This window comes from Aulostomus chinensis, chromosome 11, assembly GCF_037954235.1.
Source record: "Aulostomus chinensis isolate RoL2024-O1b breed Wild chromosome 11, RoL_Achi_v1.0, whole genome shotgun sequence".
NCBI classification, from domain to species: domain Eukaryota; kingdom Metazoa; phylum Chordata; class Actinopteri; order Syngnathiformes; family Aulostomidae; genus Aulostomus; species Aulostomus chinensis.
The window spans coordinates 18,263,997-18,408,175 of NC_141330.1; the positions used below are offsets into that span (position 1 = coordinate 18,263,997).

Genomic DNA, 144,179 nt, shown 5'->3' on the forward strand with positions numbered 1-144,179 from the left:
AACCTAATTATAAACCCTTCAAACTGCGGTTTTAACTGGGATTCGTATTTGGCTGGGAGCAGAATCTTCCTGGAGTTTGCTCTAGGTCATTGCTCATCAGTTGAAAAATAGTACAGCCCATAAGCCCCTTGTAAAACCACAAATGTGATTTTAACACTTTGTTTTTGTTCAGAATCATAAAACAAAGCTACAGCTGTTTTCGCCTCCATGCTAAGCTAAGCTAATGATCCTCTCATCTAGCAAAAAACTAAACTGGAGAACTAAACAACACGCAGTGTTCTGTTGAGTACAAAATGTATTCTGTGGGGGATTAGTTGATTTGAGATAATATGGGTGCAATGTTCTTATTTTATCAGCAAAATAATATAGTTAGTGCGGTGTTGGAAAAGAAACTTCTGAAGAAAGGAAAAATCGCTGTGCTTGTTTTTTCCTAAATGCAAGCACCTTTTTAAAAAAAATGAAGATTACTTGGTTGAAACAGGAGAAACCAGTGCAATTTGGCTTTCATGTTAATGTTTAAAATACATGATTTCTTGTCATTTAGAATTTAGCTTGTGGTATTTAACCTATCTGAGAATGCCTATTGGCCCGGCCTGTACCAGTGAATATTTCTGATGTTGCTTCCTAATTTAATATTGTGCAATAATAACTATTATTGCCTGCATATTAAATGCGAGCACACAACTCAAGTTACACAGAAAACTGACAATAGAGCACGTTTATGTTACTGGGTTGTCATTATGATGCACTTAAGTAAGATTGAAAGGAGCCAGAGCGGTTTTCATGCTTAGAAATGTCAAAAAACTTTGCTGAAATGAGTAAGAAATTTACCAAAAGAGTAGTGATTTAAACATCAAATATCACCATTATGCAATAAACAAAAATATAAGAGGACTGTGAGTTTTACATATAAAATGTAACAAACTCAATTCTTCATATTAGTGGTCGACCAATATTGTTTTTTTAAGTTACCAATGAGGATATTTGAGAAGGAAGGGAGGCTGATGGCTGATATTTCATGCTGATATATTAGTTTCTGTTATTTTACATCTAATAAAATACAACTATTTAATAATATAACTACTAGACGGGCACATACTGACGCCAAGCCAAAATGACATCAGATCTCCTCTAAAATTTAGAGGAGGGGTAAAAGCTAAGGCAAAACAATGGCACTATGAACGTCAATGAACATTTCTTCAACACTAATGTTGTTGTTGCATTGTCATATGCTTCCACTGACAGTTTGGGTGACTGACGCGTCACTGTAAAACACTTTGAGGTCCATACATGTGGAAAAGTCTTGATTACGATTGATTTACCATCAGAAATTAAGGTTTCTTTTTAAATTTTCAGTTCAGTTTCAGTGAGCATTTATTGGCCTGATGAATCAGCTGGCTGATGTTTTATTAATAATTCAAATATGTCAAGAATTCAGCTGGAATATTAAAGTAAATGAATGAAATTAAACTAATTATTGATGAGAAATAAAGTAGGAAAAATGCAACAGCAGCTCAAGGCAGATAAAACTATACCGGAGAGTAAAACTGACAGGAGCTTTTAGTTTGTTGAATTAAATCTATTAAAGTAATACAGGCAAATTCCCACTGCCACTACTCTTGAATATAGCAGTTGACCCCTTATTTCATTGTAATATTTACAAATGCTTAAGCAGAGCTAAACCTGTATTTTTTTCCTTTTCTTTATGACTTTAAAGTGAGCTGCCATTGAGCAGGAGCTGACTGTGTCAGAAGCACCCAGTAAAACAGTGACTGGCCAGGGTGAGCGGTGTCTGTTTATGACTCATTTCTACCTGCTGTCAGGCGGCAGGGAGACATTATGAGTGGAAGGGAGCAAGAGAGAGAGAGAGAGAGAGAGAGAGAGAGCGCTGAGTGGTAACAAGGGAAGAATTGTTTGAGGATCGGAGACTGTCGTGGGGTTGTGGGGAAAACAAGGTATTAGTAAAAGCTATTAAGAGATGGGCCATTTAGTAGCTGATATTGGCTGGTGTTGGCTGGGTATGTTTGACACATGGGCACCTTTATGAGGCAGCTGCTGAAGTGAGAAGGGCAAAAGGAGGATGCTCATATGCACAGTGAAGACATTCTAACCTTGTGGAAAGTCAAATGATCGGAAATTATCTGATTGTTTTCATTAAAATTTAGCAGGCTGGTTAGTGTGGGTTCATCATCATCATTATATTTGGCCTTAAAAGGCTTTAGTTCCATAAAGAAGTCATACACAGGCTTTTAAAGGAAACATTGGTGGTGTCTAGAGGAAAGTCTGTGGTTTCAAATTCAACAGAACATTCACTTGGATCAATCTTTATAAATGAAATGTTTCACTGTTTCAATACCACAAGGAAATTATGGGAATTTTAAAAGATTTAAAAAGACAAAATCTTGCATCATTCCGAGAAACAAGTGAAGCAAATAAAAATACATGAGTAAGCATGCTTTGAAACAGACTTTGAGTAACTCTGTTTCCTGCAATTTGGTGCTGATCAATTATTCATTCATTCGTCACTGTTAATCAAAGAGGGGCGAGAGCGATTCCCAGCAGACACTGGGGTCCACCTTGGACCCAGCGGACAACATCTTTACACTCACAACGGCATACCATCTCCAGGGAACCTTACTGATGTTTTTTGGTCTGGAAGGAAGAAGTAAGGGTAGCTGGGTGAAATTTTTCATGATATAAAGGCAAGCAGGTGCATGATAATGGATTTTTTGCTAATATAAAAAAAATGTTATTTTTTAACTGATTTTGGCCAATAACCATAATAAAAAACATAGTGTCTGTCGTGGAATTAACTTATTATACTCTATAAAATATCTGGCAATCATAAATTGAAAAGCAAATTTTAACACCTTTGAAACAGCATTAATCCACGTTACAGTTGGACTTAATTTAAGATCAATAACCATAAAATGAAGAGAAAGTATGACAGGAACTCACATGTGAAAAAAGGAGCTTTTCCAAAGCATACTGAATTGTATTTAATACTTGTAAAAAATGTATGTATGTAATTGAGTTTTTTTTTTTCTCCTTGTATAAAAAAGACAAATCAATAAGATGGACACAAGTTTCCCCCATCACAGTGTCATGGTTATATGTACACATCATGATTGAGATTTAAGGTGAACACGTAAAACCTTCCTCCCTCCCTCCGCAGATTAATATGAAACCAGTCCTGTAGTGTACTCTCATACATCATTCAGCACACAGGTGCTACAAAATCCAAATAAAGAAATAATAATTTAAACACGTTTGAATGGAGTGTGAGTTTCCCATTTATGTCAATAATAACAGGGCACAGTAGGAGATTGCCTGTAAAATAATAAAATTATCATAATTATTTAATAACAAACTAAAAACGAACATTGTGGTGCACAGCTATTGTAGCATCTCAAATTCATCAATTTTTAAGAGCTCTGTAACGTTGGTGTCACATGACTTTGAGGCCGTCGCTGATTGGTCAACTACACTCTACGACAGCTGCGTCGACTTCCTTTCTCCCGGAGCAAAGATGGCGGAGTACGACCTCACCACCAAAATTGCCAACTTTTTAGACCGTCATTTGGTTTTTCCTCTGCTGGAATTCCTGTCTGTAAAAGAGGTATGGAGAATATTAACTCATAGACAATCTGATACATGTTCTTAATACTTTTGGGAAATTCTACACGGTTAGAGCGCTCGTGAAAGCCATGGCACATGGAGTTGGTCACATTATGAGCACCAGCCGAAAAGAAATGCATATTAAACTCGCTTACAGCCGCAAATGAAACTGTAGGGTCAAAATAAAGCGTCTACAAACGCGTCTACTCATGAAGAACACTTACAAAACATCCATTTGTCATTTTTACGGTGGAAAATGAGTGTCGTTGGTGACGCTTTTCATTCTGACTAGCTTACATTGGCTCTGCCTGCCTCGCGCTGTTTCAGCAGCTGACGGAAGGAGTGCGTGATTTTAGACTCCGGGCTACACGGTTGGGCGGTGCTCTTACACACGATACATACTTAATGTGGGAAATGTCCCTGTCCAATGAGGAACATCCTGGGCAATGGATGACTCGGAACCGGATTCGTTCTGCTGGAAATGTTTCCATATATTAGAAGAGAACAAAAGATTAAATAAATCCAGCACTTGAAACGACGTCCTGCCGTCCAAGGAGCGGTGATAAAACTTTAAAATGAAAATGTCAACGGCGGTATATCAAAACTGAGACATTCATATTCTAAGGGGGGGGGGGTTCATTCGCTAAATCGTAATATTAAAGGCCTAAAATAATGAACCAGTTATCAAACCTGAACTTCCTGCATTGATAGCATTAAAAAAATATCTTTTTGCCACCTGTCTGTCTTAGATCTATAATGAGCAGGAACTTCTTCATGGAAAACTGGAGCTCCTCAGTGACACAAACATGGTTGACTTTGCTATGGATGTGTACAGAAGCCTGTACTCTGAAAAAGAAATACCTCAAAGTAAGTGTTTCACTGCATATTACACACTTTCTTACATTTATTAGCACACACTCAAAACCAAGGGGATATTAATATTGCTTCATAGACTTCATGTACTGCTCCAGACCCTGCAACTCTGAATCAATTCGACAGTTAACCTTGTTTTTACAGCGTTTTCTGCACTCAAGTGCAGGCCATTTATATGTTGCTTTATGGAGTCTTTATTCTCCACATGTTAGCTCTAAGGGAGAAGAGGACAGAGGTTGTGGCCCAGCTGAAGCGCCTTCAGTCAGAGACAGAGCCCATCGTGAAGATGTTTGAGGATCCGGAGACAACGAGGCAGATGCAGTCTACCAGGTAAAGCTTGTTGGTTTTTAATCAAGCATAGTCTCAATCGATGTTGCTGATTTTATGATGATTTGCCTCACTGAGGTTGCGAGTTTTACTCTATGCTGTGCTCCCATGATTTTTGGAAAAAAAAACATAGCAGCATCACAATTGGATTTTGAGCTGGAATATCACTTGATGCACTTTTTCTTTCACTGAGCAAAGTCCATGGTGAAATAAAAATTTGTTGTAACCTGTATTTAGAACATTATGTAGTTTTTAGAGATTTGTATGTGAAATAATCAAACATTTTTCATTTTACTTTGCTTGAACTGCTTGTTTCTTGGTTGTTGTGCTGTAGACATTTGTCTGTTTAAGCCACATATTTGCAAGACTGATGCCTGTAAAACAGCAACATTGTTGAAGCACATGTTTATGATATTGTTAGTTTTGCTGTCAAAATGTAGTCCAAAGGAAATCCTCCTATTGGATGAGGAGTCTTGTCTGTTATAAGTTAAACATAATTTTTTTTCTTCATACCACTGGATTTGTCAAACAATAGCAAAAGCATCTGGGGTTAATGAAGACTTCTCTTCCGAGCCAAAGGACATAGTTTAATTCCACTATTATGGCATAAATTATGTCTGATGTGCTTTTTTTTTAACATTAAGTCTGGATTAGAGGATTTCCCATTATTGAAAATGAGAATAAGATTTATACTTGAACCTCAATGCTTTGTCCATTTAGCTTAATTCAAACATATCTGCAAATCATTTCAGAAGGAAATGGAGACTATCCGCCTTAGAACAACTATTGAACAATAGCCATTGGGACTTTATTCCTAACCAGGGGCCTATATCATAATGCAGGATTACTGGGTTAGCGAGGTAGCTTTGGGTGTAACCTGGGATTTTAAGTGCTACAACGGTGGTTCACTTTTCAGCAAAATATATCACTGTGGTAACACAAGCTTATGACCTAACCTCATGTATATGGTAGTATCTCCATTGTGGCAGGACTATATCCATCGATAAGTTAAGACAACCTTTTTTCAAGCCTAGTCCAAGTGTTTCCCATTACTTTGCCTTTATTTTCCCTCTCAGAGCTACATACTCAAGACACACTTGAATACACTCCGTCAAGCCTTCTTTTCAGCAATTTAAGCAAAATTTCAGCCAGAAATTGTATTTGGGCTTTCAAGTACTCATAAATGTGTGCGTCTAGAGCTCATAAATTTGCTCCCCATACACTTTTTTGCATGAGATGTCACTATAGATTGGTTTTACAGCAACTTGGAGACCATTTCTGATTCGACCCTCATCATGTAAACCTGTAGAATTTCAATATAAACAACTACTATTATTGGATATAACCTTAGACACTGAGAATGCCCTGTAGTTTCTACTCTGATTTTTTTTTTTGCATCTGTTGAAGCAAAAAAACAAATGTATTGGCCTTTGACACAATGTCTTTTTTTGGTTCTTAGACTTTTTCAGTGCAGAAGGTCGCAGTAATGCTGAGCACACTTGGATTCTGAGACATCTTAGCAACTAATTTTCCTCTAAATCTCATAACAAGTGCAACACAAGATCTCGTTCTGGCGTCATTCAGCGTAGCATTAAACTTACATTCTGCTGTAGATTATGAACCAGCCAGATTCATCTGCATTGTTGTAAAACTGTATGCCAACATGCTATACATCATAATGTAAAAGAAGCAATTTTTTAATGACACGTGTGATATGGCAAGCAGCTCTGATAATTAATCAGATCTGTGTTTCCATAATGCACAGCAGGCTGACATTCCACACTCCAGGGAAGTCACCCAGGAGCTTACATGGTCTGTCCCACATTAGCCTCTCAGCAGGAGACGATCTTTCCTGAAAGAATCTTGGCACCAATTTAATAAAACTTGCTTGACTTAAATCACACATGTGCCAGCAAATGTACACTCTTGCAATCACATAATATAATTGCATATGGCTTGAAAAACATTCAGAGTATTGTCCAAATAAAGATTTTAATTCAGAGGCTGTTTCAAAATGTAGTTGGGATGCAACAGTTTATTTGTTTGCTTTGAAAAGAACCATAGAGACACAAAGGCAGAGCTGAGAAATCAGATTTCACTTTGCTCATTAGATATAGTGTGTTGGACATGGATTGCACCGATTTGTTTTAGCCAAACCAAATGTAATAAACAGCCCATCACTCTGTTTTAAAGTGACATGGTCTTCATGTATGTACACCTCTTGATTTAGACCACAAGAGGAAAAAAATATACCTGAACGGAGCTCCGAACAGCTGTATGTCAGCCAAATGGTGACTCAAGTCTAACGGCACTCTAACGACTGAAACTGTCTTGCTTTTTTATTTTTGCAGAGATGGACGAATGCTCTTTGACTATTTGGCAGAAAAACATAACGTAAGTTGTGCCTGATTTGCTGACATCTCACTACTTTTCTGCATTTCCCATGGCTCTTGTATGAACCCATGCTTGTTTTAGGGGTGAAATGGGAGGGCAGGCCGAGCAGGCAAATGTAGAATTACTTCCCAAAATCCTTAACTCACATTCAGGGTTTGTATGGCTTGCACAAATTCTGCAGACATTTACATTCTGTGGTGAATTGTTAAGAATAAACTGAGTAGTTGGGGACTCGTGGATAGAGCCGCAAGAATGCCGGAGGTTCTATATTTATAGTGATGTTTGGCCTCTTACTCTCCATCGGTCCCCTCCCACTCCGGTACACCGCTGACCTGCATGCTGTCCTCAAGTGTACCTCCACACAACTCGGGCTCAGTGCCCCTCAGCCTGCTGTGGGAAGGGCTTGGGCAGGATAGAAGACCTGCCACTGCCTGCTACTGTTCCACCGAGTCTTAGGGAATGGCCCCAGTTCACAGTGACATCAGTGATACTGGACAGGAAACAGGGCAGATAAATATAGGAAGTGAGTCTGAAATGATACCCTTATGTATAAAAATTTACTTCACATGACCACTTCTTGGCAGATTTGTTACACTGGCAAGTTATATTCTCTTGCCATTCATGGCAATATATACATTTAGCAGTGGTGTGCCGCAGTGGGGAAACTGTATCACTGCTGCAGAATCTGTATGGATTTAAAATGGTTACAGAAATTTATTGCTACTATTATCTTTCCCAGTATGTTTGCTGTTTAGGTTGTAACACCCTTTACCTGAATCCTCCTGTTTCGAACAGCAACAACTAAATCACACTGGAATCTTTCCCCCAGTGCTTGGTCGATGTTTGAGTTACAAATATTGTATGTCCAAATATTGTTTAGCTGAGACAATTCATAATTTACCTCATAGTGATATTGACGCTCTGATATTTCTCTTAAAGTTCCGTCAGGAGTACTTGGACACTCTGTACAGATATGCCAAGTTCCAGTATGAGTGCGGAAACTACTCTGGTGCTGCAGAATACCTCTACTTCTTCCGTGTCTTGGTAAGTTTTCTCCTTGTGTTAACATTAATTAACTCTTTCCCTGCTGGCAATTTTTTTTTTTTTTTTTTGCTTGCGACCCCCAACGTTTTCAAACCGCCAGAATATTTTCTACTATGATTATGAAAAAAAAAAAAAAAAAAAAAAAATATATATATATATATATATATATATATATATATATATATATATATATATATATATATATATATATATATATATATATATATATATATATAAACATAAACAAGACTGAAGCTTCCATTCTCATAAAATAAATAAATAAATAAAAACACTTCACTTGTAAAATCACCCTTGTATTCTATAAAAGAATAAACCGTAGTAATTGACCTGGTGGAGCTGCACAGCCCCACTGGACAACCAGCACATCCATCCGCCTCCTCACCACTACTGAAGGGCTCCTAAATCAGCCTGGTGCAGCACCACAGGCACCCAAAAAAAAACGCAACATTCATCTGTTTGCAGTGTCTTCTTGTTTCTAAAGCCGTTTCTGTGCTTTTTTGGATGTGGATACACCGTATTCTTTTAAAGGTGTGCAATAGCACTCCCTACCGCATGACAGTAACAACATGGACTACCAGAAAATTTTGTTTATAGTGGAAAAGGGTTAGATTTTATAAGGAATGTTGCTCCCATAGGGATTTACTAGTATCTGCTATTTCTATTTTTTAAAACAGATTATCAATATTGTGCTAGTAATAGACATGAAAATATATTTAAAAAAAATCCACTAGCAGTAATTATCCATTTCAAAGTGGGTGGTGCTATTGCTTTCTCATACGTTACAGCCTCTCCACCTTTCTCATTTTGAGTATGATTTATTTACCTACAAAATTAAGCTGCTGTACTGTGATGACTCTGGGTTTGTGCATCTGTGCAATCTGACATTTTCAGGAGGAAGAGGTAGAAAGAGGAAAAATGAACCAGCTGTATAGACGTGGATAGAGGGCTGTGGGATTGTGTAGTTTTGCTCCATTATGCTTCATTTAACCGCAGATTTCAAACTTGTGTCAAAGACAAAATTCTGCGAAGTTGCCTACTTCAGTAATTTAGTTTTACAAAGGTTCATGGCTCCATAAGTGGATGCACTGATGTCAAGAAAAGTCTTATTTTCCATTGAGTGCAATGGCTAACTTGAGGAAAGATGTAAAAACTTTTTCAAAAATTAAGTTGAGAAAGATCTGAATTTCCACACTACATCACAAATGGAAAGGAACATTTTCTGCCTCTTTATGGACATTGGATACCTTTTTTAGTGAGAATTTGACGTTGACGCTGACATTATGGTTCACAGTAAAACATTTTCATGCGCTGTGGGCTCAATTTTTGATTAATCAAAATTTCGGCTGAAGATGCAGTTGAGCAAATTTTGTGTCACTTGAGTTCGTTACTTTTTTTTTTTTTTTTTTTAGCACCAAGAGCTCATTTGTTGTTAATTTTCTAACATTTTAATTTTGGACCGTGGCTGTAGGACCACCACCAGGACTATTGGTCGACAAAGTCAGTTGACAATGTTTGGCACTGGACTGGACATTTTCATGCATGGAAACATGGATTTTCTTGGAAGAAGAAGAAAAACAAAGAAAGTATGGCAAATACAATCGGGTTTGGCAGCTGGCCTTCCCAGCCCCTGAAAACACAACAAGATGATTTTGATTTTTTTTTGTTCAGGCTTCCTTTAGATATTGTGGGTAATATCCACATTTTGAATTCTTTTGGTAATGATGATTGTGTAGTGAGACTTGGATATTATGACAGCCCTCACTGAAATGTAACTGTATAACTGTCACCTCACCTTCACTGTAGTATTTCACTATTTTCATTTGTATACTGGTTCTTGTCATTTCCCAGACATACAATCAAATATCGCATCATGTTTGCCAGACTACTTAAGTTCCCCAAATGCCCAGTGCTTGCACAGGAGAGGGAAAAGAACTGTTGAAGTAACTGAATGTGAAAAGCTTACGTCATTGCCTGTTCAATTCCCTGCACGTCCTGTGTATTAGGAGGAGAATGCTGGTCTTGGTCTTGAGGAGGATCTTTTACAGGGCCAAGTGATCAGCGGCGGACTGCATAATCTGTCTGTAGTCTTCTCACGGGGCGGGCCTCGGTGGACAGATTATTGATTTCACTGTTGTGGCCAGAGAGTCTCTTGTCACGACTTCTGAACTCATGGCATGCAAGGCATCTCTGACTTGACATCCAGGGGGTTGCACAAATTTGGCGGTCTGTTTCTGGGAGTGTGTGTACTTGGTAGTGTGTGTGTGTGAGTGTGTATATGAGCTGAAGGGCAAATACAAATTTCTAAAATGCTTGGAAAGACGGATTAAATACTTTTCAAGATAAATGTTTCTGAAAATCAGACAATGCATAACTATGTTTTGCAGAGGAATATAATTACAGTTCACAGAGAGCACTGGCAGTATTCTTGTGAGTGCATACGTGCACTTTTTTCCTCTATAAACAGAGACTGGTTGCCTGGGCTTCTGGCATTTGTTGCCTCTCTCCGTTTGCCCTCAGAGAGGTTGAAAAATGAACTAAGTAGTGAATGTGTGAAGGACTGCTGCCTGTCAAGATTTGGATGCCATAGTGGTCCCTGTCAAAACAGAGTATGGCCTCTGCAGGGTTTAGGGTATGGGACATTGTGTTGGAAGTACCAGGAATCATTGAGTGTTTATGTTAGGTATCAAGCTGTACTTTCTGTACAACGGAGAGATGCTTTATGGTCACATGTAAGGTCACCTTTGACCTTGTAGCTAATTCTCCATTGAATTGAAATGTGGAACCAGAGCATAAATCTGACATCAGTATTGTTCCTATCTGGGTTGAGGTGACAAATCACCCACCACTCTGCCATTGTAACACTGTTACCACTGTTAAGTGTGTGGGGGGGGGGGGGTATAGATGCGGCAATATATTGTGATTTTTTACATACAACTTCTGCACCTCTGCTTCGGTAGTTAATGCGGTCCAGCTACTCGACAGCGCAGCATTTCCTGTAGTAGTGAGTAAAGCAGCCAGGGAAAGATGTTTGCCATCTGATATACATACACACAGCAACATGTATTTTCAGCTCTATTTTCAATTTTTCAGTGAACTATGTTGAATTTCACAATGTATCAGGATATCTTCACACTAGCATATCTTGGCCCAAATGTTGTGATGCGGATTATACTGTGAAGTCCTTGCCAATACCCACTCCTATTCTTTTTACTGGGATTCTGCTGGGACAAGTTCCACTGCATTGTGCCATAAGTATTTACGATTCCCCCTCCTCAAAGTCTTTGGGGTTTTTAATGGGTGTTTTGTCCAAGGATTTTTTGGTGAAAGGACTTGATAAGCTCAGATGCATACAGTTTTGATTCTTTTATCATTTCCATTTCACAATTGTCATCCATACTCTACCATGGATAGGAAAGCTCTGTGCTAAAATGGTGTCTGTTTTTGCCATTTTAAATGTGGTTCTGTCCTACTTAATACTAAAGTAGCCTGCAAACAACATAGGTTAAGTTAATGCAGGTGGGTGTTAAGGTTAAAAAAAAAATGGTTTGTACGTTTTTGGTCCAGAATCTAAACATAAAATCTTCTCAAATGAGTAAGAAATATTCTCAAACACCCATGGTTTCCCCAAGTAGTGCAGTGATCCATTGCGTTCCCTGTATTGCTTTAAGCCTGGTTTATGCTTCTGCTTTGCGGTGATGCCGTACCTACGGTGTCGACGCAGACCCCTACGCGGACCCTCCGCCGTAGCCTGATGTGCACCTCCCAAAAAATCCTGACTACGCTTTGTGACGTGAACGTCAAGGACTGTGATTGGTCCTCTCAGAACGTCATTTCCGGTTCAGCACAACAACACTGCCATTTTTAAAAGTTTCTGTGGTGATTATCGAGGAGGTCAGCAAGTACAAAGACACAGCCACACCCCCTAGCGGCTTGGCGGTGAATTGCAGAGCAACGCGTACCCTTGACGCAGAACTTTGAATGCTCAATGACAGCGTAGGGTCTATGCCATCGCCGTGATGCAGAAATATAAGCCACGCTTTACCTTTACACGATTGGGCATCCATGCAGACATATCGGCAGTGTCTGTGGGTGGGAAGGTGGATGAAGATATATGTCCTGGTTGCTGCACTCGCGCCTCCTCTGGTCACTCTGGGTGTGTTTTCACAGGCATGGGAACTGAAGGACGAATTAAATCCTCCATTACATTACACCCTCTTGGTAAAACCTGTTGCCACCAGGTGACAGATGTGGCTGATGACCACACATGCAACAGAGCATGAAAGGGTGGAGCAATGAGCAAAACAGCTGGGTAGGGTGAAGTTTTGCTGTACAATTTAGGAGAAAAATGGTGGAAGAAGGCCCCCCTTTTTCATAAAAGGCTGATATGAATTGTTGATGAAGCAGAGCAGATTGATGCAGTTTCAGTAAAAAAAACATAAGAATTCTCTGAGACGCTTTAGAAATAAACTTTGTTGCCTCTGGTGGAACCATGATTGTCATGAGTGGATGCAGTGAGGCCACTGGCCTGGTGGATCCGGACAATAGTGGGGGGATGGGAGCCAGCATAACTGAAGAAAATTATCCCAAGCATCACTTTCTGCATTATGGTCTGTGAATGAAAACATTTTTGTATTGACGTAGATGGAAAAACATACACTGATGCTGTGCTGATGCCTGTGATAGACCAGAGTCAGCTTTCTTTTGATTCCTGTGGTGGTGTCTCGCATTGAATAGAAAGTTCAGCTGAGTGTTCTATAATGACCAGAGGAACCAGCCTTGGTTTCCAAGTGTCACTCACATGTCACTCCCTCTTTTGTTTGTCTTTGTTTCACGATTTAGCTTTGTGGCAAAGCAAGAACTCATGCCAGCCTTGAGAGAATGGACAGGAATAAGATCAACCTTTTGTCTGTTCATTAGAGGGGAAAACATGAAGACCATCGTTTCTTCTTCTAATTGGCATTTGATCCTCCTCTGCCTTGCCGCTTGTCTTTCAGATGTCTAGCTAGTCATGCACATTCACTATGCTGGAGTGTCCCCTCCTGAAAAACTTGGCAGGGTCTCTGCATGATGATGAACCCTCTTCACTACAAACAGCCCTCTTAACCCGAAGCAGTTGGGTACTTCATTTGATGAGTTTTACACTGATGGCTCAAATCTGGATAAGGGAAGAGGAGCATCAAGGATACAATGATGGCTAATTCAGTAGAGCTTTCTACTTTCACTCCCTCCCAAAAAAACAAATTTAGGAAAAGCCTGCAATGCATGTGTCCCACTGTTCCATTAACTGTAGTTTATGGCTTTGCAGCTCAGTCTGAATAAACCAAAATTGCTCTTATTGAGGTATGTTATTCAAAGTCCAGCATGATATATTTTGTCTTTTTTACCCCTCAAATTATTGACCTTTTTTTTGGTGTTTTTTTTTAAGTTCCAGCCAGATCAGACTGTAACTGGATATGTGTTGCTTACTCTTGATAATACACGAGGCTTTTTAAGGGGGGAAAGGTAGAGAAGGATTTCATTAGTCCATATACTGCTCTTCAGTGTTTTTGGACCTCCCATCCTCACAGGCCCCTTGTCTGTTCCTCCCTCTCCCCTTATGGGAGAGGTGAGGCTCCGTAAAGTCATTTAACGTGGGAAACCCAGTCAATTAAACGAAGGAAGCCAGCCTTGCAAAATCCATGCCTCAGGTCTTGTTACAATGCGGCCTAGACCGAAAAGAGCAACTTATTCATATCATCACCTAATGCAGGGATTGGATGTTAAGAATAAAGATTGAGTATCCCGACAGATCCCCAGCACAGTAAATTTATTGTTGCTGGTCAGTCAGTGAAAATGTGCCCATTTCACAAACCAATGGAAATTCAAGGTAACTGCTGGAAAAACCCAGGTATCAAAATTTTTCTAGCGTGGCCACAAGGGAAAGTGTGTGTGTGTGTGTGTGTGTGTGTGTGTGTGTGTGTGTAAAAAGCTACCATAATGACCTGGAGGTCAGCCAAATGTTGCTGGCTAGGACTTCCAAGAAGGGGGGGGTGAGGGGCAAACAAACACTTGAACAGATGAAACGCTGATCTTTGTGATATTGTCGGTGCAGTCTTAAGTTTTTTTTTCAGCTCTTGCTGTTACAATACTGATCTTTTTGTGACATCTCTATATCCTAAAAACCCACAAATACACTGTGCAGCTCTGATTGGATAAATGGACACACCGTCTCAGTGTGTTCTCCTTTGCGGGAACACCACAAAAGATTTTCCAAATATTTTCCTGCCATCATCTCATATTATAGCACTTCTCTGAATCAGTATCAGGAGGTCTCTTAAGGAAGTTAAAAAAAACAAAACAGAAAACCTTTATATCCGAATAATCTTGCCAATTTGTGTGGTTCCAACGGAAACCTGTTCTTTTTTTAGTGTTTCCTTTCCTTGTACATCTGTCGTGTCTCACAGTCCACTTCAGCGGCTGTCCGATGGTGTGTGGTTAGCATCTAGCTTACTCTGGCCACTCAGCAGACACCCACCCTGACTTCCTGCTTGACTCATGTCACTGCGCTTGGTGTTTGTTGTTATCATGAACTATTATGGCGAGGCTCCCATGGGCCTTAGGGTGTAGTCCAGTGTCCACTACAGAGTGATTACCCTGCTGAGGTTCAGAGGCATTCTCAACCTGTGTTTCATTACCTGAGTCTTTTTTGTTTGTTTTAGCCTGCTCTGGAAATGAGAAACAGTAGTCTGAAACATATTTGAGGATGATTATCCTCACAAAGATTTGACTTGTTAGCTTCAGTTCATATTTCAAGCTAATTACCCTGTGATAACGACGGAGTTGTCCAGAGTTGCCAAAAAAAATGGATGGAAATTATTGTAATTATCGTTCTTGTGACTGAAGTGGAGTTAAGTTTAAAAAAAAAAAAGCAAACCTCACTGGAAAAGGGTGGAATTGCATTTAATGTAAGTGAGGAGTAGTCCAAAACCCCAAAGGCATTATAATAAATGAATAAAAGTACATAAATCTTTATAGTTTTGGAAACTTCATGCGACCAGCAGCTACCCTTTTCTGCTTTTTAAATGAGGTTTTCAAGTGAACTTCAAGTGAATTTTACGTTGCATCTTGTGTGTGTTTTTATTGACCCAAGACATTGGTGATTATTATTCTCACAAATTTGACTGTCTTTTCACATGCAACACTTCTTTATCATTGCGAGAACAATTCACAGGCGGCCCAGACATATCCGCCTTTGCTCACAGGCTTAAGAATTCCTCAAGAATTATAATCCTATAGTCAGGATGAATTTTAAGTTTTAATGTAAACAATTAAAATTTCGATTCTTGATAGTCCGAGTCTGCTGGTCTGCATCTGAGTATCTGGTTTAACCAAGAGTGACATCAGCTTTGTCAGCAGCTCTATGATAATGTGCCGGTGACATTTCTATTTGGTGTTCTTTAACTGCAGTTAATCAAAATACTATCAGAATTGCTATTTGGCAGATACATTATCCACATTGTAAGACATGCAAGGTTTTGATTACAAGTCATATTCAGCAGACATCGGGGTTGTTGCTCGTTGGGTAGAGACCTCAGAACACACCATTGTTAGATTTCTTTCAGTGAAAACGAAATACAACATCTTCTCTTCCCACTAAAATCATGAGTCATATCCAGTGGCACTGTCTGTCAAAGTAATTATAGGATGAATTTTTTTTTTGGTCACATCGTTCAGGCCTTTCTCACTCAGGCCTCATAACACCACTGGTGTCGCTGCCAAATTTTTTTGGGTTTCATCTGCTGGTTTCTCACAGCTGAGCTTGAAGCTCCCAGCTTACTGCCTTGTTCATTTATTAACTTCTCTCATATAATACAAACTAAGTAGTTTTGTCAATAGAGCGTAGCAAATCAAGACTTAAGTCTTGTGTTTGTAAAGCTTCATTATGGTAATTTTTTGGTACACCGTGGAATTACTGGCAGAAAGAATCTACAGTACATGCTGTGTGTGTTCCATTGTGGTATTTTTGAGTACACTGTATAGTCGAGAAATGTACACACAGGAGTGTAAATAAATTGCGCTACATAGTAAGAAGACCTCTCAAGCACAGCCTTAATCTCACAAACCACATAGCCTCATGAACTGGTGGTACTCATCAGGCTGAAACAAACAATATGAGGTCAAGTTTCCATCTAACTGTGCCACCACTTCATCTGAAATTTCAGAAAACCAGAAGAAAATTTAGGTGCGTTTCCTTCCACTAATGTTATGTGAATATAAGGAGTTGGTTCTGGGGGCCACTTGTGTACCCATGCTGCCTCCAGCTTGGCTGGATGTCTGTTAAGACACAACTGGCTGTGTGTACTGGTTGGAAGTTCAAGCTGTTTATCCTGATAGGATATTAGCTTGTTACTCAAAAGGTTATTTTTAAAAAAAAACTGTTTGACAGCAGATTTTTCCCTCTCATTCAAATGTCACACAGGACACAACCCTATAGAAGAGATTTTTCCTTCGCACTATTTATTTATTTATTTTTTTAATCTGGCATGTACGGCGAAAATTTTGTTTTTGGGAAAAGCCTTTCTTTTTCAGTCAAACTACATTGTCAGACGATGACATAATTAAACTCATTTATCCAGTTTAAATAAGCAAAGTGTCGGCACCATGCTGCAGTCTTCACTGTGCAGGGATGCAGTTGTTGAGCAGTTGGCTGCCGACCTACATGAGAAGATGCTGTGTTTCACATCTGAACAATTACTTTGTTTGCTCCAAAGGTCCCATCAACGGACAGGAATGCCCTGAACTCTCTGTGGGGCAAGCTGGCCTCTGAGATCCTGATGCAGAACTGGGAGGCAGCCATGGAGGACCTCACTCGCCTGAGGGAGACCATTGATAACAATGTAAATTCCCCACTTCTCAGAATTTTACACTACATTCAGACCCCCTAACAATCTTATTGACATATAATCGACAGGACAGCTTTCCTGTGCCCTTAGTTTGCTACCTACATTTTCTCATCACACTACTTTAGAAACAGTGTAAAGTGGTTGCCAGTATTTGATTTATAGCCATAAAGGAGGCAATAACCTTGAAGTTTTTTCTTGTAGCATGCTGTGTCTAGTTACAGTAAATTTCTGAAGTCAAATTGAATTTTAAGAACTGTTTCTTTATTGTATTGCTGTCTTCTCTTTATTTCTGTCCAGACTGTCAGCTCCCCTCTCCAGTCTCTCCAGCAGAGAACATGGCTCATCCACTGGTCTCTCTTTGTCTTCTTTAACCATCCCAAGGGCAGAGACAATATCATTGAGCTCTTTCTCTACCAGCCACAGTAAGCACAATTTATAATCCAGTACAATTTTTTCACCCTCTTGTTTTAACTCCTATCTTTACACCCAGAAAACTGTAAAACTCTTGAGAGAATACCTGGAAGTAGTTGTAAAGATAAGATCCTTATAACAAAGCCGAGGCAACAGGAAAGGCAGAGCACCACAGCTTGGTGGAGCCATGTGTCATGTTGTCACGACTCAAACTTAACTTTTTTTCCCAGAAAATCCTCATCCTAAAATCGACTTTTAACCATCACAGTTTATACAGTGACTACCCTTATCTATCTTTATATCTATATATCTATATCTATATATAGTTATCTATCATCTATCTATATATGGAGATATAGATATATTTTTTACACACACTAGAGAGAGAGAGAGAGATACACACACACCACACACACACACCACACACACACACACACACACACACACACACACACACATTTTTGATTGCCTTATACAGACTCCCGACCATCCTGATACTCAAGAAAGCCAAAGACCATGTAGTTGAATATAGAAATACAATCACTGCGAGGTCAAAGACACAAATCATGAATGAGAAAACTTGTCTTTTTAAGAAGTGTATTCAACAAAGGAGTTAGAGCGTCAGTGCTTGGAAATTTTTATTAAGTTGCTCAGTGAACAGATCCAGACAAAAGAGGAACAGGTAGTAAAACAAGTGTCTGGCAACACATGACCCCTATTTCTTTCTCATAAATTGGCACTACTGTCGTACCCCTTAAAAACAAAAAACCAAAACAAAAAAAACTTCTTTTGAATGGCCGGTTAAAGTAGTTGCCCCCCCCCCCCCACACACACACACACACACACACACATTAACTATAGTCATCATTTATTGACTGCGTCCAAAATGCGGGTGACCTACACTCAATGTTGTTTAGCTGAAAACATAGCTTTACCTACTGCGTAGTCACGACTGAGCCAAAGCTATTTTCACTCTGCAGTCTTTTCTCCTAAAAAACTTAAATCTGATTTTGTTTCCACATTATGTGAAGTTTATAAATGCATCCAGAGTCAAACTTGTACCAAATTCGACACTACACTTACTTTGGCCCCAAAATGTGGGAGACCCACTGTGATTCATGCTGCGTGAGCCGCCGAGAGCTGAGCCTTGGGCAAGATTGCCGGCGTCTGAATGTCGTTGCACCAAAAGTAAGATAATGATGTTTGACAGCCTTGAAGCATAGACATGCAACAACATTCAGACATCATGAGTGCACATCATCAGTGCAGCTGTGAGTAGAAGGTGTTTTTGTATATGAATATTTACTTTGAAAATCAGTTAGTGTACAGTTTCTTTCATCTTATTTTTAAGATGAAAATCAATGGAGAGCAGACACCTTATAGCACTGACCAAGAACCAAAAAGGTCCCAGGGAAGGTCAGGGCTGTTCGTGTCGAGCCCTCGATGATAGTATTTTACTAAATGTATTTGCAAGACTTATTTTTACACTTTTTATAGCAGCTGATAGTGTATTTGTAATTAATCCTCTTTGATATCAAGCCAAGGAATAAAATTAATTGTATTCATGATGTTATTTGAAATAATTATAAAATATTTCATGATCCCAAAGGGATTTGGAAGGATGATCAGTCATTTGATTGAGGGAAAGCCATTTGCTTTCATACACATTTTTTGGGTGGTGGGCTTCTTCATAACCCTGCTGGTGTTTTTAAAGTGGTTTGAGAAGTGTGTGTTTTCGTGTGGTCTGTTTACACTCAAGTCGAGGAGGAGGCCATGTGTATCGCAGATCGGAAACTTTATACACTGTGTTAAAATTTGCACACCACCTATTTTGATGTTTCGAGCCCCCTCCCCCATTCTGATTGCAGGCTTGTATAATTGTTCTGATGATTGGGCTCCATCGACATCATGACAGGAGACCACAACACAGCACACTCAAATGTCTGGTTCCCTGCATCTTACTTGGTTTTTAATTTTATTGTGGATGATTAAGGAGGTCTGCCCAATAATTACTCATGAAATGCACACCCAACCCTCTGTGTGGACAAACTGAGGTAGTTTTGTGTGCTTTGCAGTTTCACAATCTAGAAACCTCATGTTTTCCTCACTGAGGCTTGGCTCTTGTTTCCCATCTCTTGACCAGTACTTCCTTTGGCTGAAGCCTGACCAGTGGTTGAAACTTCAACTCCAAGTTTGACCTCCATTACCCCTGCAGTCAGCACATGTGGGCCAAATTCTTGTTTGGTTTATTGACAGACTGAACTGATTAAAGGGAGATTTTAGCCTTTTTGTAAGAAGGATGCAGGTGCAAGCAAAGCAGAAAGTAATAGAATAACACTTTATCTTGTGTACAATCATATATGATCACTCATTCAGTCATTTCTATGAACAGGTTCTGGAAGCACAGGGCAATACTTTGGCACCACAAGTCTCTGTTTTTGTTTCAGTTTGTAGTCCAAGTAGTTCTTGCAGTGATATTTGATTGGTCTTTGATTCCATGCAGGTAATTAGTCTGTGTGCAGAGCAGAAGAGGCGGAGCACTGTAGCATAAATGCACCCTCCATTATCTAGAAACAATTGAATTTTTCACTTTATCTGCCCTCATATGTAACATGTGAAACAATCCTTTCATGGGCGCCATCACTCTCTTAACTCCGTTTATATTTTTCGAGTTGCTACTTGGCTGTCCAGGGTGAACCCCGCCTCTCGCCCGTTGACGCTGGGATAGGCTCCAGCCCCCCCGCGACCCTTAATGTGTAGGAATAAGCGGAAGATGACGATGGATGGATGGAGTTGCTAATCGGACAGTGAATTATTAGCAGCAAACAGAAAAGGAAGTCGTGGGCCAGATATCTCCTAGCTACACCAGAGGCCCCCAGAATTTTAGCTGTTGGCCCCAAAGGCCATTTCATAGCTGATTGACTGCAAGATTGCTTGTTCAGTTGTTCAACATAATTTTCCAGACGAGCCATGAAAGGAGAATTTGGTCCCCTGTCCATTCTTTCCTAACGCTGCCTTCAGCAGAAGAAAGATGAACTCAGTTGTGATTTCTTGGCTGCATTCCTCAGTAGCATCTTCAGTGAGCCAGCACATCTAAAAAAAGAAAGTGGGGTAGGGGGAAGCCCCTCAGATATTGTGTAGTGACTCATGCAGGATGGCTCGCGATTGGAGGACCCCCCGCCCCCCCCCCCCCCAAAAAAAAACAAAAACAAAAAAAAGCTGGAGTAGGTGTAAGTTAATCAGGAACACAGCAAGAAGTATTGCAGTCTTTCATGGGAGTCAGGCAACTACAAAGGGAGGGAGGGAGAGCCCTCTCCTAAAACCAGTGCTGTTTTTAGACTCGACATCACAAGTGCCACAGGTCCCCTGTCCCTTTAATTGTTTCAACCTATTAAATTGTCAGTGCTCTTTTTCTAAACGCCATGTGTTCTTCTGGACTTATGGGTAACAAATTACAGGAAGAACCTGAATAAATGAAGGGAGAGAAGAGGACGACGTTGCCCCCATCCAGAACACAAAGGGTCACTGTGAGGATGAAAATGATGTGGATCAGATGCTGTGGCCTCTGCAGTGACCAGATCTGAACCCAATTAAACATCCATAGGAGATTTTAGACTGATACTGGTTCCCACCACCACTATCATCAGAAAACTAAGAGAGGAAGAATATCCTCGAGAAGAACGGCATCATTCTTTCAATAGCGCTCCAGAGACTCGAGGACACATTGCAGTTGTTACAGTGGACCGACGCTGGTATTAGTTCTCCCTTCATATTGCCCCCCTGTGTAGCTATAAAAACGGATTTTTCGTGATGCAGTCGGTTGATTGATTAGTAGTGTCCTGACCTTTTTTTTTTTTTCACAGAATTCTGTCTCCATAGTTGGTTTGGGATTAGAGTCAGTCTGTAAGAGTGTCTTGTCTCTGGTGTTCAGCCCTTAGCTGCTTGACCCGTGGTTGAAAAATCAGTGCCTGATGGATTAGGTTTCAGCTACTGGGCAGGTCCCTGCTTACTGATCTATATCTCTCTTGCCAGCTTTCCTTTTCCTCTTCACTTTCATAGGACACTAATGAAAGAGACGGCTTAAAGCCGGGAGCAGCAGGGAGGGTTCTGTCAGGACATTCATCTGTTTAGCTGCAAAGGCTTTTTCCTCCTTTGAAGTGTCTGGAGCCTAATAAGTTGCCGATACGTTATATTTTGTGTCCTTGTAAAGATCACGCCTTTGCTAAGATCATTCTAATAAGTGATTGATTTTGTCCTCATCACTCCAGGTACCTCAACGCCATCCAGACTATGTGCCCTCACATTTTGCGTTACCTAACCACAGCAGTCATCACAAACAAGGATGTCCGTAAGCGCCGGCAGGTTCTGAAAGATTTGGTGAAGGTCATACAACAGGTAACAAACCTCCCTTTCACATCTCATGTTGTTCACAATCTGTTTATGGGCTGTGCATGCTTTGAAGATGGAGCAACTGACTATATAACTCATTTGTATTGCTTTGAATCACTGGGAGAATATATCAAGTTTTTGGGCCAGGCTGCAGTAGCCTTCAGGCCAAACTGGGATGCTGAGAAGTAGTGATTTCTATTTCAGTGTTTGAATCATGAATTCTAGTAACTATGGATATTCTGCATTTATCTTACTTGCATCCTTAAATTGCTTAGCTTTATTTAGAATGAAAATAAGCTTTGTTCTGTGGCAGAATCTGTGTAGATATAAGAATAATTTCCCTACTATTTCTTTCAGGAATCCTATACCTACAAAGATCCAATTACAGAGTTTGTGGAGTGCCTGTATGTGAACTTTGACTTTGACAGCGCTCAGAAGAAACTGAGGGAGTGTGAGTCGGTGAGTAAGCACCTCCGTGACATCATCACCACTCATGACACTGCCAGAGTTGTCGGTCCTAGTTTACTGAACCTCTCTGTGACAACACAGAGGACTTCAGAGGGCATTGGATTTGTGGGTCAAATGTTCACACAGAACAGTGCAGTAAACATGGTTTCTAGTCATGTGATCGCTGTCTGACCTTCTGTCTGCTCATGCGGCATCTCTGTTTGCTGGAGGTCTGCAGGTCCAGTTCAGACAAAACAGTGATGGTCTGTGTCTTGTATGATGCTGTCAGATAGAAAGCTCCTTTTAAGCATTTGTGACTCAGGCTTCAGTCAGATTTTACTATGAGCCATCAGACTTGTAAACAATTTCAGATATAAACAACTCCCCAGAGGCAAGCAGATGCTTATTTTATGGGTTTGTAATGGATAAGTGATGAATAATATATGAGAAGAATGATGTCAAATTACTCATTGTGAACCCAAATTTCCGTTATATTTTATCTTTTGAACATTTTCTCATACTGTATAACATCCATAAAAGCGTTTTTGTTAATTAGTGTGTTGTGGGGGAGACCAAAGAGCTAACAATAGCAGCAGAGGTGGGAACTGAATTAATTGAAATAAGCCGAATGTAAGCAATGTAAAGCCCCTTTCACACTGCACCAAAAACCTGGATGAACATGGGTGTTTGGGCTCTCAGAAAGGGTCGCCTCGGCATTTCAACCCGCATCCACTGACCCTCCAAGCGTCCTGGGTGTTCAGCCGCTCGCCTCGGCTCTGCTCGGCTTGCCTGCAGTGTGAAAAAGGCACCCCGCGTTGTCTCGGGTTTCCCGCGATATGACCCGTTGACATAGATCTACTGTAATTATGTCGTTGTCAGCGTGATGATGTGCAAGAGAGAAAAACACAGGCACACAGCCCTCACAGCGGGAGCTCAGTCTGCTGGAAGTTTGAATGCGCCCTAATGCCGAGTAAACGCGGGCACAAAAACCCGCATAGACACGCATGTTTCTGTGTGAAAGGGGTATAAGTTCTGAAGTGTTGCCAAACTCTAACCAACCAATAAAACAACAATCAGGTGAGAAACCCAGAGGTAATTGGAGCAGACTAACCAGACCAGCATGAAACAATAGTAAAATTTGTGAAAATCTGCCATTGAAATCAGAAGTAAATTCAATGTAATAACTGATAACAGTACAAGAAACCTTGAGAGCAGGATGGCGGGTCAGGAGGTGACAGGGTAAAAGACTACAGGAATGTGGCTGGGCAGACAAGATGCAGCTTAACATAAAAACAGACAGGAAGTAAATACAATACCTAACGCAGACTTAAGGGCAAAATACAACAGAAAATGGATAACAACTGAAGTCCAGAGCAGACACTTGACAAAAGTCAAGGCAAGGTTGGGACAATTCAACATTTAGACCAAATACTTTTCAGTATAAAGCAAAGTAAATCCTAAAGCATTTTTAACAAACAAAAAAAACATCATTAAAGGTAGATTTCATCTTTACGGCTGTGTAATTTCCCTGGTTTTAGCTACGTGAGGATCATTGCACATGGCCCATTATACAAGGAGGCTAACATGCAAGCATCTCAAAATTCTCATACAGCTAAGTCAGTGTGTCTCACGATGCAGTGTTAAATATTTTATTGTCAATCAGTATAATTTGGTGTTTCTGAAAGTTTGTAGTAGAGGGTTTTTTTCCCCCCCTGTAAATGTTTTAAACAAAATTTTCAGAAAATGGACAGAAGAATCTGCTGTTTTTCCATTCAGTGTTGGGCCATAATGTGCCGTTCACCCTGCTCATTCATTCAGTCCACATCAAAGAGTGTCAGTGAGGGTTTGTGTTTGAATCAGGACCAAATTCTTTGAACAGCAGTCTTTGCCCTCACATTCAAACTCAGTCAATCCATTTTTGTTTACAAGTTGTGTGTTGTTTTTTTTTTGATTTTTGTTATTTAATAACAAGTTTAACATTTGCAATGTCTAAACTTATTATGGAACAGATTTTTTTGCATCTCCTGTAAAGCATATTAATTCTCACAAAAGAAAAAGAAGCAAAAACCACCTCAAGTGAGCATAACAACTTTTTTTTTTTAGAATCAAGGACGTTTTCTTGAAATACACTTTTCCCATCACACTTTTTGAATGGGATTTGCCAAAATATGCATAAAAATAAGTTGAAAAATTATACATCTGATTTTAATTTATCCTTAATTTAATTTATTAAATTATGTGTTGCATCAATGATGTAATCCTGGGAGAATCCTGTCGTGAAAAGCTTGTCAGATTCATAGTGAGTGGACACTAAACAGATGTAGAGAAAGTGTTGTGCTTTAAGTATATTCAGTGTTAACTCGGTTTCTCCAGATGCCATGATAATTTGAACCTGCAGCAGAATAAAACACTGCATTTTGGGTTATTTGGCCTCTTTTTAATCTTTTGCCTCTTGACAATAAACCCTCAAAATCAAAAACATCTGGTCTGATCAAATGGCTCTTTCACAGGAGTAAATGTTTATAAATCATGTCAGCGGTTTACTGAAGGTTCCATTTTGTTCTAATCATTTTAAACTAATAGTCTTCAACTTCCCAAAATCATCATTTTACAAATAAGGAAGTTCTAACCAAACTCATTTGCACAGATTTGTTTTTACTTAGTTAGACCCTCAAAAGAACACAAAGCATGTTCCAAGAGAAAATTAGATTTTTCCTGTGTAGAGGCCTCCAGGGGCCATGTCAGAATTATGACATATACTGTCAACAATATTAGAGCTGTATCCTATTACAGCTACTCACCACGCACCCTCACTCGCTGACCTGCATACACACTTAGATGCACATTTTAGGAACTCTTTGTATTGCTTCGACCTCCCCATCTAGGGTTCTGTTTATTGAGACTCCACTGAGGGTGAAACAGATGCTCAATCCCAGCTTGCTGTCGGGTCAAAGCCCACACTATTTCAGGTGCTTTTAACACTGCTCTACCTGTCAGTCTTATCAGAGCATGTCCAGTCGGCACAAAAGCCCTCTGTTGACCTATTTCAGTTCACAAGCAGGTCTAGCAAGGTGGGTGGTTCCAAAAATGTTTAACAGCCTGTTTAATGCATTACCTGTGATGGTCTGCAAACATTTTCCCCAAAATGGTCCTGTTTGAAGTCAGTAATAACATTTTTTTTCATGCTGAAATTCACATGCAAACTTTTCAAAAGTGCATTATGTTGGAAGTGGAGGGGTGTTTCACAGACCGTGGCGTGATTGTTGTAAAGGGATAGCCCACTGAGGTGGGCTCTCATCTTGATGAGCATTAGTAATACATCAATTTTGAGCCCATGAGAAGAGTGGCACACATCTATATACGGATTGTTTTAATGGCAAGATGTGAGTATTGTTTTCATTTCCCCTGTCTTCAGTGCACTGTACCATTCGCATTCGTTTTCGCCTTTCAGTGGGAGCGTTTAACTCTCATTTAGATTGTCCTGTTCAGGCTGGGCAAGTTTTGTTGTTTCTTTCCCACCAAAGCTGGAATCACTGTCAGATGTTAGATGCTTGCTTGTCAAAGAATGAAAAGTATAGCCCTACCTATATTGGGGCCTTCCGATTACGCATAAAAGGACTGTTCAAGCTCTGTTCTGAATTTGTTTGAGCTTTGCGTTCTGAATCCCAGATGACAGTAATTAAAGCACTTAGCTGTTCAAAGTTTATCAGCCTTAGATAAGTGGTGTCATAGCTGAACTGTGCGGTGCCTGATAGCGTCTTGTAGTTGGGATTTATTCAAGCAGAACTCTGGGCAAATAGCAGCTTTCCAAACCTAAGCAAACAAGGAGCTGGTAATTCTTAGAGCTCGGACTTTTGAAGATGGTGGTCTGTGATGTGAAATAGCACTTACTGGAGAGCTGGAATGCAGCAAGCAGTGAGAAATCTGAGTATTTCACACTGCGGTACCTCTGGGGCCATAGCTGGGTCATGAACATTTACGATAGTTGAAGAAGTAGATGAGCCAGCCATCTGCTGTGGTGTCAAAGAGTCCAGGCTAGAATATATTTTCTTTACAGCATTGAGACCTGGCTGATACCGTATATGGATGGCTGAAAGGACCTTCTGTCCGTGATGCTGGTGGGGCTTCATCCAAATGGCAAATTTGGTGAAAATTTTTCAACTGTGCGCTGTAGAGTTGGCATTGAAGCTTCAGATCCAGGGGATGTACTAAGAATCAGGAGTAGAGGGTCAGCGTCTGTCAGCTAACCTGCTTCAGAGCAGGGTAGCAGGTAAGATATGAGGTCAAAATCCTCCGTCTCTCCGGACACTTGCCTCTATGAAGGGTTACCAGTTTTTCCGTGGAGGCACCTACTGACATTTGCTAGTTCGTGGCAGCATGCATGGCCATTGAGATGGATCACAGGTGGACTTTCACAGTCCTTCAGATTGTGAGCCTCCATTGAGGTTCTTCAACTAGCACATTCATTTGTTTGCACCCATTATCCGTACCGCCCATTTATGTAGTGGCTGTGCAAACGGGACTATCAGCAGATCTACTCGCACCATCACGAGGAACGGGGATATTGAAAATTCTGTTAATTTTATTTACACAGTCAGCTGTTTGTTGCCAGCTCTCCTTCCCACTTCAGCTGCAGCAAATGTGTCTCTATTTACATTATTCATGGTTGTGCAGGATTATAGTTTTTTCCAGTGAAATATGCAGCTCTCTACCTCTATGTTGGTGGTGGGTCATGTAGTGCCGCTGCCACCCTTATCCTGATTGCTGCTGTTTGGCTTTGTGCACTTGAACACCTTGAAGATACTGTGGACATGCTGAACGTGTTCCATAGATAAAGACAAAACTTAAATCTGGAGTAGCTTTGGCAAATCAACACTTTTGTTAACGAATAATTACATCCAATATTATTTTCCATACCCAGGTTTGATGTCCTAAGGAATCTAAGTAAAGCTCCGTCTTGTGCATATTTAATTCATTTGAATCTTGTGCTATTGGAGCAATTTGAATTAATCTGTTTTAATGGGAATCTTGTGTTATTGTCGTAATAGAAATGTTCAGCAAATCAAATCTGACAGAAAAGTCTTTGTGTAGATTAAACATGCGTGTTATTTCACCTGCTTTGTGTTTTTCAGGTTCTCGTGAACGACTTCTTCCTGGTGGCTTGCCTTGAGGACTTCATTGAGAATGCCCGCCTCTTCATTTTTGAGACCTTCTGCAGAATTCACCAGTGCATTAGCATCAGGTTAGTCTTTTTAATGGTAAATAAGTACATAAAACATTATTTGTGTAGTAGTATAGTTGTATAGTCATTTGATTATGAGTATCTGCCGTACCAAGTCCCAATCTAATATTTCTGCAATGTATTAAAAGGGAAAAAGCCTGATTATAAGTTGTTCCTTTTTTAAAAATTATCATTTAGATAACTTATCAGTGGTTAAGCTCAAAACTCCAGATGTCTATGGTAAACCCAATAGCAGGCACATCTGATGAGAGGACGTACTTAGGTGGCTACAAAGCTTATTGTAAAAGGCCGGTAGAGCTGTGCTGGTAAAGTAGTGGTGAGAGAGCACTTTGTACCATGTCTCAAAATGCCCCATAAGATGGCGCAATCTCATGGTTGCTTAAACAGACAATGTCTTCCAACCCGATCAATTCAGCTGTCTTGGCTTTGATCTTTCTGGCCTTTTCCCTGTCTTCTGGCAATTTCTCTCTATTTTTATAAATTTATTTATTTTTCTTCATTTTCTCAAGTCTCATTTTGAGTCAGCTGGCTAAGTGTCTTGACCAGGGGGTTCTCTGTTAACTCAAGTTAATGGCTGTGTGCTTTGTTTTTTTTCTGATGGCCTCGAAGTTCTACTTTCTGCTAATCTGCACTTGCTACAAGTGGCTATTGCACTGTTTTTCCCATCTAAAATATTTCCAAACTGCTGATGTTTTCACTGCCCCCCATGTGTCAGCTTCATATTAGCCCTGCATTACGAGCAACTGCTGTTCCCCTACGTGCCATGAACTGTGTAAGGTTTATGGTATTATTTCTGTTTATGGCGCATGCACGATAGTGAATCTTGATGTTCTGTAACTCAAACCGATTCCTTGTTTACCCTCGGGCAGTCTTTGTGTCTCCAGATGAATCTAAAATGCAAGCGTTACCATATTTGTTTTGTACATTTAAAAGGAAAAAAAAATTAGCCCCCCCCCCCCCCCCCCATTGCAAACAGTTCAAAATGTGCTGAGAGCCGCTAATTTCCAATCTTCATTGGATTGGGACTTCCCATTAAAATTAAATGCCTATTTAACATTAGACAATACAGTATTCATAATTAAATAAAGCATGCATTATAATGAACGGACAGCATTCATATAAAACAACTCAATCCACTCCAAACCACCTTGTTGCTCCTAAATCTCGCTAATCTTGCACAGGTAAATTCAGACATTCATCCTGAAAGACGAACAGGAAGTGGCATTTATTATCACTGGACATTCACAACGCACCATGTTTGAGTATGGCTTTGTTATTTGGGGACCTTTACCCACTGATAAGTGTTTATTGCCCCTCCACACGCAGCCACGCTGACCCCACACATCTCCAGGATTAGGTATTGGGATGTTTAACTGCTTCCAGGTCTCCACAGGTTGTGCTCTTCACTAAACTTTTAAGACCACCTGTTGGAGGCCAATTGATGGACAGTTTTCTTCCAGGAAGAGGTCAGGGTTTGAATGGCTTTAGATGTTACCAGCTGCTCCAGCAGAAAGGAACATTGCAGCTCATTTTCTTCATGTGGATGGAGGTCAGGGGCTGCTGCAGTTCTCTGCTGACTCCTGGTTCAGAATTGAGTAGTCTATTGACCTTGACTGTCTAGCCTCAACCAAGAAATTGAGTCAGTGTTAATTACAGTGAGAGGGAAAAAAAATCCAAGTAATTGTCTGCAATTAAGAGACATCATAAGATTTGGCTGCCTCTTCCCATTCATTTTAGGATGACACAAGCAAAGCGTTCAACTTTCCAGGAGAAAAAGGTTTAATTTAACCACATTACTATGAATGAAACCACTTTAATTATCAGTCCTCTCCATTTGAATTTAACCACCTAAATTATCAGTCAAACTTTGAAAAATAAACAACCATGTGCAACTGTTGAGCTGACCTGTTTGTTTTTTAATCAACAGTTTCCTCACTGTCTACAGTCATTGTGCTACTTGCACGTTTCTTTTGTTTGTGCCTTCATGAATTCACCATAGATGTGACTCGGTCATGGTCAAGTGCGCTTGCAGTGCTTATTAATGTTGTTATTTTTTTTAATGTAGAACCCATTTTCTCATCTTTTTTTTAGATCTGTAAGAAGAGAAGCTTTTTGTTTTCTATTTTCTTTTCACATCTTCTGAATTAGTACTTTCCACATACTGTTGGCTTATTGAGTGACCACTGGTGGTGGTCTCCTACTATGCTTATACTCCAGCTTGTGACCTTCATGTCCATCCTAATGTTATATCGTCCACTCCGCTGTTGTGAGAGCTGAGAGATCTGTGATCTGTGACTATTTCCCTTGTTAGCGAAGGATATTTTTCTCCTGTTTGTCTGGTAATAATCACCCAGATCACTGCCTTCACTGCTGAAACCATCTTCAAGCACTTGAAGTGCTTTTCATTCACATGTAGCACAACCAGTCACAACTTCAGCACAGCCCCTTTCAACGCAGGTCTGCTGTTATACCTTATATTGCACATGCTGGATGGGAGCTCTGTATTTCCACAAACACATGATGCTCAGTGGAAAGAGGGAATGAATTACTTCTTTGGACTCTCAAATGGTTGCATGCAGTGTTCTGTAGCGCCGTGGAGGACTGTAGTCAAGGTTGAACTATGGAACATGATCAGGGCCTGTCGAAATCTCCAGTTGCAGATTGTCTGGAATTGATTAGGAGTCCTGGATCTTTTTGGCGGACTTACTGTAATTGGATCCATTTACTTGTTAGGGACCACAAAGGTTAGTGGTAACGCTGAAAGAGGAAGTCAAATTGTAATTTTTCGACTTTTTTTCCTGTGTCCTCGGCTCTCTTGTTTGTTGAGGTTTGAACAACAGGAACGCATATCCGACGCGGGATTTCCGTGTTTATTTTTGGTGGTATGATGACGATGGACAGAAAAGGCCTATTTTTGATAGACACCCAAATTCCAAGTCATTAGTCCTCTACCCAGAAGCCATCTGCACCCAAGCGTGGACTCAGATGAATCTGTTGGCTGTTTTTAATGAGGACATTTTTACAGCTTTTGGCCATGATGGTTTCACAGATCTTCAGCCTGCCTTTTGCCCACAGCTCAGGATACAAAATTAGGCCAAAAGTTGGTGTAATTGTGTTGTTTCATGCAATAAAGGCTTATGTAAAAAGTACTGTAGGCAGTGAAAATATGATTCAGCCTGTGCCTGTAATTGCATACACACACATCCTTTTGTCTAGACTTTTCAGTATCCCTCATGTGTGTTTCCAATTTAGCTTTGTTTCCTTGTTTGATTTACAACATTTATTCCCTTAGTCCATCCACAAGTGCGTCAGTGGCAAGACCCTACTTTGACCTTGAGTGCACACTTGTCCTCCGACATTTGAGGTAAATGTTTGAGACGTGATTATTTGGGCATTTTTATTCCCTCCTCATGACAAGTTATTATTTGTACACAACAGCTCACTGGTAGTTGGAAGGAGTGTCTTGTGTATTTGGATGCAACACTGAAGATCTTTCCACCTCACAATTGAGTCATTAAAAAGACCACACAATCATTTCTGTTTCCCCGAAAAATCAATTTTACCCCAAGCCCAAAGTGAGGTTGCTCCAAATGGCTTGGAGTCTCCCAAACACTATCATATGTTAGTGTTTAACAATGCAGTCATTTTAGGCCAGGCATGTTAAGAAGGGGGCTTCTTTTGAGAAGGATCCCCCATCCTCCTCTCTTCCCCTAACAGAGTTAGACCCCAATCCTGACCCCTTTCTCTAAGTGTGAGGTTGGTATTAAGACCCACAGGAGTCCCCTAGCCTGAAGTCGAAAGCTCAGGAGCCAGAGTGAGTAAAGGGTCGAAATGAAAGTGATCCCGTCTCCCCTAAGGAACAGGATCGTGGTTGTGTAAAATAAAACCAGTCATAGAGGCTGCCTTTCGTGGCTTTAGGGCCAGAGGATGTCAATAGTGTGGGTTGTTTAAGTCCGACCGATTCCCTGCTCCTGCTCATGTCTCCCTCCTTTTTTTTTCCTTTTAAATTCCCTTCTTTCCCTACTTTCCTCTGAGGTCTGAGTAGGGGTATTTGCTGTAGACCTCTCAACCAAGCAAGCTGTGATATACAAATGTCCTTCCTGAGAGTAAAACATTGCCAGACCTTCTCTTCTAAATTAGATTAGAGAAGTTTGGTTGGTACAGGCCGAGGCCTTGGGCTCTTCTGAGCGTTGTGTGTTCTTATGTTTTGCTGCCGAGATCACGTTTAGAGGGGTTAGGGGTTAGCTTAACTCCCCGGCGAGGAAACCAGATCGTGTTTGTTTTGATCATCATATTTGACCTAGACTTGACTGACATGTGCCCCCACTTTACTGAATGGCCAAACAAAACACCCGGTGCTGCTGCAGAGCAATCACTTAATCACATGGGTTAAATCTGAGCCAATAACAAATCTCATACAAATTTCCTCGAGATTGCCTGATAGTTAGACCATAGGTGAGAGGTGTGTCTGAGTGTCATTAATGTGCTGGTGCTTTTACAGGTGTCTACTTTGTCTTCTGTCACACTGTTGTGAAGCAATTGAAACAGAGACGCACAACCGTAGTAGAATCTGACCTTGCACTAAATACGCCAAAATGAAGGAAGAATTATTTCTTTGTATAAGATAAATGATTTGTTGAATGTAGTTTTAGGTGCCAAGCAGCAAATCTGTGTATCGGCACTCACTGTTCCTCTTCTGGCACAATGTCTAAAGTCACTGTTTCCATCAATATATTTTGATGGTTATTTTGAAGGCAAACAAGTAAAACTTTTTTTTTTTTCTTTAGCAAAGCTTTTTTTTAAAATGTTTTCTCATTTTGGTTTTTGCCTTCTTTGCAAATGGGACAACGGGCACAATTGGAGCTGGACAGCTCTTTTCTTGGTCTTCTTGGATGTTCTCAAACTTACATCTTAATTTGGGGGCAGAATGCAACGTGGTAGATGGTACGGGTACTGAAGAACAGTTGCAACTTGTCAACTGAAGGTGATTCCTCAAGACCTCTCTCCTGTTTTTCTACATCTACTTCTCCAGTGTTACCTATACCACCATCTTCATCAAGTGTAGCCCATTTTTGCTTCAAACCAATTGATTTAAACACACTAATTTCACATTTCACTTTTTCGCAAAATGTCCAAATTCACTTAAATTCCCTTGAAGTCACTTGCGGACACACAATTGATGGCAGCCCCTTCCACTGTCCAGCAACAAAAGAAGTTGTGAAATTTGTTAAACTGATTTGGATCAGTCCCCGAATCTTTTTCAGCCAGTTCCCTGACTACACCCTTTAGCACTCAAGCAAGATGTGCACCACCTTTCAAGTTTGTACATGATTTACAAAAACAAGGTACCATTAGATTCTTCGGATCAAACCGCGCAAAGCACACTAAATGACAGCAGTATTTGCTAAATAAGTTTCATGAAAAGTTGGGGGGGGGGGGGCCTCAAAATTTGCCTAATTGGTGCATGTGATCTTCAAACAGACTGTAAACTGCTGCCATTCATCTGTCACTGCCAACTGAAACCAAATAAAGTGAGGGATTTTGTCTGAAAGGCTGACCTAGTTGCAACAAAGTCAACATACGTTTCTCAGGGTGCCTTTTGTAACAATGTGCAACAAAAAATGTCCAATTTGCCCAATAGGGGGCATAGCAGTACGTTTAAAAACAAGCAAACAAACTCAAGTTTGACATCCTAGCTGTTTCTCTCCACAAAAGTCCGGGGGATCTCAGATATATGACATGATGAATAAAGTCTACAGTTCAGCAATCTTGTAATTGCACAGCCAGCGTAAAGGCATATGGTCCATAAAGGAGGTATGTAAGTTGCACCCATTCTCTTGTAATGCTCTGTAACAGCCACACTTCTAGAAGGTGTCAGATTGTCCGTTTGCAGCTGAATTCTGTGTTGTTTGACTGTATTACACACTGGGGTGTCAGAATAAATCATATTCATGTATTAGGGTGTTAGTATGAGCTGCAACATTTAGCCTGTCACCTAGATGTGGCCTGACTGTGGAGCAGTGGGTGCTCATAGTGTCACTCTGAGATAGCCGAACATGTGTTCTCCATCACAACCTAAACTTGAGTCATTAGACAGCCAACACTTTTTCCATTCTTGTTAGGTGCCCAATCATGATCCATAGGAGCTATTTAGTTGTCATGCAACATTTGTCCTGCATCCACTGGTGGTGATGGCCTGAAGTGTAATCATCTGTCCAGCAGCGTGAGTTTTCCAGTGTGTCAGTGTGAGTGACAGGTTGATCCCTCTCTCCGTATCCTTAAACCTTCATCTGGCCTGCAGAGTTTCACGAGGAAGTGTTCAGATATACTTGCCTGAGACCAAACCATATTTGTGACAGTTGATGTCAGTAATGGTGTAGGTGTCAGTGTTTGGAGAACCGTGGCATGAACCGTGGGGCTCGTGCCATCACTGGTCTGCTTCATTTGAGTGTAACCCAGTGTAATTAATGGACCAGGAAGTGATCATTAGTGGGTAAATAATTTTTTTATGGGACTTTTATTTTGCACAGACTCACATAGACTCTACACAGTGACAAATCGGTACCTGCCGTGTTTTTGTTCGCGCGGATTTTCAGGAGTAGGAGGGGTTGGGGTCTTGGTTTCGAGATGAGGATGCTGTAGTAATTGTGGGCAGTGCACTGAGGGGTTGGGGATATTTATTGGGGCCCTTATATGAAATGTGGTAGGCGTGGAGGGTGGTGGGGGTCAGGCAGGAGGAAGGGGGCAGGAAATGTGTGTGTGTGTGTGTGTGTGGGGGGGGGGGGGGGGTGGTCTAGTTATTTTGAAAGCCACAAGGGAAGCCAGCTGCACTGGGGAAAGCTTTGGATCAAAGAATGCCAGCCACCCTCAATCCCCCCCCCACCCGTGACACATCCATGTCCAGCTGTATCAAAGAGCAGCCCGGGCTCCAACCTGGCTTTAATTGTGACGGACCGTCACTGGGTGCACTTCTGTGTCGGGCTCACGCAGTCAGGTGGGGAGAGAGCGTGTCCTTGACAGAGGTACAAAAATACATAAAACCACAGAGGCTCACAACAAAGCCCTTCAAACTGAGTTGTTGGTACGTTCTGTAAATCAAGCTCACATTAGTGGAGGAACCATTAGAAGTGTTTTCCAGTGTGTTTCATGTAATACACCTTCTTGCCTGAAGCGTGTTATGTTGGCCATTTATCAACACTGTCAAATGGAAGTGGTGAGGAGGGATCTAATGTGCCACATCCATCATTAAGTAGGGAATTGTTAACTAAGACATATTTGGTGCAGTACGTATTTATGTATTCCTCTTTCACACACAAGAATGACGTCATTGCGTTTCAGGATGGAGATGGAGTGATTTAGAGGAGAGCAGCTTTGAGATCCTCCGTGTAGACGACCCACTGGAACAAAGCAAATGTGGATCTGGAAGGTCATTTGATGCCTTTTAATGCTTCCACGGGTCGCAGCTGTAGACCGGAGACATATTTTCAAGTTGTCTGTCCATCTCATTCACGTGATGCTGCTGTCTCTGGGACACCAGAGCGCAAGCAACTAAATGTGGCCCCAATGTCCACTGGAACTCGAAGATGACCTGAGAAGATTTTGCTGGTCAAGGTCACCTCATATGAACACAATATTGCTGGAACACCTTGAAGAAAATCCTTTAAAAGTAGTAAAACATCCACTGGGGCTCAAGGATGATCCCGTAAAATCTGGTGGAGGTCAAGGGTGAAGGTCGCTGACAGGCGTACAACTGTGACGCTTTATGCTTGGTTTTCTTGTTCATCTCTCTGGATCTGTAGCAGTATGATTTAGCTGTGCTGTGGACACTTTTCTAGTGGCCAAACTAAAGTAGCACAGTAATTTTAGTCCGCTGCTAATAACGCTATAGGCATCGTGGCTACCATGCGGATGATTGTGTTTTCATGCTGGAGACTGTGAGCCCGTGTCTGTCTGTCTTTCTCAACAGCATGCTGGCAGACAAACTGAACATGACACCCGAAGAGGCTGAGAGATGGATTGTCAACCTTATCCGCAATGCCAGGCTGGATGCCAAGATAGACTCCAAACTGGTGAGACGTTCAGTACTCCACTGATTAATCAAAGCTTTGTAAACAGCCCTTTGCATATTGAGGCTAGTGGTGGTAGCTCCCACACACGCTCCTCCGGTGTCACAGAAGTGAGTCATTATTTGTCTCCTGATTTAGTCAGTGAACATCACACTAGTGGAACTCACCCCTCCATGTTGAACCTGCATGTTTTGCTGTGTACATCACAGCAGTTCTCTGTAATCAACAAATCATAGCTCAGTCCTTCGGCAATGACCTAGAATTATCTCGATGTGAAAGGGCCCTGTGCAGCCGCTGGTTGGTGCGAGAGCGTTGGCTTCTCGTGAATCCGTTTGTCCATTTTTGTGTGTATTCCAGGGCCACGTGGTGATGGGGAACAATGCCGTCTCACCTTACCAGCAGGTGATCGAGAAGACCAAGAGCCTGTCATTCCGCAGCCAGCTGCTGGCCATGAACATTGAGAAAAAGCAGGCCCAAAGCAAAAAGAATGACGACGTGAGTAACGCACACACAAACCCTGTCGTGGTAGCGTGTTGCTGAGGGAAACATCCATCCCGTCACCGATCACTGAGTGCTGCTGGGTCAACATGTACTCAGTTCAAAGCGTCTTAAATGATCAGCTCAGAAGAACAAGACGAAAGAATGTTGATGAACCATCAACAAAAGCTCTCTTTACACGAAATAAGCTAGTAAGAGCAAGTTTAACAGAGCTAACGCTTTCATCCCTCCGTTGCTCTTCAAAGGCCTAATGACAAGGTAGATTCCAAACAACCATAAAACGAGGCCTGACTGCACAATGACTCAGCGCAGCAACGTAAATAAGGTCGGACCCTCACACTGGCTTTTGGTGAACATTACTCAAAGCCTAAAGTTCCCTGCACTTAGGGCCTGCTGCAGCTGTCTGGCTGAGGGTCCAGTTTAAGTGTGTTTTTGATGTTGACCTTGTGCTTTTTGGCAAATAGAGACCGTTCATACTTTGAACGATCACACACATACTCACACAGCTCCCCTGACCGACAGACCTCCTCGCCTGACAGGTCACCCGTCTTCAGTCTCGACCGTCTTTCTTCTGTGGTTTGAATATCTGCAGCAGGCCATAACCTTGTCCTGCTTTTTTGTTGTTGTTTTTTTTAAAGTAAAGAACTCCTCATTAAGAACTTTTAGCAATTAGACAAAGGAGGCTGCAAACAACTCGCAGAGCACCATTACATCCTGCCGTCCTCAAGGCAACAAATCACTTACATATAGAGAACATTTACAGCCCACCATCTGGGCCTGCTGCTTAGGGTCCCTGTCAGCTCTCCCAGCCACCCAACGCTCACCAACAGAACACACACATCACACACACCACTCACGAGGCAAACGCCAACACTTAACTGCTTGCACATTTACGCTCCTTTTTTTTTTCCACATTACCCACAATCAACAACAAAAATGTTTCGTTTTTTTTCTTTAAAAGTAACTTCTTTTTCTTCCTCTTTTCTTCCAGACACCAAGCTGGGCAGGTCAGGAAATGGGATTTTAGCGACACAAAAGAAGATGAACGCATCCCACTCGTTGTGTTCCATCTCTTTTTCCACACTTCTTAGTCCTGTTTTGCACTCGGTTCAAGTCATCACCAGTTCAATAAAAAGTGACCAACAAAACCATTTTCACCCATGATCGCCTTATTTCTGGACATTACAAACTGCGGTTGAGGTTTGAGTGGTCGGACTTTCTTGAATCTGTAATACTTGATGAAGTTTTAATGTGAGCATTGAGTCACCGAGTGGGACAGTTAAGACGCGTGTGAGTGTGTGTGTCTGTGTGTGATGCAGCTCATGTGTGCACTGTAATGATGAATGGCTGTTTAGTCTGTTGGTTTTATGGTGTTTAAGTGGTGCGCTTCACCGTGGCAGGCGGTCTCGCTGAGTGGGACGTTCGCTGAAGGGGGCAAACAGAGGTGATGTACAGTTAGCCGTGGTCACACTCTTCTGCCAGTCATCCTGCCCATCTGAGGACATGAGGGAGCCATAAAGAACCATTAGCCAGACGGACACAATCTTTTTAATGTCCCACCCCACCCCCTCTTTCCCTGCTTTCGACCTTCTCATAACTCAGTCCTCTGCCCCCCCCCCCCTTCTGTCTTTATCGCAATCGCTCACCGACAGCCAGCCTTCCTTCATAGGCCTTTAATTTTCCTTCCGTGCAGTTTTAACTGCTAAACTGGAATTTTACGTAAAAATACACCTGCTGTCCCGAGCCTGCTCGGAGAACACACGGTCTCCTGGATGTGAACAGCGACATTTATTTTCTCTTCAGATCTGTGAGAGGAACTGGATCGTCCTGAAGCTACGAGAGGAATCCCAGACCGCGGCGAAGGATCGCGCCGCTTCATGTCGCTCAGTAATCTTTTACACACGTGAATTTACGCACCTAAGTCAGGAGCCCCAGAGCGTGACGCAGAAGCCGCGCTCTTGTTTATATTTCCACTTTTTGTAATATTACCTATAATAAGTCAGTCTGGCTGCCAACCTTCAGAGTTTCAAGGTTTTAAAAGCAACCCATCAAAATAGTGAAGCTCAATTATGGGAATAAAACTTTTTCTTGATTAAAAAATAAATAAATCCAAGCTACAGTAGGTGTTGACTTAAACAGACTTCCCAGATGAAGTTGATTTGAAATATTCAAGATGACATATGCAACAGTCATTCCTGAAGTAAGACCAGAAGAACGTGTGTGTGGTTTGAGATTTGATTGACAGCTCTCTTACATCATCAGAAACCAACCCTGCAGCTGGGATCAGCTTTTGGTTCAAATATTGCTAAATCCTTCTCAGGAGAAAAAAAAAAAAAAATTTCATGAACTGAGGTGAAAGAAAGCACTGAGACAAAATGTGAACTTTTACGTCACAGTCTTGACCTTCAGGCTGATTCATCCGAGAAGATGCAGATAACTAGATGGAGTGTTGCTGTAAGACGCTACCATTAGCTCTACGATCAAAGTTCTTCAAGTTAGCCCTCCAGACGGGGAGCAAAGTCTGATGGTTATTAGCAGCCCCTTGTTCCTGAACTCTCTTGCGGTCCTCTTATAACTGTCAGTCACTTCCAAAGACTTAAAAGTTACGGGCAGATGTCAGGAGGAACCTGTAGCTTCCTGTCTGAGTGACTAAGTTCATGTCCAACAGAGTAAAATCAAGCTTGTGCTTTCATGAATGAGGCCCATAAAATGAGGACCTCATAAAAAAAGCAATGGAGATGTCGAGGTCAGATTGAAATCCTCGCCGGCAGTGCGACCTGTCAATCAAACACAATACAGCATCAATACATTGTGATATTTTTTTCATGATACTGTATAGTCCAGCTCCCGAGTATTGATATACAGTATCAATACTATATATAGTGATAAAACCGTGACCTGTGTGCGGCTACATTTCAGATCTTAGCGTGTTGATGGCATACAGCTGTTCAAATATATTGGACTGATAAATCCATCAAACTACCCAGAGTGTTCACAGCAAGTTGTTTTCAGCTCTATCTTGAAATTTTCTTCAAACTCTACAGAGTATCGCAGTATGTATGGTGTCTTAACATATTGCAGTATACTGTGATGCGTGTCGTGAGCTTGGTACTGATACTCAGCCCTCATCTGTGAATTCAGCCAATTTCCTCTGATGAAGTACGGCAGCGTCAACTGCGAGGACTTGGAGGTGACATTGTTCTGTTTATTCATTGCTTTGATTGAAGAAATCACAAAAGTACCGCAAGGCAGTTTCTCACCCTCCGGCCTGCGAGGACGAAAAACCTTCCAACGACGGCCACACCAGAACTCCCTCTGTGGCGATGATAAACCATGTTTTCACACGTAGACGTCACGACCAGCGGCGCAGACGACCATCTAATCTGGATGTCAGATGAAGAAAGTGAACGGTAGCTCTCCCCTCATTGCTCTTATGGCACTGAGGGCTCGGAGCCAGACCGTCCGAATGCTGACGTCACCTCCACTTCTGTGCACTGCAACGGGGGTAGGAGGGAGGAAGGAGGAAAGGGAAGGAAGGGATGGAGAGAATCAAGTGATTGGTTTACCGGCCCCCTTCTCAATGACACATCATGAAAATAAAAGCGCCGGAGGCCTAAATTATCACATTCACCTTAACAGTGCACTCTCAGATGTTGTTTTAGAGTGGAATCCAAACCAGCAGCAGTGCCTGCGGTGAACAGGCCTCCCGACCACAATGTCTGTCACTGCTGTCTGGATAAATAAATAAACAAAGCCAGGACAAAGGTCACTATAGGTTTTGGCAAGGAAACAGCCATGATTCTTCTTTTTTCTTTTTTCTTTTTTTTTTAAGATATATTGTTAGAGGTTGTTTTTTTTTTCCCCTTGTGTGTATTTTTTTCAATCTGTCCCAGTGATGAAATGGAAACTTGCACTTGTGTGTGTTTTACTGCCTGAGGCTAGAAATCTCTCCACTGGTTTCCCTGTTGTTTTAAGAGTGGATCCGTGTTAAAAAGAGCGTGTAAATGAGATTGTGTAACGTGTGCGATCTCTTTGACAATTTAACAATCCGGGCTAAAAAATACACTTCATCGTTCACTTTTATTTTTAATTGCTTTTGGTCTCCTGATTGATGGAAAGTGACTGACATGAGCAGGATTCTGTTACTTGAAAAAGATTTCTTAGGAATACATTACAGATTAAGTGCCACACCTAGTGGCTGAAGGAGGTAGAACATCCCCAACTTGTGTTCTCATCTTTACTGGAGGTGATCAAGTAGCACCACAGATCTCCTGGGGTGGGTGGGTTGTGGGTGGGGATTAGTTTCCCTTTTTTTTTTGGACAGCCATGACTCTTTGTCAACCTCTGTCTTTCACTCCCACATCGCCGCTGTAACATTTCATCTCTGCTTCCTAATTATTCCTCTGCAATGAGCTGCGAAGTTGACGAGCAGCCAGCGTTTGAATGTCACCAAAGAGTGGACCAGTGCCAGCCCCTCATGTCTGCCCCCCCCCACACACACACACACACACACGAGGGGGAAACGACTGAAGGAGAAGCAGCCTGAGTTTGTCTCGACTGATGAGGTCACAGGGGTCAGTGATAAAGGCCCCTGAGCCCCTAAAAACCTCTGAAATTACTACATGATTTATCCAAGATCCACAATTACAGCATCACAGCAACCATTGACATTAATTTCTGGGTGGGGGGGGGGGGGGGGGGTTGGCTCATCTTATCACACACACCATGGATACTTTTTCTTTTTTGGATAGCCTCTAATTTTAAATGCTATCATAAATGGAGGGAAAAACTGAAGTGTGTGAAACATTTTTTCCCCTCAGGCTGAGTTCTTAAAGGGAAATAATTTTTAAAAATTGTAAAAGTTATTAATGAAGACAATATCAAGTGAATATTATGGAGGCCCATCACTTACCCACCCCCCATCCCCACCCCACCCCCAACACTCCACCCTCTAAAAGACTTTCTTCTCTAGAAAGCTGTTTACATCCAAGCGCGCAACAGCTTCTTTCCGCTCACTAGGACCCAGAGGCGAGCTCATGCCGAGGGGGGTGGGGGTGGTGGGGAGGGGGGGGGGGGGGGGCGGAGGAGGGAGACTACAGCAAATGTCATCTTCAACATCTTGAATAAGAAGAAACACACAAGTAGGAGCCGCCACACGTGACGGGAGCACGGCGCTATATGAGGGGGAACAAGGCGGAAAGCATCAGGACCAGTCGAGGGTCAGTCACCGCTCAACCTCAGCAGCGCGCGGCACTTACCGGCTCTCCTTTTTTCCGCCTTCACGCTGCCTCAACTAAAGCGACACATGTGCGTTTGTTTCTGCCGCCGCTCTGCGGGACAAGTTTGAGTGAGAAGACGCAGGTAAACGGAATCTAAGGTTCTTTTTTTTTTTTTTTTTTGCAGAGAAGAGGAAATCCCCCCCCTCCTCAACTCACCGCTGCCACCCTTTTTCCTCCTCCTCGGACCTTCTGGAGACACAAGTTGCTCATACAAAGAGGGATGCTGCATGTTCCCGAGCTGCACTTGCACTCTGAGGGAACCTAAAGGTGGACCGGAGCGGGATTACATTTCATCTGATGCAAGGTACCAGCGCCAAAAAAAAAAAAGAATCCCGGAGCGTCTTGGCGACTATTACGCACGGTTGCGCTCAGTTTTTGGAGGGGAGAGTTTGAGCAGTACGCGCTGTCTTAACATTTGCGATCACATTAACACACAGAAGACCTACTTTTTTTTTGTTTTAACCCCCCCCCCCACACACACACACACACCTCCCCATCCCCACCCTATCACCCCCACATTGTTTAGGTAGGTGTTGATTTCGTTACACTGTTATCACAGTAACCTCCTCTGTCATTCTCCCTGCAGCGCAGCCGAAAAAAGGACACTTAGTGACTGGAGAGTTCATAAAATGATCCCAATCGGCGAACAGATGCCACTATGTCGCATCTCGTCTGATGTTTGACACGTTTGAGGATCGACTAAAGAAACTGGAGGACAACATTAAAGAGAATTCATCAGTTCGAGCCCCGCTGGCACCTTTTTACTGGAGACCGAACACCAGATCGCCGTCCAGATGCAGTTTCGACTCTTCTCATTTGCCCTGATCGTATTGAACTGTATGGAATACAGCAACTGTCAGGCGCCGTCGCACCGCTGGAGGAGGAACAAAAGAGGTAAAAACAACAACAACAACAACTAAACAACGTTGCCTACACGTTCTGTTGGAGTCTCTTTCTCGTAGAGTGTTAAAAACACACTTGAAGTTCTGACGGAGCGCGCTAATCTGGAAAACAGAGAGAGAGAGAGAGAGAGAGAGAAAGAGAGAGAGAGAGTCCTTGATCTGACGTCAATATCAGTACCTGTGTACGGTTTTGAACGCGCGCAGGTGAGAGTGACCGATTCGCCACACATTCAGAGAAACATTCCAGGCATTCACGCCACATGAGAGGAAGCCGAAATCTTTATTCGAGTCACAAACTCGGTCACGCAGCACCTGATATTAACTTCTGGAAAGAAGATTTCCCACATTATGTAACCGTTTCAGAGCCAGTAACTAATGCGTAAAATGTGCGCAAAATTGGCCACGCGTCTCCAAAATGAATATTGAAACGTGTTGCGTCAGTCGGTGCACGGCTATTTAAATCATGCTGTCAGACGGGATATTCGAGCACCACTTCCCGGCGTTGCCGGACAAGTAGTGCTACAAGTGGGGGGAATAAAAAGCCTGCGGGTCGGTCCTTAGAGATGGGTCAACTTATTGGATGGGAAGGGTCCGTACTGAGGGAGTTATTTATTGAATCGTTACGGAATCCCCTTCCGCTGACTTATGAATCGCCCCCCCCCTCCTCCCCATCCCCTTTCCCCTTAAGCTGCTTTTAATTGATCTCATAACCGCTTTGAACAGTTGGTAGGAAACCCGCATCACAATCACTCAGCGGAGGCGCGGGAGTTGAGGAGGGGGATCAGCCTCTTTGTAAATAACTGCTCCGCACTCTCAATGAATGAGGAGACAGTGGGATTAGGAAGAGTGGCCCCCGCCAAGTCCTCCTCAGACCTGTGATATAACACTCGGGGTGACAATGAGAGCGGTCCTCCAGACACCATGTATGTTAGTGCACCAGAGAAACTCATTTAAAGTCATATGGGAGTGGGCGTGTGTGCTGTAAATCGTATGGCAATCACAGATTTAATAATATGCACTGCGTGCCAGGGGGAACCTCCACACTCTGAAAGCCCTCCACTGCCCATCTGCAAATAATCAGGCAATCACTGCGGGGTACTGGCACACACACACACACACACACACACACACACACACACACACACACACACACACACACACACACACACACATTTTGCAGTCCCTCTGTGTGTTTCTTTCTTGGAGGATTTAGAAAGAATCTGGGAGATAGAATGTTAAAATATTGTTTTGCTTAAATACGATGCAGCAACAAATTCCTCAGGTGGCTGTTTATCTGTGTGTGTGTGATTTGGGCGCGGGGGTTGGGGGGCACCACGGGTTAAGATCAAGAGTTTAACTTAAACATTTGACCTCAGGAGCAGCTCTAGGCTCAGCACTCTACACTTTGTTGCCACCAACTTGTGCAGCGATGTTAAATTTGGGGGGGTGGGTTGAGGGTGGGGGCAGAACATCGGGGTAAAAACAGTACCACTCTAGGAAGCAGGAGGCCTCCAGCCAAGCTTTTGGTATTTGCTTCCTTCCTTTATTTATCACAGTTATATTGAAATAAGCACGTGTAGGAGATCTTTGTCCAATAGGCCCAGAAATGCTGGAATATTTGTCTAGCCCTCGAGGTTCCTGTGACAGCTTTATATACAGTCTGTCTGGCACGCACGTGCGGGGCCATCCAAACTGTTCAGGAGTGTTGAGTCCCAGACACGTTTGAAACTCAATTTGGCCACACACTCCTCTCCCCGGGCGTACAAGTGTTAAACACGTAACAAAACAAATCCTGCATAATTTCACAAATGCCTTTTTCGGTCTTTTTCTTCCCGACACACGTGTGAAAATATACTGCCCGTGCAGCCGTGATGTGAGGTGTCATTATAATTAGGGGATGTCAAGGAGAAACACAGTCATCACTTATGACTGGAGGACACAGAAATGAGTGAGCGAGCTAAAGATTGGGATCTTTGTGTGGTTTTCTGGGCTGATCTTGTCTTCGCTCATACGCTGCATGGCATGACCCAATAATCTTCCATTTGCGTGTGGTAACTATACATGTTGGGTTTTTTTTTCTCATGCAAAACAGATGAAGAAACCTATTAAATTGACACCTCCTCCCTGCTAGGCAGCAGAAATGATGCCAGTGAGCCCTGCTATGATATCATAGTAAGACACACAGGGATTACTTTTCATTTTTATTCGCTGGCTAATGATGCCACCTGCTGACTACAGAAAATCAGGCTGAGTACCAGCGCTGCCTGGAGGAACAGAGGTAGTGCCACCACTACCCCATTCTTTCTCTCTCTCTCTCTCTCTCTCTCTCTCTCTCTCTCTCTCTCTCTCTCTCTCTCTCTCTCACACACACACACACACACATGAATACGTATGAACAAGGAGTGTATATACAATAGCCATTAGAGCGGTGAAAAGTCACTATGTGATGCCGTTAACCACGAAAACCACGAAATCCTAAATTTGAATCCCTGTGAGCTCGTTTCACATCATTTTTCTGGGCCGTTCAGTCTCATCTGTTGGTGAAGTGCGTCTCCAGATGTTTTGAAGGCAGCCCAGTGAGGCGGAGTGAAGTCACAGATGCATGATATTTTCTAGTGTTGATGACAGTTGGCAACAAGTGCCATGCCTGGTGTGTTTTTGAAGCCAGCGTCTGCAAAAAAATAATCCAAGATGTTTATCTGACGATGCTCGAATTTCAAACAATATGTTCTTCTCTTTCTGTAAAGCCCAAATTTCTTCGTACTCGCTGTATGATTTTTGTTTTTAAACTCTTATTTTAGTCTTCAAAACAGCCTGGGTGGTTGCCAGAACAAGAGATGCACAAGATGTCAGAGGCAAACAGTTACCACCAGGCTTCGTTTCCTGCCTGTAAGACTGAATTGAGGGCTAGGAAAGTCCTGTTGTGTTTGCGTACAAACATTTCATGAATGAAGAACATAGATAGTAAAACAACGATAAAGTCAGTGGGTGCGCTGTGAAGTACACGTCAGGAGACACAAATATCCTCCAGGCTTCACTTCCTCTCTAATTTGAGGGCTAAAAATGACCATCTCTTGAATAGAAGCCCTTTTAAAATCAAATGCATTTTTTTAGGGGTGGGGGGGGGGCTGTGTAAAGTATAAAATCGGATGCACATAATCGGATGCACATAAGCAATAAATCCCCCGACTGAGAGTGACCGTGTCTCCGTCTGAGCTCTGGCCATCAGGCCTGTGTGAGCTGAAAGCTTCCAGAAGCGCTCAGGTTTGTGGGTGTCAGTGTTAATGTTGGAAGCGGGCACTTCAGTGCAATATAATATGTTGATTAAGTGCCTGCCCGGGTACAAAGCGAACGCTCCAAGTGGCTGCTTTTAAACCAGCCTGCCACTCCAGCCTTTGGAAAAAGTGAAAAAGAGCCGAGCAGATGGCACGTCTGTTAACAAGGCTCTCTCACATGATGCCGCTCTAATCCAGGTGCTGTGAGACCCGCATCCGGACTGCTCGCTTTCCACAAAACTGTCGGGGGGTTTGTTGATTTTACTCACCAGCTAACCGACAGATTGATCACTTCACAGAAATGCTGAAAAGTGATCGGAGCTTTTGACGGAGTGGATTAGCTCCAGCAGTAGCCCTCCCCTTCTTCTCAGCATCCTAGGCTGGCGAGGAGAGGTGGGGGCTTTTTAGGGGATGAAGAAGGCATATTTAAGCAGATCAGCTGGAAGCGGCTGAATGTGAACAGCATCACCTGAGAGGGATTACAGCCAGCCAAGTCTTGACCTGAGCCAGAGCTCCGGCGTCAAGGAACAGAGCTTTGTCTTTTTTTTTTTCTCCCAGGCCCCAGCAGCCAACCCTGGAAATGTGTAAATCTATGTGTGTGTGTGTGTGTGTGTGTGTGAGTTTCATTGGTGAAAGTGGGAAAGAGGCAGATACGCAGCCACCCTGCAGGTGCATGTTCCTGGCGCTATAATCAAGACATCAAGTCTGCAACAATCATGGCAGGTCCCCTCTTCTCCCCCACCCAGCCACCTCCTAACTCCCTGACCAATCACCACGCCGCTCACGGCTGTTTTGGACAATGACTCACTTATGTGCCGTATTGATAAATTACATTAGTCTGACCCAGCCTTCGAACTCTGTCGAAAGACTAGCTCCTTGTTTGACCTACTAACCCATGCATGTCGCTCCCGGCCTGTAGTGCAGCTCCTGCTCCGAGTCACAGCGGTATCAGATGAAGCGGCTGAAAGGCTCCTCAGTGCACCCGTGCCATGCTACACTGCTGGAAAAAACCCCAGCAGAGGATAAAAACATGCGGTAGCATGAACTTCTACCACAGAGAAAGAGAGATTCTTCCAGGCGCCACGTGATGATGTGTTTCTCTTTTGTTTTTGCATCCTCTGTCTTAAAAATTCAATTATGTCGCATGAATTCCGACGAGCCTCATAATTCTTCATCACGTTGGAGCGAGCTGGGGAGGCGGGGCTCATATTCATCTTTTCAGCTGTTGCTTCCTTTCACATGGATGAAAAAGCGTGTTTTGTAACACTTCAGCATGCTTCCATCGATCACATCACAGCGAACAAATATTCATTGTGTGCGTACGATGGTCCCTCCTTCTCTTTCCTCTCCTCCTCCACCCTCAATCATTGTCATCAGAGGATCCCATATGCTGGCAAAGATAAATGCCAAACAGATGTTTTTATTTTAAGCTACATCTTACCACAGTGTAAGACTTAATTTTTCGGAAATGTGAAATAAAGTGAAAAAAAAAGAAACATATTATATAAAAACGTATAATACAATCCATATTTCCCCGTGGTGATCGGAAACTCCAGAGCAGCACACAAAAACTGCAGTGTCCCTCCTGAGCGCGAGGGTGATTTTGAACACCTCACCTATGCCCGTTCCCCCCAAGTGCACACTCCCCCGAAAGCAATTACGCCTTAATACCTTTCCTTATAAAGCTACTAAATATGACCAGCCAATTTGGTCCGAATCTCTCAAGTTTATTGGGCTGTAAAGTTCTAATGTGGGAATCAATGCTAAGTGCCACACATAAAACAACAACACAAAAGGAGCATTTTTTGAAAAACTGACTCATACATACGAGGGCTTCACAGGTAGGAGAGCTGCCCAGAGCCCCCGGGCTCAAATGCACTTTCCTCTGGCATTACTAATACACACCTCTAAAAGGATTCAATGAAGAGCTGTTTAGAGGTAATGACGCGGATACAATAGGCAGCCATTGTTTGATATCCCCCTGTGAATCTGATCATGGGAACTGTTAAAAATGTCCAATTTCCTTTTTAGTGTTTACAAAAATAAAGCACCTACAGCAAACTTCATGTTGGGGGAAATCGGCGCAATACTACCCGTGTGTGTGTGTGTGTGTGTGTGTGTGTGTGTGTGTGTGTGTGTGTGTGTGTGTGTGTGTGTGTGCGTGTGTGTGTGTGTGTGGTGACCGTGCGGTTGCAGGCGATTGTATTAAATAAGAGGATTTGGCTTCGCCCACACCTAGAAATTATAATTTAAAACAAAATCTTTACAAACGTGGCCGCGTGTCACATGAAGTACTAGTGTATCACTTTTCACTTCGCTCAGTTCCATTTCAATTCACCTTTCATGCGCTTCCCCCAGCAAGTGGTTGCTATAATGACTGGTATTTTAAGTAAATTAATTTTCTTGTATTTTAAATGCTCTTTTGTTTGACATTTGATGAGCAAGTATTTACGGCTTTTGGAAGTTTTTGTTCCCGTCTCTGATCATGTTTCCATCAACCTGTTTTTAACATGTATTTTTAATTTGTGTACAAAAATCTGAGTAAGAATTCCCCAAATTGAATTCCCATTAAATCACGTCTAATCAGAAAACCGGCAACGCCGTTTCTAAGTTCTAACAAAAGCTTGAACAAGTCGAAAAACACAGTAAACAATAAAAAAGCCTTTTTCTGGAGGGAGATGCAGGAATTTGAGTTCAGCCGTGAGTAATAGTTGAAGAAAGATAAACAACAACAAATAAACCACAGTTTAAGGGCATGACGCGCATAAAAGAAACATATAATACTTCTTCCTCTAATATCCAAGCAGAATTTTGATGATTGTTACAGTCACAGATGTATAAGTGCACATACAAATTCATTTTGATTTGCGGACTTTCTCAAAAAATTTGCTTAATGGTTATTGACTGTAGCCCCCCCCCCCAAAAAAGTAGAAATCCCATATAAAATGGTATTTTATGTGGATTCTTTTTGCTTCAAGAACATGTTCTAACATTTTGATTTGTCAGGTTCATAATTGCACGTGGCAGATTTCATCCTTGAACGGAGTCGAGCTAGCCATTTACCCATTTCCATTCTTCTGCTTAACTCTCCAAGAGGCACATAAAATGTCAAACTTTTTGGCATGTGTGTCTCAGGCCGTGAATTTGATTTTTAAACGTGTAGAAAGGTGCATTCGAGGTACTGTTATAGTGCTTGGAGGGATGCTAATATTGCCAGAAGAAATACCACTCGTCGTATCTGTACTTGTTTGCGGTCTCAGTTTGTTCATCTGTGTGTGTGTGCCAACTACTTTTCATCGATCTGCAAAGCCTGGAAATTCAACACTCGCTGAAGCCCCTTGAGAAAATATACCAACATGTGCAGAAACACACACTGACTAAGGGTTTGTGTTTGCATCGCGCCTGTCGGGTGGCTGCTGCTCTGGTCGCCGAACCCTTGCGCCCACCCTTTAACACTCGACAGATGGAGGGGACCCCAACTCCCCACCCGTCGTCATCTCCTTGCTTCTATGGAACCTCTAATTATGCTTTACACACCACATCAAAATAAAGCTCAGCAGGCCTTCGGTCTAAAGAGGAAGTGAGCTGGACGTGTGTGATAATGCCTTGATTCTGCAGCAGCACATGCATGAGCAGGTACAGGTGCTGTGGCCTGCTGACCGTCTGTGGAGTTCATCTCACTGCATGAAATAGCGTGAAAACAAACCCAACACGCTTACAGACACGTATATGAAGGGATAATGTGGCCTGACCCGGATGCAGCCATACCCGGGACTGTGTGCTGCCTCTGCTACGCCTTTGTTCTGGTTTTGGCTGCGGTTCATGTTAATGTTGGTAATTGGGCACCCTTAGACAAAATGAAGTCTTGCCTGTGGAAAAGGGCTCTGGACTCGTTGGGACAAGAGTTACAGTGAGAGACGTTTACACTGGATTTTTTTAGTTTGTTTTGTTTTCTTGGACACGGAGCTGTGTCAAGGCTGGCTTGTGCTTCTATCTCAAAGCTCCCAGGCCTTGTGGTGTGAGTAGGGGAAGGCCTCATGGCTGCCTGCGGAGTGCAGAAGCACCCGGCGTGTTTTTAATCAGCAACAAGGCTGGGAGTCATTACTGGGCCTTGATGCTGAGCTCATTGTCTCTCTGAGAGTGAGGAGGAGGAGGAGGAGGAGGAGTAGGAGGATGGGGGGGTGGGTGGGATTGGGGTTAGAGAGGGGAAACGTAGCCTAGCGTGCATGTCAGATGTAAAGAGGTCTTAGAGGTCATCCGCTGCAGATTTATGTGGTCAGGATAGGAGGCACAGAGGGAAGGAAAAGTGAAGGAAAGAGGATGCACGTATCGGCAGAGGAGTCAAAGGATGAGACGTGCAGCAGGACGGTAGATCAGTCCTTTAATGGAAGCTACAACATTTGGATGATTGCTGCTTGTCCTGCAGACTTGTTCAAGCTTAAGTATTGTAACTCACCCTGATGAGCTGTGCTGTCTTTACACATCTGCAAGCTAAATGGCTAACGTGGTGAATGCACTTTGTGGTGCAGATTAAGCTGTTTTTAGTGTTTTTCATGTTCTCCCCCCCGGTTGTTAGGGAGTGTTCGTTCATTGAGCCTCCCTGGGTGACTGAGGGGGAAAGTGCATGACCCTCCCTCCATCATAAATAACCACATTGTGCTATATTCACTCCAAAGTAAATCAGTGAAAAAAAAAAGAACAATTAGGTCAGAGACTGAGAACTATTATTAACATTTATGGATTTGTAAGTGCATTGGGCGTCCAGTGTTACAGGTTCATTCCATGTGGTTGTGCCTGATGATGTCCTGATGGTGCAGGACGTACATCGTCTTTCGGGGCTTCTTAATTATTGTATCCTGAGAGATTGTGGAGTGCAGTAACCTGAAGGTCCCACAGTGTTGATGAGTGTGGTGGTGGTGGTGGTGGGGCGGTATTGAAGGCGAGGGACTGGTTAAATGTGTCATCATTCACTCTGAGTTTAAAGCCACTGTAAAAATCAGAATTAGATTCTGACCATGATAACACAAACTGATTGAGGTGCTGTGGCTCAGGGGAGGGTCTAGGAGACGAAGGGGTCAGGGGTAAACCTGGAGAGTCAAGGGCTGATGCCCAGTGTGAACGGTGCCTGTGGTGCGCTGCAGAATTTTAGGAGTGGTCTGTGCTGTTCTGCCTGGAACACCACTGCCTGACTCTCGTTATTTGTTGAGAACATCAGGAGTTCTGACCATCTCACTATTCTCCAAACTGTGTTTGCAGTGCCTCAAGTATCCCATACCGTTTGACTCACTGGTTCTGAAGATTCACTGGTGGTTCTCAATCCCCTTTTTCTATTTCCTAAGTATCTGATTCTAAGGACCTGGTCTGACCTAATCTTTGTTGTTGGCTTCAACTCTATCAAAACTATTAATCCTGTCTGTGCTGTAGGTGGAGAGACAGAGGAGAGTCAAATCTACGACCAGATTATCTCATACAGCGTATAGACACACAACAAACACCTTCCACTGAGTCTTACAAGACAATTGATATACAATCAAATAGATTTCTGCTAGTAGGTGGGGTTAAGAGGTGAGCTGGGCTTTATAATGAGGTACGCAGTTGTGTGTTTTGATAAAAAAGGTAGTCAAATGTGGTGATCTCACCATATCACCATCCCTGAGAGCTCCAGAGAGAGTTACAAACAGTTACTCCAGGCTCTTCAAGTGCAGCGTCATAACCTTCAGCTTCTCAGTGCTACAGTGACTGATTATCACCTCTTTAGGTAGAAGTGCAAGCTGGATCAGCGCGAGCTTGTTCAGACACAAACAAATGACCTGAGAAGATAAGCAGCAAAGCCACAAATGTCCCGTCAGTTGTGGAATCATCCTAGCATATTACACACCACCAACAGCCCACCACAATTTACTGGCTGGGTTTCCATCTACATACTTGATGTGCACTTTGAAGTAACAGATTAAGAAAGGTTTGATAGAGAGAACGCAGGTTGAAAAAACTCCCTCAGTGCCGCGAGGAAGTTTTTATGGTAACAAATCTTAAACACACATGACTGACCAGCCGGCGCATTCGTTTTTAAGGATATTCCTAAACTTTGTCCTTGGACAGCAGTCACATTTCCAGTACCAGCTGGTACTTGGGAACAATCACAACTTTTTCAACTGAAGGAAATTCCTCGAGACCTCAATTTTTTTTAACGACAGACAACTTTTCCTCTTCTATTCCCTTTATTACAGTGGCAGCCATGCGTTGTGGTGGTCATGCCGCCATCTTCTGGCAGCATTTTCACCCCCGTTTAATTCGCTTCAAACAAATTGATGGAAACACACTGAATGCACATCTTTTTAGCGACATATCCACCGATAGCTTTACATTCGCCTGATGATTCAGACTTGCGGTCACTGATGTCCTTGCTCGTCCCTGAGTGAAGGTACTCCAGATGTTTGCTTCCCTTTCATTTGTCATGTGCAGAATTGATGCAGTGTTTTTTTTTCGGTAACATTTGAGACTGTACTTAAAATTCATTTAGAACATCATACAGTGTACTGTATGTTACTACTATTTACTCCTTTCATGTCACAGTTCACTGATATGAACTTTGGCACTGATGGGGTGGGATTAGAATACACTTGAGTTGTAATTTTCTCTTCCAATCCAACATGTTTCTGTACCAGAATGGCCTCAGCTCTGTTCACTGTCATACAATTCATGTCTGACCCAGTTGTGCGGTTGTGATCTTTGCTGCTGGCCGTAGCCCATGCTCGCTTGTGTAATTAGCTCTGGACCCACGACACGCACGCACGCACGCACGCACGCACGCACGCACGCACACTGTGAAAAGTCTTACTGAAAGGGAAATTTGTAAGTTGTGTTATGATTTCAAGGCAGCACGTTTTAATTTTGCACTTTGTCAAAGAGATTGCGGTGACTGACTTCTCCATGATGATTTCTTGCCAATCTTGTTCCTGAGCCCAGACAATGAGAGAAGACTGTGGTCGAGACTAATGCTAGACAGAAAAGTATAAAGCTTTAAAAGAAAGACAAGTCCATTAACATTTCTCAAATTCCTTCACCCCCCCCCCCCCCCCCCAAAGTTATGCACTTATATTACATCTTGGCTGACTTCTCCTTAACTGAATATTATTTTATTTGGACCGGGGCCAGGTCGCAGGAGCAGCAGCCTTAGCTGTGTAAACAGTTGTCACCAGCAGGACTCATAATGAATAGGTATCTGTGGACAGGGGTCACGTGTAGTTTACATGTTTACTAGCTAATGGCTGTGGACTTGTAATGGACGGTGAATGTGGAGCTGCTTATCATCACCATCAATGAAAGAGAGCGCACTCATACGTATGCATGAGTGCAGGGCAGGATACCGTAAAAAGAGGTTGAAGTTGATAGTGGGAGAACTTAAAAGTGATACTTCACTAAAAAGTGCTTTGTGCCATTCAAATAGTCAAGTCAAGTCAATTTTATTTCTCGAGCGCCAAATCACAACAAAAGTTATCTCATGACACTTTACAGGTAGAGCAGGTCCAGTACCACACTCCTTCAATGAATTTACCCCCAACAATTCTCCATCAGCAGCACATCCTGCAACAGCGGCGACGAAATACTAACAAATAGGTGTCTTGAGGGGTGGCACGGTGGTGCAGTGGTTCACACTGTTGCCTCACAGCAAGAAGGTTCAGGGTTCAAGTCCCGCCTCGGGCACATGGTCTTTCTGTGTGGCTGTGTCTTTCTGCATGTTCTCCCTGTTCCTGTGTGGGTTCTCTCTGGTACTCCAGCTTCCTCCCACAGTCCAAAGACATCAAGAGGGGACGAGGCTGATTGATACTCTAAACTGACTGTAGGTGTGAATGGTTGTCTGTCTCTATGTGTTGGTCCTGTGATGGACTGGTGACCTGTCCAGGGTGAACCCCGCCTCTTGCCCGAAGGCTGCTGGGATAGGCTCCAGCCCCCCTCAACCTTTAACAGGATAAGCGGAAGAAAATGGATGGATGGAGATGTCTTGAGCTCACAAATAAATGTTTTCCCTTCTGCATCACTTCTTTATGACTTCAGAATGCAGAAAGAGTCAGCCACGTACATTTAGCTTGAAACTAGTGGCTGACAGTTAACAACATCAAAACAGCTGTTAACAAGCTCTCCTGTGCAATTTTTTTGTTGGATTTAAGTTTACTTTCAAGTTGATTATTTAGAATACACATGGATTAACAAAGTGTGGATTATACTGAAGGATGTGCTTGGCTGACTAAACTGATATTTTTGGGCACTTTTGCTGTTAATAGCCATCAGTTGCTATTAATTTCAAGCTGATTGAATCGAATATACGTGGCTATTAATAAGCACTTGAACGACATGGTACACTTTTCGGGTGAAGTGTCGCATTAAGCAGTCTGACTTTTTAGAGAGAGAGAGACCTCTGTGGTTATTGCATGGCTTTCAGAGCACTGAGGTAACAGCTGCCAATACCTGACAGGCAAATCCGTCGCTCGTTTGTAGCAGTAAACAGCGTGGCGTGTAGGCACAAGACAGGTATGACCTGCATCCGTCACTGTTGCATGCATGTAACAAAACACTGAGCGACCTCATGCCACCCAGAGATTTTGGATGCAACTCTGTCTTCTCATCCTCCCCTTGCAACATCTAACACCTTGATTTAAGCTCACCTGCATACCAAGGCTCACTTTGGCAGCACATTCTACACCCAGAAGCACATGCAGTCCTTTCACATACAGGAAATTAACTTTGCACAGACATCGTTGTTTTCATTTTGCCTTATGTGATCCTTTTGGACTTTTTTGTAAACTCATACCTCATAGTTTATGAAAGTATTCATCCCAAGATTTTTTTTTTTTGCCAAATGGCAGTGATGAAAAAAAGAAAAAAAAAAAAAAAAGCTGTGGGTCCTTAGGGCTGAATGTGGGTTTTGAGAGCCAACACAAGCTGGTTCCATTCAGGAGCAGTTTTTTTGTTGTGGGAGAACACGGGGCTAGATTTGACCCGGGCACCTGCTAGATAAGGAGGGGGAGGAGGAGGAGGAGGAGGAGGAGGAAGAGGAAGAGGAAGAGGAAGAGGAAGAGGAAGAGGAGGAGGCAATAACCAGACCACAGTATACCTGTCGTATATCACAGGCCTGTGAAACACCACTGATCAGCTTCTCTGAGGTGTTTTGTGTGTGTGTGTGTGTGTGTGTGTGTGTGTGTGTGTGTGTGTACTGCAGCTATATCCTTGGTTTGAACTGGAATAAGTGTATAGGTGAAAAAATAAAAGTTATTAAAAATAACACAGAGGCAACTCCAGTACAAGAACCCAAGACAAGCATATGGTTTCCAATATTTAACCCTCTAACTGCCCCACATCCATTTATCTTATGGGAAACAGACGTCATTTACTTAAGAAGGCCAGCAAGGTTTTCTTGGGTTCCTGTGAAGGACCTAATGTAGATATTGGATCCAGCACAGTTTTTGAGGAGAAAAATAAGGCTTTGATGTTTAGAGGTTTTTGTGGCAGGCACCATGTGTGAAAGTGAGACCAGGGTTTTGCCATCTGTCCCCTGTGGTGTACTCCACTTTTGACCCTGGCGATCACCTCAGATCTCCCTACCGGCCTCGGCGGGCGAGGAGGGGTGTTAGGTTGTATCTTGTTAAAGGGTTAATGAGGTAGAACTTTGCAGCAGACGTTCACAATGGGCCTAGTTACCAGCAGGGTGAAGAGGGATGGCTGCGGTCAGTTTGTAGGTGTTGTTTTTGTCTTCATCTTTAATGCCAAGGGCTTTTTCACTTCCCAGCGATCCTTCGTCAACCATGTGTGACATCTTCTAATGCTAAATACTTAGTTTTCCTACTTCTTTCCAACAAGCAACGCTGTAAAAATCAGCACTTCAGAGGATTTTTGTCCCCATGAAAGAAGTTTCAGACTTTATTTTGAAAGCCGCTTTTAGTCATTCATGAAATGGCTACAGGCAGATTTATGTGTGCTCTACAAATAAGACTATTGTTGTACATGCATGTGTCCAGTGAAAAAGACTCCTTTCTCTCAATTGCTTTTCAAAATAAGGCTGATATTAAATGTGGCACGGATTCATTTTCCTTTTGGATTCAAAACATTTAGGTCACAGCTAAATGAAGGCACACACTGAGATGTATTTTAGCTTTGAAAATTGGCCGTGAACACTTGATTATTTCCGTCACTTTGTTGGTCAATTTGGAAAATTCTTAGCGAACTGCTTCATATTAAGTCATCCAGTGACAAAGAGTAACAATACCGCTTTGGAGTCATGCTCGCGTCCACTTGATGAATCTCTCTTCAATATTCTCTACCATATCAAGAGGGAAATAACTGGCTTCGTAGAAGCAAAATATGTCGCTGTGCTCACCGGACACTTTAGCCTGTCTGGTCTTCGATGCTTGCTGGCAACTCACAGTTGGTATTTAGCAGATTTCTTACAGAAAACCGCTGCCTGCTGTGTTATGAAAATGGAGCAATGAGCTGAAATGCACAGTAGAGCTGAATTGTTCTCTGTAGTTGTCGCTATCACAAAATAGTCGTTGGATTCATTGAATTACATAATGTTCAGTTCTCCTATTCCCTGTGTAACGTATTCTCACGAAACAAGATATCGTAAGACGTTCCTATGAAAGTCCTGGCCCTACAGAGACCAGAGCACCGGTGTGATGAAGAGCCAGTGGGATCAGCGCTGTGCAGAGAAACCCTCACTCTCATGAGAGATGTGCTAGCGACACACGAGCAGGGCTTTTAGCATATTTATTCGCGTGTTCGCCTCCCATAAAGATAATTGTGACAATGCTCCGGTTAGATATGGGTTACAATAAAAGTAAATACATAAATAAAAATGGCTGCAAATATCCGGACATCTCGCTTAAAAAAATGCTCCAAAACACAGCTGAAAGCGTCCGATGTCCAACTAAAACCAACTGGTTTTGTCAACAAAATGGCTGCAAACGTCCCGAAGTTTTGCTGAAACCACTCTGTTTTGTCATCAGAAGCACAAACGCAAATGTTTGGATGTCTCACTTCGAACACCTGGCTTTGTCGTCAAAGACATGGCTGCAAATGTCTGGAGGTCTTCCTTGAAACACCCGGTTTTGTCGTCAAATCACAGCTGCAAATGTCCCGAGGTCTTACCAAACACCCCCTTTTGGCGTCAAAAACACAGCTGAAAATGTCCCAATGTCTTCCTGAAAACACTGCCTTTTGTTGTCAAAAACAAAGCTTAAAATGTCCCGAGGTCTGTCTTAAAACAGCCGGTTTCGTCGTCATAACATGGCCGCAAATGTGCCGAGGTCTCGCTGTGAACACCCGTTCTGCTACAAATGTTGCGACATCTTACCAAAAACACCCGGTTTGGTCGTCAGAGACACGGCTGCAAATGTCCTGAAGTCCTGCTGCTAGTTCACAATGACTTTCCGAAAGTGAAAAAAAAAAAACCCTGTTGAGATCCATTTATTATTCATCATTGTTCTTGTTTTGGTTCAGATACATATTTCATTTAATGACACTTTCCAATAAAAGCATTTTGCATAATAAGGAAGTGAAGGTAGCTACTTTTTCCAACACTGTGAAATTATAAAACTGTTCTTTATGGGATGATTTTTATAGTTTTGTTGTGTTGTGTTGTTTCAATCTGTTTTTTGCGTGACACCTGAACAAAAGTATCGCCCATCTGGATTTGCAGCTATGTTATGATTTCTGGCAAGTATGAGAAATCCACATCCAAGACTTTTTGGTTTTCAGATGTGTGAGCTGGAAGTGGAGCTGAGTTTAGTCAACGTGATGACAAATGGGATGGGCGAGGGAGCGGGGGTGAGGCTGGGAGAGATGGAGCAATGCTGCATGGGGTGCAAATATGCTGAGCATGCCCGCCGACTTACTGATCCTCGCCTGTGATGTCCTCGTTCTCCTCTCGTACGGAGCGAAACACACACACACACACACACACACACTCACACACGCACACATATTCAGCTGCGTGCGTGCATGTGTGTGTGTGACTGAGTGAATTACTAGACTTCCAGCACGTCGAGCTACAGGTGTGAAAATTAGGTGTGAGTTTTATATGTCATGAATTACCAACATGTGGGCTAATGGGAGCCACTCCACCCACCATTTTCTCTCCATTCTGAGAGGAAACACATTTCTCTCACAGCTTGAGCAGATTTGAGGGAGTGTATATAATGAAATATTCCAACCTCCCCCCCTTCTTTTGGGGCTCGTTTCTTTTTCAACACAGCGTGGGCTTCAGCTGTACTTCCTACATTGATTGGTTACTGTCATTCATTTGGGTTTCGTTCACCTGAGCAGATTTATACGTCAAATAATAAAAAAAAATCACTACCCTTATATTCACCTGCTTCCTTTTGGCATGTTTACAGTCAGGCTGCACAGTTACTGGAGATTTAAACAAAGTCACGATATTGTCAGTTCGCCGAAGAACTTGTGACTCTGATTGTGTGTCTAATATGATTTCAAATCAAATATTGTGGTGCTGTAGAAAAGTCCCGCCCACACATCTCCCACACACTTGATTAAAATAGTGTCATTTTTGCTGAGCTTTTCATGAAGTGTACAAATTAACATTTTAATCGTAATCATATCAAAATAGTCACCGTTCAGTAATTGCTCAAAATTGTGCTACTTTACAATAAAGTAGTTGAAAAAAGGTTTTACAAGAAGGGCATATTAATAAGGGGTAGTTCATGCTTATTTAACCATTAATTAACAGTTAACTAATGTGGGCAGGAATTATTTACGAATGTGTTCATGTTAACTTCATGTCTTACAGCAAATATGTAGATAAGGGAGTTAGGGTGAGAGGTTACTGAGGGGATACAGGTTTTTCTGAATTTACGTGGTCGCTTTGGGAAAAAAAAAAAAAAAAAGCTAGCCGGATTAATTTTCATGTTTTTTTCTTTTATTCCTGGAAGTATCTAGATTAAGTAACTAAACCAGAGCATCCCAGATAAGTTCCTAACATTTCTTCCCCATCAGCCGCATTTGTGCCATAAATTTTTGCTATGTTGGATTTCTGGATTTCCCCAACAAATTGAATTTCCTGAAAAACCTACTGTATTTTGCAAACACCTACTGCACAGTTGAACTAATAATTTCCAAATGTAGCGTGCACGATCTCTGGACTCAACTAAAAACTACAAAAAGATTTATTGTCCTCCATATAGTTTTGCAGCTAAAGGCCAATGTGTTTCTTGGCACATTTACACAGAAGGCCATAATTTATCAAGTTCAATCCTAGAAAAATGTTACGATTGTAATAATTTCATCATCTTCATCAGGAAAAATTTCATATTTTATATTGACTAAATCTGCAAACAGTGCTTAGCTGATTTATAGTTTGGTGGTGTTTAAACTGGGGCGTTTCACAAGAACATCAAACTTTCTCTATGAGAGAGTGAATAAAGATGGGCAAGAGGAGAAGAGGAGCTGGCAAGGAACCCAAACCACATGCTTGTGTTCTTGTGCCTGCCCAGAGAGCGATAAAGTCCATCATCGTGTATAAACCAAATATCGCCATTATGAGAATCAAAGGCAGATGCTGAGTGATGACCTGTGCCACTCAGCAGGAAGTGATGGGTTAAAGGGGGGGGGGTGGGGGGGTGGGATGAGAAAGAACACATTTTGGCTTCAGTCTGATCAAACGTGCAGAGTTTAGCTGTTCTCACTTGAGAGAAAAGGCTGGGATGTTCCGAGCATTTTACTGTAATGAAGTGTTGCCATTTACACAATTTTTTTAGGTGTAACCGCATTACAGCTGTGCCATAAATACATAAAAAAATCACCAGTGTTTCCAATAGCAGCCCTGACAAGCATTAGAGGGACCGATTTTCCTTCCACTGAAACAAAAGTTTAACCTCATTAGAGGTTTGCATTGTTTTAGAGCGCGCTGTAAGCCTTGTTGACACGGACTGTGCACAGAGATTCCGTTGTTTTCGTGGCCAGACGCAACTGTAAAAGTCTTTACGGGTCCACAATCCACTGTGAGGTGGTGGTGCTGTATCATGACCACCACATCATTCTTTCTCTTTCCACGGCAGTCACATGGTCAAAGTTGGAGCGTCCGGAGAAAAGACTGCAGAACATACCGTGAGACAGGTCACCTGTTTTTTCTAATTTTCCTCAAACAAGAATTACAAGATGTCTTTCACTTCAGGAGATCCAGATGTGGGCTCTGACCCAGGACATGGGATTTAAGCTATAATCCATCAAGAAGATAATAATAAGGAAGTGAACTAACCTAGGGTCTTCATTTTGACTTGGAAAGAGCGCAGGGGTATGAGGCATGACGAGTTCAGATGGACACATGGGTGAAAGGTGCTCAGAGCGCTTCCAGATTGACTCAGAAATACTATCGATGTCTCTGGGCCCGACAGCTGCGAGCCCAGGAGAGACGCAGGGATGTGCCACTCTCTGCATCGCCGTTATGGAATTAATAGCGAGATGGCCGCTGATGTGATTCACTGCCAGCTGATTCTAGCGTGTGTTCAAGGGTTCTCTTGTTTGTGTTTCTGCTTTTTGTTCTTGTGAATAATGCGGAGCTCTGCAGTGGCCGTAGAGAGGGAAAAAAATCATTATTTTGAAGCCACAAGATGTAATTTGTTCTGTCAGTTTTGTAGTATTTTGGCCACAATTGATCATTTATTCCCATAATTGAGTTATTTTAAGGCCACAAGATATAAATTATTCTGTCAATTTAGTTATATCCAGGCCATCATTTATAATTTATTCTAATAATTTAGTTATTTTGAGGCCACAAAATATAATTTTTTATGTCAATTCAGTTATACTGAGGCCATAATTTATGATGTAGTCCCATCATTTAGTCATTTTGATGCCACAAGATATACCTAGCTCCCTCAGTGTTGTTCATTTGAGGCAGTAACTTCCAAAACTTGTTCCAGAAATGTCGTTCTTTCACGGGCACACATTAAGTTATTAAGGGAACAAACTATGAACACGCAACAAGTTTTTCTCTCTCTCATGCCACTCCAGGGCTCTGTGGATTTGTGTATATTTACAGAAGAGCAGTACTACTCAGGCTGTAACTTTGTTCTGGGAAAGAATCAGATGAGCCGGTCCGAAGTTTCGGCTCGTCCGCACCAAGACTGCTTGTTAGCCGTTACAGTTTATTTGTTCGATCCTTTTTTTTTTTTTTTTTTTTAGATCTTAAAGTGGGAGCTCATAACTCAAGTGTTTCACACGTTACGTATGAATACAGTTGCATGGAATTAAAGTCAGTTCAAACACGACTTGTCCGTAAATTAACTTGTCCACACGTTCAAGATTCGTATGCAAATATCTGTTTCCAGTGATAAGTTTATCAGCGTCAAGCTTTTACTACGAGGCAGCAGCAGAAGATAATATTTTAAGTAAATAAAAAGCACTATATAAACATTTAATCTAATCAGGACATCATCTCATCTGGAGTATTTTTACAGGGTTTTTTTTGGACCATTTTATTGAGTCAGTTGAGCTCCTCTTGCACAGTGATTTTCATTCTGTCAGATTTTGCAGGGAAAACAACCTGAACACGGTTAAGGCATGTTTCTCTCCGCACAGGCAACAATATTTGAAGGAATTATTTGACTCACGACTGTCACGACTGTTGTTAGAGACTTCAGGAATCAATTCAATTTCTCATCTGTATCTTAGAAAGATTATGTCAAACTTTCCCAACAATGTTCCAACAGTGATTCAAATCTAAATGTCTCACCTGCACCGACTGGCTCAACCTGCTGTATCACACCTTAGCGAATGACTTTGAGCTGATTTGTTGTGCCGTTGAAATTGTAGTTTTAAATCTGTCCCCATTTAACTATGACTGCCTGCTTTACTAATTGATGGTATGAACTGCCACACTTTCGTGTGAAGGTTCAGATCCCCACCCTGACCCTCGCCTGGTGGATCTGTGTCACTTTGGCTTTGCTAATACATCTGACAGCAAATGTGTTAGCTCTGTTTAATGCTGAAAAATCATTATGAGCACCAGGACTGTCCTAAATTATAAACATGTGCTTACAGTATGAACTGTTAAAGTAAACCAGGGGAAAAAACTTAGATCCTAAAACCTGACTATTTCCAGCTGGAAAAGAGTCAGAGGCAAGTCCAACATATTTTCTGCTAAATTGGAAAAGAAATGTGCCTTCAGCGCGCAGCCTTCAAGTACCCCCCCTCCTATTGCTTCTCCTTTTTTTTTCTCCACAGTTTCTGAGCTAAGTGCAACTTCCAGATCCATGACAAATAAAGTCATGGGCCTGAAAAGCAGCAGGTTTGATGTCATTTTCCCCGCTTGAACAGTGTTGAGCCGTTGCAGCGGCGGGTGAACTCTGGGTGCGAGGGTTGACATTGTTGGCTCCCCTGCCTCTTTCAGCAACGTCTGCACAGTGTGTCTGTTTGAAGAGAGATCCAGAAAGAGGCGTCTTACGGTTCAGTTCGCCTCCAGTTTTCTGGTGGTGGCTCTGCTGCGCTGTCCTGTGAGCAAACTCTTTTCTCTCAAGTGGAGCAGCAGAAAGCTTGTAGCATCATTTGGAGGTAGCAAAGGAGGTGGGCAGTAAACAATAAATGACTCAGTGCCATAAGGATTGGTGAACGTAATGTTTTCCCACGAGGGTTACAAATGACCTTAAAGCGATAACTCACTCAAAACGTGCATTTTTCACCTCTCAAGTTCTCAGACATTGGTGTCGAGGTCACAAAAATATTTTTTTCCCTCTAGCATTATCTCCTAGGTCTGACTCCCGATTGCAGCAACTGCTAGCCACATGTAGCTTGAAGCTAATGAGCAAATCTGCCCTGTTTAAGAATTGTCAGCTCCATAATCTGACATAATCCATGTCAATTTTAAGACTTTGATTTGAGCTATAAGTAAACAAACCGGAACATTAATAGTTTTGTGCTACCTTGATCGAGCACAGATGAGAAGGAAGCAAAGTGGTTCACCTGAATGTGCTAGCTTGTTGACAGCGTTACTGGGAATGAGCGCTTATACCATTAACTGTTAGAGTTTGTTTGTTTTTCACTCAAATTACCACTGTTTGTGGTTTACTGAGCTTCCCACCAGATAAAGAAGATATGTATTGTTCTGGACAAAGTGTTTGAGTATGTAAAGTGTCATGTTTTTAGCTGTTTCGTGTGGTTTTGTTGCTGTGGTTGTTAGCCATCGCTGTTAGCGTCAAGCTATATAAACATGGCTGGCTCTTTTTTGCCTTCTGGAGTCACAAAGAAGTCATGAAGAAAGGGGGAAAAAAAACATCTTTATGAGGTTAAAACACTTATTTGTGAGTACAGGAAAGACAAACAACACATTTTGGGTAAAATATTGCTTTAACCTGCAGCTGTTGTTACTCTAAAACTCAACATGCTGCCTCTTCACCAGCCAGCATAGATTTTGTGGATACATGCTTTGCAAGCAAAATTTCTTGTGTGTTGTACTGTAAGTCCAAACAATGGACAGTGTGGATGCTGGTTAGTTGCATTCATTCTGCTTTATTAGATTTACATACCAGAGGCCCTCGGAGAAATGGTGGAGAACTGTGAGAATAGAAGCAGTTGTGTTTTAATATAAGCTCTCGTCTCCTATTTGCTGTCTTTGGAATTCACTGCTGAAGTTCGTTTCCTCGCACCTCCACTGCTGTTAATTGAGGCACATTCTCTACTATCATTCCCCATTTAGGATGGTGTTATAATGATGGCCGACAAGAAAAACTGGGGTCAAATCAAAACATGTATCAATATCAGCAATTAGTGTGGAAATTTCAATATAAGCACCCTCTTTGGGGTTTTTAGAGAGGAAAAGTCAATATATCTTGTAATGGTGGTGGTGGCAGGTTTGAGAGGTGAGAGCATGTGTTGAAAATATCGTCTGCTGGCTGAAATGTGTCCTTGGAAGTGAGCAGGTGAGAGGGAGGCATGTAACCACTTACTGGCTTAATCACATTTTGTCCATAAAACACGGAACATATGGTGGCCCTATTAAAACGATTGGGATCGTTTATTAAAAACACAATACGGCGTGTTTGCATCACACTGTGACCCATTTTCTTTGAATTATCATAATATTATCGATTTGAACGGACTGAGAACGGTTGCAATGTATCAGTTTTCAGCGACTGTCAAATATTTTGGTCCTAATATTTTAGAGCTGCAGGAGCTCGTAACCATTTGTAATGTCTTCTTGATCTCAATGTTAAGTTCAGGGCTCTAAAAGAAACACAAAAATTACGTGCAATTTGCCTTGTTAGGGTTTCAGGTTGCAGCAAGTTGGAATGGGTCAATGTGAATGATTTCATGGGTAACACTAGGTGAGTGGAAGGCAGGAAGTTGGTCGGCGTGGGCGGAACCCCCTGTATATGTGGAGCAGTTTGGCAGCCCAGAGCGCAGTCTGTCACGCTTGCTTTGGACTCATAAAAACGTACCTGAGACAGAGTTTGGGTTTCTGCTGGATTTCGCAGCAGCCCTAATTGCTCTTGAGCTGCATTCAGAGCAAACCTCCCAGCGAGCTCACGGCTGTAGCCTGACAGCGCTGCGCTCCAAACATGTCGTCATCCCTCATGTTGAGGGCCTAACGGTTTCGCATGAATGAAAGACCGAAACCTCACCGGAACAAACTAGATGCTTATCAATGAATATCTGAAAGGCCATTTCACTGTGTAATGTTGAATTCATTGTCTAATTTAAAGCAATTGATGGATTTGTTTTTAATTCGGCAAATGCTATGGTTTCATATATATAAATATATATATATATATATATGTATATATCCCTTTACCTTGGTGTGTGTGTGTGTGTGTGAAACAAGCAGTTACATGGCAACAATCAGAAATGATGTCTTTAAATATGCAGCCAACACTAGCAACCACTTAGTTTAGCTTATATAATGAATAATATAATATAATATATAATGAAGGGGCAAACTCCTCTCATCAGAAATTATGTTCTCCTTTCTTTGTTGTTTTTTTTTATTATATTATAACTGCTAAGAGTAATATAACCCTTTTATTCTAACCTCCTCTGCACAAACATGATTTGTGCTTCATTCTGGTGTGAATATGTGGATATTTAGATGAGAAAATCAATATTAATGTATTTAAATAGCACTTAGAGCTAGCAGCGAGTTCGTCTGGCCAAACAGAACGAGAGGGCAACGGGTGGTCCTCCCACTGGCACTTCTCAAACTAATTAATTGAATGATGACACACAATTGTTTACCTCATTTATTCAACCTTCGCAAACAACAACAAGAGGACGTTTTTTTGTTTTTTTTCCTCAAATGGTGACTCTTGATACGATTCTAGTCTGTGGGCTCACGTAGAGAGGCATGTTGGTGGAGCTAATAGCTACTTAGATTAGCAGAAAGGCAGGGGGCAGGGTTGATGTTCTTTCAAGAATGCGGCTTCATGCATCTAATCATTACTTGAGCTCATCATTTTTTTTTACCTAATCTGTTCAGACCTCAGAAAAACCAAGTGGAGAAATGATTCATCTGATTTCTGTTTTTTATTCTTCACTAAGAATAATATCAATTTTATAATCTCCCCCTCAAGAAAGTGAACAAATTGACTTCCAGATATATAAAAAAAATTCTTTTAAAAATGACTGTACACGTCAGGTTGCCTCATCTCCTCTAGTACAATAAATATTCTTATATTTTTCTCTATTTGGTCCAGCAGAATCCTCCTCTGTCTAGCTGTCACAATGTATCGTGGATGGGCGACGACGAGGATATGCGAGGTCTTCTTCATGTGGTTCCTGCACAAGAGCACTTGCTTTATTCCAGCCCTTTGCCTTGGAGGTCTGACACACTGAGACACATATTAAGCCTTTGTGTTAAGAAGTCCGTGCTGAGGCCTCTTCAGTGATGTTCAAATGGACCCTGGCTTTTTGTAAATACAATACTCAAGGCTCAGAGGGATATTCAGTTAGAGTGTCAGAAGTGGGAACTGCGGATTTGTTTTGTTTCACGTCGTATGTATTCTGTGGTTGAAACCATAAACGACACTGGTTTATCATATGCAGGGAGTGGCACTTCAAATGGCATGGGCTCCGTCTCTCCTGTCTCGAAAGACATCCAGTGTATGGCGAACCTGGTATCCATAACCTCACAACGACCGCTTTCTTTGTGGATTCTCTGTACGTCTGCGTCACTTCAGCATGATTGACAGAAAAAAAACAAGAGGAGCCAAAGCATTAGAAGATTTGCGGGGGAAAAGAAGCCGTGGAAGGCAGGCGAGCATGTGTCAAAATGCATTTGACACTCCAAAAGACTGGCTCGAATGTGTCCGCCGTTTTTGAACAGAAAAAAAGAAAACAATAAGAAAATCAAGGACCACATCCAAAGGCCAGAGCTCAGTCCCCAGCACACTAAACACACAGCTTTATGTTCCTGCCACATTAGGTTAAGCTACCAGGATCTATAGAGACTTGAGAATGAAAATGGCACTCAATTTCCCTTTGATTTTATTGTGCCATTAAAAAATATGGTTGTAACATGTTTTGAGGAGCTGCTTTCAATTCCCATACCAATAAAGCACGTTCAGGTAAAACAATTTATAATAAACTTCCCCTCAAATATTTTTTTCAACACTTTTCCCGCTGTACTTTTATTTTTCTTCTAAGCTCAAAAAATGTTTTCTTTTAAAACGTCTGAAACCTGCCGGCACTTGGCAGATTGATAAAAAAGTGCGTTCGACGTTATGCTGATAGTGTAGGACGTGAGTTGGACAGCGCAGCTCCAGACACTGTGAATTGTGGCCTCCTTCCTGACATACCTGTGGCCTGAACCTCCAAACCTTTCCACAGACACACACAAGCTAATCTCCCAAGATCAGCAGCAGAGGTTCTCTCCGCCGTATACAGCCTTCCTTTCCCCCCTTTTTCCCCAGTCGTATGCTAATTCCAGGATGTGGGATCTGCTGCGTTCAAATGGAACAGGATTATTTTATTCTCAATCAGCGTGCATTGCGAGATTAGCAACCAGCAAAACAAATGTTTAACAACAAAGACTTTGCAGTATTTGTGAGCCAGATTTGATGAAGAGACTTTTCAGTCAGAGTAATTTCCTCGCTGACTGATCAGCCGGTGATCTAAAATGACTGCAGGCCTGGATTTTATTTTTCTATTATTGCTAGGATAGTATCGTTAGCGCTCTGCAGATAGTTATAGCCCAAAAGGGGCCGTAGAACTACGCTTTCCAGCCTCACAGCTCTTTACTTTGGCCAAGTTGGCTTTCCTTTTCTGTCAGTGATGTGTTCAAGTTCAGCGGGAGTAAACGTGACCAAGTGAATGTCAGTTTGCTGTAAACACATCCAGACTGTATATTCTATGGTGAAGAGGTCTAATGCTGCAGTTTAGTTTGACTGGATGGAGGCATTGACAGAATGAAATGTATAAATTAAACATATATTTAAAAAAGAAGAAAAAGAAGTGCTTTTCTCCTGTATGTCAAGATTAAAAAAAAAAAAAGAAAAAAAAAAGGAGAAGACTTGAAACAGCTGTAGTTTCAGCCAGTTGTAAATTTGATAATCAAGGCCTCCAAATCCAGCCGTGCGACCGAAGATGATGTTTTCAATCGGGAGGCAGCTCTTATGTCGTGTTATGCAGAGACAGGTCGCTTTAGTTGAGCCGAAATGAAAAATTAATCACTTCGACAGTTGATTGACAGCTGAACATATATTGCAAATTTTCCATCTGAGAATTAGAAGAGCCAGAATCAGTCATAATTTGGGGTTTTCACTTTGCCTTCATGTCTCACTGAGTGAGTGCCGACTGCAGATGAACAATCACCAGTCTGTGTGATGAATAGCTTTGGAACGTACATCTAGGCGCTGCTGTGATCAATGGGGTGTTGCTGTAAACCTCATCCCTAAAGACCATCAGAGACACATTCTGATTAGCACTTAATCTTACTTCCATCCACCCTGGCTTCAGGAGAACCAGCGTACTGTGGCAGAGCCAGCATACCTCTCTGAAGACTATCTCCCAGCGCTCCAAGAACAGAAATGAAAAAGGACGAGTCCAAGGCAGCCACTGACATCCACTGACTGATTTTCACATGATTACAAACTGATGCTTGCACTGGGCCCACTTAGCGCTCATTTTTGTCTGGGTAAATCTGCTCTGAGAAATCTAATATGCTGATCCAGGGCCAGTGAGGCAGGCATGCTCTGCTCTGTCTCTCAGGGTTTGTCCAGTTCTCTGCGCAGTGTTTTATTAAACGTTGTGGTAGGTCGGAGCGGCGCTGTTACGCGGTCCCTGCTTGTGATATTTAAGACTTGGCTTAGATCAAACTGAAGTGTCTCTCATTTGAGATTGGATTTGCCCAAGGACATTTTCCTGTAAACGGGACGCTAAGGAGTTTACATTGAAAGTCACATATTGTGGAATGGACTGGTCTTTTTACTGGCTCCTTTGTCTTCCGCAGGCAACTCGAGCCGAGGATAGAGCCACTGTGGCTTTGTGAGCTTTCAACGGCTGTCTCAACACAATCGTTGGGGAGGCCAGTTCTGACCAGAATTAATGCAATATTCATATTCATAACCAATCAGCATTCAAATGTTAAGAGGGGAACCAGAGTTTGCAAGAATGACAAATTGTTGAATTGGACATATTTACGATGAATTATAGAATATCCTGCTAATATATATATTATGGCTGTTTGGGTTTTACTCTTGTAGCCCTCCCACCATGGAAGTAGCTCAGCTTCACCCTATCCTTGTCATCAGTTGAAGTGGAAGTCATCCGTAACCGAAATATCTGAAATAATTTGGCTTTTTGACTGCGAGTACAGAATAAACTGACTTCTGAACCGCTGTGTCAGAAACGCGCTCCAAAAAACTCACAGCACTCCCGACCTCACACTTGAATAATGCTCGGTTCTCGACAGCGCTCTACACACCATCAGCAGAATGAAAATGCAGCCGACAAAAGTGTGGTATGGGTTTACTTCACCGGGTCAGAGCCAGGAAAAACAAGAACTGCTGACTGCATAAATGTGCTCATCATTTTCATCCGTCATCGGTCACTTTTAGGTGTGGCCGGTTGTCATCTCACTGTCGGTGCATCGAAAGGTCACTTATAAACAAACAACCAGGCCTACAATTCAGCCACTGCAGAACACACAAAGCACAGCTGCTGGGAAGTTGAATGCCTTTGCTCCCTGCAGAAGGAGACAAACGCTGACGCAGACGCAGAGTCGTCCTTTAGGGTTAGTATTTTGCTCACATCCTATATTAAGAGACGTTTTTACATTTTTATACGCGTTGAAACACAAGAAATACGATTCAGCATTACCAGCGTAGTTGCGTTGTTGGGGTTTTTTCTTAAGTATTTTTGCAAAACTTCTTTGTAAATTGTGAGAAAAGTCTTGTTCTGTTAATTTTTTAGAATTCGTATACATCTGGATTGGCTACGTATATCTTAAAATATGAGTGCAAATGTTTGAATTCTCTTGGTTTCTTGCCAAATCATTGTAGAAATACGATGAAACTCTGCAATACTTTCCAGGAATTAGTAAAGAAAGAAAGCAGAGTTAGTTAAGGACAAGTGGTGTGGAAGTCCACAGTGAGGCCATACGTTTAATTATTTCTGATGCTGTTATCTCATGATGAAGGGTTAATTATCTCATTGTCTTGAGATAAAAACTGTCATTCTGTGTTCATTTATCACGATGATCGCTATAATGATAACTCGTTATCACAAGACACATCGTTTATTGTATTAAAATAATGGGACAACTTAAACATATCAGTTATCTCGTGAAGACAAGTTATTGTGTTGATAGAGATAATTAACCCATTATCACAAGACAATGGCGTTAAAATGAGTGAGATGCAAGTTTCCGAATGCTCCGGTCAGAAGCTTTTCATGAGCGTCGGTGTTGAGGCTCCAAGCAATAACGTATATGTTCCTTCAATGTATTTCCAAGCCTCTCCTAATGACGGCCCCTCTCTGTGTCCTGCAGCTAGCTATGGAGCGTACCCCATCTGTAAAGGCTGCTCAGTGTGCTCCAGGGACAACGGCTGTGTAAACTGCCAGCCCAAACTCTTTCTGTTTCTGCGGAGAGAGAGGATGAGGCAGTATGGGGAGTGTCTTCACGACTGTCCAGCTGGATACTATGGCATGCGCAGCCCCGAACTCAACATGTGCTCCAGTAAGTTCTCCTGAACCCTGCTCACTTCTTCTCCACCTCAACCCCTCAAGTTCCCCTGCAGTTGACCTTCCCCATCTCTTCCCAACACCCCAACCAGCGCCACCACCTTATTTCCCTCAGACACACACACGCGCGCGCGCACACACACACACACACACACACACACACACACACACAGACTCCCTTAACTCCCCATTTTCCCACAGTGCATGATTTATCATCTATCATCCGGAGGAGACACACCTACGTCTCATCTGTTCACACAGGTGGACGCGTAGGGAGTGGTCTTAGATGTGCGTCTCTCGGGAGACTAACAGGGGATTTCAGTCTCTTTACACCTGCATTACCAAACATCTTGTTGTCACGGCATATTTTTGAAGACACAAGGCGCAATCACGATGCACTAAAGATCCAGCCAAACCAATTCCACCGGGACTCATATCGTCCCATTAAGAGCCGCCCCGTTAGCCATGCCATTCAACATCATTGGAACTACAAAGATGATTGTATATTTGCATTAAGGCATGAAACTAACGTCTTTTGGCAGCCGTTAAAGAGCTTGTGGATTTAGACTTCCACCAGACAGTGTAATTTATTGGCAGCACAAGTGGATTTTAGCTTTGAACACACAGCCAGTTACAACTGACAAGTCCAGATCCTCCACATCAACTTTATTGTGATTGAAGTTTGATAAGGAATAACACAGATTAAGAACAGAAAACAAAGCATCGTAACCCTAAAGATTAATCATGTTTAAATAGGGATTTGTAATGAGTATATTAAAGAAACAAGTTCAAGCTCACATTATTTATTGTTCCAGAGATAAAACCACATTAGATATCTGGCGAACAGTTGTCTCGCTGTAACACATATTGCTCTCTCTGACTGCAGTAAATTTGGTTCATAGCATTTTTTTTCTCCTGTTTTGTGGAAAACATCGTGGTAGTTTGAAGCAGGCCACGCCCTTTGAGTCTCGCACGCTGAATTATGGTTTACTACAAAAACCAAAAGAGAGAAACAATAACTCTGAAAATTGAAAATGCTCTCATGATTCTTGTCAAAAAAATAACTCTGAAATCCAATTAACCAAATGTCTCCCTCACCTCCTCATGTAGCGCCCCGATCTCATAACCTTATTTTACCAGGGAATATGCTCCGAGAGAGCGAGAGCCTTTATAGGTTTACACGGAGCCTGAGGTGTTGGCTGAGTGTTTCATATGAAAACAGAGAGGAACTTGAACCCATTTGGTTCTCTGAGCCAAACTCCTGACAGACCCAGAGGAGGGTGTCCAGACCTTTAGGCCCAATAATATGAGCATGTAGCCACCACAGCAGGAGAAAGAAAAACTACCGTGCACTCTGCTGCTCACTCAATAACTGCTGACGTAGATGCAAATACATCTGCTGTCTTCGTGTGCTTCTGGAAAATAAAAGCATGTTTACTGCCTCATTTCCACATAGCTGGAAAATGGGCGAATAAACCGAATGTCCATTCATGTCTGCAAAGTGCTAAATTCAAAAACTTTTGCTCCATAGTTGTAAAATTTTACTTTGAATATATAAACAATTTTTCCTGAATTGAATGCCTTCCTCCCCCCGTCATGAGTATGCAAGGGCGCTGTCTCTGCATCGTGAGTTTAGCACCGCCCACAAAGATTATGACTGGTTTAGTGAATGAAGGTGCATGGAGCACCTGGCTATGTGAGGCTACGCGTTAGCTAACAGGCTATTTCCTCAAATCAGTCACATGTTGCCAGTCAAGTTGTGTTTGATGAATTAAAACATCCGGTTTAGATGCTCGGAACACATTCAAACTCATTAATGTTATTCTGCTAAAAGGGTGGTTAGTCTCTACGCTGTAAATATGCACCTAGATTGAAGTTATTTGGAGCATTAAACACGTTTTGAAAAGAGAATCTTAATGACAAGTCAACCTCCTGCATCTAGGACATCAATGGGCTTTCTTTAGTCTAATGACGGCTACTTCATAAATTGCAGATTATCTATATTGTCACTTATTTATTTGTGGCTAATATGGGCAAATGAGGTACATCCATAAACAAATGCATTGCATTGCGTTGAACACTAGGGGGCATAATCCATATGAAATGAAATTACAGACACCAGACAAACTATGCAGAAAAAGAGGCATAAATTGTTCCAGCTGATGACACCATGATGTCAGAGCTTAGGTGTTTACCTGGTCAAGTTATGATAGTTTGTCAGCAAAGAACTGTAACGCATCAATTAATAATGTTTAGGCCTAAAATGACTACGACTATGGCTTTGTTAATTTGGTAATGTGTGGTCAAGGTGATTGTAATGCCTCTGATTTTGATTTGATGTGCTGTAGGTAATTATACCTCGTTCCTGATTCCAGCAATGTTCCATATAGTCTGAAGTCATCCTCTTATAACTTCATGCTGTGAGTTTTCAGCTGGCTTGCTAACATTAGCCTTTGTAAACCTACGTAGCCTAAATGCAATTTCAACAGGTCGGGGTGATTTTCATGTATTTCTGTGAGGTCGCGTGTGTCAGCTAAGGCATCCACAAATGTAGACTGACTCAGCGATGAACCACAATGACTTCTTTCTACATGTGAAGGACGGATTACAGTATCTGACATCAGGAAAGTAGTGTAATAGCGTATTACTTGCTTTTGAAGTAATCTAATCTACTATCTAAACAAGTAATACATCAAGAGCTGTTTTACAGGAAAAGTGAGATGACGTTAACATCAGAATCTAACCCTCCCTCTGTTTGTCACGGAGGAAGAGATACTGATTTACTAGATGCACTCATAACAAATGTCAAAATACAATTTAAGTAAAAATATCAATCTTTGAAATGATGAGATCTTGTGTATGGTCACGCATACTGTATATACTCATTAAATCTCTCCACAAGCACCATCAGTCATAACTGAGAAAACTGGAAGAGAAAGACATCTTATTCTTGTTTGTCTTCTTTTCTTACTTTAACCCTGCTATCCTATCTGCTGTATTACCACGCAGGGTGGATTCTGAGTCTAAATGGTCCTGATGTGTGGCAAGTTAATCTGAGTCCTCTCTGTACAAACTGCACATAGAACAACATCTTGTATTGTCACGTAGCATCAGCTCTGCGAGCCAGACTGACTTTGATGTGATCACTGCTTTAGTCATGGCTCTCTAATCCATTTTTCCTGTTTGACCCTCTTTCTCGGCTGCGCTCTTTGTGTCATTTTCACAAAATACTTCACGTCTGACCCCCATAAACGGACATTTTTTAGGTTGGAAGCTCATTGTCGGGTCAGTGAATATTTCTCTTGGGTTTACAGTCGCAACTGGTATGCAAGGCCTCAAAGGCAGAGAGAGAGAGAAAAAAAACCTGACGGTGAAGGATTGTCCGCTGATGCGGTAAGGGCTGCCGTGTGCTCCTGGTTTCCAAGGAAGCTTGGAACGTGGCATTACGTCTCTGTTATCATGAGCTTTTTAAACACAGACTCTGAAATCACTTAAGGAGCAGCTGCTTATTATTACGCCAGAGTTTGTCTGTGTGATCTTATCTCATTCAAGAATTTTTTGCGGACTGCCTAGCTAAAGCAAAACAAGAGCTAGACAAGCAAAAGGTTTATAAACCCAGTCACTCACGGGCTGAACGCTTCGGTTTTTCTGTTGGGACTCCAGCTTCACCCTCTTCACCCGTGTCTCCACGGAGACAGCGATGGGTGAACTGAAGGCACAAACACAGCTTTTAGCCAGTGAGCTGACCGCATGGTGAGGCAAGTCGCACAGTCCACTATGTTTTGATAAGAGGTCCTGTGAAATATGATTACATTTATTAGATTTCTGGAAGACATCTGACAACATGAGAACATTTCAGTTCTCCAGCTATAAACTGATAGAAACAAACAAATAATTTGAGTCGTGATATCTCGAGTAAAAAGTCTTTACCTTGTGTCAATTCAGGTCCCAAGTCATCAAAACAATCGCTTGAGTACGAGTAACTGACGAGTCCACAGCTCTATTTTTGAGTCAGTTTAATCTGAAACTAGAGGACATTTGAATTAACCAGAAACAGAGCAGCATTCTTTCTTGGCTCCACCAAGTATAGTAAAAATCAGCTTCATAGTTTATTCTTAATCCTGCTGACAGATGAACCAACAATCCAGGATCGACCTCGTCTTTCAAAGTATCGGTCTTGAGTTGGGACGTGCTATTGTGCATTTCTTGTAAAGATCCTGTATGTAAAAGGACAGGCACGAGTCAGGTTTGAGGGTTTCCATGCTGTGACTGGGGCAGCAGTAAACCCTCTGCACCCTAGTTTAGCAGCTTACTATAAAAGCTGCTCATTTTTACAAGAGGAACTGTACTTCGCTTGATGAATTTTAGATTTAATATTTGCGATTCTGAGGGGTTTTCCCCTAAAGGGCAGACAACATAACACCATAATAAAAACAATGGTGCTCCACTTTCCACAATGCAGCATAACTGCAGGCCCATTTACAGCTATACTGCATTTGTATCCCAGAGAGGTCCCAGACATGGGAGCCACACTGTTAGCTGCCATTATTGAGATGCCGTCCCTTCTTCAGCAACGCTCTTTGTTGCATAAGAAATTGTCTGTTCATTCTGTGCTTTGATAGAGCTCTTTTCAGCAGCTAATGGGTGGCTTCATATGAACCATAAACCATATGTAGTAACTCCAGTGGGGTCCACGGAGGTCGTTATCAGCTGCCCAAAAAAGGCCCCACACCAGTGTCTGTGGGTGTCAACCCATTGCTCCACAGGGAAGATTTGTAGCAATGGTCACACAGTGGGCTGCTTTATGCGCAGCCAAATGTGTGTGAATGCGGTGCAGTCATGCTCTTGCCTCAATCACATTTCATAATGCTTTGGTTTTAACATACAGCACATTCCTAAGTCAAAGTATTTTCTGACATTTTGTATCCCTGGCTGAAAGAATTATGAGCTTAAAGGCGACTGTCAGAACCGTCTTTTACAAGAGAGAAAGTGTTGAGAGGGTCAACATGAGAGCACGGCTGCGCTCAAAACTTCCTCCCTGGAGGTGTGTTATAGGCCCCCCACGGCTATACACATACACAAACTCTCGCCACCAGCTCAGTAGCTCTTACCCTCGCGGTGCACTTTCAAACAAAGAAACCTCAGCTGTGTTCGCTGCCAACCAGCATCGCCTGATCAAGGCCTGGGATTGCCAATATCCTGGAAGCATGGTTTAAATATCACAGCCTGGTCTGTGCCAACTTAATGTGCCACTAGAGACTCCTCTGTCAGAGATAATCTTTTGGATTGCCAATTGTGATTCTTGTTTTACTGGTACTGAGGAAATTGGTAACCAAATCCCCTTGTTGTGTTTCACACTGCGTTGGCACCACACAGCTGGAGCTAAAAAGGCGATTGGCTCCTCTGAGATCGTTTTAGTTCTAGAGTACCTCACGGGGATTTATAGAGTTTGAGGTGGATGCGAGCCATGCTCCGATGGCTTCAGCCAAATGGGTACCAAAGTGAGTTTTGCAACCTTCAGTTGGTAGCGCTGGCAGCTGGCTCTGCCTCTCATTCAAGCTCTCCCTTGCTTGCTCTAATTCGGAGCTTGTGGGTATTTCCATTGCACAGTCTAACCAACAAAAAGACCAGTTGCTTTTGGCCTTTGAGCTTTACCAATGGACATTTAATCATCACAGCTTTACTGACCGCACTTTCAGATTTGCCAGACAATACAATGCACCCACCAAACCAAGCCCTGCTCCCAGGACGTAACAGCCAGACACCGAGTTGAATAGGTTATTTTCTTAAAAACTGTGTAATCGTGCATACTATTGTGTGACTAGAAAGGCTGTGTGTGCTTGACCACTTTCTGAACCTCAATGCTGTTTGTATGTATGCTGGAGCTGGCTGAGCAGACACAGGAGCAGATCCTGGTATATCATAACGCTGTGTTTCTTGGAGTGAGGAAGCAAGGAGAACCGCTGACATGTCTGCCATCCCTGTTCTCTCTCCGGGAGGCTGCTGATTGACAGGGACACCACCTCTGCTTCACCTAGCTGTGCACCAGCATACGGAGGAGCACCCATGTGGAAAAAAACAGCATGGAAAGAGTTGAGAAGAACATGGCAGCTCTGGCCTTTGCCATGAACTCCTGCCATCCACAGCTCCATATGACATGGCTGAGTGGCAGCGAGCAAGCCAGAGCTACCATGTCAGCCAAACCTCAGGCGTAGAGAGTAGGTCAGAGCTGTACGGCTCAGCTTGGAGGCAAAGGATGGAAAAATAGGACTTGTTTTCCCCTTCGCACTGCCAGGCCTTTTACGACACGGACACTCCTGCTGTGCAACATCAGGTCTGGTTAGCTTTCTGGAGGAGGTTGAGATGAGTGGTCTGACCAACTATATTCAGCTCAGATAACATAAAAGACCCAATTTGGAATGCAAGAGATGAATAAATCTTCTCAAAGTGATTTAGCACCTCCATGTGAGTGATTAGCGATGGTGCTGTCAGTTTGTGTTAGAACAATATTTGACTGAAGCTGACAAGAGGATTTAGTATCCTTGATATCCAGACCACAGCGTGAGGAACAGCTTCTGCCAAACATGTGCCATTAACTCACAAGTGACTTAGTGACTCGTCTCTTATCTGAAAATGCACTTGATATACAAACCAAATAAGATTCATGTGCAAAATCAAGAACAAACAACAACAGTGATGTGAAACTCGTGCAGGTCTGATGACATCTCTCAAATCTCAACCGCTTCATCTGCAGCTTTGTAAATTCCTCCCGCAGCTGAAGCATACGGCTTTTCCTCCTTCCTGCCTTCATGATATAACTCAAAGCCAGAACCAGGCTGGGAGATAATGATGATAATACATTTAAGTCGCAGGAACACTGAGCCTTCAATAGGATCTGATGACCTCATTATTTCTCATTAGTTTCCCCGAGGCACCTAGATGAAGCCTTTAAAGGTGGTCCAGAGGTTAATCCTGCGGGGAGAGTGAACCCGCTCCCCTGTATCTGTTTCTAGAGCTGCCGAACAAGCTGCTGACTCAGCCAGCTGACTGACCAGTGGTCAGCGTGGGAGTTTCTCCCGTGTCACAGATAGCCCGCGCTGTCCTGGATAGCCTTCTGCCTGATAAGTGGACGTGGGGATAAATGTCTGTCTTAGTGATCCCTTCCCTACCCATTCCTCTCCGTGATGACCTATGACCCTCGAGCTTTGCCTCCCTGGATTCTAACTCCCTTGGAGCCACATTGATGTGTCATCCACCTCATCCATCTCTCAGAGTAACATCACTACTTATCTTCTATTTAGAAAACAAGCTTGTCTAATATCTAGTTGACCACCTGAATATTATAAGAGCCATGCTCCTAATCAGAAATTGTCATTTACTGCTGTGAGAATTCACATTGTTACTTGTATTTACTGACAATAACTGTAGGATTGCACAACAACCAGAGTGCTTGAGAGTGTTGCCAGATGTTCTTGTCCCCCCCTAACTCTTTTATTTTGTGTCTGTGTGTGTGTGTGTGTGCATGCGTGTGTTTGGGAGCTCAAAGTCTCTCAGGTGATGACAGGCCTGGGATGTGTGAACGGTAAAAGACAGCACCGTGCTTTCTAATTTGCTTCGTGATTTATTAGCTCAGCCTCTGAATCAGGCTTGCTTCGTATCAAACCGTAGCAGGGCTGATTTAGTTTCACGCAGAGGGAAGTGGATGAGAACTAGAGACACAGTGAGAAGCATTCTTACCTCCCCTAAACTCACATTTCGCCGCAAAATCTCTCCAGTGGTCAACCGAAACACACATATGTTGAAATATAAGATAAAATGTAGCGATGTATAAAGAAAACAACCACATAAGGTGAATAATATCAGAGGGTGTAATTAATAACAATTTGAGAACGCATGAAATGACCAAAGAGACTGAGTATATGTACATTTTTCAGCTTCGTTGCAGAGTTGGTCTATCTCCAGCCATATCTGATTGGTATGTGTGTGTTTGTGCGTGTATGTGAGTGTGTCCATGGTTTGTTTAGACTGGTCGGGAAAGCGTGAGACCAGAGTGAGTGGGCAGAGGCCATACTTTAGGGTTCAAAGTAAAGCGGGGAGGGACCCCCTCGTTTTGGAGGAATGTCGAGGAGGAGGCCTGATGGTTAGCTGGAGATGGTGTAATTAAGGGGTGTGATTGTGAGAACCTTCCCTTCCCCGGGCCCTGCAAGGGTCACAGATAAAAGAGCAGCCCTCAGCCTCCGTCGCTCTCATGTACGGGAAAAATCCCAGAAATGCTCATTTAAGGGCCAAGAAATGCATGCGTGCAAATGCGTGGTTGCGTCAGCGTGCGTAGTCAGAGGGCTGGATGGCTCTCCACCTGAGGAGACTTTTACAAGTGCAGAGACAGTGGCTGCAGGTCGTCAGATTGTGGTTCCCCGATACTAAGGGGACAGAGATTCTGAGGAACGTCATAAATTAGAAAGCTCTGGAAGGCTCCTTCTAATCATACGTGCCTGTGTGTCGCCCTCCTGGTGTGGGTGGTGTAATTTGGCCCTGCCTGATGTGCTATTTGCAGAGTGAGAGCTTGATGACACATTGACATGCACTTCTTCTGCACTGTGTGTCATGAGAGGTGGCAGGGTGTGGCGTGGGAGTGTGTTGTTTTTTTTGATGACCAAATGCTTTTGTCAGGTTAGAAATTGAAATATTGTGCTCGTCTTTATTCCCCCTCCCCTTTTGAACCCACAAACCTCATATGATAGCCAAAACCTTTAGGATGCAGGTGATCTCAGACCGCCATTCTGACTTTAATGCTGACCTGATATCAGTTTTGAAGGCGGACACAGACTGAAGCAGCGATTCAGAGCCCTAATGGGATGTATTCTTCCTGCTGTAGTGCACCATTAGTTGAAAACATGTGAGCTTGTGTGTTTGCATCCAGGCGATTGGATGTCTGTTGATAGAAGTCGGTATGACGTACATCCTCACCTCCTCTGCTCTGTGTCTGTTCATTTGCTCCCCTGACACAAGAAGACCAGGAAGTGAAAACGTCAGGCAAAACAAGTTTTCTGAAATACACTTGAGTCCCAAGGAGAAATGATTCACATGGCACTGGCAGTTTTTTGTTTTGTTTTTTTTTTTTGTGTGTGTTTTGCGGCATAGACGGTATAATCCTTTCAAGGACCCCCCTCCCCTCCCCAAATCCCCTCTCTCTCGATCAACTCCAGATGAGAGGGCTTCTCAGACCCTGATCTCTCCTCTCTCCTTCTTCTTCTTTCTCTAGGGTGCAGGATAGAGAACTGCGAGTCCTGTTTCAGTAAAGACTTCTGCACCAAGTGCAAGTCAGGTTTTTACCTACACAAAGGGCGCTGCTTTGATAAGTGTCCCGAGGGCTTTGCCCCGCTGGAGGACACCATGGAGTGTGGAGGTATGTGAAACAACACAGATATGGAACAAAATCAAAGTTCATATGGTCATGAAAGACTTGGAAAAGTAATGGAATTTGAAACTAGCAATTGCCAGGCTTGGAAAGGTTTTTGAAAAATAAATAAAGCCAGAAAACTGTGGAAAAGTCGTGAAAATTTTCTTCAGAAACACCTGAATATTAGACTATAATTGGTTCAGCTTAGAATGACTGAGAAAAATCTCTTTGGTTAGTATTGATCTACTTTAATGCATGTTTATGTTGTAGTTAACCACGTAGCTTGACATTAATTATAGTTAAATATACGTTGGTAAATTTTGACATGGAATTCTCACAGGCTTTGGAAAAGCCATGTAAATTTATTGGTAAAATGGGTATGAACCCTGAAAAAAGACTGAAACCGAGAGTCGAAACAACTTTTACACCTGCTAACAGTACTGAACACCTCTCCAACATGCTTGTTACGGACATAAAAAAAACAAGAGGGTCAACCAAGACCACACCCTGGGAGGTTATAGTTCCTTCACTCTAGATTAAAACTTGACCTGGGGTCCCGCTACACATCACTGTCTCCGTGTCTGTGCAGAGGGCTGCGAGGTGGGCCAGTGGAGCGAATGGGGAGCCTGCACCAGAAGAAACAAAACCTGTGGCTATAAGTGGGGTCTGGAGACCCGGACGCGGCACATTGTAAAGAAACCACCCAAGGACACGATACCCTGTCCCACCATCGCTGAATCCAGGATGTGCAAAATGGCCATGAGGCACTGCAGGAGAGGTAAGGATGTTTTACAGCTGTGTGATATTCCGTCAGTCACTTATAACTCCATCCACATTGGCTTTAAACTTTACACTACTCTGGTGCATATGAAAGAAAACAGCCCACTTATGCCTCAGGAGATCCCCCTCCCCTTTCCACTTCCACCTGTCTCCTGTAACCCTTACACTCAACCTTGTTTTTTCACCGTCTGTGTTTTTGAGGCGCACAGTGACGCTTCCGTGCATGAAATATCAGTATTTTTCCATGGCGGCCTTGTTCAAGTCAGTTCTTTTTCTGAGGTATATTTTTCCCCCCATCTCCCTTCTTTAAGTATGATCTGCAGGTTTCCTCAATGGCCGTCTCTGTTTCCTCCCGTCAGTTTGAGAGATATTTGCGGCGCACACAGTATGTGTGTCAGACCGTTAAGTGAGAAGTCAAATCTGGAATTTCTCTGTGTGTGAATACAGCTAAAGGAAATATTTTTTCCAAAAAGTAAACCATTTTTCTCAGACGGTCCAAACACACCATTCAGGGTGATGGCCTCAGTTTGCAGTGCTTTTAAAATAAATGTCCTCTCCTTTAATGTACTTTTAAGTCTTTCATAAAGTTTGGATTAAGTTAGGCTGAGTGTAAATATTTAATTCACCAAATAAGGAGGCAATTACAGTGGCGGACATCATTCAGGCTGTCTAAAAAAAGGAAACATTGTTTAAGAGGAAAATGTTCTAGTGCGTCAAATGGAAGGATGATATAGTGAAGTGTTGAAAGAGTTAATAAACTTGAAATAAACCCTGTTGGTTTCTCATATTTCAACACTAGCAAGGCAGTCACTGCTCTCGGGGTTGGAAACTGTGATTCCATGGCACATTTAGTTCCTAAAGCCTGTCCTGCTTGTCAGGGAAATTCTCCCCAACCCCCACACACCTCTTCATGCCTTTGCCTTGCCGCCTTGACCTTTTCCAGAGACTTTATGACCTTCTTTAATTAAAATTTGGTATTGTGCACATGGTTACCGCTGTCAATGATCTCTGGCATAAAGTCACGCATGAAAACTTGTTGTAAACCCTGAATAGCAGAACCATTTTTCTTCAGCTCTTTAGAAAGCAACAGCAGACTCCCCATGTCCATCTTACTTAACGCGACTGTTCCCCGGTGATGTGGTCATAGTAAATCACTTACAGTTCCATATTCACAGGCTGAGTTTAAAAGCTGTGTAAAAGTGCCACTGTGTGTGCATCGTAGGACTCCCAGCGCTCGTGACACGCTTTAATACAGGTACAATTCAGACCTAGGCATGTGTTCCCCCGCTGCTTAACCGCTTGTGAAAAACCCCTGCGCTTGGCAAAAAAAAAAAAAAGTCAAATGCAACACTCAGTTCAAATAAACATAAAGTTGAGCAGGATGGAGAAGCGAAAATGTCAGTGAGAAATGCGTCACAGATCCAGCACACTCACCACCTTCCACACCATAAAATAATCACTTCCTGCAAGTGACAGTAAAGAGCAGCCGTACTCCAGCGGTGTTGCTCAAAGCAACCTGTGGAAACTTACCCCAGAAAAAGGAAATACGAATTAAGTGTGTTTTCCTTCGATGAAAAAGCGAAATAATAGGCTCAGCGATGCCGTCAGAAGATGGAGGTATGGCCGCATGGTAGAGGAAGAGTCATGTAGCAAAATGTAGTGAGGTCTGACGAGGTACCTTCGGTTAGCGTCTGCAAGTTGCAGTTTTTCTTTGGGAAATTTGAGTTAAAGAATCACCCCATCGGGGCTTATTCAAAAAAGGAGTTTCCATCTCTTCTTTTGGACATTTATGTTCTTCAGAAAAGGCAAAACCCACCACAAGCGAGGTTTTTTTTTTGTTTTTTTGACATTGATGGAAACCCAAAGTCTGAATTGCAGCTCATCTGGACCTCAGTTTTGAGGAAGAACGTCAGTATGAGGTGCCTTCCCTTAAAAACAGGCCTCGCAATGAAAGAGGAGCTTATAATGGTCACAAGGATGTAAAAATGAACATTTTTGTCAGCTCCTCAAGCACAAACATGTCGGATAAGCACAGGATTATATAACTGCCGCCAATATAGATGCTGCGGATTAAATGGAGACAGGAAGTAAAGGAACGCAGCATAGGTAGGTATACATTATTTATGGCGGTGCTTATCTGATCACCCTGGCTTATATTTCTACATATCTACCAAACTCTACTGGACGTCACTGACTGACAGATCCCTGTCTTCAAGCTTTGTCGAGACGCACAAGGTCGACGTGAGCGATCTTATTCTTTTCCCCCTCAGTGTCTGGAAAGATCTAATCCCTCTGTGAAACAATACACAAGCAGGGAAACCGGAGCCCAGATAATGTCAAGAGGGGAAGCATTTTCACAGCAAACATGACGAGTCGTGTAAACCTCGCCTCGTGTGTTCCATGTAAGTTGCAGATCAGTGTAAACAGAGTATATCATTTGCACTGCTGGGATTCATTTGCTGTTCTCACTCAGTGTTGCTAGTGTCCTGATAATACACCCGAAACCTTTTGTGGAGGATGTACAAAATATCTGGCTGTACCGTCAGTGTTATTTCTTCCAACCGCTTGGCAAAAACATGTTTGGCAGTTAAGTGTGTTTCCACCAGTTGGGTTGTACTTATTGTCATGCTCCAACTTTCTGACAATTCAAGACAGCTTTATTTGGACATGTAACTACAGAATCAATTTCAAAGTATCTAAAACCATACTGAATGGATTAGCTTGTTTGTTGGAGCTTTCTACAATGAGATTAAAGCGATTCTTCAGTCGAAGAAGTGTATTTTGCCTTTCAAGTACTCACAAATAGGTGTCTTGATCTGATCTCACTTCTTTGTGATAATGCAGAAAGAGCCAGCTGCCTATACCTAGCTTGAGGCTAATAGCGACTGACAGCTAACAACAGCTACAGCAACAAAAGAACAGCAAAACGGTCTGTTTACGAGCTCTCAACCACATCATCTGGTATAATCCAACACTTCTTTATCCAGCCATATGCTCAGTAATTCACAAACTCTTTTATTGGAGCTAAAAACAAACGATAACACTTCACATTCTACGCTACTGTGAACAGACTTCAGCTGAATGTATCAGCTGGTCGCAAACTAGAAAAGTTATATTTGGTTTTAAGCTTAAATCGAAGTGTTTGTGGACCTTACTTGTGGGGTAAAGAAGGGTTAGATTCTGCCAGAAGAAGAGCTTCAAATTTTGTCAACAGACATTTTGGGGATATTTTGTTATTTTTAGCCATTAGATGCAATGAGGTTCAACGCTAAATATATGCAACTGGCTCTGTCTGAATGAGTTCCAAACCAGTGATGCAGGAGGAGCAGCTCCAGACGCCGAATTGTGACTCCTTTAAATGTAAAATACACTTTTTTGGGGGAGGCATCACTTGAAACAGCTTGTGCCATTATTTATAGACAAAATGTCTTTCCATTGCTATTAATCACATTACCTCTAAAAACATCACATGATCAGAGACCAACTCCAATTTTTAACAAATCCTGCAATCTGAAACCAGCTTTTCCAATTTAATGCATAAGTTTCACATAACACTTGGATGGAAAATGTGTTAGCACATCTTAAGAGAAATCAGGAAGTCTCAACTCGTGGCTGCATGGCTAGTGTGTGTGTGTGTGTGTGTGTGTGTGTGTGTGTGTGTGTGTGTGTGTTCTCGTACTTGCGACATATTAAGGACTAGAATATTCATTTAACCAACAGAGTGAGGACATTTTTGGAAAGTGAGGACATTTTAGCCAGTCCTTACATCTTCAAAGGGCTGTTTGAGGGTCAAGACTTGGTTTTAGGGTCGAGGTTAGAATCGGGTTCTGGTTAGGTTTAGGGTCAAGGTTAGTGTCAGGCAGTCAGTTGAGATGGTTAGGTTTAGGTGCTAGGTTATGTATTATATCAATGAAAGTCCTCACAGAGATATAAGTACAAGGATGTGTGTGTGTGAGTGTGTGAGTGAGAGAGAGAGAGAGAGAGACGATTGCATTTAACCCTTGAGACAGTCTTCTACCCTTGAGATCCCTGGAGTGCAGCTGCGTTAAGGCTATAACAATAACAAGACTTTATTAATAGCTACTATCAGCATTGGCAGACTGGGCTCTCCTCTCTGTCCTGCGAGCTGATGGGAGGCGAGGAGACGAAAGGTGAGCAGAGTGATAACACTGCAGCGCCGACTGTTCCATATTGATGCCATTAAGGAATTCCCTACAGAGATTTCCCAGCGAGCCCTGTCATCAGATTCACTGGTCTACAAACAGACGTGTGTGACAAGTTCTACTGCCCTGCCCGGCCTATCAATCCATCCGTGTGTTTTCCTTTCGATCTTTCTCGCCCACCCACTCTACTATTACAACAGCTGCTTCTACCATTGACATTAGATGTTGTGTAAACAACGTGAAATGTTAAAGCTCTCAAAACTTCCACACTCTTTGGAAAATCCAACACAAACACACCATTGCAACTCAGACTAATTTCAGACAGTTTTACGAATCGGCTTTCAGATTCTCAGACGTTTGTGCAACCTCGTTTGCTTGATTTGTGGGTTAAAATAAATTCATTAAAAGGTCATTACTTACGTAAGAGGCAGCCAGGGTACTGGGGAGCTGAGCTGGAGCAGGTCCAGGGAGGGAAAACAGTCCAGTCCACTCCAGGGATAACTAAATCATCTTCATTTATTACCACAAATCTGTATCACAACCATCAGTGTGTGCGCTTTTAGAACTGACACTGGAGTGAAACCACAAATCTGTATCACAACCATCAGTGTGTTCGATTTTTAAACTGATGCTGGAGTGAGATGTCCTTTGACTTTGATCAGCATATTGATACGGGAGCGTTTGAGGCATGCTCCTGCACCAGCTAGCAGGAAATATCTTAGCCAACTGATTTATACTTCTCCATCAAAACATTTTTAGGTCCAACTCCAAAAAACATTAATTCCTGCCATTGTACTCTCAAAAACCTCAATACATTAGCATAGGAGACACACTGCCAAGTAGCTTTTGAGTATTGTAACTACAGCACGACAAAACCACATCAGCACAGCTGTGCGAAGGCTCACAAAGGTCACATGGTCTCCGGTCTGCGTAGAGCTGTCACATTATGCATTTAAATTCAATCAACTTTTATTCCAAGCTCAGATGTCCATATCAGATAAAGATAATACAGAAGGTATACAGAGGGAAAGTTGAAGATATAAATTACATGCACGTAACAATCAAAAGAGGCTCTTAGGCGAATGTCTCTGCAGCTTTTCACGATAACTCTTTGGGTTAAAAAGTCATTTACTTGATGTAAACCAGACAAGATGAGTTGAGCCAAGATAGACCTTGTACGGTAGATATTGTTGTACTCTTCTTGCTATGTATATACATGTGAAGTGTATATGATGATGGGTTGAGATGTGTATTTTACATGATCTACAACTGGAAGTGCTTTCTGACCATGTGTTGAAAGTATGTACAGTCTCTGATGAAGACGATGATGAAGACCTCACTGGGTTTCCTACTGTAAAACCAAAGAAATCTGTCTTGGAACAATTCGGGGCTGATAACCAGATAATGAGAGCTTGTATTCTTGAACTATTCGGTTTCACCCATGAAGCACGATCACCCTGCTGACCTCATGCTAAGAAAATTAAGAGCATCTGAAAGAGGCAGAGAAAGGAAGGAAAAGCGATGTGGTATATAAAAGTAGTAGCTTGGCCACCTGTACTTGGGGAGCTGTAAGGGCCTTGGTGGAAGTATTGATCTCTCCCGTGTGTAACCAGAGAAACTGGTTTTGCTGCAGCGCTGAACTGAGGCCAAGCCCTCCGAGCTACCCGTCATCTTAGATCTCAGATCCTGCCACTCTCCATCATAAAGCCCACTCGTGTTTATTCTTTAACTGTGATAACAACCTCTTCCAGTCTTGGTTGACCGTCCCATTCCATCTTCCATCAGTTTTAAACCTTGGATAAACATGTTTTGCCACACATTCTGTGGAAGATGAGAACCCATCAGTTTAGCACTTCATCACTCCTCCAGTGTGCAACGTAGACAAAACGCTTCCTGTACTAAAGGCCGTCGGACATGACAGAGAGGGGTTCGGTTGTTTATTTACCCCACAAGCACCTACAGTCTGGGGCAGGCCACCAAAGTGAATCCAGATCCTCCCAGGATAGACCAGATCTTAGGAGGATTTGGTTGACTGGCGGGATCTACGCCAGGTTCTGTCAGAAGCCAGTCTGGTTCTGCGGTGAATCCACAGCACTGTGGACCTCCTGGTCCTCACCGTCTGCAAACCATCTGCTTCAAAATCTCGGCTCCCATAAAGCAATGCATGGTGATTGCTTCAAATCTGCTGTGGAGGAAGCTCAACCACCTTGTCTGTGGCGCACACAGCTCCAAACACCAAACAATCCTGTTTTCTGGCAGTTATCATCGCATACGAGTGAGCAGTTAATGCGCGTGCATGCAAATGAGCGTGTGACAGACAATTTTGGTGTTTATGCTTTCTGAGCCAAGAGGTTTAAGCTCTGGCAAAAGATGCCATTCACTTCTGAGCGTTTTAGTTACGCACTCAGCATGATCACATCTGAGTCCGGGGCCTGTGTTTGGCTTGGAAACCTGACATCCAAACACATTTCTGGATGTGTTTTTATTCAGACGTAGCCTTCCACCATGAAGCCAGCTTTTTTCTTAAACAGGCGCACGCTTTCAACTTGAGGCTAATTGATGGAGCATGTTCGTCTTGTCCCAGCGTAAGAGTTCATGGTGTAGTTTGTCCAAGCCAAACAGCAATCTATCTCTGTTCGAGCCACCACTCTGAGCTTTACCCAAAGAACTTGAGAGTGGAGGTTTTACATTTCTTTTTCTACTTATCTCATTATTCCAATTAATGTCCCCTGAGTCAGCTCTATGGGAAGTCAGGACTTTTGGATGAGAGAGCTGGTGCACAGATGACAAGTCCTGCTCTGATTTTTGCCGCAGTGGAATGACGGGTAGTGATTAACGGCGATCTCTGGCCTGGGTAATATCATGGACAATCTGGATCAGTTCTTCCCGCCAGCGGGAGCAGGGTGAGGAGCATTTTCCCAGGACAGAAGGGGAGCACTAATTGGCAGCCGCCCTGTCATAGTGATTATGTGTGCCTCGCACTGCAGCCTGTTGTGACTGGGGGAGCCACGGCTTAATCTTCATTTAATAAGGCTGCTCCATAGGGGCTGACACAGTAGCTGGTTAGAAGGCCTCAGAAGTGCCCTGCCTCCTCTGGATGGTATGGAAAGACGGCTGGGCTGGCTCGGATCTGTATACAGGGCCTAGGGTTAGGTCCCAGTACCCCTCCCCTTCAATAACCACCCACCTCACAAGCGAGCAGGGTTCATTAATTTAATTAACTCTCATCCAAAGCTGGCTCGAAGCATTATTCCCTCATGCTGCGCACACGAGGTGAAACTCTAAAGCGGAGAGTTTTTTTGGAAGGTTTGCGCTGAGCTGTCATGAATAAGATGGTGTGTGAAGAGGACAGACACATCAACCTGTCAGTGACATGGCCTAGTCTCTTGGGTTCTAATGCCAATGGCAGTTATGGTCGCACCGCTGCGGTCACAGTAACAAATGAAATGTTTCAGGAATTTGCAACTCTCTCTCATTCCCCCCTCCTAGTTCTGCTAACCAGATGGAAATTGATTATCTAGGCTCATGTCTCGTAATCAAGAAACTTTTGTTCACAAACCAAACTTTAGGGAGAAAGCCATTACCAGTAGTCAGTTTGGGCTTTTGGGTACATTCCTTATTGGCGGCAGGGGGTGTCTCTGATTAACTTCCCACTAAGTGCCCCTGCTCTCTGACCAAAATAAATATGGCTGCTGTCATTTTGTCAGCAACTGTCTTCAGAGAGCAATATTTGAACCACCCCATGATCCTGCTGGCTTTTATATGGAGCATCCATCGTCATACCACAGGCATGAGCCATAAACATGTGGAGGCCTTTCAAAGACCAGGGGGTGGAGGGATGGAAGGAGAGGAGGTGGAAGAGGAGGGGTCAGCGGTGCTCACTGAAGCTCCATGCTCCACATTATTGTCATCTGGTCTTTTCTGAGCAGGAAGAAAGAGGGGGGTGCGTATGGGGGGGGGGGGGGGGGGGGGTCACACTCTTTTGCCCGGTTGAGTTGTGGTTTTGCTGAAGTGCCTTTTGTAGAGTCATGTACACACATTATATACAACTTCCACTTATTTGTTTGACTCACTCTTTTGTGGTGTGCATCTGTAGCGCATATTTTTGTGAGTGCGATCTGATTGGAGTGTATATTATTTGGGTATTTGTTATAATCTTTAACATAATGGCTCGTGATTTCACAGTTATCCATTTTTCATATATATATATATATATATATATATATATATATATATATATATATATATATATTTGTAAATGAGAAGACACTGAAGTACTCACATAGTTCTCTGAAGCTTTTTCCATGCTTTCATTTACCCCAACAACCCAGAAGAAAATGAGTTAATGCTAACATAAACCTACGTTACAGTAGTAATGTTATTCCAGTGAATGCGCACTGTATATTTTAGACATATTTTAATGTGGAATCTATCAATTTGACAGCCAAAAGAGTCATGTTTACACTCCTATATGCTTCTATTAAGACTTAAATCAACCATTTATGAGGTTGAAGGCATGAATCTCTGCACACACATGCGGTGTGAAGGCTTCGACTTCTGGCAGAGGAAATGAAGCATATGGTCCGACATCAACAGCCCCATCAAAAACAGACGTACACAAACAAACAAAGTGGCAGCAAACTGGAGGAGGAAAGACGAAGGAGTGTGTGTGTGTGTGTCTGTTGGGGGGGGTTGTTACTGTACTAAAATTTTCATGTTCCCATGCCCCACAAACGGGAGCAATTTCCCCCTGCTGTGCAGTATATGGGCTGATATTGCCCATGACAAGTTAGGGACTGTAAAGCAGCGAACATTCCACTTGATGGGCAGTTTGTGCTGTTTCACCCTGTGATTTTTAACAGCAGTTGAGACACGGTCTGAGTCTTTACAGGGATGTGTGGCAGCGGCTTGTGATGGGAGCTTTGAAGTGGGCTTAGACCAATACGGTGTACAGGGCTCTTATTGGTCATTCATAAAATATCTGAGCCCACTTGTTTTATATGAAGGAGGTTCACCCAAGCACCACAGAGGGTAACGATTTCCTTCTTTTCGATCAGATGTGAGGGCAGAGAAATCGATACAGCGAGGTGTTAATTTTACTCAAAAACTTCAAAACCCTGTATTGAAAGTTGCTCACGCTGCTTTAGAAGCAGTTATTGGTATGGATTTGGAGCGACAAGCTTTTAAAGGCTCATACATCCCGACAGGGGCAAAATTCTGGGAAAACACTGAATTTTGTACCATATTGTAAGTTCTTTGGGCGTGAAAAATTCAATATTAAACAAAAATATCATCCCTTCTTTGCTTTGGTCCAAAAATATCAAGCAAGTATATCAATGTAGTCTTGGTTACAGAAGGCCCCTGGTATCAGGGTTTCTCACCTCATATTTAGTTAATCCAAGCTGGTCAGGGAGCTCTGTCTGTTTGTGTTGCATCTCGGCACCTCCTCTCTCTGTCTGCCAGACCTCTAGTCCAGCACCGCTGCCAACTCTCATGTGGGCCGCAAAACCTTTCATCTCCGCATACACCAAGCCAGGCAGATGAGGATGCACACACACACACACACACACACACGCATTCAGAGTGTGAGAAACAAGTAATAGACACTGACAAACAATAAAACAGACCTCACAGGCAGAACAAGTCGCCACATTATCAGCTCTCGTTCTCGGCCCTTTTTCCATTCTTTTTTCCTGTCTCGGATTCTAATGACACTCTCTCGCTTGTGTATCACATATCACAGTGCGTGGCTGTTTAAGGAACAATGTGCATGCCACAGAGGAGGATGTGTTCGCGTGGCGCACATTGTTCAGACCGGCCCTGCTTACACTGGAGTCCTCCCTCTCTAGCGGTCTGGCTTGAGGGGAGAAGAAGGAAGGCGAGGGGTGCCTGAGAACATCTGGTGCACAGTTGCACTGGCTCAGCCACCAGAAGCCCCTGTCCTCTCCCCTCCTCATCTTCCCTCCCCTACTTCCCTGTTTTTCACCATATCTGGGAGGTGTTTTTATACACACATCACAGCTTTTAATCCCATCTAGTAATTCAGAGAGGGGTTGTGACTTCTGACCCACTCATGTCCAGCGTAGAGACATGCAGACACAACAAGTATAGACCTGCTGGCCCTCGGCTATGTGCGCATTTGTGTTTCTGGTTGTTTTTCTGTGTTTATGTGCTTGTGTGTCAACGAACTGTGACAAACATGGGTGGGGGGCGGGGGCAGACTAAATGCAGAGCCATTAGAGGGTTAAGTAGAGGCCAGGCTACAGAGCGCTGTACTGCACTCCCATCATCAGAGAGGAGCTGAACACTGAGGTGATGTCACAGGTTAAACATTAGGAGCAGGTTCACAAAAACACAAGCCCCAGGCAGCCTCCACAAGCCCGTCCCAGGTTACAGACAGCTTATGAGCTGGAGGGAAAGTCTTAGTGTCACTGTCCTGCATGGGAGGTGTGGGATTTTTATTCTGAAGTTTTATGTTTGTATTAACATGGACATCTTAAAGGAAAAATTTGGGGAAGTACACTTCTTGTCAGTCATTTTTAGAGACAGACACATAGATAGATACCCTTCTCTCTGTGTGCATTCCAGAGCTGCGGACCCCCTTCCAGACAGCTAGTTAGCTTAGCTTCAAAGAATGCTAAGGATGTGGGAGCACATCACCTCAAAAGTCATCAAAGACACTTTTCTCGTCTTTGCCTCCATTCATCGAACTCAGGTTGTGTATAGCATTCACAGTGAAGAAAAACTGATGAAAATGACAAGATGGTGTTATTTTACGTACCAAGAAATACTCTCCTGACCGGTCGCAGTGAATTAATGTAACTCAGTCATTACTTGGATCAACAAAAATGTTTGTTAACTGGCTTTGTAAGAGAGGTTGAGGAGGATTACTTCTGGATCAACAAACCAAGACCCTGATCCTGGTCCGTTTGAACCCGAACAAACACAGAGAAGGAACTGACAGGACAGGAGGAGGTGGCTTTTAAAATAACAGTATCTTGTGGTTATCACCGTGTTTTGTTTTGTTTTTCACCATGAATGTTAAGCACTGACCCAATTCTATTAATGCAGGCAAAAAAAACTTTTTTTTTCAGAAAAGTATATTTTCAGATATATTTACCTCGCGTCTTCTTTTTAAACTTCCTATTTGTTTCCCGCCTTTTGTTTTAGAGCGATTCATCTGTATCTTGTTAGTTAATCAGTCCTCTCATCCACAGCTGTGTTCCCCAAATTCCTCAGCCAATCAGCTCCTTCCCTGCCTTCGTCTTCTCCCACCTGTTTCTTGTTTGGTCATGAGTTCAGTTTGTATTTTAGCTACGTTTCTCCCGCGAGTCTTAATTGTCCGCTCGTCTGTTCACTGTTATGTTTTGTGGTCGTCGTGCCCGTTGTGTTTCTCCTCAGTCCGGTTTCTCCTCTTGAGGCGCCGTAGTCAGTTTTGTAATCTTAACTTTAGTTAATTTGATGAGATGAAGTTAATCAGTTCCTGTCCTCCTCCTCCTCCTCCTCCTCATGTGACTGACACATCTAATTCTGATAGTGAGCAACATTAGGAGTCGTGTGCTTGGCCACCTTTTGAATGTATCCAAGTCCAATATTAGCTTGGCTAGATTTTAGTTTTCACTTACTCTTAAGGACAATATTCTCCTTGTTTGCCATCCGGGGCTCAACATTTAGTGTATGGATGATTTTTTTAAAGCTTTTTTTTTTAATGAAAATAACTGCTTAGAATTTTTTTTGTTTAGAAAAACCCGTCACTATGGTGTCCTGGGGAATATAATCAATGTACTATGATGGGAGCAATTATCGCCTTGGCAAAGTTGGATGGAAAGAGAAAAATTTTGAAAAATATTTCCAAACTTTGTCTTTGTGCCTGGACAGTGTTCAGCGCAACCGATACTAGCTGGCACGAAAGAACAACACAACTTTCTAAAAAGAAAGTAATTCCTCATTCGTTCCTTTTCTCATATTCTTTTTTGCGATGTTTCCAAAGTTCTTTTAAAAATTTGACTGTTAAATGGAAACTCGACTTATAAATGCAATGAAAGGAAACTTAGCGACGGTTTGTCTCTGTGGTATTTGGCCCACCTCTCCTGAACTGTAGTTGGACGACGAGCTAAAATGTGACTGGTGATTTCCTCAAAGTTGTTTTTTTAAATTCTCGCAAACTAGACAACAACACTGGGGAAAAAAAGATGCTCATTGCCTTGTCAGGCTACTGGCTTTTGTTGCATATCATAAAAGTACGCCACTGCTATTGATGATTATCAAAACGACACGCCAGCTACAGGAAATAAAGAGAACTGCTGGACACGGGCCTTTTGAGTAAAGGTGCAGCCAGTAAAATTAAGCAAAAAAAATGTGTTCCTTAGTGGCGAAGGGAACTGTAGAGAGGGGTGATAACTCTGCGGGTTCATCCCTACAAGCCTCACCTTTCACGCCAAATCTGGAGAGAAAATCCCAGACATCCTGTAAAGAGAATCTTCCTTTGATATTGCATAGCGTTAAAGTGGAGGGGAATTCTTTTTTCAAAAATATGTCGCTATGAGTGCAATATTTCAGTAATAGTAGACCCTAGAAGGTGCGATATGCATTCCTCAGCCCATTCCTTGGTATGTGCTGTGTGATTGAAGCCAAATAAAACAGATATAAAGAGTGAAAATATTTTAATTACAAGTTTGGACACAAACGATGCATTGTGTGATTTAACCTGTAATTTATACAAAATGCCGCACGTAAATATTTAATCAACACGTTGCAAATGACCTACAACGCAGAAGCTTCTGAGACGGTAACCCCTTTCTGACCTCAGATGCAAATCAAAAATGCTTTTTTAGATTTTGAGTGTTCTGGCATTTACAAAGTAGCCCTTGATGGGTCTCCACGGGGAAAACTCAAGACATGATTGAGTGGTTGCCGCCATGAAACTCAACCCCTTCCAGGTACCATATCAAATCTGTTCCGATGTAAGTGCTTCTTCCCACTGGGTGGCAAGGTTCAGGACCGTGATCCCAACAGGCCTTGAGACATTTCTTTTGGATTAGTGGGAGCTTAAGTCTCCCTTTGATTTGATTCCTTTCTCCTTCCCCTGCTGCATCTCCGACAGATGCTGTTGGTGCTGCTGCTGCCTTCTGGAGCACACAAACCTCTCCTCGGAGAGGTGAGACCCTGAAATGACCGTTGAAATTGCACTGTAATCATACACATCCAAAAACAACAAGAAAATGTCTGCCATATGCCTCAAAGCCCTCTGTTTGTGTTTTAGTGAGTGGAAGGGGGATTATTGACAAGGGTAGGCGGGCGGTGCCTGGATAGATGAGCTGAGCGGCGGTCACTGTGTCTGTGATCAGATCTGTCAGAGCCACTCAGCTGTCCGTCTGCCTGGTGTTTGACAAGTGTTTGATGCAGCACAGGCCTTAGAGAGGATCAGGCCCTTCCTGAATTGGCTTTTCCTTTCACCCGATGCAATAGCAGTTCTGTGAATACATCAAACACCCCACTCCACCCATCCCCTTTTTTCTTCTGCTTAACCCTGTGAAGTAATGAGCTATTTTTATCAAAAAATATGCGCAGTCTGTTAGATCATCACAGGAGACTGAACCTTCCAGAGTTAACAGAACAATCAAAGAAAACAAAAAGGACAGGGCTGCTTGATTCCCTCATCACTGGTCATTGCACGGGGATTGCAGCATGATCCTGACGGCCTCCGTCTCTGTTTTAGTGTCTAAGCCTGTCTGACTTAGCTCGGCTCCCCGCTTGTTAGGGTCTGGTCCTGTTTCGGGACAGTTGTGCTCCATGTCCAAACATGTGAGGGATTTCCTCCCGTAGTTTCCCAGTAGAGAGAAGGGGGGATGAAAGGCCTTGTGCAGAAATGAGATATAAGAGGGAATCATGCTGGACAATTTCCTCTTATATCCTCCTCCGTTCCCTCACAGACCCACAGAGACCAGGAGGATGCAGACCAGGTGGAATTAGAGAATGAAGAGTGTGCACTGCACGCACATGACAAAAATACATAAAAACACACATAGTTGGGAAAGGAGTCCGTGGTTACCTTGACTCACTGTAGCCATAAATTGACTCTTTGCTAAGACCTGGCAAGCTTGCACAGTATATATGAAGTTTTACTTTGCTCACTAACTCACTCTTGAAACAATGGCTATGATTTCATGGATCGCTTTATCTCGATGTTAACCAGATAGATACAAAGGTCATAAATAAGTCCTTCCATTTCTATTCTGGTCAAATGATGTTGACATGTACTGTATAGCCTTCATTGCACTTCTTAGTCTCCACTTCTCCTGGAGTTCTTGCAGAGTTTTGCATCATGTATGACGGTCAAACTGTTGCTCAACACACCCCCAGCTTCCAGGGAGTGGCACAAACTCACCAGTAAGCACAGTGTTTTCTGTAATCATCAAGAAGATACTAAAAAATTTACAGTAGCAGTATGACAGAAAAGGTAGCCAGGTCAATAGGTCCTATGCACTCGGACGTAGAATGTTTTGAGGTAGACATACATCCTCAGGACATGTCAATGTTGAGCTGACAGCGCTGGAGACAGACGGGTGTCCAGGGTGGCTCTCCACCCCTGGTTATGGATTGGCCACCCATGCTGAAACCTATGATCCATCCATCCATCCATTTTCTTCCGTTTGTCCTGTTAAGGGTTGTAGGGGGGAGGTGGGGGTGCCAGGAGCCTATCCCAGAAGCCTTCGGGCGAGAGGCAGGGTTCAACCCGGACAGGTCACCAGTCCATCACAGGACCAACACATAGAGACAGACAACCATCCACACTCACAGTCACACCTACGGTCAATTTAGAGTATCAATCAGCCTCGTCCCCTCTTGATGTCTTTGGACTGTGGGAGGAAGCTGGAGTACCTGGAGAAATTTTCATGATTGCATTCCATTATTTTGTGCCTTTTTCAAATCATCAACCCCCTACATTGCCAGATTTGCCCATTTTTTGGCATTTTTTGATTACTGATCATTGAGCAGGTACTTGATTAATATATATTTGGTTAATCACAAGTCCAGTATGTAAATTGTTTTTTTTTCTGGTAATATACATATGGAGGGGTTTCGATCGTGAGTGGACTAGAAAGCCTCCTGCTACACAGACAAGCCCAGGACTCCCTGATGTATCCTTGGCCTACACTAAATATAAAACTCTAGTTCCGCCGCTGTGAGCTGAAGCTTTTTGCTGATGACTGTCAATTTTATCTCTTGAAAAATACTGGTTTTAGCTAGTCAGCTAGTGCAGTTCTGCTCGGCTGCTGAGCTTTGTTTGCAGGAAGTGTAAATTCACTGTTGTGCGACAAGAGAAGAAGGTTTTAGTATCAGTGTATTTGCACTCATAATACACTCCTTGTCCATGGTAGTCACACGCTGTTACCAGCTGATGCAACTCTTTTCTTCTTGTGTTTTTCATCTTGGAAAAAGAAAGAAATGCAGTCATACACCATCCTCCAAAATCTTTAAATGCAGAGTGCCGCTGTGTTCAAAGGATGGATTTTGGTCCATTATGTGTGAAAAGTATATGGACTGCGTTTACGGCTCGTGCTTTCGAGGGCAGGAGTGTTTGTATCAATCCCCCCCCCCCCCCCCCACGTCACCTTATTGCATGGCCTCTCATCGCTGTGCTAACAACTATATTATTCCTCTCCATCAAGTGGGGTGTGGTGCTTTAATGCAGGGTGAATGCTTAGAGAAGACCCAGAGGCTCGTGGGAGGGGACTGAGTTCGGAAAATCCCCCAAACCCAGGCCCTCAGATGCAGATTCACCTCCTCAGATAATGAATAACTTTTCCCACTTGTCCTCCTGTTCCTCCTGTGCAGGATGTTCTTGTCTTGATCCATTGTCAGGATGAGGCTGCTTTAAAAAATTCAGTTAATCCTGGTGAGATGCTCTTTCAGAGAGGAAGATCGCTGAGTGTAATTGATTACATTAGTCAGGAATTTTTATTTGCTATATAAAAAAGGAAAAGTGCGGAAAAGTACTACTAAAGCCAGGTCCAATTTTATTGGCTTTTACATCATAGTGGCACTGCGAAGATGATAAACCTGAGCTGCAGCTGAAGACGGTAAAATGTAGACAATGTTGGACGAGCTGGAGTGAAGAAACTAAACCCAAGCTGGATCTTGAGCCTGAAAATGATTAATTTCATAAGCTGAACTCAATTCACTTATCTGAAACAAAGATGAATGACTGTCATAACCCTGCGAGATATTTCCTGCTTTATATCCCAGCATGTGGGAATTGTAAGTTGGATCAAAGCTTTTACACAGATCTCATCTTGATATAGAAGCTGTATCTTTGAATAAAGACAAACAGAGTTCACATCTGCAGTAGCTTTCCAGCTCGAATGATCAATTTGCTACTGTATATCCTCAGCATGTTCCTGATTTTTGGATCTGCGGTCTCGTTGTAACCACTCCCTCATGTGCAGCAGCTATCTCCGGCTCCCCTTCCCTTGCCTCGCCCCCACCTACACAACAAATACAAATACAAACATGCTAGGAGCATCGGCACAGACCTCTCTTTGATAAGTTCGGAGCTTTATATATTTATATTTTTTTCATCAGAAATAAAACACAACATTAAGCCATTCATTAAAGTCAACTAAAGCTAATTATCCCTCATTTACCCAAGTGCCCGTGCAGCAGGAGAGCCCCATATACTTAAGCCCAGATGTGTCGATGAGTCAGTCGGGAGATAGCAGACCGCAGAGGGGGCCGCTCACTTCTCTGAGTCCTGTGGTTTCCAGGCACATCAGGCACAGCGGGCCTGTTGTTATGCCTGTTCACCGCCCGGCTGCTTACCCTCATGACACCGTTGGCTGTGTGAAACCACTGTGAAAGGGCAAGGTTCCATTCAGTGGAAAAAAAATATATAGGTCTTAATTCAAAACTGAAAAGTGAGTATCATGCCTCAGTCGCTGGCTCATCTTCATAGAGCTGGAGTCACATGACAGTTACCTCTCTCTGCCACAGGGGGGAAACAGCGTGTTCAGATTTCTGCATTACATTTTGCACTTCTTTACATTTTGGCAGCTCCAAGTGGAAGTGGGAAAAGCATAACAGTTGGCAGGGTGTCATGACCCAGAAACCGTATCACGTCATGTGATATAACTGCTCAAACCCTCTTTTTTTTTTTTTTTCCTGGGTGTTTGGTACACTACCCCCACCAGACCTGTAGAAATAATAGCTGAACTGCTTTACCACGTGGAAATCTTTCCCATGTTGCTGTTTATTCTCAAGATGAAGTGGGATGTATGCAGAAGCATTTACAGTAATCTCGCGGTGTGCAGCTAAGTATGAAGCTCTGACCTTGATACATTAATTCAGGCAAAAACAGTACTGCACGGGTGAGATGCTAATTCAAATTACTGTGGATTTTTCCAAATTGCTTTAATATCCCCCACTAATAAGACGCAATGGAAACTTTTGTGAGTGTGTATGTTTTTCTGTCTTTGGGGAATAACCTCCATCTCCATTTTTTTTTTATGACATATACCTCAACAAAATCCCTTGTAAAATTTGTTATCTGTTTGTTCACTGCGCGATTTAAACTAACCTGGCAAGAAATGACTGCTGGTTTCTAGTGCTGGTTTCTAGTGCTGCTTTCAGGTACCGGGCGCCAGGTGAGAAATCTTTGCACAGAAATCTTGTCTGACACAAAAATACTGGCGAGCACATTTATGGATGAAGTTAAGAAGAGAAAAATGTGACCCTGACTTCATGCTAGTCACTCAGTCAATGTAATGCTAGCAGTCAGCAAGTGCTTTTAGATTTTTTTTTTTTTAAATCAGAAGTTTGTTTTTTATTGCTTTTGAGACCAGAACAGAGACAAGACAGACAGCTTTCAACACAAGGCTTTGGATACTCTAAATTGACCGTAAGTGTGACTGTGAGTGGGAATGGTTGTCTGTCTCTATGTGTTGGCCCCGCGATGGATTGGTGACCTGTTCAGGGTGAACCCCGCCTCTCGCCTGAAGGCTGCTGTAATAGGCTCCACCCCCCCCCCCCCCAACACCCTTAACAGGATAAACGGAAGAAAATGGAAGGATGAGGCTTTGGAAAAGAAAAACGGAATGGCTGCACAGGGATACCGAATTACATAGTTGGAAAGAAAATTAAATCAGCACGTTGACACAATTACCTGAGGAAATTTATTTTAGAAAATAACAGCAAATAACTAAAGTTATTATTATTATAATTTAGTGAACTAAATTTTTTTTAAAAACAACTTCTAAAGAAACCTCGGTCTCGTAATGATGTTGATCATAAGCGTGACGGATGAACAAAAATTGTTTTTGCCTCATGTATTTGTTTCCGTCTGTCTCAGTCTTGTTGCCAGTATCTTTTCTTTTTTTTATTGCAAATTGTACAACAGTATTGCAGTACTCTGCTACTGTACCTCCTAAATTTACAAACTTGAATGTGCTAGCGTCCTGTATTTCATCACCTGCACCAGCAGAGTTTGCTGCTGCTCAACAAAAAAAGTTGTGTTCATTAACAAAGATAAAAAAAAGTGTCCTCATGCCCGGATTGCACATGTTTTTGTTTTGTTTTTTTTGTTTTTTTTACAACAAACTTCCTGTAATGAGGCAAACTGGGAGTGATAAACAGCGCCATCTAGTGTTTTTCTTCAGAACCCGAGTGGTGGAGATGGCTCTGTCAGGCTGATTTAAGTTAACCGCATTTTTCACAAAGATGTAGTGATTCAAAATGTCCTCTACCAAACGGCTGAGCAGAACATTAAGAGGATATAAATCTTGCCCTGTGCAGCTTTAAAATAATAAACCTTACATGGATTGGTAAGAAACCATCTGGTCTTGAGTGGGGCCCTTTTTAACTTCCCCCCGCTCATACAGAGTCAGAGCTGCAGTAGGTGAGGGTCCAGCAGAGCTCAATACATTTACCGCAAGTTTCTTTTGTCTTAAGTGTCAGCTGGGAGACTTTGGTCACCTCAGTCAACAAGCTCGAATACCCCTGACGTCTGTTGTTGTTTGGACCGTAGAAACAAAGACAGAAAGGTGGAGGCTGAAAATTTGTCCCACAGAGACGTTAAAGTTTCTCAAAGTGTTTACATAAACGACTGCTCTATAGGCGTGGAGGACGGGTCCAGAGACACCCAGGGGCGCTGAGTTAGATTGTTGTTTGGGCCGGTGAGAAGGGTATTGATGAGCAGTGATGCCAAATTCGACACGTTTCAGCGTCAGGATGGGCGTGGTCAGCCAACCTTCCCCAAATGATTATCTTAAAATAGATTAACAGTACTGACCGTCGCATCACAGATGGACCTGGTGTGTTTCACCTTAATAAATGTACCTTAAAGCTAAGGTAACTTATTAGTGAATATTAATTTGCTACTCAATAAGTAACGTGCATTGAACTAATACTGCAGTTAGACATTTATGGATGACAACTTCACATGCTTGTATGAGAGCGTGTCTTGGAAACATGAGGGGTCATGCCCTATCTTCCCAGCATGGTCACATCCAGCATGGAATTACAACTTTCCAAGCACATCGGATCATTCCCCGTCATTTCTGAAAAACCGTGGAAGCATCTCAGTGAGGGCGTAGTTAGAGAAAGTACTTCTGGATCGCCAGAACGTTGACTACTTGCAGCTTTTTGGAAGTTGTCCTAATGTAACATCTGTCATGGAAGGTTCCTACTTGATAACCTACCTTAGAGCGCTCAAGCCAGAGGTGGTAACCCAAACAGCACAAGGAACAGTTAACATATTGTGAAATGCAGTAGAGCGTCACTTTGAACTCTGAGTAGAATGATGGGGAACTTTAATGTTCAGGGTCATCATCTGTTCCTTTGGCTTCCTGGACCAGCTGAGGCTGACTCTTGGTGGTGTGATAGACCTTCTCCAGAGGGGGAAAAACAGGCTGTCTGCGCTGACCATCGGCCGTATTAATCACTGTGTCATTCATGCATGTTTTGCCGGGACTTTTCCGCTTAGAGACATAATCTCTGAGTTGGATTTTCACTTTAATTTATCGTCAGTGAAACGAAGCATCAAAGAGCGGCGCGGTGAGCTAACCTGCTTTTTAATCTCCGCACAGATCCTCCACCAGGTCACAGATGAGAAAATAATGACCGACCTAATCCCAACATTAGCTTTTTAAATTGGAATGCGTATGTTTTAAATCATTCTCGCCCAGCGGCGCAGTGATAGTAAACAGAGCATGGCGCAAAGAGAATGGCGGAAATAAAGAGTGAATGAAAGAGTGTGATCCAGAGTAACCTTGTTAGAGCAAAGTGACACTGTGCAGAGAGCCTCTTGTCAGTTGGTTGGCAAGATGAGCTTCTTGTAAATGATTGTCTCTCAGTCAAAAGGCTGATTTCTTTTTTCCAACATCTGACTTTATTTGTGTCTGTGCTGCAGGATTTCCTACTAGTTTTTCCTCTCAAATATTCAAGCTTTTTCACTCATTCCAGGTCTGCAACAAGGGTCTTTGTTTTGACGCTTTTTCATCTGTAAAATGTTCTCTCCTTCCTTTTCCAGCAGGTACGAACTGAAGCGAATATTTGCTTTTAATGTAAGCTGAGACAACCACAGTGTTTCTCCGCACGCACAAAACATCAGAAAGCTCCATTAAAAGTTTTGGCCTGGCCTGGGCCTGGGCCTTAATGAACTACAGGGCATCCGAGGTCACGCCGCTGTGTCCCACCTATAAATCAAGTGAAAACTACATTTAGCAGCAGTATGGGGCAGTGTATGTAACCTTTTGTCAGACAGTTGCTGGTGTGTGAGTCAGGAGAACGCTGGCTGGCTACACATCCTTTCCCCTTCACAGCATTATAAATGTATGTGTGAGGAGGCCCTTAATGGCTGCTAATCCAATTTCTGCCACTGAAATCAAATCTCACTGGCGCCAGTAGTTCTCTCCTTCCCTCACAAATAATGGCCTCCGCTTTGGCCTGGTTATGAAAAAGACGAGCCGCCAAAAAATCCGGCTTTACCTTCCTTAAGTCCACCAGAATCTACTTCAAAATTGTTCTGATTTATTTTACGGCCCCCACCCTTCCTCTTCCTTCTCCCCCCCTGCTTTTGTCCTACGAAGGTTATTAATTGACCGCCTGCGCCGAGTGGAGCGATGGGGTAACAGGAGAACTGGGGAGAGTTTTCAGCAGTATAGGATCCCATTTACCGTACGTCTTAATGCCTTCTCGAGGTCAGCCATCGATTTTTCTCAACCCGCAAGCAATGGAGATAAGATTAGGCCTTCGATTCCTGCAGGGCCGTTAGTGGATGAAATCATTTGGCCTGTGCGACGCTCAGTGCTTTGCTGTTTTTTAGCAAGTCACGGCCTTTGTGATTATAGGGTAACATATAGATAACCCCACAGTAGCCTGGGGGCCAGTAAAGGAAAAGTTCCTTGTCTCGAGTGGAGGAGGAGGAGGAGGAGGAGGAGAAATGACTCCTCGTATGAATTGTGACACAAAGGTAAATAGAAGTCTGATTTCATTGGAAAACGACACTCTTGCATAATGCAGATTTTCTCTCTCATGTAAACTTATACATATTCTTGAGTTTGGTCCGCTTTTCCAAAACAAAGATATTAGCTTTGACACAGATGAAGGGAGCTTTTTTGGCTTTGGCTTCCTTCCCCGTGGATATGGATTTGACTGATTATCTTTCAGTGCATCAGTTGGACAAGTAGTCATGTTGCCGTTCCGCAAGGAGATATTATTCTGCAGTGCGAGCCTAATAATATGATACGTCTAATAGCGCTTAACTCATTGTTGGATCTCCACCATGCAGTCGTCTCAATTATTGCTGAGAGCCTCAAATATCATCGCAGGGAAAAGGGAGAAGAAGAAAGATGGGGAAGACAAAGAAAAAAGCGTAGATCCTGACTGGCTTTTGAGAGGTTATTGAGGAACGTCCACCACAGTGCGTGCAGACAAGTTTAATATCTCTTTGCTCACTGGTTTGGCAGTGGAAACTTTTGGAAATGACACTAAGTGCTTCTCAAGCTCGCGTAGGTGATATAGAAGCTTGCAATCACGGCACATATTGGGCATCTTTTTCTTTTTCTTTTTTTTTTTTTTTTTTTACACACACGCACGTTTACATAAACAAATTCCACAAAGGTCATTTCTGACAGCGGTAAACAACCGCTCCACCGCAGGCTCTGCTTCTGATTCAGAAATACAAAACATTTTGATTTGCGCTTGAGATTTTCCCTTTTTTTTTTTTTTTCTTCCCTTTTCCCTGTTTGTTTGTTTGATTTACTTTCATTTTAAACTCAAACACAAATGTCAAGCTGGCAAACAACAACAACAAAAAAAAGATGGTATCTATGAGGGAAAACTAAACATTGGTGAAATTATGGTTTGCTGTAGTGAGAGTCGATGCGAGCCAGAGCGGAAAGAAAAAAGTATAAAGGGAGATTCTAATTCCCTGATAAAAGACATTCTCTTTTGATTTCATCTTTAGTTGCAATGCAAAAAAACAAAAACAAAACCCCAAACAAACAAAAAACAAAAACAGGGAAAAGATTTGAAGCTCACGGTGCCTTCCAAGACAAAATTATCTTTACATGCTGTAGGATTTATGAATTTGTTCTTGGTTTTGAAAGCAATTGAGATGACTTAATCATTTTTTTCCAGGCAAATTAAACTGTTTCCTCTGTGAACCTTGCTAATCAGCTTAAGTGATTACATCGGTCGTAAATATGAGATGATGAAAGCTCAGTGTACAGAGAGAGAGGGGGAGAGAGAGGGGGGGGGAGAGGGAGAGGGAGAGGGAGCCCTGCAGAAAGGCTAAATGGGAGTTCTTGGACAGATATGATAGACAATCTCATTAGGGTTGTTTCAGGAGTGAGGGGAACGGGTTTATGTGGGGATTGGTTGCCCTCTAGCTGTCAGCATTAAGAAGTTAGGGTTAGGACATATGTTCTAAAATTGCTCTGGAGGTTAAGTTCATAAAGTCTCATCAGTTAGTTTGGTGAACTCGGGCTGAATCTTTGAAATATTGGATCATGTTAGCGTGGCGCTCCAGCAGGGGAACCTGTAGTACATAAAAGTCAGACCTTGTCAATATGGCCTACTTAACGTTCAACATGAATGTTTCAAATTATTATTGAGCATGTGAGAACGTCTGTGATGGGTAAGGTTAGGTTAAGGTTCAGTACGGAGCGCAGCTAACGGTACACTGGATATCGTCGGAGTCCTTTACAAGATCCAGAATCTGGTGATTTATTATGTTATAATTGAAAGGCGATGACTGGAAAGCATCAGGGATCAGCTCACGGAGCGTATTTGGCTCCCGCTGTAATGGCTTCCATAACTTTCTCTTTTTCTTTTGGGGAAGAATGTTTTGTATATTCCATTCGTAAGATGATAATTTCACTTGTATGCTGCCTTGACAGCTGTCATCAACTCGCTACAGCCAAAGGCACAAAAAGCAACGGGGTTAAAAAAAAAAAAAAAAGGTAGCCGTAAAAACCAACCGCCCGGTAAAGGCGGCGAGAGAAGGGAAGATGAGAACATTTGTCCAAGGTTTTGTGATGCTGACTTTTGATGAGGACTGACTCTTAGGCAAAGAGTACAATTCCCTGAAAATGGCTTTATCTCATATTAATCTTTCAATCCCAAACATTTCTGCTGCTCCACACGATGATGTCCTTTTATTGCTACTGTTCCTTCACCTCTACTCAGTGAGTCGTCTCCTGAGGTCAAGAGGTCGGACTTCTTTAGCAATTCAACCCCAAAAAGTGTGTTTTTCCCTTTAAACAGCCAAATTGTCACCTCATCCAAATGCATATTTTTTTCATTTGGTAGTAAAAGTAGTCCTTGAATGTCCTTTTTTTTTGCTTTCGCTAAGCTTGACTGACGCTCCATAGATGATCTGGCCAGGATGCGGTTACTGCACTTCCTTTTTAACTCTTGTTTTGTGGTTGCTGCAGATTCGAAAGGATGATTTCATTAAAAGAAAAAAAACACAACAACAACAACAACATATATACAGTTCTCTGATGCAATTATAATGTCATCCACACGCGCACGTTTAATTTTGTAAGACTGAATGAAGGAAGGCATGATCGACTCAGACTGAATCGCTTTGCTTTTTGGTCTCAGAAATCTCGCTGCACTTTATACCTCTTGAACCCAGTTGCTCAGTGTGAATAAAAAAACTGTTGTTGCTCTCCTGCAGTTTTGTGAGTGTGTGTGTGTGTGTGTGTGTGTGTGTGTGTATGACAGATCCCCTGCCCGGCCTTGTATTAGCCAGGAAAACTACTTTTTAACTTAAACTCACACATATTTATTTGTGTTTCAGGCTGTAAATGCACGCCCTTTCGGTTTAAATGCAGCCTTGCGTCCAAGGAATGGACCGTGAGGGCTTTTCCTGTTTTAATGCTGCACTGGGTTCTTTATTGCTGTCAAATGTAATTCAACTCGATTTGATTGCACTGAAAGTCTTATTTATTAGGCTCCTGGCAACACAGTTGTGAATGAAAATTACCTCTTTAAATGGCTACTTGGAAAACAAGCCAAACGCCTCTCAGCTCCAGGTTTCCTTGAACAAACCTTATTGTGCTTTAAGTCACGCAAAAAAAACAAAAAAGAAAAAGAAAACATAGTGGCATCAGTTAAGCAAGTGTACAAAGTCTTTGTGGTAACATTCTTGAATGGAAGGGCGTTAAATTTCGATGGAGTTGATGAGAAAGCTGCTTTTTTGAACTACAGGCTGTGTGTGTGGAGCTTTATTGCCGTGGTTGAGATTAGCAATGTGACTCCAAATAGCCAGATTAGAATAATTACAGGAAATAGCTGTGAGATGGTTTGATGTTTGCGTGCATCTGTATTATTCATTGAGAGTCCCTATTAGCAGAGCAATATCTTGCTTCTTCATGCGTGTCGCCTTAAATATTTTCACTGGTTGTCCCGAGAATGGGCGCCGAATGTGTGTGTTCGGGGTGTTTAAAAGGCAAAACGTCAGGACATATGAGAAGGTAATTAGACGTAATGTCATTTTACGCACTCTTTTTCGTGAGAGCCAAGCGATGCAGTAACATGTCCAAGGCAAACGGCTGCGTTCAAAACTGTAGTTTTCCTGAGCGTCCCCCCTAAGCGAACCATGGTATGGCCCATTTCTTTGTGTTCTAGATCAGGATCCAGATAGCGTCTCATCATCCAAGCCTTACTCCACTTTTCCCCCATTAGATTTTCTTTTCCCTTAAATTCCCTCACACTAACTCACACACATCCCACACACACAAACACGCACACACACACACACACACACACACACACACACACACACACCTCGTTATCTTATTTGTGGCCTTGGCAGCCAGATTGTTGCCTTGTGGTTCAGTAGCCCAAGTTTTCTCTGTCACAGAGAGTCGTGGGTGCAGAACCTTCACCACACAAGCTTCCAAGAGAGCAGGAAGTCAGTTCCCAGCATGCTTTGCCCAACCCAGTGAAACCTGGGATGGATTAACCTTGGGCTTTGGGGGGACCAACTTGGAAAGAACGTTATGCAACTTCCCATATAGATCTCCCCTCTCTCTTTCATGGAGGAGCAGTGTTGGGGTGAACAGGCATTTCTTTAGAAGTGAGGTTCAGTGTTGGAGCTTCTCGTCTGTATGTAACTCTGTATGTGCTAGTAGCATCATTTGTAGGAGAGTTAAGAAATAAATATGATTCCTCCATCTTTAAACTGACTGTAATTGCACATTCATGATCTATTAAGCACTTTTTCACTTCTTCTTCTTCTTCTTCTTCTACATTATTCAAAATGTTCTAAATGTTCTTGGAGGTACATTTCAGCCTGTCATTTTAGTCTAGTGGAACTACAATGGTGGACAAAAAACACAACCCAGGTATGTGAGTCAAATTATAGGTACTCGTACTCTCGTAGTACTCTTTGTCAGTTTCTTTCTTGAGTTGAATACTCGCTTTTTTAAACATCAATACATTTCTGTATTGCTCTCCAGAGTTATACGCTCTAAAACCACCGCAATGTGCACAGTAAACACTTGAAACTAAAATGAGATTTTAAAATTTGTGATGTGTCAATCATTGACCGGAGATACAGCAGCGGTTTCCTCGTACGGAACGGTTGTTATTATCTGCCATCGCCATCATCTGCATCAGAGTGTGTTTAAACATGCTTGTTGTTTCAGACATGGATGTTGTCAGGTTTCGTAGAGCTGAGCTGGTTTCCGATTTCAAATCGAACCCATTTGAGAGCGACCAAACTTGATTTTTCTTTCTCCTGTGAGGAACACAGCTTGTGGACTGTCACAATTCACACTTAAAAAGAACAACCTGCGCCAAAAGGTCAACAATATTTGTCTCACTTTCCTCTCTTCAAGTACCAATACACCAAGAATTAACCACAATACTCAAGTAAATGAAGGCATTTACAGTAATCTAGATATTTCCTCAGGGCCAGAGGGCAGTGCACCATCCGTAAATAAAAACATTTTATTTATAAAGCACCTTTCTGTATGTTACAAGTTCTTCCCAGTAACAGACATGGTTAGATGCTAGAAGTAGCAGATTACCCAACTACCATTGTTAAATCCCCCCGCCCCCCGCTAAAGTCCCACTAAATCCATCAAGTCATGCAAAAGATATTTCAGATTGTGTAAAAATCAATAATCCAATATGGCTTCCACAGGAAGTTAGCAGCAGCCATCAAAAACAATAGAGATCCAGCTTGGACCATATTGAAAACACGTGTACAGTTTAACAGGATTCTGTGATACGGTTCTTGAGTTACAGTGTGGACATGAATGGCGAGCGGCGGCGGTGGTTACAGGGGCGAAAACATGGACTCTGTGAAAGATATTTGAGTGGATACAATAAGAGAGAGAATCCATGTAGACAGCTAGAGAAAACAAGAGACAACAAAGACCCTCAACAGCACAGTCGCCTTTGTGTTCAGCCTGGAGCGAGGAACAAACCCAGAACGCAGACAGAACCTCAGGTTCCTTCTGCTGTTATACGGCTGCAAAACATCATCTTAAGAATCTGGAAGCTGAAATTTAAATGTGATGGGAAGCCAGTGTAGAGAAAACAGGACTGGTGTAACGTGACACCTCCTGGATGACTCGGTCAGGAGCTTGGCAGCAGCAGTGTGGACCACTTGTAAGAGGATCAGGGTTAGCATCGCTAAGCAGGGAACTGAATGAACTGTAGCACCAATTAGATGGATGAGAGCCACATTTGGATTTGCACATAAAACCCTGTGATACCGCGCAAGATGATGTTTAGGAGTGTTTTAATGGTGCGTATTTTCACACAGTTCTGTAGTTCAGTCAGTTTCTCTGAGACAGTTGTTCCAGAGAGAACTTTGTAAGGCCCCGAGGGTCCTAGCTCAGGGATGCCCAAATCTTTTTACGCTGGACTGATAAAACTGAAAACCAGTGTTTTGTTATGAATGCAAAAGTGTGTAAAGATCCGAGGTTCCCTTGTAGTTGAATAAAAACTTAACTCTTCATGTTTCAGTTACAATGTAAATGCAGTTTTGTAAGTTGCTTCCATTGTATAACTGATCATTTTTAGAGTGCAAGTTATTCTTTGAACCCGGAGAACAAATGTAGTGTAACATCGTAGACTGGTGCTTGACCCATACAGTGCATGAGTGGCTGTCACATGCTGCCGACGTCCTTTGCAGTGTCACCCTGCCATCAAATTATATATATATATACACAAAAAAGAGTCATTCAGGGATCCTTTTCATCACACAAAACAGCATAAATAGTGACGTACAGAATATTTTAAAAAACAGGTGTAGATGATGATTTCAATGATTATTTAGCTTGTTTATTTTTTTCTTTTTTTTTTTTACACCTTGAGGGCTAAGTCAAACCTAACGGCAGGCCAGTTTTGGCCCGCAGGCCCTACTTTGCCCTGCTCTAGTGCTCCTGCTGGTGATTCAGCTTTGATGACATGTTTGCTTTGAGAGATCTTAACACACGCCAAAGAAGAAGTCCAAGCAGAATTATTTGACATGCATTTCTCTCCAGTTCTACGGTTGTTATACTTGGAGAATCCAACAACAGAGGGAAGAGTTCATTAAAGGGATAACAATTTCTCTCTGTTTCCCCCCAGGAGGCTCAGGGAAGCACCGATCCAAAGAACCAAAGAAGAAGAACAAGCAGAGGCTGCGGTTTCGAGCTCAGAACCAACACAGCGACCACTTGGCCTCTGCACGCTCCAGTCAGTGAGGACTTAAACCACGGACTACCCATTGAACAAAGAACCAACGCGAAGCTGCTAACTGCTGCTGCACCCAGACCCTGACCACCGACTATCACGAACCCCACCGCCTCCCAGACCTCCCCCACCCACCCACCCACTCACCACAACACCGGCATGACTCACAAATCACTACAAGAAAAAAAATAACCAAAAAAAATTGATGTCTAACATACAGTATCAACATGCATCATGCCTCTGCCTCCTGCTGCTTCTCCCCCAGGTGACTCCTGCAGCCCCACCCCTCGCCTTTGCCTTGTGGACCTTCACAGTTGACATTACTGAACTCATTTCCCGTCATTAACAATGTCATTAACCGTCCAGGGTGATGGAAGATGGAGGGGCAACCAGAGACTGTGGCGGGGGCGGGAGATAGAGGGAGGTGTACAGGAGAGCGAGTGAGAGAGTTGGTGAGCTAAACCGCTGGGGGTGGGGGGGACGGGGGGGACGGGGGGGACGGGGAGGCGTTCAGCGAAAAACCCCTGAAGGAGGGGAGGAGGAAACAAGATGGAGGACGAGGAGGTGAAAGAGATTCGGCTGAAGCAACTGATGGACAAGAAAATGGCTTCTTGAGCTGAAAGAGACTGTTTTTTGTTCCTATATTTATGTCAAAGCGACCCTCACCTTTCCTTGGAAATGGAGATGGAGTGTTCCCATGTGTGGCCTTTATGTTATGTACATTTTTGAGAGTAATATTAAAGAAATTAACATGCATAGTTGCAAAGTATTTTATTCTCAGCACAAACTGTTTACGTTCAGGCCGCTTTATGCTCTAACTGTATAGTGTGGATAAAGTAAAAACAAAAAAGAAATTTAGTTGTTCAACTAGCATGGCAACAGACTCATGTGTACATAGTTTATCTAATTATGAAAGCTTATTACTGTATTTTCAGTATTGACTTGTTCACCGTTCTAAATGTTTTAGAAGTTAAAAAGGATGTACTACCAAGCTGCAGATTAAAATGATTAAAAACAATTAATAAATATAGCCGCCACATAGCTATTTCATTTATATGGTATATATTTGATTTATTTATTAATTCTATTTTGTACTTCTTTGTTCGGTGAGAATTTTTGCCTCATACTGTTACTCTTATATGCTTAAATATTATTTGAATTCCTCATAACAGTGCGTATCTTTAACACCTGGAAAAAGGTTTTTGTTTTGTTTTTTTGTCTGATGTCACGCAAAGTGTTGTATTACATTCATTTGACCTCAGCTACTGATTTCAATGTTTTGAAGAAAAGACAAAAAGACAAATACAACTCTGCTTTGATATATTCTAGGTTTAACAATTAGACTCCAGCAAATGTATGGTCATAGGACTGCATATGTGTACATTGTGTTTTATTAAAAATACATTTCATGTGACTGTATAATGAAGCTTTTCATTATTGTCTATAATATATGTGGCTAAACTCTGAAACTGCTGTTTCCTTGTCTCACTTTAGTTTACAATTGCAAAAACATTTGTGAAATCCATCATGTCGCGCTGCATGACACAAGCGCTGCCTCGAGCCAAAGGATTGGATATGGTCAATTGGGCCTTAACGGCATGACGGCGCTCTAAAGGGTTTGTAATTCAAGATGACGTATCCTCCTGAAGGGTACCAAACCAGCGCATGTCATTGGTGGCTCATTCATTTCGAACATGTAATGCCATAACAACGTGTCTGCCGCTGCTGCTCGTCCTTCATCACACACACACACACTCAGCTGCCTCTTGATGGGATGCACGTCACACTTATTCATTTTGAAGGTTCCCAAAACAACAAGACAACAGATATAAAAGCTCTTTTTTGGGGTAAGTCTCTCTGGTGTATGGGGTGGTGGTGTGGGAACGCAAGTCATGGCTAATTTAGCCCAGCACACTATATAATACACCGGATTTGCCGCACAGCTTATAGATGCACAGTAGCAGATGAAGCACGCTGTGTAACATCTTTATCATCGGGGGAGAAGCATAATCAGCCTTCCTGCTTTGATTAACCACCCACTAATCATGAGATTTCTGCGGTGGAGCCTATCAGAGCTGAAACGCCTCTCCTTCTCTCTCTCTGCTACATCTCCATGTTAAGGCCTAAATCACAGCTGGTTCAAGGGACAGGACATCACTGCTGCGGAGGCCTGAAACTGGCAAAAACGTAAATAAAAATGCCAAAAATTAGGAATCATCAGTCAACAAACTACAGTGCAGTGCATCCTAGCCTCACAACTCACTCTCGAGATGATCTATAAATGATGGTTCCTTCCTGAATTCTGAAGTTTGTCAGACTTGCCGTTAGCTGGACCATCTTGTTAGAAACTACTGCTGACATCGTCCAGGCTATTGTCTTCATCTGGCTGATATTGGCAAATCGCTGCCTGTGTAAACATACCAGCAGCAACCTGGAATTTTTGACTTTGACAGGCAGTATAGTATAGTATCACAGGACTATAATCCTTCATATGCAGAGCAGCACACTGGTGTAGCGTTGCTGTACAGACTCTTGTAAAAGTAAGTCAAGCAAGAGAGTTCAAGAGTTCCAACTGTCTTCGGGAGAATGAAGGATATTTACCAGCTCTCCACGCTGTACAGCTATGGGAAATATTCTGGAGCAGAGGAACTGTTTCACTGTACAAATTAAAATCAAATGTGTGCCAAGACTGAAAAATTTGAAAGGGTGGGAATGGGAAAGCAAACTTTCAAGTTTTATTTGATTTAATCAACTGATTGTTGCTGAATGGGGCAAAATGCCATTTTTATTTGATTAAAATCCCTTCAAACCTGGTCAGATTCAGACCTCTGTATAGCACTGCCGAATTGCCATAAAATTACATATTTTCCACAAATAATGCTTCACATTTGGCCAACAAACGGCTTCACCGCTGCCAGTCGAGATGAGCAGTGAATGAAGAAAAGCAAAAATGACTGTAGCAGGGAATGAAATAAGGTTTAGATGTAGCGAGTTGTTTTTAAAGACATCTGCTGCTGGTTACAAGTTAATGAACGATTCACAGATGTCATCCCCTGGGCCAGACTATCACTGCTCCAGACTGGGAGATTAAACCTAAAGGCTTATGGAGAGGAACTGCACTGAAGTGGATTCATTAAGCACAAGACCACCACTACAGTATAGCACACATTGCTGACTTACAATGGAAAAAGAAAAGGGTAGAGAAAGAATCAAGTCGCATATCCCGGATGAATGGATCTCTTTATTTCCCTCCCCTCACCTTTTGCCTTTGACTTGATTTTCTTCTTCCACTGTGAGAAACAGGACACGGATGGTATTCTCAGTGCTGTTGAGAGAGTTAGCAATCATCCACACATCAGAGAGAATGGTCCTCTCTGTGTAAACCACTTCTGTAAACTGTGTGTATGAGTCCATGCATGCATCTGTGTGTGTGTGTGTGTGTTTTATGTTTGTGCTAAATGTGGTTAGGTGGCTGGGACTGAAGCTCTCTTTTAATCTGACAGGGAGCATTTTCATTAGTTCTGTTGGGTCCTATTATTAAAGCCTGCTTCAAAGGCACAACAAGTGAAACCACTAACAGGAAATGACCCAGCGGGCTCTCCACTGTGTGGAGATCAGTGATAGCAATCTGGGCTTTACAGCAGGTTGTTACAGTGCCTAAGTGCATCTATTGTACACAATATATACCACCAGAGTAAGACAGTAAGAGGATAAGAGGAGGGGCTCAGGGACCTCTGCTCTACATTCTTCTGCTCTTAGTTGTTGCACACGTGACGCATTTGTTCCGATGGCAGCAATGGAAGTTATGACACTGGTAGTGCAAATAAGATTACCCGGGATAATAAAGGCTGCCGTAATTTGATGTTTTAATATAATGAGCCATCACTTGCTGGAGGAAACCTAGAGTCATTGAAAGAACAGGCCAACTTTTGAGAAGAAGGTAGATCCCCCTCTATGTGTGCCGTTAGGCCGCTGTGACCCTTACCAGGAGACTGCTAGTTAGCTTAGCACTATAAATTCGACAGTGGGTAGAAAGTGTTAGCATACTTCTGTCCTGCATGTGCGGTTTGAGGAACCTGTGGTTCCTCCACTGTGGATTTTGGTTCAGACACCTCAGGTTCAGGATCTTGGATTGTCCAAAAGTAATCAGCTCATCCTGTCTCTCATTGTGACAACTTCTCAACATCAACACTGACACCACTCAGGAAAGTAGTAGTAGTTTTTGTTTTCAAAAATTACAAAATGTTACAATTTTAAATTATTGATAGCAAATGGAATACACAAACATTTTCTCTATAAATGTGGGCAAGTACTGTTTTGAACAAAAGTGTATTTGGTGAATTCGGGCGGAGCTATGCTAATGCCTCCCAGCCATTATCATTCATTGTGCTAAGCAAACTAGCAGTCTTTGTAGGTCTCAGCTCTCACAGAAATTAAAGGTTATCTATCTAACTGACTGGCTTGAGAGGATCGCAACTAAGCATACTTGGCATGTTCCTTTAATCTTCACAGCCCACTGACTTAAGAGCTGGGACAACAACCATGCAGATCCTCTCTCTGTTAGCCACCATGGAGTCTCCAAGCCCACCAAAAAACTGGCTTAACTTGCGCCGCATTGCAATCCAAAGTCAACTCTGAATGCAGATTTCTGTTTGATCTGGAGTTGCTAAGCAACATGTTATAATAAATATGTTCTTCACCCAACGCTAATTATCTGTGACAGTTATTTGCTTTCCCAGAGGAAAAATCTTCTGCTCAGAATATTCTGTTGTTATTGCTGCAGAGACTTTTCAGACGTGGTTCTGGGCTGGCCTGGAATTACATTACCAACACTGTGCCCCTAATGATCACGGCTGCTTAGTTCCTCCACATCTGCCTCACCAGCTGGACAGGAAGGGGACACGATTCATTGCAATATTGCTCACCTTGTGTATTAATTTGTTTTTATCTTTTTTTTATTAGCTTGTGCAGTGGAAGTATTTCAGTGGTCCACAACAGCAGGTGCATCGGGGACTTGGAGTCTTTTTTTATTACCATCCATTACAAGGAACACACGTGTATTTCTATCCCAAGCTGGTGAGGTGTTTCCTGTGGATTCTGTACACTTTTTTTTTTTTGGCTTATTCCACACCAGGTTGCTCTGAAATGCGTGACTTTTATTTGTACACTGGGATCCAAACACAACACACAGCCATTGTCCGTGTTCACTTGAGGGAAATTTGGGCTGAACAACTGTGTCCTTCCACACAGGATGTGACATGCAAGTGCTTTATGACCTCAACTGAATGCACACCTTAAAAACATTACAGGTTGGGCAAACATTTCCTCTTACTGGTACTTTCAGAGCCATGGGCACTACCGTTATATTGGGCTCAAGAGCCAGCTGGTGAGGACAAATCCACAAGGATTCTTTTATTCCCCCTCCTCTCTCTGGCAGTCCATTCATGCAATTTTTATATGCACCTAGTAGCCGTGTTACTACCGGTTTCAAGGGAGAATTAATCGAAAACAGATCTTATTAAAGTATATTAAGAGCAGTTGAATTGGATATAATGTGCTCAATGAGGGCCCAGAAGGGATGTATTTGAGCCATGGCTGACACTTGTGGCTTCTAAGGGCAGGAATATATTACTCTGGAGTGGCACCGCACCGGTTCCAGGGGGGCTATTCACTTGAACCAAGTGATGCATTGTGGGTAAGCAGATTTTAAGTGGGTAGAGATACAGTAGGGGGTAAAGGAAGGTTTCATTGTCCAGGAATGTTTATCCCCCCACGCATTCATTCAGAGAGGGATTATGCAGTGCCATGCCTCAGAAACAACCTTTGCCTCCACTTGGAGGGTCTGCAGAGGAAATATTCATTCAAACATACATGTACAAACAGGCATTATTCTGAAAACAAGAAGCCAGGTTGATTGCCCCCCCAAGGCACAGTGAGTGGGTGGAAGTGGAGCCACTGCAACCAGGCCGCTGTACTTGGGTCTGGCTCTCTGGGATGGGCTCTCAGGGAAGGCTGGGGCCGGTGATGCTCCCACTGAGCAAGTCATCATCCTCAGAGCAGCAGATTTTATTGGGCAGTGTGTGGGTTGTAGAAACGTGCTTAATCAACTCAGCTGTAGGGGAGGTCTTGACCTCATGTCAGTGGTTCCCAGCCTTGATTGTGTTTCTTTCTCCATGTGTGTGTTTGTGTGTGAGTGGTGTGTATGCAAATGGCTCCCAGCCTTTGCTGTGGAGTGTGACCTGCGGTGGAGTCTCTGGTTCACACTCTGCTCTCTGCTGTTGCTGGTTTAAGTGATTAACTGTAGAAAGTGATGACTCATCTGTCGGTTAAGAGTCTGAAACAATTGCAGTTAAATGGTATCTTGCAGGCGATATTGTGTAAAGTGGCCATATGGATCCAGTCAAGAGGAGCATTAATAAAAATCTATTCCAAAGTTCTTTTCCACAGTGTGACATATCCACTTATCAAGTTTCTGTCTGAAATACTTTCCTCTTTACTACAAACTCAGTACATAGGCTGCAGTGTCGTTCAGTATATTTTTGCGTAAATTAACAGCAGAATGTATCGTTTGGTCTCTGCTCAGTTGAAGTTGAGGTCACGTCCTCATTGGAGATGCATGAAGTGAACAAACAATGAAGCAAACAAAAAGTGGTGTAATACGCCTTGCAAAGTGAAAACATACATACTTACAACTTCAACTTAACAGTATTCACCATTTTCCACTGGCCTGCTAACACCTGCAAACATTTGCTAACATTTTTCAGCCACTGGAAATTGTTTGATTAGCTTGACTCGAACAAAAAGCAGGAATGACAGTTGGCTGCTTCTGTCACGATGCTGTGGTGCATGTAACTTCTGCAACTTTTTGTCATCTCAGCCACAAATTCAACATGGCGGTATTCAAGGGGAGCTCTGGCATCATTCAGTCAGATTTGAACTGCAGCAAGCCACAGGTCAGACTATACACGGCAAATACGGCAGGTCTCCATTGTTTTCATACTTAAGGAATCTAAATACATAAAATACTCAGTTGCAAAGTGGAGGGACTGTCTCTCAACTGGCCTGGGAATACCTCGGAATCTCCTGTTAGGAGCTGGATGATGTAGCTGGGGAGAGGGAAGTCTGAGTTTCTCTGCTGCCCTGCGACCCAACCCCGGATAAGCAGAAGAAGATGGATGGATGCCTTTTTTTTTCTAAACTTGTGTGTATTATACCAACACAGACAGCAGGTCATGTCTTCTAAAAATGGCTCTGTCTTTGCGCTCAAAAAATGAAATAAATTACATCACATATCAGCTAATTTGGTTTTCAAATACCAAACAAAATCATATCTACGGGACACTGGGACTGGAAAATCTTCAGGCCAGTGACTCTCTCAAGCTAAATGCTAATATTAGCATTCCAACATGCTCGTAATGGCAATGCTAACATGCTGATGTTTAGCTGATGTTTATTTTGTTCACCATGCTAATATGTTAGCATGCCGTCTGTCTGTTCGGTCCGTATGCATGTTCCTCAATCACATCCAAATAGAAAGACCCCCCTGAATCTTTTAACAGCATGCAAACTCTGCATCACATTTACAGCAGGCTTAGTGACTTGTTTTATTTTTTAATTCTCGTACCTATTATTTTTGTCTTATGCTTATTTTTAATGTAGATGCAAATACATGCGTGCATAAAATGATCAATGACAGTAAAATCATATGGATTCATCAGCTTACCAGCCCAGCACTTTAGTTTGTACACTCTAAGAACGCTTGCTTGAGGATTTATAGAGCTTGTATACTGGCGTTCACAATGAACAGGCCCCTAATTGCTGCCTGCCTGCATTGTGTTTTGTGTGTTTAGGGTTATGAGTCAGATAAAATAAACCACGTGGAGTGTGTGTGTGTGTGTGTGTGAGTGTGTGTGTGTGTGTGTGTGAGAGAGAGTGGGTGGGTGGGTGTGTAAGGAAGCTGAGCTAAACCCCGTCCTCGTTTACTATCTCCTTGTGTGGTTTGGCAGCAAGCTAGGCTGTTACGGGGGCGTATAACGGGCATCCGTCTGGGCGCGAGTCAGGCCTGGCACATTGCTCAGCCCCCTGCAAGGCTGCATGAGTGTGGGATCAGAGCAGGAGTCTGCCAGGCTCCAGTCTGGTAGTCTTTGCATGTGTGAGTCTGGGTAAATGTGTGTGATTCAGTGTGTACATTCACTTCTATGAGGGTAATTAAACTGCAATCATACCGGCTTCAATAGCAACCACAGGGTTACCATTGTTCTGCTTGTCACTTGTAATAAATTGACCCCTCTGTACGTTGTTTCACCATTCATAAGTCCACCAGTCCATCTGAGTCTGTGTGTTCCCTCATCACTGCTACACTGAATTAACACCAGACCATTTATTTGACCTTTGTGGTCATTATAATGGTGAGGTGCGATCCAGCCATGCTGAAAGTAGCACAATAGCATGCAAACCACCGTGGCAACATGCCATATGCCCCGGTGCTGTACTGGATAACAAGCGTAGCGTAGCAGAGCTGAGCTGGGCCTGTGTAGCACTTGGACAGCCAGGACCACCCTGGAAAATGTTTGGCTCTGGAAGTGTTGTTTATTACAGGCCAGTGGAGGATGTTACTTCCTCGACATCCCGGGTTATAGGTCTGCGTGGTAACCAAAATGAAGTGTTGTATATTTGTGCAATTGAAGCTCATAAATATCTAATTAGAGGTGGTATATTGAGTATGGATAGAATATTGTCTTGGAACCTCAGTTTTTGACATCTAGTTTTTAATCACATGTTCCATAACATAATTAGAGTATCAATCAGCCTCGTCCCCTCTTGATGTCTTTGGACTGTGGGAGGAAGCTGGAGTACCAGAGAGAACCCACACAGGAACAGGGAGAACATGCAGACTCACACAGAAAGATCCTGTGATGGAGCCGGGACTGGAACCTGGAACCTTCTTGCTGTGAGGCGACAGTGCTGACCACTGCACCACCGTGTCGCCCACATCAACATCTAATGCTACCAAAACAAGATTTCCTGTTGATACAGAGGGATGACAACAGAAGTACATGATCCATACCATTTCTCTGGGTAAAAGGACTCAAATCCTTCAACTGAGTAAAATCAATCAAACTGTAAACAAATGAACGAACAAACCAACACAATACAAAAAAAAAAAACTGCTGACGTAGAGCTTCCTGGTGAGCCAGTGGAGGAAAGTCATTGTCAAAGGCCCAAAAAAAAAAACAGCAGATAAAATTACAATGCCCTTCAATGATGAGAAGAAAAGAAAAATGTCCTCTTAAGGCGTCACTCGACTGAGAACTCGTGAATTATGACATGACTTGTTGAAGTCATCTACACACGGGACGTCATCAGGGATGCATGATGTTGGATTTTCAGCAGACGTCCGATTTACCGATATTTTACAACTCATTTGGCCGGTAATCAATACTGATGCCGGTATTTTTCCCCCACAGCTAATTGCAGAGATCATCTTGTTTCTGTAGTGGAATTAACACACAGAATTATTCTGCATACTCTTTATCATGTTGGCCTGCTGGCAAATGCAGACATAAGACAAAGTTGAAAATGACGTCACATCAGTAATCATTCCATGTGAAAAATAGGAAAAATACTTCATCATAAGTTATGTGAAGCATGTTGTATTTGTTCATGACAATTTTTTTTAAACAAAACAATTAAGCTACTTATCCTTATCCTACTAAAAACAGACCTGGATCATGCTCTCCCTGAGACAATCATGACAATACCTACAACTGGGGCAAATCTGGCAATTTTACATAACCTCTGTTCACAAGGATTGTGTGAAAAGTGCATTGTACAACTGTACAGCAAGTAAGCACAAATGAAACAACAATGTACCATAAATGTACCTCAGTTAGTAGCTAAATGTGCTTAAATTGTTGCTAAAATTCAAAATTAACTGAAAACAGGAGCCCACTATGTCACAATCTTTAAAATTCTCAACTTAACTCTGGGCTCAATCTACTCTATGCAATATTGCAAAAAGTGCAAAAATTATATAATCAGCCCCGATCCAGTCAGAATATAAACCTATTAAGTAGATTCAGTCTTCACTGCACTCTTCTCTTAGTTACAAATAATGTGTAACGGAGCAGGTGGCGAGCAAACAAAAGGTAAAAATGCCAAACAGAAGTGCACAACAACTTCAGTCCTCAGTGACATCCCAGCCTGTCTTTCGAGTCCACTGGACAAGGCTGAAAGAGTGACAGATAAATGTAGGTGTAGCTTACAAGTCCAGCGTGAGAGGCATGGCTTTTTTTGGGGGAAAAATGAACATTGCTGCCTTTTCGCAAGAGAAGCAGTTTCTCTTTTCATCAACCACATGAGCGAGGTCACTGAACAGCCCTTCGCTGTCATCACTGCATGCTACACGCAAGAGCAGGGAAGCAGGCGTGGTTGGACTTCCAGTACTCCAAAGGGCTGGCATCTCAGGGAATGGTGGCTTCACCCAGGTATATGAGTACCTTTTAAAGAAAAGCAAAACAAACAGGACAGTAGCATATGAAATTTTCCTGTCAGCACTAAAAGTACAACAAATAGCACTGTTTTCTTTTTCTGCCCTAGTCTCGCTTTTATTTATACAATTTTTATTCTTGAATATGTGGCAACCCGGACATTTTATTAGTTCAGATAAGTTAAAATTGTGTCTAGAATTGTTTCCTTATTAGTTATATCAATGAACTTGGTCCCCTCCCACCATTATTTTTTCTCATTTCTCATTTTTCTCATTGTGTTACTTGTAGGAGAATCACCTGCTTCACTTGAAGTAATTGTAGGTCAATACCCGTTTGCGTCAGAAGGTGTCAGTATTGGCTTCGCAATGAGGCTGAATGGCGCTGTAATGCTGTAGCAGCAAGAAGCTCAGTCGCAAGGCACAAGACGGTCCAGGTAGTGGTACAGAAAGCCGATACGCATCCAAGACTGCTTCTATGTTGTATGTTACAAGTGAACAAAGTGCACAAGCGCCTCATACAGTTACATTAAGTTCATTCTTAAGTTGTGGTGCCATATTTATATGATAATGTAGTTAACGCCCATGAATAAGGCAGCTAACTGCTGCTAGCCTCAGATGCTAATGCAGCTAGCGGCGTGTGAGCGTAAATGATAGCCGCGGTGCGCTGCAACGTTAGGAGAATTACCTGGGACTTCAATAGTTGTCATGAGAATAAAATAAGAGATTTGTAAATATGAAGCAGCTAAAAAAGTTACTTGTTTTTGTGGCAGACTGCACATGTTCTGTTGTGTGTTGTGTATTTGTTTAACTATAGAACAGTAATAGTCGCACTGTTTGTTATCTGTTCTATTCGGCTGTAATCCTGTTGCAGCAGGAAGCGAAGTCAGTCGCAAAGAATAAGAAGGTTAAGATAGTGGCACAGAAAGCTGTTACTCATCCATGACTGCTTCTATCTAATATTTTATAGTGTTTGCTGTACAATAAAATCACTGTTACCTGGGTGAAAGTTGTCACCATTGTACAAGTGTAACAAATTTTTATTTAATATTAAGCAATAGGTGCATGCACAGCTGATAGAGCTGGTAAATTACATCCAGTTAGTAACTCAGTTTCTTTTAACGCCATTATTCCCATCACTGCTGGTCAGCTGCTTGAAGGGTGATCATATTTTCAAGAATTCCTGTTACTAGAAGATCAAAATAAGCAGCATTTGCACTCAAAGGCATCTTCTGCTCCACCAGGCTCTGCATCATATGAAAAGTTGAATTCCACCTGGTGGAGACATCTTCTTGTAGCCTTTTAACGGGCATCCCAAGCTCATTCTGTTCATCTTCAGTCCATCTTCAAGTTGCTTGAAGTGGCCGAGTATTTTCTTCCCCGTGGCCACAACATCTGCGATGCTGCGCTGAGACAGCACACCCTCATTCACCGCGAGCTGCAGGCTGTGTGCAATGTACGGCAAACTTGACACGCCTTCATCATTGCCATGGTCTGGTTAAGCGCATTGTCTCTTATCACAACGTGCACTTTGTGATTTTCCACCTTCCCAGCATACCTTCAAAAACAGTTGTCATCACACGCTCCAGGCACGCATCACGGAGGCCCATGAGGCGTTTTAGGGTAAATATGGATGTATATTATAGATTATATACATGTATTATATATCATATATAAATCATATACATATATATATATATATATATATGATGTATACATATACACATGTATATTTATACATGTATGTTATATGAAACAAATAATACATATTCTGCAGGAATTTCATGTATAACTGTGTATATATTATATACCTATACATGTATGTATATTTACACATATGTACATTAATATATATGTATATTATATAAAACAAATTCTGCTGGAATTTCATGTGTAACTGTATATTATATACATATACGCGTGTGTATGGTTTATACACATATGTATATGTCTATGGTATATTATATACATTCCCTCTCAGAAGGAGAGGGCTTTACATAGTAAACTGTATTTGGCTTTGTTTTGTGGTGTTGCATGCAGTTCTGCTTTGTGTCAGCAGGAACCATGGCTAAGCGCTTCCAGAGGAACAAACAGAGAAGGGGAGGGTTGTTATGCGTTTCCTCAGTTTTATGATGTTTGTCTTTCATGTACCAAACCTAAACCATCAAATTACAATGTGACCTCACGGAATTCCAAGTAAAAGGTTGTTGAGGGATTGGAGATTCTACCGATGATCAATCCAGTGACCTGAGTGTTGCTCCTGTGAACAAATACTCCCACAGTCGTCCAATCACAATGTGTCCCGGCAGACAAACAACAACCTTTGGGGGCCTATAACAGCCCCTTCCCCCAGTAGACAAGACAAACAGAGATTCCTTGCTTTATTGATTGATACAACATTCTTTCCTAGTTTGATTTTTCGTGAAGTTATTGTTAAACCTCCAAGCGCGTTGCTTCTAGATTTGGCATCTTATTGATTCCTTCTCAATGCGTGTCTTTCCCTTTAGAAGACAAACTCATTCTCAGAATCTGTAAAATCCCAACAGAGGAACAATCCTCTAAAAGCTGCTGTGCCGGTGAAGAAGAGCTTCGCGGCACCTGAGGTAAAGATCCTGACCTATGAAGACATGTGAAAGGCCTTTTGAATTCTTAGTCGTGCCCAAACATTCAGAGACGTTTGAGGGGCGGGGCCAAATGTTGCACGATGGCCTCACGTAGCACGGCGCTCTCAGGAATCCTCTCGTGTGTCTGGCCTTACTGGCAGACATCTGACTGTGAACTTACCGTCTCACAAAGTGATGACTTGAATGTTGACGGTAGATTTGGGTGCTTCATACTTCTCTCTCATTCTGCCTCTCTCCTTCAGGACTCCAGCTCATCCTCAGCGTCTTTATCCCCAGGGGATACCCCTCCTCTGAAGGCTGGGCTGCTCCCTCCCATACGGAAGCACAAATACCTCAAGCCACCCGAGGTAATGAGCTTGATCCACAGAGAAGCACATGAGTGGGCTTCTGAATTCTTTTTCAAAATACTTTGATTCCATTCTTACTTTTTTTTTAGGCCCCCAGCAGCAAAACGTCTGCAGACCTTTTTCAAGGAGGCCAAGAGGTCAATCAACTCAGCCACGATGAAATCTCACTGAAGGAGGTGAGAACAACTAAACGCCAAATGACAATCGTTTGCTCCGGTGCCTGTGACTCCACCTTCGTTAGACCAACCACAATATAAAAAGCTCAGCTGCCATTACGCCCTAAAAGCAAACACGGTCCATCTTCAGACTGTCACAGTAGTGAACATGCAGGAGTGAGACATGATGCTGCGTCTCATTGTGTCATTATGTGTTCTATTAAACATGTCATCATTGGTTCTTCTGGAGGAGTCTCAGCTTGTCAGACACAGACCTCATGGACGTGCACATTTCCCTGAGCAGCCCGCCCCAAAATGAGACAGGGAGGAACGAGAAGGAGAGGAGATTTTGTCTCCTGCGGGGGAGGAGATAAATAGAGATGAGGAGAACGTAAAGGGGCAGATGGTCGAGGAGAAGGAAAAGAAGATGAGTCTCCTGAAGGAAGAGCTGAGGGGAAAAGAGGAGGAAGAAAAGGCGCAAATCATAAAGGAGAAAAGGATATGTCTCCTGCAGGAGGAGATAAGAAGAGGAGAATGAAAAGGGGCGGGTGAGAAAGGAGAAGGAGAATAGATTGTGTCTCCTGCAGGAGGAGATAAGAAGAGAACAGGAGAACATAAAGGGGCAGAGAAGGAGAGAAGTACATTGGACGACTGCAGATTTACAAATACGGCACTCACGATGTAGAACTCACTGTTGAAGTACCAAAATATGTCCTAGTACTGGAAGTGTTGCATATTCATTCCCCTTAAATACTACTTGTCCTAGTATATATAGTTTTACTCAAACAGTCAAAAAGCCTATTTGATTCTGCAACAATGTGTGTTTGCTTCTCCCCAGGGCTCTGCGCCAGCGCCGCCTGTCTGAGAGGAGAGAAAACAGCTCACAGCAACAGACTGGGAGACGTACCCAAGCTCGCTGCACTCTGACAGCACCGCTCACAAGCAGATATAGTACACAGAATAAAAATGGATCCCAGAGATTCATCAGAGGCAGGACGCCATATCTAACTGTTAAACCTGTGTGTCCAGATTCCTGCACTACAATTCCACACTCACGGGAACCACCCATAGAGGCCTGGTGACTCCGGAAAGGAGCCAGCAGCAGCAGTAGGTAGGAAGGAGGGTGACCCCCAGCTGGCCAGGCTTGCTGGAGCAAAGTGTTTGATGAGTGTTTATTAAGATATTTGTACTGCTTTAAAGGGATACTTCACCCAAACAGGTAATTGGAGCTCACAAGGGCAGTTTGTTTCTTTGTGTGCTTTTGCACCTGAATCACCTGCGTTCTTCTTGCTTCTCCTCTCCGGCCTCCGTTTTGAGGAGAAAGAGAAGACAAGAAGGGGACCTGATGAGGTGTTTGCAGAGACCCTGCAGCAGATCTTCAGCCAGGTCAACTCTGTCCAGGCTGCTATGAATGCTCGCAGAGGCTGCCCCCCGCCTCACAACACACATGCCCCCCCTCGAACTGCTTCTGTTTTCCCCTGTACAGCCCTGCAGTCAGCAGTCTGTGCAGCGCCCCCACCACCAGCAGGTTGAGGGCTTGTGACGACATCATCAGTCACCTCCCTGCTACGACAGCGATGGAACCGATGATTTCCAGCACCTGGAGCTGCTCCCCCTTACACTCCTGCTAGGTACCTGCAGCGAACCTTGAATGATGTTGCCATCGCAGTTAAACCTGCCCGCTGTCTCAGATGTGTGTACAACAGTACTAATGCTTTGTCTGTGTGTGTTTCTAGTTCTAGTTTACAGGACACGTTTGGCGGCAACAAAAGGAAGCTGGACTTTGGCAAGAGCTGTAACAGCAAGTACTGGTGAACATAGGAGGCCCAGTGTTCCCATCAACCAGTAATCAGTGTCATGACCCCCCCAGGTGAGCCCCCTCCACATGAATGGGGTCAGACTGACAGGTAAATGATCAGTTGAAGTCTGATTGGGCTCCTCGGCAATTGATTTGACAACTGATGGCTCTGGAAAGGACGGGAGGGGTTGAGTTGAGGGCAGGGAGGCGATGGGCAGTCGCTGAGTTTACATGTAGACATACTGCAGTTTTTTTTAATCCATTTATCAAAGAAAAAGTGTGTTAATGTGTGTTTCCATTCACCACTGCTTTATGAATATTGGAGGTAACTGTGTGTTCACACCGAACGCGAATTCGCACATTCGCGCAAACAGTTTCCATACAAAGTCTATGATACGAATTTGTTGTGGTGCAAAAAAAACAGGACCCCCCCCTGCACAGAGCAGGATGCAGGGCAACATGAGGACGAGAAGGCAGAGGCGGCAGCAGGGCCTTCAGGAATTGACTAAGGAGGTTGGCTTACATGTGAACATAGGTCATATTGGAATTTTACTGATATATAAATATGGGGGCATTAATAAAATGCTTTATGTGCTATAATTGACAAAGCTAGAATGACAAGTTTTATTGGACAATTCATATATCTACCTAACAAAAAACATGACATTTATTATATTGTCTTCAGACAAAGCTTATCAGTCAACGGAGGGCAGTGATGTGGAGAGTGCTGCTGCTGCCTCTGCCTCAGAGAAACCACTCCCAGGTATTTATATAACAAAAATTGGATTAGGAGTCTCCATGTTCTCCCTGTTCCTGTGTGGGTTCTCTCTGGTACTCCAGCTTCTTCCCACCGTCCAAGGACATGCAATTGGGGACGAGGCTGATTGATACTCTAAATTGACCGTAGGTGTGACTGTGAGTGTGAATGGTTGTCTGTCTCTATGTGTTGGTCCTGTGATGGACTGGTGACCTGTCCAGGGTGAACCCTGCTTCTCGCCCGTAGCTTCAGGGATAGGCTCCAGCCCCCCCCCCCCCCCCCCCCGCGACCCTTCACAGGAATACACGGAAGACAATGGATGGATGGATGGATGGAAAATAGCAGTAGTTTTAAAAAGTTTTCCATTTCATACAGAGACAAGGATGCGCAAGTGGACCAGGAGGAATGGAAGGGAGAGAGTGATCGAGGAGCTACTGATTGAGAGCTTGAGGAGGGCTCCTCCACCTCCACTGACAGAGGACGAAATGTTCCTGAAAAGCCTGCTTCCTTCCTTGCAGAGACTGTGACCCCAAAGAAAGGAATTTGTGAAATTTCAAATTTATAAATTAATATATGAAAACAGCACTTTGAAACCAAATTTGGAACCGGTAGACTAATGAGATTGGGGCGACCACGACTGCAAGGAACGAAGCAGGCTCTCCATTGTCATTGTAAATAGTTCTTTATTATGTTTTTCCTCCAACTGCCACTTTAAATTAATAAATAAATTTCACAAATCTGACTTCTGTCATATTCTTTATAAAATACTGTTGACACACAAAGGAAACAATTTAATTTGCCTTTTATTATGACGATCTAACATGCAATGACAGGTATATTTATAATGGTGCTGATATATAAAAAAAAAAGTAATATTTCAGGAAGTTTGCTCAATCGTAATGTGGTGGCTCTTAAAAGAGCTGTTTTGGGTGTGCTGGTGCTCTAGATGCCGTCTTGCCATGGAACCGTTCCTTCTGCAGAGAAGTAGGCAGTGAAGGTCTCCCTGATCCTGATGGCTTCTCTTGCTGAGTTGTTTGCAGCAAGTCTTCCCAGACCAGGCAGTGGCTCCATCTCACCAACTGGGTTGCCTCCCCTCACTGCAGCAGTCTGGGTTGTCCGTCGCAGGAAATTATGGAGAACGCAGGTGGCCTTAACACACATCTCTGCAAATTCTGGACGGACCTCAATCGCATTCTCCACTGGGAAGAGAGGATCCCAAAGGCATTCTCAACAACTAGCCCAGCTCAGGACAGGTGGTAGTTGAAGATCCATCACTCTCTTGGCAGGGGCTTTGAGAGTGACATGCTTGCCACCCAGAGCTCCACAGCAGAGAGGAAAACTCCACCGCTCCTCAAATTCCACGGCAATGGACCTCCACTCCTCTGTGGTGGGCACAGCCATGAACTCCTCCACAAGGCAGTCCCAGATAGCAGCGGCAACATCTGGCACAATCTTGCTCACAGTGGAAACCCCAACACGAAAACTATTGGCGATGGACCTGAAAGAGTCAACGGTGGCTAGGTATCTTCAGTAGAGAAAACAAGGTATTTAGTGAAAATACATAAATCTGTTGTTTGTTTAGTAATATTATATGGTAGTAGTTTTAGTACATGGCTACACTGGTGGTCCAGGGTACACAATGAGTGTTTATACTATGACTTTATTGTGATGGATAAAAGAGATAATATTCCTTTGAAAACACAAGCAGGCCATGAACTTTAATGAATTGTACAAAAACCACATTGAAGAAAAATGGACAAGTGCAACAAACACATATATATTTTGTGTCGTGTAAAGAAAATACAGTTTCTTCAGAATTAATTATACTGGTTTTAACTGGTGTATGTTAATTTTGAAGAGGACTGTACAACCTCGTGCAGCTAAAAATCATGTAAATTTGACTAAAATTGGGGTACAGCACATTTGGCTATGATGTGAATGTTACATATCAAGCCAACAGTAAATTAGAGGTGATAATGTTCATTACAGGAAACAATTTATTCATTTGACAACAACTCATTGTCGGAGACAGATGGACAGGTGCTCCACCACTGGAATTGAGTGCCTGTGGTTGGTGTCCATCTGTCACCGATGCTAGCTAGCAGGTCATCAAACTGGCCAGTTGTCATTCGAAAATACTGCTGGAAGCGGCGGTTATCCAAACACAGCTCCTGAAGAAGCCAGTGAAATGCAGGAAGCTGTGCACCTCCGGATGGTGTTGTGAACCCAAATACGACGGCGTTTAGTTTTCTGACGTATTTCGGCCTTCCACAGCAGGTACAACGCAGCAGTTCTTTGAATATCCATCTTGAAATGGCGGATATAGAAACGTTGCCAGAAATAGTCGCTACTCGGGCAAATGAGCAAATTTGCATATTCGCGCGACTGACACAAATGTACACTAATATGATCCGATGGTCAAAGTTGCGTGAATAACGCGACGCTAAATTCGCGTTTGGTGTGAACACACAGTGAGAGCTGAAGTTCCCAGACTGATGGAACCAGCAGGACTACATCATCCGCCAAAACTAGCAAAGTAATCCTGAGCCCACTCACAACATCCCTGCCAGAGTGAAAAAGCGGTGGACTGAACGAGCTAATAGGCTACAAGGGAGGTCCTAGGCTATCAGGCTCTGTGCAGCAACTCTGAAGTGTTCTGGGTGGACTTTCCCTATGACAAGGTGTTAAGAGTATGTTGTAGGAAACAATATTTTGATGTACATGAAACTAAAATCTTGTTTATCATTTGACCATCACAATTGAAAGAAATGTAATGTTTTACAAGGAGTTTGTGTTAGACTCCAAGCAGGATTAGGCCTGGGCGATATCAGGAAAACATGTGACATGCGATTACACTGTTCAATATTGCGATGAAGATATGACCTGCGATAAGTGTATATATATATATATATATATATATATATATATATATATATTTTTTAATGAAATATCAAAGGGTACATATAGCTACAGTACATTAAAGCATATCTTTCTGTTTTAATATTTACAGCTAACACAGACCACAAACTTTTAATAGCCGATGCCCATTGAATGAAGAAATTGAACAGTTAGTTGTTTCCAACATATGCTTTTATTTTTAACATATTGCAATTGCACAAGGTTTAAACAACATAATTCAAACAATTTCAGAGACTAACTAAAATATATCTGGGAGAAAACATCAATAAAATAAATTAAACATGGCAACTGGCAAATTAAACATTTCTTCCATTCCAAAGATCGAGAATTGCCAGTGCCATCATCTCGCTTAACAGGTGGCAATTACAGTACTATGATAGAGAAAATTTAAGTGAGTAATGTAGAACCACTGAAGAGAAAGGGGGATTTATTCATCCCAAAACTCCTTTAACACGTCTCTTATTTGAAGTTCTTGCACAGGAACACCAACCCCAGCAAACAGGCTCAAGTGGGGCCCGCGCAGGCTTTTTGTGGGCACTGTGGGCCAGGGCCAACACATACCAAACCCTAACAGGTCCAGAGAGGGCTTGCCCACATGGGGCCCACAGGACTGGGCTTTCTGCTATTTGAAACCGGCCCATAATACTGTTTTGCCCACAGAAGGCCCATGCTGGCCCAGTGCAGGCTTGCCCATACAGGGCCCAAAGGACTTTTTTGACTGTGGGCCCACGCTTGTTTTATGTTGGCAGCCCATGTCTTTTCCCGCTCCTATTTTAGGCGGGAATTTAAACAAAGGATCGTCAACAGGCAGGTGCAGCCGGACAACGGTCAAGGGGCTTCGGCTGGATTTTTTTTGGTAAATTCAGATTTATTCTCTGATGATTAGTTCAATAGGGTGAGTGGGTCATTGGAAAGTACAGACCAGATATACAACTTGTCAGAAATTATAAGGAAATATGTGTTGTTCCCCATGGACACAGAATGGGCAGCCATCTCTTTGCTCCATTGCTACCGAGTTTTTCCTTGTCTTTTGTGTTTATGTTTATACACTACTTGTGTGTGTGTGTGTGTGTGTGTGTGTGTGTGTGTGTGTTTATACACATTGTATAAGTTACCAATGATTTTCCTCCCTTCAAAGATGGCTCTGCACAACATTGTGGACTTCCTAGACAACTCGGTAGGAATTGTTTGTCATTGAGGACGCCTCAATGACAATCTGGCCACCAAACAATGACCCCAGCAAAATCAAGGCGGCTTTGCTGTTGCACGAAGTTCCTGCGGAGACGTGGACTTCTCATGAAGTGAAGGTTTTGTGCAGACTCCACACAGAAAGATCCCAACTTTCTTGCTGTGAAGCGACAGTGCTAACCACTGCACCACCGTGCCGCCATGTTCTTGAGTATTTAAGTTTATTACTTCTTCCTCATTGCACTTCACTTCACAGTAACAGCCAAACACAGCAGATGAATGAAGGAGGAGCACTGCAAAAGGAAAGGGTGTAGAATTAATTAATAAACTGATTAATTCAAATTAAATAATCCACACAATGGGATATGATGCATTTAAAAGTCATTCCCATATTTTGTCAGTGACTGGATAACATTCAGGGTTCATACTCATTTTTATGAAATGTCTGTGACTTTTTCCAACTTCAAGGAAACTTCTGTTTACGCATGAGAAAAACAAAGCCATCCGTGTCAGGACTTAGTTTTCTCAGAGCTACATTTACCGGAATATGCATGTAATCAAGTCGAAAATTTCCCAATCTTTTCCAGGTATGGAGATGGTTATTTTCTTTTTTTTGCAATGAGCTTTGCTCAGCTGGAGAGTTGAGAATAAATCTCACACGAGGAGGAATTCCCGGGGTCATGTTTTGTGTGTTGTCTGACAGCAGAGCAGCTGAAAAATCAGGTCAGTGCAAGCCAGTGCACATGCTAGGCTAGCCTTCACCTCTTTGCCTTTGTATTATTTCATAAGAACTAAATAAAGCAATTGATGTCTGTGTATTTGTGTATTTGTATTTTTAAGAAGGCAAGATGAAAATTGTGAGGTGAGATCAGTTCCCAGGGATGACAAATGGTTGAGTGAAAAATATTAAATGCCAACTCTGCCTGGAGTAGTGGACAGGAACAGTGTTACTCATCAACTGTGTTTGAATGGAGGTGCAGCTGAATTTCCTGGAACTTTAGTCTTTCAAGATATCTTGTGCAATAATCAAGTCACCATTTCCCTGCTGAATCATTTGAGTCATCCTCACGCCGAACCATGAGTGTGCACAGGTGACAACGTGCAATAACAATCCCTGTTAAGTTTTACAAACTCCATTTCTCTCCTGCTTATTTTGGACATTCTGTGTGTAAATACAGTATGTAAATTTATTGACTTCACCCAGAATTTTTACACAAAAGACATGCTCGTGTTTGTCACTCCATACAGGGACAATCTGGTCACTGTTGTAGACTAATTAAGCTAAAACTAGCTTATTATAATTTACCACACTTTAACTGTTTCGTTTATTGTGTTAAATTTGTTTTTGGTTATAAAAAAACAAACTATGACTGCAAGGTTGAAACTTGCTGTAATCACGTTTTTGTTTATGAAGACATTTGAAATAAGATTTTTCCACTTATTTATAATGTTAAAGGTATAATTCCATCAAGGCTGCAGGATACTCAGATTCTGCAGCAGACTCCACGGATGCTGGTGGTGCCGCAGTGCGACACCTGACGCCTCGCCTCAGTGTGTTGTAATATGGCATCTGTGTGACAGACGGAAGCCATGAGTGACGTGTTATCAAGCACTCAGCTCTCGATGATGGAGCCAAACACTTTCAGGTAAGTTAACAAACCTTTGAGGATTCCTTAAGGACCTCCTTGTACCCAGCAGCTGGAACCTCACTGATCGTCACTTCCTCATGATCTGGGGTCTGTTGATGAATTGTTCATGTTAACAAGCTCATCTGAGCTGTTTCCCTAAACATTTATAGCTCAATAAGAGACTCTCATCAGTTGGAGTCAAGTTGGTACTCACTCCAGTGAGTGGGACAGCAGAGTTCTCCTGAAGGCAGATAGAGGTGAGCACCAGGGCCACTGCAACTGCAACACTGAATGACTTCATCTTTGCTTGCTTCAAGGTTTGAATCCTTCAGAGGAGAGCAACCAGATCTCTCCTGATGATCCTGGCTGATGCTTTAGTGCACTCAGTGAGCTGCTATTTATGCTCACACAAGGGTAGAAATCTTAGAATAATTACAATTGAAAGCAAAGAATGGAACATGTTCCCCCACCCATGCACCAGAGTGGTTTAACCCATTCTGTTTGTGTTCCTGGCCCAAACAGCATGCTAGTGTTGCCTGTGGTGTGATTAGACTGTGTGGAGACTCAATGTTCAGTAAACATCCTCAACAACAATATCATGGGAAAACTTTTAACATTTAAATCAGGTAAGAGATGAGATCAGGTAAGATGCACTCATTGTTTTCAGTCTTCAGACATTTTGTTAACAAACGGGTGAATTCAGCATTCGTGAGCCCTGCATACCAGCCTGCTGATTCATCAGCTGGATTCATTCACAGGTGAATCTTGGACTGGCCTACATCATGAACGACAAGAACAGAGTCGCCAAACACGTCGCTAGTGGTTTTTTAACAAAGACAAAGTCACTGGGAATCTGTAAAGTCTCTGGATCACTTCAGAAAAACGGAATGAAAAACTTGGAAAATGCTCTGTTGGGTGTTTATTCTTCAAGATGCTGACTCGCTCATTATCGTTCAATCAAAAAAGAGGTCCGCCTCAGACAGCTCATCCAATCATCATAAAGCAGCTGAGCATCCGATGGGCGGGACAAAGCCCAGCATTTATCCAATGACTGTCTAGTTGCATGCATTTATCACTTCTCGGCTGGACTACTGCAGCTCTCTCCTGTCAGGATGTCCTAAATACTCTCTAAAGAGTCTCCAGCTGGTCCAGAACGCTGCAGCGAGGGTTTTGACGGGAGTTAAGAAGAGAGAACACATCTCTCCCACTTGAGCTTCTCTCCACTGGCTTCCTGTAGGATCGAGAATCGACTTCAAAGTCCTTCTGCTGACTTATAAGGCTCTCAATGATAAAGCTCCATCCTATTTGAAAGAGCTCATTAGTCCCTACTGTCCGACCAGAGCACTCCGCTCCCAGAATGCAGGTCTTTTAGTGATTCCCAGTATCTCTAAAAACAGACTGGGAGGTAGAGCCTTTAGTTACCGGGCTCCTTTACTGTGGAACCAGCTCTCTCCATGGGTCAGAGAGGCAGACACTTTAACTACGTTTAAGTCCAGGCTTAAGACCTTCCTCTATGACAGAGCCTTCAGTTAGGACTGGTTCAGGTAGCTCTGAACCATTGATAGCTATGCTGCTATAGGCTTAGACTGCTGGGGGACACATCAGGTTACATGGAGCCCTTCCCTCCTCTCCTCTCCTCTCCCCCTCTCTCCTCCTCTCCTCCCTGCACATTTTTGGAACTGTCATTACCATTACTTGTTGCACTTTGTAGTTTGGCCTTGGTGTCTCGCAGTCTCTCTGTGTTTCCACAGATCCACCAGAGCCCCAACCGCCGCCTGCATCGCCCCCCCCCCCCCCTTCTTATTCCCTACTGTTACACTGGCCTGCGCTCCCCTTCCATGAACCAGTCTGCCATCCAGTCCCCCATCAAGCTGGCTTGCTCTCCCTGCCTCCCCTACCAGAAGCTTCCTTCTTCAACTGTTATTAACATTTCCATGTTTCCCACATTTTGTATTGTAAACTGTTTTCTTGTCTGTAACAACATCTACTGCACGTCTGTCCGTCCTGGGTGAGGGATCCCTCCTCTGTTGCTCACCCTGAGGTTTCTCAGATTTTTCCCTGTTAAAAGGGTTTTCCATGGAGTTTTTCCTCAGTCGATGTGAGGGTCTAAGGGCAGAGGATGTTGTTATGATGCCATGTGAAGCCCTTTGAGACAAACTGTTTGTGAAAACGGGCTATACAAATAAAATTGCCTTGCCTTGCCTTGCCTTGCCTTGCCTAGTTTCGCTGCAGTGGAACAACCCGCTCTAGGCTTCCCCATTAAAGTCAGTAGAAGCTGAGTGTCCAACTTTGTAAAGCGCTGTGGCGCTGCGGAGATGAATGAGAAGAAAGTTGCGCTGGTTACCTGTGATAAGAAGCTGATTCTGAACAAAAGATGAAGGCTTACGTCGGCGTATTTAGTCAATGAAATGAACACACAGCAGTAAATATTTCACCACTTTATTTTTGGTGACATTTTAGGGGAAGCTGAGTTTCCCTTGCAGTCTGAGAGCAATCGCAACTTATACAGACAGAAGCGACAGACAGTGAACACTGGTGAATGATACTGTTGTTGATGTCACCACACGGGGAGCAACACAACAGTGTGAGGAGATCCTGAGGCTCCTTGTCCTGCTGTTCATCCGCCTCCATCACCTCATGTTGCAGCTTCATAAGTCATGGCCCCATGGTGCAAGGACGTGGACACTTCCTGGAAGCTGGACACATCCCAGTTGTTGCATGGCCTTCATCCTCACTAGAGGAAGAGGAACTGAGCATGAATTAAATCTGATGATTCCTCAGTTCTCTTTCTCATATCCACAAAACTTTCAACAAATGTGTGAAATGGCAACAGTTCATGAAAAATAATCGTAAAAGTCACTGTGTGAAAAGTGGGATTTTAGTCCCTGTAAACGCCTGTGGATCCCACAAATTTACAGCATTTTACGACCTGCAAACATCGTATTCGCTGTGCCAGCAACTGTCTCAACAGTTGCAGTCAAGTTGGTACTCAGTCCAACTGATGAGAGTCCCTTTTAAAGCTTTATATTTTATTGAAACACTCTTAACTTACACAAATACATAGCAGCTATGATGTCTCATCACAAAGGGAAAGGAACTTAACAAACCCCCATCTCTCTTCCAAAACCAGCACCTGCAGCCCTATTGAGTATCCCTTTTTCCTGATCTGGGGACTGTTGATGACTTGTTCATGTTACCAAGCTCATGTGAGCCTTTTCCCTGAACATGTAAAGCTTAATAAGAGACTCCTATCAGTGGGAGTCAAGTTGGTACTCACTCCGGGGCGTGTGGCAGCTAAGTTCGCCTGAAGGCAGATAGAGGTGAGCACCAGGGCCACTGCAACTGCAACACTGAATGACTTCATCTTTGCTTGCTTCAAGGTTTGAATCCTTCAGAGGAAAGCAACCAGATCTCTCCTGATCTGATGATCCTGGCTGATGCTTTAGTGCACTCAGTGAGCTGCTATTTATGCTCACTATAAGGGTAGAAATCTTCAACTCATTTCCATTGAAAGCAAAGAGTGAAACAAGTTCCCCCACCCATGCCCCGGAGTGATTAAACCCATACATTTTGTGTTCCTGGCCTTTAAACAGCATGCTTCTGCTGCCTGTGGCATGTTTAAACTGTGTGAAGACACAATGTTATGCAAGTACTCTCAACATGTTCGAGGTAACACACAGAACAGATGGGCACAAATTGACATATGCAAATTGGGTTGAGAGAAAAGGGCAAGTTCATTCCAGTTAGGGTTCAGAACACAGGTAGTCAGTCCAGTGGTGCAGACAAAGGTATCAGAGGGTCGAGAGGCAAAGAGGCAAGGTCAAAAATATACAAGCAAGCAGGGTCACAAAGAGCAGACTATGCTATGAGAAATGCTGGACTGAGGACAGAGAAGCGCAGTGAACTGGCAACGAGACATTTCGCGGCCTGCAAACATCGTATTCGCTGTGCCAGCATCTGTCGGAAAGGAACTGCGAGAGCCCTTGGAGGTCTGATTTGCACATGAAAAGCGATGAAACCACAGCTGAACTGGCTTGGATTTCCTCACTCACTGTCAGAGGAAAGTGCTAATTTTTAAACATGTAAAAACACTTGTGATTGAGAGATCTGTCCCTGTTGGCTAACCTGTGTTCATGACAAATGTAAACTCCTCCCTTGCGAAAATAAAATATGAATCATAATATATGAATAATATTGGAAGATTTGCTCATTCATATACTTGTGACAGGTTATCCATCCATCCATCCATCATCATCTTCCGCTTATTCCTACACATTAAGGGTCGCGGGGGGGCTGGAGCCTATCCCAGCGTCAACGGGCGAGAGGCGGGGTTCACCCTGGACAGGTCGCCAGGTGACAGGCTATTATGTCGTATATTCATGGAATTCTTATCCTGAGGACTACCCTATTATTGCCACGAAGGAATTTATTGAGGAAAGGAACAATGAACAAGAACATGTTTAGGCAAAGAAAAAGGTTTATTGGCACAAACGCACACAACTATGTTCAAACAGCGAACAGGTCATTCACAGTAGTAGCAAACATGAGAAACTCTCTCGTAAAATGACAAGAAAGCCTACTCATAGCATACAGCAGTTTCTTCTCGTCGGTCTGCAGACTTGCTGAAAGAGTTCGATCGCGTCCATGCAAAGGAGTTGACAGTGAGACACTGTCCAGTCATTGTGAACCATGAAACAAAGCAACAAAAACACAAAAAACTGAGGAAAATACAGAGATAAAAACATGCTTATGTGTTCGTCTTGTGAGTACTTCCATATGAGTCGCGTCAACGACCTCCCGCGTGATTGGACGAGGGCTAGGGGCCTCGTTGGCCTCCTCCAATCACATGCGAGGTCATTCTACACAGGAAGAACTTGTGAGACAGACTCTGCCGAATAGCATTACAGCATAAATGGTATCAGGATGTGGCCTACCTTTTGTTTTACATATACATATTTTGCAGGAAACCTGAACTTCCACGACAATTTACAGTGCCACATACTGACAGAAATCCCACTTTCCATGCCCGGAGCTCTAGAACACACCCGTTTGATCAGGATGCCAGTACACAACTTCTATGCCACAGGTGGAATGAATATCTTTGGAAGGTGAAGAGCTCAAAACCACGGACTCTTACACATTCGTGAGACATTTTGTAAGAAAGGCAACTTTTGAGTGTGTGCTGCTATAGGCTTAGCCTGCAGGGGGATCGCTATGGTGCGCTGGGCTTCTCTCCTCTTCTCTGTCCTCCTGTATGAGAAATACAGACGTGAAGCGGCTCAAGCTACCACCCTTAGCATCAACTGCTCACGTCCCCGTCTTTCCATGCCTGTCTTCCCATTTCTCGCTCTGTCCCTCTTTCTTTTTGTATATTTGTCTTCCTCCATTATCTGTCTTTGTCTCTGCCCCACTCTCCTGCTTCCTTTCCCCACAACCGGTCAAAGAAGATGGCCGTTCCCATTGAGCCGTGACGTTCCTGTTAAAAGGAAGGTTTTTAACCACCGCCGTTGCAGGATGTGCTCGCTCATGGAGAATTGTTTGGTGTGAATGAATTGAAAGTGTCACATGCTTGACCTGCTCTGCTTGGAAAGTGGCATGAGATAACTTTTGTTGTGATTTGGCCCTAGAGAAATGACACTGACTTGACTTGAGATCTTTACACTCGCATGAAAAATGCAGATTAAAACTTGATCCAAGAGCTGTGTCCTGACATCTTTCACATTTACAGCAGCAGCCAGACTGGGTTTTGTTTGTGTCATTGACCTTTGGTTTGGTTGTTACAGAGGAAACTACAAGTGTGTTTCACTCATCAGCAGGTTCATTGTGGTTTGGACTTGAACACACAGACAGAAAAAACATCACAAATCTGCCTCTAACCCCACAATTTGGTGTTCAGCATCATATGTGAATAAAACAGTCACATCAGGGGCACAACATCAACATAAGAGGACATGGAAATGTTTATGTTATTGTTATTTGTTTAATTTTTTACATGCAATAAACACAAAGTGTTAAAATGCTTTTAAGACCAAAAAAATGGATTTTTAAATCATGGTTTTGTTGCACAAATCCTGAGAATTGGTGAAGCACTTTGCAGGCCCCAGAGCGGCTTCATCAAATGGGTCAGTGATGGAAATGCTGCCCCCCCTGTGTAAAAAACAACAGACATCAGCAATGTGTTCAGCTCCAACATCATAGAACCAGTAGCTCCAGATGATGGAGCCAAACAGGTGAGCCCTCATGAACTTTAGTGGGATTTCATTGTACTTTGGGGTCCATGGCAACGTCTCCTTTCTCTGTTATTAAAAATCATGATTTTTGATCCCAATCAATTTGTTCAGCCGTTGGAACCTCATTGTTGACCCCTCCTTCCTGATCCAGGGTCTATTGATGAATTGTTCATGTTAAAAAGCTCATCTCAACTCATTCATTCAACATTTACAGCTTCGCAAGGACGTCTCAGCAGTTGCAGTCAAGTTGGTACTCAGTCCAACTGATGAGAGTCCCTTTTAAAGCTTTAAATTTTATTGAAACAGTGTTAACTTACACAAATACAAAGCAGCTATGATGTCTCATCACAAAGGGAAAGAAACTCTTTTCACAAACCTCCATCTCTCTTCCCAAACCAGCACCAGCACCAGCACCAGCAGCCTTACTGAAGAACCCTCCTTCCTGATCCAGGGACTGCTGATGAATTGTTCATGTTAAAAAGCTCATCTCAACTCATTCATTCAACATTTGCAGCTTCGCAAGGACGTCTCAACAGTTGCAGTCAAGTTGGTACTCAGTCCAACTGATGAGAGTCACTTTTAAAGCTTTAAATTTTATTGAAACACTCTTAACTTACACAAATACATAGCAACTATGATGTCTCATCACAAAGGGAAAGAAACTTCACAAACCCCCATGTCTCTTCCAAAACCAGCACCAGCACCAGCAGCAGCACCAGCACCCGCACCAGCACCAGCACCAGCACCAAATCCACCAACAGCACCTCCAGGCAAGAACCCTTCTTCCTGATCCGGGGTCTGTTGATGAATTGTTCATGTTAAAAAGTTAATCTCAACTCATTCATTAAAATATTTACAGCTTCGTAAGGACGTCTCAACAGTTACAGTCAAGTTGGTACTCACTCCAACTGATGACACAAATACATAGCAGCTATGATGTCTCATCACAAAGGGAAAGAAACTTCACAAACCCCCATCTCTCTTCCAAAACCAGCACCTGCACCCCTACTGAGGATCCCTTTTTAATGATCTGGGGACTGTTGATGACTTGTTCATGTTACCAAGCTCATGTGAGCTCTTTCCCTGAACATGTAAAGCTTAATAAGAGACTCCTATCAGTGGGAGTCAAGTTGGTACTCACTCTGGGGCGTGCGGCAGCTAAGTTCTCCTGAAGGCAGATAGAGGTGAGCACCAGGGCCACTGCAACTGCAACACTGAATGACTTCATCTTTGCTTGCTTCAAGGTTTGAATCCTTCAGAGGAAAGCAACCAGATCTCTCCTGATCTGATGATCCTGGCTGATGCTTTAGTGCACTCAGTGAGCTGCTATTTATGCTCACTATAAGGGTAGAAATCTTCAACTCATTTCCATTGAAAGCAAAGAGTGAAACAAGTTCCCCCACTCATGCCCCGGAGTGATTAAACCCATACATTTTGTGTTCCTGGCCTTTAAACAGCATGCTTCTGCTGCCTGTGGCATGTTTAAACTGTGTGAAGACACAATGTTATGCAAGTACTCTCAACATGTTCGAGGTAACACACAGAACAGATGGGCACAAATTGACATATGCAAATTGGGTTGACAGGAAAGGGCAAGTTCATTCCAGTTAGGGTTCAGAACACAGGTAGTCAGTCCAGTGGTGCAGACAAAGGTATCAGAGGGTCGAGAGGCAAAGAGGCAAGGTAAAAAATATACAAGCAAGCAGGGTCACAAACGAGCAGACTATGCTATGAGAAATGCTGGACTGAGGACAGTGAAGCGCAGTGAACTGGCAAAGAGACAGATTTAGAGAGTGACAAGATAGAAACAGGTGGGGGGAACAGTCACGAAGCAGGTGCGATGAGACAGGGGAAGGGCGTGCTCGTCGATTCTTTTGCTGTTTCACGCCAACTCGGGAGGTGCCGTAGAGGTTGGCGGAAAGCCGATTCTTGCGTTAACTGCACTTTGGTCCGTAGGCGACACCCTGTGTTGACGTTTGGTGACTAAAATTATTTGATGACCGCACATACATCGGGCACGAAACAGCCTTCCAGTGGGAGATGGCGGACCGTTCTGGGGTAAGTCAGTCGACCCTCAGCCGGCCATGGCCGCCTCTCCTGCAGGTACATTAAATTCCCTTACGGTGCGGTTGAACAGGTCAATATTAAAGCGCGATTTTCAGCAATAGCCTGATTCTCTAATGTCTAATTCTCTAATGACTGCACTCATGTAGCCATGAAAGCGCCGTCCCATTAGGAATACGCTTACGTTCATCGTAATTGTTTCCACTCCAATGAATGTGCAGATCATTGATGCGCAGAGGCTGGAGGGATGGACGCTGATCCTGGCCGGGCAGCCGTCCTGGCACGCGTGAATTTCATGTCCACAGTGTGAATGGGTAAGAAGCGATTACACGATTCATGGAACTAGATGAATTTATTTTGTCTACGAAACGTTCCAGAACATTTATCAGGTGGTTCAGTGTCACTGATCCCCGTTATGTCCTCCTGCGACTGCAGGATTGCCTGTGTGAGGACTGGCTGGCCTGAATGCGGCTGGTCAGACGGGCTGGTGCGGGAGCCAGCAGGTGTGCTGCAGATCTGCAGCATGGCTGACGGATCAATCTCTGTTAAACATATTGGTTTATTTCAAGGCGGCATGGCGGTGCAGTGGGAAGCACTGTCGCCTCACAGCAAGAAGGGTCAGAGTTCGAGTCCCGGCTCGGGCAGGGGATCTGTCTGTGTGGAGTTTGCATGTTCTCCTGTGCCTGTGTGGGTTCTCCCTGCGTACTCCGGCTTCTTCCCGCCATCCAAAGACTTGTAATTGGGGATTAGGCTGATTGATACTCTAAATTGATTGTAGGTGTGACTGTGAGTGTGAATTGTTGTTTGTCTCTGTATGTTGAATGGCTGATTCTGTGTATTTGTTGCCTGTGGCAAAGCATGTGGAAATGTTGCGTAAGAAATGGAGTTGCCACTTACCCTCCAGGCTCTCGGAGTCAGCGTGGGTGGCAGTGACAAACCCCCCCCCCCCCCCACACACACACACACACTCACAGAGGTGCTGCCCGTGACTGCTGCTCATATTCCTTCAGTTTCCCCTCTCCCTGACCCCCACCTGTCTGTCCCACACCCCTCCGGAGGGCAGCTGTACGCTGCTTGACCTCCACCTTGAGGTCCTGTTAGTGCCATTTTCTATCTTGTTATTTAAATTTAGATTGAAGCCAACTGATTATTGTAGTTGTTGCATTTAGTGATTGCGCAGTGTTGAATTTAGTCATACGTTTAGCTTACATTGTTTAAGTCAAGTCAAGTCAAGTCAAGTCAAGTCAATTTTATTTCTCTAGCGCCAAATCACAACAAAAGTTATCTCATGCACACTTTACAGGTAGAGCAGGTCTAGTACCACACTCCTTCAATGAATTTACCCCCAACAATTCTCCATCAGCAAGCACATCCTGCAACAGCGGCGACGAAAACCTTCCTTTTAACAGGCAGGAACGTCGAGCAGACCCTGCTCTTAAAGGTCGAGAGGGTGTCTGCATCCACAGGAGCGGAGCCTGATAGCTGAAGGCTCTGGCTCCCATTCTACTTTTAGAAACTCTAGGAACCACCAGTAACCCCACATCCTGGGAGTGAAGGGTTCCAGCTGGATAATAGGGGACTATGAGCTCTGTCAGGTATGAAGGAGCCTGACTAGGAAGTTAGAATTGAAGACATGCATTAGAAATCGAGAGGAAATCTTTCAGAGCACCAGCAGTGGTGCAAGCTGATGACGTAGTGATGCTCGCGCAGGTTTAGTGAGGAAAACTGTGCTTTGTATCACTTTGATCGTTCAGTGAAGGAAAAGTGAACACTTTTCTAACGTCGCCATAAAACTTCCAACACACGTACCGACTCGTTCTGTCCGTCATTAGAAGAGGTTCAGATGTATGAAGAAGATAAACAAAACTGGTGATTCGAAGGGAACCTAAGCCAATAATAGGTCCCACCACTTTTTTTCATCTCCGCAGAGGTGCGTTGCTCTGAACCCACCATGTTCACCCTCTTGCACACCTTATCCCACTCTCAACTCCCCCCCCCCCCCCACTGACACCACTGGCAGGCTGCCAAACAAAATCTGCCGTCTCTCTTCCACCTTCCCAACCAGCACTTCCAGCTTGCACGCCTTGTACCTCGTTTGCTGTGACATTGTTTTGCGAGTGCGGACAGCAGAGATCCTATTTAAAGAAATTTGCATATTTATAGGTGGGCGTAACGGGGGAAAGTCCGGTCACTCTTTATCGTCTGCGCTTGGGATGTATCAAGGAAACGTGCGTGGACTCCGGCGCTCTCACATATTATTACATCCGGATTTTTTTTTTGTACGTACGCAACTTTTTAAGGCTTAAGTCATTACCACCCATTTTTAGTCCAAATATTGTAGAATTGTTGGCTTACCCTGATTTCTATTTATGACAAAATAACATGGGGTGTTGAAAAATAAAGTCTGACATGCGACATATACAAATGCTTGCCTGATGGATAGATGGATGGATGGGGTTTTTTTTTTTGGTGTGCCAATTCAAGTGTTTTTGTCTTGAGTTAATTTCATTGATAAAAATGTGCATTACATTGTCATTCAAAGCTCAAATTCATTCAGAAGTGGTCATAAAGAAAATTGAGGGAAGACTGAAAAACTCATTTGTTGTTGATTTTTTTCATCTTCTCCACTTTTTTTAATGGCTGCAGGCATTGAAGCTTGCAGCCAAGAAAGAATGTAAACTGTTTGCACTGTATTTCATTAAATGTATTGAAGTAATGTCACTGCATGTGTGTGCGTGTGTGTGTGGGGGGGTGTCGTGTCACGTCACAGTAGGTGCATCGTATATTTTCTATTCTTCTTTGCGTCCTGTGCCAATCACACCAGTGACATTTATGAGACATTTTGTGAGAACTTTTGAATGAATGTAAGAGGTTTCAGATCTTAACACTGGCGTGAAAAATGTTGGTGAAAACTTGATCCAAAAGCTGTGTCCTGACATCTTTCACATTTACAGCAGCAGCCAGACTGGGTTTTGTTTGTGTCATTGTCCTTTGGTTTGGTTGTTACAGAGGAAACTACAGGTGTGTTTCACTCATCAGCAGGTTCATTGTGGTTTGGACTTGAACACACAGACAGAAAAAAACATCACAAATCTGCCTCTGAAACTCACATTATGAATGGATTATCAATCCATTGTGTTCCGCTTATTCCTGTTAAGGGTTGTGGGGGGGTGGAGCCTCTCCCAACGTCTACGGGCAAGAGGCGGGGTTCACCCTGGACAGGTCACCAGTCCATCACAGGGCCAACACATAGAGACAGACAACCATTCACACTCACAGTCACACCTACGGTCAAGTTAGAGTATCAATCAGCCTCGTCCTCTCTTGATGTCTTTGGACTGTGGGAGGAAGCTGGAGTACCAGAGAGAACCCACACAGGAACAGGGAGAACATGGAGACTCACACAGAAAGATCCAGTGCTGGAGCTGGGACTTGAACACTGAACCTTCTTGCTGTGAGGCCACAGTGCTGACCACTGCACCACCGTGCAGCCTTATTAATGTACCATATTAAGTTAATTTATTGTTCATTTAACGCTTCAGTGTGGCCACCAACAGACAGACTTCACAGAGGCAGGTTGATGAGGGCACTGCTAAGATGGCAGTGATGGTTAACAGGAGAACTGGAGGAGAAGACAGGGGACGACTGGTCTTTGAGAGCTGCAGGTCATAGAGACAAAGAGGATTCAGGTCCCACCCTCACCCAGAGGAAACTTTGACTGAGCCTATATTGATTTTCTGCTGTGTGTGAGGTAGCACACAACATGGAAAATGACTGAAAGCTGCTATGTGATGGGTTGAAACACCCACAAGACAAAGAAGCCAGGCTACGTTTTCATAAACAGCTGAACTGAAAAGAAAAGACATGAACAAGAGAATATTGGTGGATGCAGGTGTTAGAATGAGGCAGCAGACTGTTGTTGAGATCCACCAAGTGCTGAAAATGGAGAGCTTTTCCTTTGTGTGTGTGTGTGTGTGTGTGTGTTAGTGTGTTTGTGGCTAGCATTTTGTCAGTAAAGATCTATAAATGTAAACAATTTTGAATAAAACTAAAAATAAATTTATCCCACACTTTGGTGTTCAGCATCATTATGTGAATAAAACAGTCCCATTAGGGGCAGAACATCAACATGAGCAGACATGGAAATGCTTTTTTTTTCATTTATTTTAACTACAATGAACCCAAAGTGTTAAAATGCTTGAATGGTTGTCTGTCTGTATGTGTTGGCCCTGCGATTGACCGGTGATGTGTTCAGGGTGAACCCCGCCTCACATCTGTAGCTGCTGGGACAGGCTCAGGCCCCCTCCGCGACCCTGAATAGGAATAAGCAGAAGAACATGGATGGATTGTTCTATTCTGCTTCCTGGGTTTAATCATTGTTGTTTACCATTTTCTGCCATCCTGAACCATTTCCTAACATTTGGTATTGAGATCAATTAGGTACATTTCCCCCTTCACCTACAGTTTGAAGCAATGCAGGCCAAAGAAAAAAACTCATCAGTGAATGTGTGGATTGAGAGTCTTTAGTGTTAAAATGTCCCACTGTTAACTTAATAAACTAACTTAAACTAACTAAATACAGAGGAACTATGATGACTCATCACACAGGGAAAGAAACTCTTTTCACAAACCCTCCCAAATCTCCCAAGCAGCATCCACAATGCAGCAGCTGGAACCTCACTGAGCAACACTTCCTGCTGACCTGGGATCTGTTGATGAATTGTTCATGTTAACAAGCTCATCTGAGCTGTTTCCCTAAACATTTATAGCTCAATAAGAGACTCTCATCAGTTGGAGTCAAGTTGGTACTCACTCCAGTGAGTGGGACAGCAGAGTTCTCCTGAAGGCAGATAGAGGTGAGCACCAGGGCCACTGCAACTGCAACACTGAATGACTTCATCTTTGCTTGCTTCAAGGTTTGAATCCTTCAGAGGAGAGCAACCAGATCTCTCCTGATGATCCTGGCTGATGCTTTAGTGCACTCAGTGAGCTGGTATTCATGCTCACACAAGGGTAGAAATCTTAGAATAATTACAATTGAATCAAAGAATGAAACAAGTTCCCCCACCCATGCACCAGAGTGGTTTAACCCATTCTGTTTGTGTTCCTGGCCCAAACAGCATGCTAGTGTACCCTGTGGTGTGATAAGACTGTGTGGAGACTCAATGTTCAGTAAACATCCTCAACAACAATATCATGGGAAAACTTTTAACATTTAAATCAGGTAAGAGATGAGATCAGGTAAGATGCACTCATTGTTTTCAGTCTTCAGACATTTTGTTAACAAACGGGTGAATTCAGCATTCGTGAGCCCTGCATACCAGCCTGCTGATTCATCAGCTGGATTCATTCACAGGTGAATCTTGGACTGGCCTACATCATGAACGACAAGAACAGAGTCGCCAAACACGTCGCTAGTGGTTTTTTAACAAAGACAAAGTCACTGGGAATCTGTAAAGTCTCTGGATCAGTTCAGAAAAACGGAATGAAAAACTTGGAAAATGCTCTGTTGGGTGTTTATTCTTCAAGATGCTGACTCGCTCATTATTGTTCAATCAAAAAAGGAGTCCGCCTCAGACAGCTCATCCCAATCA

At 42.8% G+C, this 144,179-nt stretch overlaps 3 protein-coding genes and 1 pseudogene across 8 annotated transcripts; 3 read left to right on the top strand and 1 right to left on the bottom strand.

The window, feature by feature from the left end:
* Positions 1 to 3,470: 3,470 nt before the first annotated feature.
* On the top strand, positions 3,471 to 37,360 carry eif3ea (eukaryotic translation initiation factor 3, subunit E, a). The gene is made up of 13 exons (XM_086217362.1): positions 3,471 to 3,619; positions 4,368 to 4,485; positions 4,704 to 4,821; positions 7,170 to 7,212; positions 8,152 to 8,256; positions 17,028 to 17,153; positions 17,457 to 17,581; positions 21,839 to 21,965; positions 22,317 to 22,418; positions 27,539 to 27,648; positions 35,615 to 35,717; positions 36,072 to 36,209; positions 37,204 to 37,360. Exons 1-13 carry the CDS (start codon positions 3,530 to 3,532, stop codon positions 37,237 to 37,239), a joined length of 1,341 nt encoding a protein of 446 aa, XP_086073488.1. The 5' UTR covers positions 3,471 to 3,529; the 3' UTR covers positions 37,240 to 37,360.
* A 3,939-nt stretch (positions 37,361 to 41,299) lies between these two features.
* On the top strand, positions 41,300 to 109,840 carry rspo2 (R-spondin 2). Of its 3 annotated transcripts, none has more exons than XM_086217363.1 (7): positions 41,300 to 41,519; positions 41,616 to 41,795; positions 42,078 to 42,385; positions 69,655 to 69,843; positions 79,111 to 79,254; positions 79,838 to 80,026; positions 108,285 to 109,840. In XM_086217363.1, exons 3-7 carry the CDS (start codon positions 42,286 to 42,288, stop codon positions 108,398 to 108,400), a joined length of 738 nt encoding a protein of 245 aa, XP_086073489.1. In that variant the 5' UTR covers positions 41,300 to 41,519; positions 41,616 to 41,795; positions 42,078 to 42,285; the 3' UTR covers positions 108,401 to 109,840. The 3 variants fall into 3 exon arrangements, with proteins under 3 accessions (XP_086073489.1, XP_086073490.1, XP_086073491.1); XM_086217364.1 differs by having other exon boundaries at positions 41,343 to 41,431; XM_086217365.1 differs by lacking the exons at positions 41,300 to 41,519; positions 41,616 to 41,795; positions 42,078 to 42,385 and adding an exon at positions 65,318 to 65,487.
* A 10,594-nt stretch (positions 109,841 to 120,434) lies between these two features.
* On the top strand, positions 120,435 to 125,198 carry LOC147253692 (uncharacterized). 4 transcript variants are annotated; one of them, XR_015118425.1, is made up of 8 exons: positions 120,435 to 120,498; positions 121,383 to 121,478; positions 121,742 to 121,846; positions 121,936 to 122,022; positions 122,840 to 122,952; positions 123,031 to 123,632; positions 123,738 to 123,871; positions 124,932 to 125,198. XR_015118425.1 is itself a non-coding variant. In XM_086217366.1 (5 exons), exons 1-5 carry the CDS (start codon positions 120,484 to 120,486, stop codon positions 122,864 to 122,866), a joined length of 330 nt encoding a protein of 109 aa, XP_086073492.1. In that variant the 5' UTR covers positions 120,435 to 120,483; the 3' UTR covers positions 122,867 to 122,971. The 4 variants fall into 4 exon arrangements, 1 of the variants encoding a protein (XP_086073492.1); XR_015118426.1 differs by lacking the exon at positions 124,932 to 125,198 and adding an exon at positions 124,485 to 124,572; XR_015118427.1 differs by lacking the exons at positions 123,738 to 123,871; positions 124,932 to 125,198 and having other exon boundaries at positions 123,031 to 123,220; positions 123,322 to 123,341.
* Positions 125,199 to 125,783: 585 nt separating this feature from the next.
* Positions 125,784 to 126,946, bottom strand: LOC147253693 (uncharacterized; annotated as a pseudogene).
* Positions 126,947 to 144,179: the final 17,233 nt, after the last annotated feature.

Bases quoted from the DNA above. Each gene is read 5' to 3' on its own strand.
- eif3ea (XM_086217362.1), top strand. From the start codon at position 3,530: ATGGCGGAGTACGACCTCACCACCAAAATTGCCAACTTTTTAGACCGT. The intron at 17,154-17,456 runs GTAAATTCCCCA...ATTTCTGTCCAG, and splicing joins GGGAGACCATTGATAACAAT to ACTGTCAGCTCCCCTCTCCA. The intron at 17,582-21,838 runs GTAAGCACAATT...TCATCACTCCAG, and splicing joins CTCTTTCTCTACCAGCCACA to GTACCTCAACGCCATCCAGA.
- rspo2 (XM_086217363.1), top strand. From the start codon at position 42,286: ATGCAGTTTCGACTCTTCTCATTTGCCCTGATCGTATTGAACTGTATG. The intron at 42,386-69,654 runs GTAAAAACAACA...TGTGTCCTGCAG, and splicing joins CTGGAGGAGGAACAAAAGAG to CTAGCTATGGAGCGTACCCC. The intron at 79,255-79,837 runs GTATGTGAAACA...GTGTCTGTGCAG, and splicing joins GGACACCATGGAGTGTGGAG to AGGGCTGCGAGGTGGGCCAG.
- LOC147253692 (XM_086217366.1), top strand. The intron at 121,847-121,935 runs GTAATGAGCTTG...CTTTTTTTTTAG, and splicing joins AATACCTCAAGCCACCCGAG to GCCCCCAGCAGCAAAACGTC. The intron at 122,023-122,839 runs GTGAGAACAACT...GCTTCTCCCCAG, and splicing joins ATGAAATCTCACTGAAGGAG to GGCTCTGCGCCAGCGCCGCC.